Genomic DNA, 144,179 nt, shown 5'->3' with positions numbered 1-144,179 from the left:
AAACCCATGGAGACAAGTCTGCTGGAGGACGATGTATTGAATCAGGACGCAATTTGAGTGATCCATCGTCATTAGGTGGCCCTGAACGTTACAATTCACTATCAGTTTTTCGTCCCATTCGATAATCTAGACTCACAGCAGAACGGCCATAAGATGCCCTAGGCAGCAATAGACCAATGGAGACAAGTCGGCTGGGGACGATGTATTGAATCGGGACGCAATTTGAGTGATCCATCGTCATTAGGTGGCCCTGAACGTTACAATTCACTATCAGTTTTTCGTCCCATTCGATAATCTAGACTCACAGCAGAACGGCCATAAGGTGCCCGAGGCAGCAATAGACCCATGGAGTCAACTCGGCTGGAGGACGATGTATTGAATCGGGACGCAATTTGCGTGGTCCAACGAAATTAGGTGGCCCTGAATGTTACAATTCACTATCAGTTTTACGTCCGATTCGAAAATCTTTGACTCACAGCAGAACGGCCATAAGGTGCCCGAGGCAGCAATAGACGCATGGAGACAAGTCTGCTGGAGGACGATGTATTGAATCGGGACGCAATTTGAGTGTTCCATCGTCATTAGGAGGCCCTGAACGTTACAATTCGCTATCAGTTTTTCGTCCGATTCGAAAATCTTTGAGTCACAGCAGGCCTGCCATAAGGTGACCGAGGCAGCAATAGACCCATGGAGACAAGTCTGCTGGAGGACGATGTATTGAATCGGGACGCAATTTGAGTGATCCATCGTCATTAGGTGGCCCTGAACGTTACAATTCACTATCAGTTTTTCATCCCATTCTATAATCTAGACTCACAGCTGCCCGAGGCAGCAATAGTCCCATGGAGTCAAGTCGGCTAGTGGACGATGTACTGAATCGGGACGCAATTTGTGTGGTCCATCGTCATTAGGTGGCCCTGAATGTTACAAAACACTATCAGTTTTTCGTCCGATACGAAAATCTTTGACTCACAGCAGAACGGCCATTAGGTGCCCGAGGCAGCAATCGACCCATGGAGACAAGTCTGCTGGAGGACGACGTATTGAATCGGGACGGAATTTGAGTGATCCATCGTCATTAGGAGGCCCTGAACGTTACAATTCACTATCAGTTTTTCGTCCCATTCGATAATCTAGAGTCACAGCAGAACGGCCATAAGGTGTCCGAGGCAGCAATAGACCCATGGAGTCAACTCGGCTGGAGGACGATGTATTGAATCGGGACGCAATTTGAGTGATCCATCGTCATTAGGAGGCCCTGAACGTTACAATTCACTATCAGTTTTTCGTCCCATTCGATTATCTAGACTCACAGCAGAACGGCCATAAGGTGCCCGAGGCAGCAATAGACCCATGGAGTCAAGTCGGTTGGAGGACGATGTATTGAATCGGGACGCAATTTGAGTGATCCATCGTCATTAGGTGGCCCTGAACGTTACAATTCACTATCAGTTTTTCGTCCCATTCGATAATCTAGACTCACAGCAGAACGGCCATAAGGTGCCCGAGGCAGCAATAGACCCATGGAGACAAGTCGGCTGGGGACGATGTATTGAATCGGGACGCAATTTGAGTGATCCATCGTCATTAGGTGGCCCTGAACGTTACAATTCACTATCAGTTTTTCGTCCCATTCGATAATCTAGATTCACAGCAGAATGGCCATAAGGTGCCCGAGGCAGCAATAGACCCATGGAGTCAACTCGGCTGGAGGACAATGTATTGAATCGGGACGCAATTTGCGTGGTCCATCGTCATTAGGTGGCCCTGATTGTTACAATTCACTATCAGTTTTTCGTCCGATACGAAAATCTTTGACTCACAGCAGAACGGCCATTAGGTGCCCGAGGCAGCAATCGACCCATGGAGACAAGTCTGCTGGAGGACGACGTATTGAATCGGGACGCAATTTGAGTGATCCATCGTCATTAGGAGGCCCTGAACGTTACAATTCACTATCAGTTTTTCGTCCATTCGATAAACTAGACTCACAGCAGAACGGCCATAAGGTGCCCGAGGCAGCAATAGACCCATGGAGTCAAGTCGGCTGGAGGACGATGTATTGAATCGGGACGCAATTTGAGTGATCCATCGTCATTAGGAGGCCCTGAACGTTACAATTCACTATCAGTTTTTCGTCCCATTCGATAATCTAGACTCACAGCAGAACGGCCATAAGGTGCCCGAGGCAGCAATAGACCCATAGGGTCAAGTCGGCTGGAGGACGATGTATTGAATCGGGACGCAATTTGAGTGATCCATCGTCATTAGGTGGCCCTGAACGTTACAATTCACTATCAGTTTTTCGTCCCATTCGATAATCTAGACTCACAGCAGAACGGCCATAAGGTGCCCGAGGCAGCAATAGACCCATGAAGTCAAGTCTGCTGGAGGACGACGTAATGAATCGGGACGCAATTTGAGTGATCCATCGTCATTAGGAGGCCCTGAACGTTACAATTCACTATCAGTTTTTCGTCCATTCGATAATCTAGACTCACAGCAGAACGGCCATAAGGTGCCCGAGGCAGCAATAGACCCATGGAGTCAAGTCCGCTGGAGGACGATGTATTGAATCGGGACGCAATTTGAGTGATCCATCGTCATTAGGTGGCCCTGAACGTTACAATTCACTATCAGTTTTTCGTCCCATTCGATAATCTAGATTCACAGCAGAATGGCCATAAGGTGCCCGAGGCAGCAATAGACCCATGGAGTCAACTCGGCTGGAGGACAATGTATTGAATCGGGACGCAATTTGCGTGGTCCATCGTCATTAGGTGGCCCTGATTGTTACAATTCACTATCAGTTTTTCGTCCGATACGAAAATCTTTGACTCACAGCAGAACGGCCATTGGGTGCCCGAGGCAGCAATCGACCCATGGAGACAAGTCTGCTGGAGGACGACGTATTGAATCGGGACGCAATTTGAGTGATCCATCGTCATTAGGTGGCCCTGAACGTTACAATTCACTATCAGTTTTTCGTCCCATTCGATAATCTAGACTCACAGCAGAACGGCCATAAGGTGCCCGAGGCAGCAATAGACCCATGGAGACAAGTCGGCTGGGGACGATGTATTGAATCGGGACGCAATTTGAGTGATCCATCGTCATTAGGTGGCCCTGAACGTTACAATTCACTATCAGTTTTTCGTCCCATTCGATAATCTAGATTCACAGCAGAATGGCCATAAGGTGCCCGAGGCAGCAATAGACCCATGGAGTCAACTCGGCTGGAGGACAATGTATTGAATCGGGACGCAATTTGCGTGGTCCATCGTCATTAGGTGGCCCTGATTGTTACAATTCACTATCAGTTTTTCGTCCGATACGAAAATCTTTGACTCACAGCAGAACGGCCATTAGGTGCCCGAGGCAGCAATCGACCCATGGAGACAAGTCTGCTGGAGGACGACGTATTGAATCGGGACGCAATTTGAGTGATCCATCGTCATTAGGAGGCCCTGAACGTTACAATTCACTATCAGTTTTTCGTCCATTCGATAAACTAGACTCACAGCAGAACGGCCATAAGGTGCCCGAGGCAGCAATAGACCCATGGAGTCAAGTCGGCTGGAGGACGATGTATTGAATCGGGACGCAATTTGAGTGATCCATCGTCATTAGGAGGCCCTGAACGTTACAATTCACTATCAGTTTTTCGTCCCATTCGATAATCTAGACTCACAGCAGAACGGCCATAAGGTGCCCGAGGCAGCAATAGACCCATAGGGTCAAGTCGGCTGGAGGACGATGTATTGAATCGGGACGCAATTTGAGTGATCCATCGTCATTAGGTGGCCCTGAACGTTACAATTCACTATCAGTTTTTCGTCCCATTCGATAATCTAGACTCACAGCAGAACGGCCATAAGGTGCCCGAGGCAGCAATAGACCCATGAAGTCAAGTCTGCTGGAGGACGACGTAATGAATCGGGACGCAATTTGAGTGATCCATCGTCATTAGGAGGCCCTGAACGTTACAATTCACTATCAGTTTTTCGTCCATTCGATAATCTAGACTCACAGCAGAACGGCCATAAGGTGCCCGAGGCAGCAATAGACCCATGGAGTCAAGTCCGCTGGAGGACGATGTATTGAATCGGGACGCAATTTGAGTGATCCATCGTCATTAGGTGGCCCTGAACGTTACAATTCACTATCAGTTTTTCGTCCCATTCGATAATCTAGACTCACAGCAGAACGGCCATAAGGTGCCCGAGGCAGCAATAAACCCATGGAGACAAGTCTGCTGGAGGACGATGTATTGAATCAGGACGCAATTTGAGTGATCCATCGTCATTAGGTGGCCCTGAACGTTACAATTCACTATCAGTTTTTCGTCCCATTCGATAATCTAGACTCACAGCAGAACGGCCATAAGATGCCCTAGGCAGCAATAGACCAATGGAGACAAGTCGGCTGGGGACGATGTATTGAATCGGGACGCAATTTGAGTGATCCATCGTCATTAGGTGGCCCTGAACGTTACAATTCACTATCAGTTTTTCGTCCCATTCGATAATCTAGACTCACAGCAGAACGGCCATAAGGTGCCCGAGGCAGCAATAGACCCATGGAGTCAACTCGGCTGGAGGACGATGTATTGAATCGGGACGCAATTTGCGTGGTCCAACGAAATTAGGTGGCCCTGAATGTTACAATTCACTATCAGTTTTACGTCCGATTCGAAAATCTTTGACTCACAGCAGAACGGCCATAAGGTGCCCGAGGCAGCAATAGACGCATGGAGACAAGTCTGCTGGAGGACGATGTATTGAATCGGGACGCAATTTGAGTGTTCCATCGTCATTAGGAGGCCCTGAACGTTACAATTCGCTATCAGTTTTTCGTCCGATTCGAAAATCTTTGAGTCACAGCAGGCCTGCCATAAGGTGACCGAGGCAGCAATAGACCCATGGAGACAAGTCTGCTGGAGGACGATGTATTGAATCGGGACGCAATTTGAGTGATCCATCGTCATTAGGTGGCCCTGAACGTTACAATTCACTATCAGTTTTTCATCCCATTCTATAATCTAGACTCACAGCTGCCCGAGGCAGCAATAGTCCCATGGAGTCAAGTCGGCTAGTGGACGATGTACTGAATCGGGACGCAATTTGTGTGGTCCATCGTCATTAGGTGGCCCTGAATGTTACAAAACACTATCAGTTTTTCGTCCGATACGAAAATCTTTGACTCACAGCAGAACGGCCATTAGGTGCCCGAGGCAGCAATCGACCCATGGAGACAAGTCTGCTGGAGGACGACGTATTGAATCGGGACGGAATTTGAGTGATCCATCGTCATTAGGAGGCCCTGAACGTTACAATTCACTATCAGTTTTTCGTCCCATTCGATAATCTAGAGTCACAGCAGAACGGCCATAAGGTGTCCGAGGCAGCAATAGACCCATGGAGTCAACTCGGCTGGAGGACGATGTATTGAATCGGGACGCAATTTGAGTGATCCATCGTCATTAGGAGGCCCTGAACGTTACAATTCACTATCAGTTTTTCGTCCCATTCGATTATCTAGACTCACAGCAGAACGGCCATAAGGTGCCCGAGGCAGCAATAGACCCATGGAGTCAAGTCGGTTGGAGGACGATGTATTGAATCGGGACGCAATTTGAGTGATCCATCGTCATTAGGTGGCCCTGAACGTTACAATTCACTATCAGTTTTTCGTCCCATTCGATAATCTAGACTCACAGCAGAACGGCCATAAGGTGCCCGAGGCAGCAATAGACCCATGGAGACAAGTCGGCTGGGGACGATGTATTGAATCGGGACGCAATTTGAGTGATCCATCGTCATTAGGTGGCCCTGAACGTTACAATTCACTATCAGTTTTTCGTCCCATTCGATAATCTAGATTCACAGCAGAATGGCCATAAGGTGCCCGAGGCAGCAATAGACCCATGGAGTCAACTCGGCTGGAGGACAATGTATTGAATCGGGACGCAATTTGCGTGGTCCATCGTCATTAGGTGGCCCTGATTGTTACAATTCACTATCAGTTTTTCGTCCGATACGAAAATCTTTGACTCACAGCAGAACGGCCATTAGGTGCCCGAGGCAGCAATCGACCCATGGAGACAAGTCTGCTGGAGGACGACGTATTGAATCGGGACGCAATTTGAGTGATCCATCGTCATTAGGAGGCCCTGAACGTTACAATTCACTATCAGTTTTTCGTCCATTCGATAAACTAGACTCACAGCAGAACGGCCATAAGGTGCCCGAGGCAGCAATAGACCCATGGAGTCAAGTCGGCTGGAGGACGATGTATTGAATCGGGACGCAATTTGAGTGATCCATCGTCATTAGGAGGCCCTGAACGTTACAATTCACTATCAGTTTTTCGTCCCATTCGATAATCTAGACTCACAGCAGAACGGCCATAAGGTGCCCGAGGCAGCAATAGACCCATAGGGTCAAGTCGGCTGGAGGACGATGTATTGAATCGGGACGCAATTTGAGTGATCCATCGTCATTAGGTGGCCCTGAACGTTACAATTCACTATCAGTTTTTCGTCCCATTCGATAATCTAGACTCACAGCAGAACGGCCATAAGGTGCCCGAGGCAGCAATAGACCCATGAAGTCAAGTCTGCTGGAGGACGACGTAATGAATCGGGACGCAATTTGAGTGATCCATCGTCATTAGGAGGCCCTGAACGTTACAATTCACTATCAGTTTTTCGTCCATTCGATAATCTAGACTCACAGCAGAACGGCCATAAGGTGCCCGAGGCAGCAATAGACCCATGGAGTCAAGTCCGCTGGAGGACGATGTATTGAATCGGGACGCAATTTGAGTGATCCATCGTCATTAGGTGGCCCTGAACGTTACAATTCACTATCAGTTTTTCGTCCCATTCGATAATCTAGACTCACAGCAGAACGGCCATAAGGTGCCCGAGGCAGCAATAGACCCATGGAGACAAGTCTGCTGGAGGACGATGTATTGAATCGGGACGCAATTTGAGTGATCCATCGTCATTAGGAGGACCTGAACGTTACAATTCACTATCAGTATTTTGTCCCATTCGATAATCTAGACTCACAGCAGAACGGCCATAAGGTGCCCGAGGCAGCAATAGACCCATGGCGTCAAGTCGGCTGGAGGACGATGTATTGAATCGGGACGCAATTTGAGTGATCCATCGTCATTAGGTGGCCCTGAACGTTAAAATTCACTATCAGATTTTCGTCCGATTCGAAAATCTTTGAGTCACAGCAGGCCTGCCATAAGGTGCCCGAGGCACCAATAGACCCATGGTGAAAAGTCTGCTGGAGGACGATGTATTGAATCGGGACGCAATTTGAGTGATCCATCGTCATTATGTGGCCCTGAACGTTACAATTCACTATCAGTTTTTCGTCCCATTCGATAATCTAGACTCACAGCAGAACGGCCATAAGGTGCCCGAGGCAGCAATCGACCCATGGAGACAAGTCGGCTGGGGACGATGTATTGAATCGGGACGCAATTTGAGTAATCCATCGTCATTAGGTGGCCCTGAACGTTACAATTCACTATCAGTTTTTCGTCCCATTCGATAATCTAGATTCACAGCAGAACGGCCATAAGGTGCCCGAGGCAGCAATAGACCCATGGGGTCAACTCGGCTGGAGGACGATGTATTGAGTCGGGACGCAATTTGCGTGGTGCATCGTCATTAGGTGGCCCTGAATGTTACAATTCACTATCAGTTTTTCGTCCGATTCGAAAATCTTTGACTCACAGCAGAACGGCCATATGGTGCCCGAGGCAGCAATAGACGCATGGAGACAAGTCTGCTGGAGGACGATGTATTGAATCGGGACGCAATTTGAGTGTTCCATCGTCATTAGGAGGCCCTGAACGTTACAATTCACTATCAGTTTTTCGTCCGATTCGAAAATCTTTGAGTCACAGCAGGCCTGCCATAAGGTGCCCGAGGCAGCAATAGACCCATGGAGACAAGTCTGCTGGAGGACGATGTATTGAATCAGGACGCAATTTGAGTGATCCATCGTCATTAGGTGGCCCTGAACGTTACAATTCACTATCAGTTTTTCGTCCCATTCGATAATCTAGACTCACAGCAGAACGGCCATAAGATGCCCTAGGCAGCAATAGACCAATGGAGACAAGTCGGCTGGGGACGATGTATTGAATCGGGACGCAATTTGAGTGATCCATCGTCATTAGGTGGCCCTGAACGTTACAATTCACTATCAGTTTTTCGTCCCATTCGATAATCTAGACTCACAGCAGAACGGCCATAAGGTGCCCGAGGCAGCAATAGACCCATGGAGTCAACTCGGCTGGAGGACGATGTATTGAATCGGGACGCAATTTGCGTGGTCCAACGAAATTAGGTGGCCCTGAATGTTACAATTCACTATCAGTTTTACGTCCGATTCGAAAATCTTTGACTCACAGCAGAACGGCCATAAGGTGCCCGAGGCAGCAATAGACGCATGGAGACAAGTCTGCTGGAGGACGATGTATTGAATCGAAACGCAATTTGAGTGTTCCATCGTCATTAGGAGGCCCTGAACGTTACAATTCACTATCAGTTTTTCGTCCGATTCGAAAATCTTTGAGTCACAGCAGGCCTGCCATAAGGTGACCGAGGCAGCAATAGACCCATGGAGACAAGTCTGCTGGAGGACGATGTATTGAATCGGGACGCAATTTGAGTGATCCATCGTCATTAGGTGGCCCTGAACGTTACAATTCACTATCAGTTTTTCATCCCATTCTATAATCTAGACTCACAGCTGCCCGAGGCAGCAATAGTCCCATGGAGTCAAGTCGGCTAGTGGACGATGTACTGAATCGGGACGCAATTTGTGTGGTCCATCGTCATTAGGTGGCCCTGAATGTTACAAAACACTATCAGTTTTTCGTCCGATACGAAAATCTTTGACTCACAGCAGAACGGCCATTAGGTGCCCGAGGCAGCAATCGACCCATGGAGACAAGTCTGCTGGAGGACGACGTATTGAATCGGGACGGAATTTGAGTGATCCATCGTCATTAGGAGGCCCTGAACGTTACAATTCACTATCAGTTTTTCGTCCCATTCGATAATCTAGAGTCACAGCAGAACGGCCATAAGGTGTCCGAGGCAGCAATAGACCCATGGAGTCAACTCGGCTGGAGGACGATGTATTGAATCGGGACGCAATTTGAGTGATCCATCGTCATTAGGAGGCCCTGAACGTTACAATTCACTATCAGTTTTTCGTCCCATTCGATTATCTAGACTCACAGCAGAACGGCCATAAGGTGCCCGAGGCAGCAATAGACCCATGGAGTCAAGTCGGTTGGAGGACGATGTATTGAATCGGGACGCAATTTGAGTGATCCATCGTCATTAGGTGGCCCTGAACGTTACAATTCACTATCAGTTTTTCGTCCCATTCGATAATCTAGACTCACAGCAGAACGGCCATAAGGTGCCCGAGGCAGCAATAGACCCATGGAGACAAGTCGGCTGGGGACGATGTATTGAATCGGGACGCAATTTGAGTGATCCATCGTCATTAGGTGGCCCTGAACGTTACAATTCACTATCAGTTTTTCGTCCCATTCGATAATCTAGATTCACAGCAGAATGGCCATAAGGTGCCCGAGGCAGCAATAGACCCATGGAGTCAACTCGGCTGGAGGACAATGTATTGAATCGGGACGCAATTTGCGTGGTCCATCGTCATTAGGTGGCCCTGATTGTTACAATTCACTATCAGTTTTTCGTCCGATACGAAAATCTTTGACTCACAGCAGAACGGCCATTAGGTGCCCGAGGCAGCAATCGACCCATGGAGACAAGTCTGCTGGAGGACGACGTATTGAATCGGGACGCAATTTGAGTGATCCATCGTCATTAGGAGGCCCTGAACGTTACAATTCACTATCAGTTTTTCGTCCATTCGATAAACTAGACTCACAGCAGAACGGCCATAAGGTGCCCGAGGCAGCAATAGACCCATGGAGTCAAGTCGGCTGGAGGACGATGTATTGAATCGGGACGCAATTTGAGTGATCCATCGTCATTAGGAGGCCCTGAACGTTACAATTCACTATCAGTTTTTCGTCCCATTCGATAATCTAGACTCACAGCAGAACGGCCATAAGGTGCCCGAGGCAGCAATAGACCCATAGGGTCAAGTCGGCTGGAGGACGATGTATTGAATCGGGACGCAATTTGAGTGATCCATCGTCATTAGGTGGCCCTGAACGTTACAATTCACTATCAGTTTTTCGTCCCATTCGATAATCTAGACTCACAGCAGAACGGCCATAAGGTGCCCGAGGCAGCAATAGACCCATGGAGACAAGTCTGCTGGAGGACGATGTATTGAATCGGGACGCAATTTGAGTGATCCATCGTCATTAGGAGGACCTGAACGTTACAATTCACTATCAGTTTTTTGTCCCATTCGATAATCTAGAGTCACAGCAGAACGGCCATAAGGTGCCCGAGGCAGCAATAGACCCATGGAGACAAGTCGGCTGGAGGACGATGTATTGAATCGGGACGCAATTTGAGTGATCCATCGTCATTAGGTGGCCCTGAACGTTACAATTCACTATCAGTTTTTCATCCCATTCTATAATCTAGACTCACAGCAGAACGGCCATAAGGTGCCCGAGGCAGCAATAGTCCCATGGAGTCAAGTCCGCTAGTGGACGATGTACTGAATCGGGACGCAATTTGTGTGGTCCATCGTCATTAGGTGGCTCTGAATGTTACAAATCACTATCAGTTTTTCGTCCGATTCGAAAATCTTTGACTCACAGCAGAACGGCCATAAGGTGCCCGAGGCAGCAATCGTCCCATGGAGACAAGTCTGCTGGAGGACGATGTATTGAATCGGGACGCAATTTGAGTGATCCATCGTCATTAGGTGGCCCTGAATGTTACAATTCACTATCAGTTTTTCGTCCGATTCGAAAATCTTTGACTCACAGCAGAACGGCCACAAGGTGCCCGAGGCAGCAATAGACCCATGAAGTCAAGTCTGCTGGAGGACGATGTATTGAATCAGGACGCAATTTGAGTGATCCATCGTCATTAGGTGGCCCTGAACGTTACAATTCACTATCAGTTTTTCGTCCCATTCGATAATCTAGACTCACAGCAGAACGGCCATAAGGTGCCCGAGGCAGCAATAGACCCAAGGAGACAAGTCGGCTGGGGACGATGTATTGAATCGGGACGCAATTTGAGTGATCCATCGTCATTAGGTGGCCCTGAACGTTACAATTCACTATTAGTTTTTCGTCCCATTCGATAATCTAGATTCACAGCAGAACGGCCATAAGGTGCCCGAGGCAGCAATAGACCCATGGAGTCAACTCGGCTGGAGGACAATGTATTGAATCGGGACGCAATTTGCGTGGTCCATCGTCATTAGGTGGCCCTGAATGTTACAATTCACTATCAGTTTTTCGTCCGATACGAAAATCTTTGACTCACAGCAGAACGGCCATTAGGTGCCCGAGGCAGCAATCGACCCATGGAGACAAGTCTGCTGGAGGACGACGTATTGAAACGGGACGCAATTTGAGTGATCCATCGTCATTAGGAGGCCCTGCACGTTACAATTCACTATCAGTTTTTCGTCCCATTCGATAATCTAGACTCACAGCAGAACGGCCATAAGGTGCCCGAGGCAGCAATAGACCCATGGAGTCAAGTCGGCTGGAGGACGATGTATTGAATCGGGACGCAATTTGAGTGATCCATCGTCATTAGGAGGCCCTGAACGTTACAATTCACTATCAGTTTTTCGTCCCATTCGATAATCTAGACTCACAATAGAACGGCCATAAGGTGCCCGAGGCAGCAATAGACCCATGGAGTCAAGTCGGCTGGAGGACGATGTATTGAATCGGGACGCAATTTGAGTGATCCATCGTCATTAGGTGGCCCTGAACGTTACAATTCACTATCAGTTTTTCGTCCCATTCGATGATCTAGACTCACAGCAGAACGGCCATAAGGTGCCCGAGGCAGCAATAGACCCATGGAGACAAGTCGGCTGGGGACGATGTATTGAATCGGGACGCAATTTGAGTGATCCATCGTCATTAGGTGGCCCTGAACGTTACAATTCACTATCAGTTTTTCGTCCCATTCGATAATCTAGATTCACAGCAGAACGGCCATAAGGTGCCCGAGGCAGCAATAGACCCATGGAGTCAACTCGGCTGGAGGACGATGTATTGAATCGGGACGCAATTTGCGTGGTCCATCGTCATTAGGTGGCCCTGAATGTTACAATTCACTATCTGTTTTTCGTCCGATTCGAAAATCTTTGACTCACAGCAGAACGGCCATAAGGTGCCCGAGGCAGCAATAGACGCATGGAGACAAGTCTGCTGGAGGACGATGTATTGAATCGGGACGCAATTTGAGTGTTCCATCGTCATTAGGACGCCCTGAACGTTACAATTCACTATCAGTTTTTCGTCCGATTCGAAAATCTTTGAGTCACAGCAGACCTGCCATAAGGTGACCGAGGCAGCAATAGACCCATGGAGACAAGTCTGCTGGAGGACGATGTATTGAATCGGGACGCAATTTGAGTGATCCATCGTCTTTAGGTGGCCCTGAACGTTACAATTCACTATCAGTTTTTCATCCCATTCAATAATCTAGACTCACAGCTGCCCGAGGCAGCAATAGTCCCATGGAGTCAACTCGGCTAGTGGACGATGTACTGAATCGGGACGCAATTTGAGTGATCCATCGTCATTAGGAGGCCCTGAACGTTACAATTCACTATCAGTTTTTCGTCCCATTCGATAATCTAGACTCACAGCAGAACGGCCATAAGGTGCCCGAGGCAGCAATAGACCCATGGAGTCAAGTCGGCTGGAGGACGATGTATTGAATCGGGACGCAATTTGAGTGATCCATCGTCATTAGGAGGCCCTGAACGTTACAATTCACTATCAGTTTTTCGTCCCATTCGATAATCTAGACTCACAGCAGAACGGCCATAAGGTGCCCGAGGCAGCAATAGACCCATGGGGTCAAGTCGGCTGGAGGACGATGTATTGAATCGGGACGCAATTTGAGTGATCCATCGTCATTAGGTGGCCCTGAACGTTACAATTCACTATCAGTTTTTCGTCCCATTCGATAATCTAGACTCACAGCAGAACGGCCATAAGGTGCCCGAGGCAGCAATAGACCCATGGAGACAAGTCTGCTGGAGGACGATGTATTGAATCGGGACGCAATTTGAGTGATCCATCGTCATTAGGAGGACCTGAACGTTACAATTCACTATCAGTTTTTTGTCCCATTCGATAATCTAGACTCACAGCAGAACGGCCATCAGGTGCCCGAGGCAGCAATAGACCCATGGAGTCAAGTCGGCTGGAGGACGATGTATTGAATCGGGACGCAATTTGAGTGATCCATCGTCATTAGGTGGCCCTGAACGTTACAATTCACTATCAGTTTTTCGTCCGATTCGAAAATCTTTCACTCACAGCAGAACGGCCATAAGGTGCCCGAGCCAGCAATAGACGCATGGAGACAAGTCTGCTGGAGGACGATGTATTGAATCGGGACGCAATTTGAGTGTTCCATCGTCATTAGGAGGCCCTGGACGTTACAATTCACTATCAGTTTTTCGTCCGATTCGAAAATCTTTGAGTCACAGCAAGCCTGCCATAAGGTGCCCGAGGCAGCAATAGACCCATGGAGTCAAGTCGGCTGGAGGACGATGTATTGAATCGGGACGCAATTTGAGTGATCCATCGTCATTAGGAGGCCCTGAACGTTACAATTCACTATCAGTTTTTCGTCCCATTCGATAATCTAGACTCACAGCAGAACGGCCATAAGGTGCCCGAGGCAGCAATAGACCCATGGGGTCAAGTCGGCTGGAGGATGATGTATTGAATCGGGACGCAATTTGAGTGATCCATCGTCATTAGGTGGCCCTGAACGTTACAATTCACTATCAGTTTTTCGTCCCATTCGATAATCTAGACTCACAGCAGAACGGCCATAAGGTGCCCGAGGCAGCAATAGACCCATGGAGACAAGTCTGCTGGAGGACGATGTATTGAATCGGGACGCAATTTGAGTGATCCATCGTCATTAGGAGGACCTGAACGTTACAATTCACTATCAGTTTTTTGTCCCATTCGATAATCTAGACTCACAGCAGAACGGCCATAATGTGCCCGAGGCAGGAATAGACCCATGGAGTCAAGTCGGCTGGAGGACGATGTATTGAATCGAGACGCAATTTGAGTGATCCATCGTCATTAGGTGGCCCTGAACGTTACAATTCACTATCAGTTTTTCGTCCGATTCGAAAATCTTTGACTCACAGCAGAACGGCCATAAGGTGCCAGAGGCAGCAATAGACCCATGGAGTCAACTCGGCTGGAGGACAATGTATTGAATCGGGACGCAATTTTCGTGGTCCATCGTCATTAGGTGGCCCTGAATGTTACAATTCACTATCAGTTTTTCGTCCGATACGAAAATCTTTGACTCACAGCAGAACGGCCATTAGGTGCCCGAGGCAGCAATCGACCCATGGAGACAAGTCTGCTGGAGGACGACGTATTGAAACGGGACGCAATTTGAGTGATCCATCGTCATTAGGAGGCCCTGCACGTTACAATTCACTATCAGTTTTTCGTCCCATTCGATAATCTAGACTCACAGCAGAACGGCCATAAGGTGCCCGAGGCAGCAATAGACCCATGGAGTCAAGTCGGCTGGAGGACGATGTATTGAATCGGGACGCAATTTGAGTGATCCATCGTCATTAGGAGGCCCTGAACGTTACAATTCACTATCAGTTTTTCGTCCCATTCGATAATCTAGACTCACAGCAGAACGGCCATTAGGTGCCCGAGGCAGCAATCGACCCATGGAGACAAGTCTGCTGGAGGACGACGTATTGAAACGGGACGCAATTTGAGTGATCCATCGTCATTAGGAGGCCCTGCACGTTACAATTCACTATCAGTTTTTCGTCCCATTCGATAATCTAGACTCACAGCAGAACGGCCATAAGGTGCCCGAGGCAGCAATAGACCCATGGAGTCAAGTCGGCTGGAGGACGATGTATTGAATCGAGACGCAATTTGAGTGATCCATCGTCATTAGGTGGCCCTGAACGTTACAATTCACTATCAGTTTTTCGTCCGATTCGAAAATCTTTGACTCACAGCAGAACGGCCATAAGGTGCCCGAGGCAGCAATAGACGCATGGAGACAAGTCTGCTGGAGGACGATGTATTGAATCGGGACGCAATTTGAGTGTTCCATCGTCATTAGGAGGCCCTGAACGTTACAATTCACTATCAGTTATTCGTCCGATTCGAAAATCTTTGAGTCACAGCAGGCATGCCATAAGGTGCCCGAGGCAGCAATAGACCCATGGAGACAAGTCTGCTGGAGGACGATGTATTGAATCGGGACGCAATTTGAGTGATCCATCGTCATTAGGTGGCCCTGAACGTTACAATTCACTATCAGTTTTTCATCCCATTCTGTAATCTAGACTCACAGCAGAACGGCCATAAGGTGCCCGAGGCAGCAATAGTCCCATGGAGTCAAGTCGGCTAGTGGACGATGTACTGAATCGGGACGCAATTTGTGTGGTCCATCGTCATTAGGTGGCCCTGAATGTTACAAATCACTCTCAGTTTTTCGTCCGATTCGAAAATCTTTGACTCACACCAGAACGGCCATAAGGTGGCCGAGGCAGCAATCGACCCATGGAGACAAGTATGCTGGAGGACGATGTATTGAATCGGGACGCAATTTGCGTGGTCCATCGTCATTAGGTGGCCCTGAATGTTACAATTCACTATCAGTTTTTCGTCCGATACGAAAATCTTTGACTCACAGCAGAACGGCCATTAGGTGCCCGAGGCAGCAATCGACCCATGGTGACAAGTCTGCTGGAGGACGACGTATTGAATCGGGACGCAATTTGAGTGATCCATCGTCATTAGGAGGCCCTGCACGTTACAATTCACTATCAGTTTTTCGTCCCATTCGATAATCTAGACTCACAGCAGAACGGCCATAAGGTGCCCGAGGCAGCAATAGACCCATGGAGTCAAGTCGGCTGGAGGACGATGTATTGAATCGGGACGCAATTTGAGTGATCCATCGTCATTAGGAGGCCCTGAACGTTACAATTCACTATCAGTTTTTCGTCCCATTCGATAATCTAGACTCACAGCAGAACGGCCATAAGGTGCCCGAGGCAGCAATAGACCCATGGAGTCAAGTTGGCTGGAGGACGATGTATTGAATCGGGACGCAATTTGAGTGATCCATCGTCATTAGGTGGCCCTGAACGTTACAATTCACTATCAGTTTTTCGTCCCATTCGATAATCTAGACTCACAGCAGAACGGCCATAAGGTGACCGAGGCAGCAATAGACCCATGGAGACAAGTCTACTGGAGGACGATGTATTGAATCGGGACGCAATTTGAGTGATCCATCGTCATTAGGTGGCCCTGAACGTTACAATTCACTATCAGTTTTTCGTCCCATTCGATAATCTAGACTCACAGCAGAACGGCCATAAGGTGCCCGAGGCAGCAATAGACCCATGGAGACAAGTCGGCTGGGGACGATGTATTGAATCGGGACGCAATTTGAGTGATCCATCGTCATTAGGTGGCCCTGTACGTTACAATTCACTATCAGTTTTTCGTCCCATTCGATAATCTAGATTCACAGCAGAACGGCCATCAGGTGCCTGTGGCAGCAATACACCCATGGAGTCAACTCGGCTGGAGGACAATGTATTGAATCGGGACGCAATTTGCGTGGTCCATCGTCATTAGGTGGCCCTGAATGTTACAATTCACTATCAGTTTTTCGTCCGATACGAAAATCTTTGACTCACAGCAGAACGGCCATTAGGTGCCCGAGGCAGCAATCGACCCATGGAGTCAAGTCTGGTGGAGGACGACGTATTGAATCGGGACGCAATTTGAGTGATCCATCGTCATTAGGAGGCCCTGAACGTTACAATTCACTATCAGTTTTTCGTCCCATTCGATAATCTAGACTCACAGCAGAACGGCCATAAGGTGCCCGAGGCAGCAATAGACCCATGGAGACAAGTCGGCTGGGGACGAAGTATTGAATCGGGACGCAATTTGAGTGATCCATCGTCATTAGGTGGCCCTGAACGTTGCAATTCACTATCAGTTTTTCGTCCTATTCGATAATCTAGATTCACAGCAGAACGGCCATAAGGTGCCCGAGGCAGCAATAGACCCATGGAGTCAACTCGGCTGGAGGACGATGTATTGAATCGGGACGCAATTTGCGTGGTCCATCGTCATTAGGTGGCCCTGAATGTTACAATTCACTATCAGTTTTTCGTCCGATTCGAAAATCTTTGACTCACTGCAGAACGGCCATAAGGTGCCCGAGGCAGCAATAGACGCATGGAGACAAGTCTGCTGGAGTACGATGTATTGAATCGGGACGCAATTTGAGTGTTCCATCGTCATTAGGAGGCCCTGAACGTTACAATTCACTATCAGTTTTTCGTCCGATTCGAAAATCTTTGAGTCACAGCAGACCTGCCATAAGGTGACCGAGGCAGCAATAGACCCATGGAGACAAGTCTGCTGGAGGACGATGTATTGAATCGGGACGCAATTTGAGTGATCCATCGTCATTAGGTGGCCCTGAACGTTACAATTCACTATCAGTTTTTCATCCCATTCAATAATCTAGACTCACAGCTGCCCGAGGCAGCAATAGTCCCATGGAGTCAAGTCGGCTAGTGGACGATGTACTGAATCGGGACGCAATTTGAGTGATCCATCGTCATTAGGAGGCCCTGAACGTTACAATTCACTATCAGTTTTTCGTCCATTCGATAATCTAGACTCACAGCAGAACGGCCATAAGGTGCCCGAGGCAGCAATAGACCCATGGAGTCAAGTCGGCTGGAGGACGATGTATTGAATCGGGACGCAATTTGAGTGATCCATCGTCATTAGGAGGCCCTGAACGTTACAATTCACTATCAGTTTTTCGTCCCATTCGATAATCTAGACTCACAGCAGAACGGCCATAAGGTGCCCGAGGCAGCAATAGACCCATGGGGTCAAGTCGGCTGGAGGACGATGTATTGAATCGGGACGCAATTTGAGTGATCCATCGTCATTATGTGGCCCTGAACGTTACAATTCACTATCAGTTTTTCGTCCCATTCGATAATCTAGACTCACAGCAGAACGGCCATAAGGTGCCCGAGGCAGCAATAGACCCATGGAGACAAGTCTGCTGGAGGACGATGTATTGAATCGGGACGCAATTTGAGTGATCCATCGTCATTAGGAGGACCTGAACGTTACAATTCACTATCAGTTTTTTGTCCCATTCGATAATCTAGACTCACAGCAGAACGGCCATAAGGTGATCGAGGCAGCAATAGACCCATGGAGTCAAGTCGGCTGGAGGACGATGTATTGAATCGGGACGCAATTTGAGTGATCCATCGTCATTAGGTGGCCCTGAACGTTACAATTCACTATCAGTTTTTCATCCCATTCTATAATCTAGACTCACAGCAGAACGGCCATAAGGTGCCCGAGGCAGCAATAGTCTCATGGAGTCAAGTCGGCTAGTGGACGATGTACTGAATCGGGACGCAATTTGTGTGGTCCATCGTCATTAGGTGGCCCTGAAAGTTACAAATCACTATCAGTTTTTCGTCCGATTCGAAAATCTTTGACTCACAGCAGAAAGGCCATAAGGTGCCCGAGGCAGCAATAGACCCATGAAGTCAAGTCTGCTGGAGGACGATGTATAGAATCAGGACGCAATTTGAGTGATCCATCGTCATTAGGTGGCCCTGAACGTTACAATTCACTATCAGTTTTTCGTCCCATTCGATAATCTAGACTCACAGCAGAACCGCCATAAGGTGCCCGAGGCAGCAATAGACCCATGGAGACAAGTCGGCTGGGGACGATGTATTGAATCGGGACGCAATTTGAGTGATCCATCGTGATTAGGTGGCCCTGAACGTTACAATTCACTATCAGTTTTCCGTCCCATTCGATAATCTAGATTCACAGCAGAACGGCCATAAGGTGCCCGAGGCAGCAATAGACCCATGGAGTCAACTCGGCTGGAGGACAATGTATTGAATCGGGACGCAATTTGCGTGGTCCATCGTCATTAGGTGGCCCTGAATGTTACAATTTACTATCAGTTTTTCGTCCGATACGAAAATCTTTGACTCACAGCAGAACGGGCATTAGGTGCCCGAGGCAGCAATCGACCCATGGAGACAAGTCTGGTGGAGGACGACGTATTGAATCGGGACGCAATTTGAGTGATCCATCGTCATTAGGAGGCCCTGAACGTTACAATTCACTATCAGTTTTTCGTCCCATTCGATAATCTAGACTCACAGCAGAACGGCTATAAGGTGCCCGAGGCAGCAATAGACCCATGGAGTCATGTCGGCTGGAGGACGATGTATTGAATCGGGACGCAATTTGAGTGATCCATCGTCATTAGGTGGCCCTGAACGTTACAATTCACTATCAGTTTTTCGTCCCATTCGATAATCTAGACTCACAGCAGAACGGCCATAAGGTGCCCGAGGCAGCAATAGACGCATGGAGACAAGTCTGCTGGAGGACGATGTATTGAATCGGGACGCAATTTGAGTGTTCCATCGTCATTAGTAGGCCCTGAACGTTACAATTCACTATCAGTTTTTCGTCCGATTCGAAAATCTTTGAGTCACAGCAGGTATGCCATAAGGTGCCCGAGGCAGCAATAGACCCATGGAGACAAGTCTGCTGGAGGACGATGTATTGAATCGGGACGCAATTTGAGTGATCCATCGTCATTAGGTGGCCCTGAACGTTACAATTCACTATCAGTTTTTCATCCCATTCTGTAATCTAGACTCACAGCAGAACGGCCATAAGGTGCCCGAGGCAGCAATAGTCCCATGGAGTCAAGTCGGCTAGTGGACGATGTACTGAATCGCGACGCAATTTGTGTGATCCATCGTCATTAGTTGGCCCTGAATGTTACAATTCACTATCAGTTTTTCGTCCGATTCGAAAATCTTTGACTCACAGCAGAACGGCCATAAGGTGCCCGAGGCAGCAATAGACCCATGAAGTCAAGTCTGCTGGAGGACGATGTATTGAATCAGGACGCAATTTGCGTGGTCCATCGTCATTAGGTGGCCCTGAATGTTACAATTCACTGTCAGTTTTTCGTCCGATACGAATATCTTTGACTCACAGCAGAACGGCCATTAGGTGCCCGAGGCAGCAATCGACCCATGGAGACAAGTCTGCTGGAGGACGACGTATTGAATCGGGACGCAATTTGAGTGATCCATCGTCATTAGGAGGCCCTGCACGTTACAATTCACTATCAGTTTTTCGTCCCATTCGATAATCTAGACTCACAGCAGAACGGCCATAAGGTGCCCGAGGCAGCAATAGACCCATGGAGTCAAGTCGGCTGGTGGACGATGTATTGAATCGGGACGCAATTTGAGTGATCCATCGTCATTAGGAGGCCCTGAACGTTACAATTCACTATCAGTTTTTCGTCCCATTCGATAATCTAGACTCACAGCAGAACGGCCATAAGGTGCCCGAGGCAGCAATAGACCCATGGAGTCAAGTTGGCTGGACGACGATGTATTCAATCGGGACGCAATTTGAGTGATCCATCGTCATTAGGTGGCCCTGAACGTTACAATTCACTATCAGTTTTTCGTCCCATTCGATAATCTAGACTCACAGCAGACGGCCATAAGGTGACCGAGGCAGCAATAGACCCATGGAGACAAGTCTGCTGGAGGACGATGTATTGAATCGGGACGCAATTTGAGTGATCCATCGTCATTAGGTGGCCCTGAACGTTACAATTCACTATCAGTTTTTCGTCCCATTCGATAATCTAGACTCACAGCAGAACGGCCATAAGGTGCCCGAGGCAGCAATAGACCCATGGAGACAAGTCGGCTGGGGACGATGTATTGAATCGGGACGCAATTTGAGTGATCCATCGTCATTAGGTGGCCCTGAACGTTACAATTCACTATCAGTTTTTCGTCCCATTCGATAATCTAGATTCACAGCAGAACGGCCATCAGGTGCCTGTGGCAGCAATAGACCAATGGAGTCAACTCGGCTGGAGGAGAATGTATTGAATCGGGACGCAATTTGCGTGGTCCATCGTCATTAGGTGGCCCTGAATGTTACAATTCACTATCAGTTTTTCGTCCGATACGAAAATCTTTGACTCACAGCAGAACGGCCATTAGGTGCCCGAGGCAGCAATCGACCCATGGAGACAAGTCTGGTGGAGGACGACGTATTGAATCGGGACGCAATTTGAGTGATCCATCGTCATTAGGAGGCCCTGAACGTTACAATTAACTATCAGTTTTTCGTCCCATTCGATAATCTAGACTCACAGCAGAACGGCCATAAGGTGCCCGAGGCAGCAATAGACCCATGGAGTCAAGTCGGCTGGAGGACGATGTATTGAATCGGGACGCAATTTGAGTGATCCATCGTCATTAGGAGGCCCTGAACGTTACAATTCACTATCAGTTTTTCGTCCCATTCGATAATCTAGACTCACAGCAGAACGGCCATAAGGTGCCCGAGGCAGCAATAGACCCATGGAGTCAAGTCGATTGGAGGACGATGTATTGAATCGGGACGCAATTTGAGTGATCCATCGTCATTAGGTGGCCCTGAACGTTACAATTCACTATCAGTTTTTCGTCCCATTCGAAAATCTAGACTCACAGCAGAACGGCCATAAGGTGCCCGAGGCAGCAATAGACGCATGGAGACAAGTCTGCTGGAGGACGATGTATTGAATCGGGACGCAATTTGAGTGTTCCATCGTCATTAGGAGGCCCTGAACGTTACAATTCACTATCAGTTTTTCGTTCGATTCGAAAATCTTTGAGTCACAGCAGGCCAGCCATAAGGTGCCCGAGGCAGCAATAGACCCATGGAGACAAGTCTGCTGGAGGACGATGTATTGAATCGGGACGCAATTTGAGTGTTCCATCGTCATTAGGAGGCCCTGAACGTTACAATTCACTATCAGTTTTTCGTCCGATTCGAAAATCTTTGAGTCACAGCAGGCCTGCCATAAGGTGACCGAGGCAGCAATAGACCCATGGAGACAAGTCTGCTGGAGGACGATGTATTGAATCGGGACAAATTTGAGTCATCCATCGTCATTAGGTGGCCCTGAACGTTACAATTCACTATCAGTTTTTCATCCCATTCTATAATCTAGACTCTCAGCTGCCCGAGGCAGCAATAGTCCCATGGAGTCAAGTCGGCTAGTGGACGATGTACGGAATCGGGACGCAATTTGTGAGGTCCATCGTCATTAGGTGGCCCTGAATGTTACAAATCACTATCAGTTTTTCGTCCGATTCGAAAATCTTTGACACAGCAGAACGGCCATAAGGTGCCCGAGGCAGCAATCGACCCATGGAAACAAGTCTGCTGGAGGACGATGTATTGAATCGGGACGCAATTTGAGTGATCCATCGTCATTAGGTGGCCCTGAAAGTTACAATTCACTATCAGTTTTTCGTCCGATTCGAAAATCTTTGACTCACAGCAGAACGGCCATAAGGTGCCCGAGGCAGCAATAGACCCATGAAGTCAAGTCTGCTGGAGGACGATCTATTGAATCAGGACGCAATTTGAGTGATCCATCGTCATTAGGTGGCCCTGAACGTTACAATTCACCATCAGTTTTTCGTCCCATTCGATAATCTAGACTCACAGCAGAACGGCCATAAGGTGCCCGAGGCAGCAATAGACCCTTGGAGACAAATCGGCTGGGGACGATGTATTGAATCGGGACGCAATTTGAGTGATCCATCGTCATTAGGTGGCCCTTAACGATACAATTCACTATCAGTTTTTCGTCCCATTCGATAATCTAGATTCACAGCAGAACGGCCATAAGGTGCCCGAGGCAGCAATAGACCCATGGAGTCAACTTGGCTGGAGGACAATGTATTGAATCGGGACGCAATTTGCGTGGTCCATCGTCATTATGTAGCCCTGAATGTTACAATTCACTATCAGTTTTTCGTCCCATTCGATAATCTAGACTCACAGCAGAACGGCCATAAGGTGCCCGAGGCAGCAATAGACCCATGGTGACAAGTCTGCTGGAGGACGATGTATTGAGTCGGGACGCAATTTGAGTGATCCATCGTCATTAGGAGGACCTGAACGTTACAATTCACTATCAGTTTTCCGTCCGATTCGAAAATCTTTGACTCACAGCAGGCCTGCCATAAGGTGCCCGAGGCACCAATAGACCCATGGAGACAATTCTGCTGGAGGACGATGTATGGAATCAGGACGCAATTTGAGTGATCCATCGTCATTAGGTGGCCCTGAACGTTACAATTCACCATCAGTTTTTCGTCCCATTCGATTATCTAGACTCACAGCAGAACGGCCATAAGGTGCCCGAGGCAGCAATAGACCCATGGAGACAAGTCGGCTGGGGACGATGTATTGAACCGGGACGCAATTTGAGTGATCCATCGTCATTAGGTGGCCCTTAACGTTACAATTCACTATCAGTTTTTCGTCCCATTCGATAATCTAGATTCACAGCAGAACGGCCATAAGGTGCCCGAGGCAGCAATAGACCCATGGAGTCAACTCGGCTGAAAGACAATGTATTGAATCGGGACGCAATTTGCGTGGTCCATCGTCATTAGGTGGCCCTGAATGTTACAATTCACTATCAGTTTCTCGTCCGATACGAAAATCTTTGACTCACAGCAGAACGGCCATTAGGTGCCCGAGGCAGCAATCGACCCATGGAGACAAGTCTGCTGGAGGACGACGTATTGAATCGGGACGCAATTTGAGTGATCCATCGTCATTAGGAGGCCCTGCACGTTACAATTCACTATCAGTTTTTCGTCCCATTCCATAATCTAGACTCACAGCAGAACGGCCATAAGGTGCCCGAGGCAGCAATAGACCCATGGAGTCAAGTCGGCTGGAGGACGATGTATTGAATCGGGACGCAATTTGAGTGTTCCATCGTCATTAGGAGGCCCTGAACGTTACAATTCACTATCAGTTTTTCGTCCCATTCGATAATCTAGACTCACAGCAGAACGGCCATAAGGTGCCCGAGGCAGCAATAGACCCATGGAGTCAAGTCGGCTGGAGGACGATGTATTGAATCGGGACGCAATTTGAGTGATCCATCGTCATTAGGTGGCCCTGAACGTTACAATTCACTATCAGTTTTTCGTCTCATTCGATAATCTAGACTCACACCAGAACGGCCATAAGGTGACCGAATCAGCAATAGACCCATGGAGACAAGTCTGCTGGAGGACGATGTATTGAATCGGGACGCCATTTGAGTGATCCATCGTCATTAGGTGGCCCTGAACGTTACAATTCACTATCAGTTTTTCGTCCCATTCCATAATCTAGACTCACAGCAGAACGGCCATAAGGTGCCCGAGGCAGCAATAGACCCATGGAGACAAGTCGGCTGGGGACGATGTATTGAATCGGGACGCAATTTGAGTGATCCATCGTCATTAGGTGGCCCTGAACGTTACAATTCACTATCAGTTTTTCGTCCCATTCGATAATCTAGACTCACACCAGAACGGCCATAAGGTGCCCGAGGCAGCAATAGACCCATGGAGTCAAGTCGGCTGGAGGACGATGTATTGAATCGGGACGCAATTTGAGTGATCCATCGTCATTAGGAGGCCCTGAACGTTACAAGTCACTATCAGTTTTTCGTGTCATTCGATAATCTAGACTCACAGCAGAACGGCCATAAGGTGCCCGAGGCAGCAATAGACCCATGGAGTCAAGTCGGCTGGAGGACGATGTATTGAGTCGGGACGCAATTTGAGTGATCCATCGTCATTAGGTGGCCCTGAACGTTACAATTCACTATCAGTTTTTCGTCCCATTCGATAATCTAGACACACAGCAGAACGGCAATAAGGTGCCCGAGGCAGCAATAGACCCATGGAGACAAGTCTGTTGGAGGACGATGTATTGAATCGGGACGCAATTTGAGTGATCCATCGTCATTAGGAGGACCTGAACGTTACAATTCACTATCAGTTTTTTGTCCCATTCGATAATCTAGACTCACAGCAGAACGGCCATAAGGTGCCCGAGGCAGCAATAGACGCATGGAGACAAGTCTGCTGGAGAACGATGTATTGAATCGGGACGCAATTTGAGTGTTCCTTCGTCATTAGGAGGCCCTGAACGTTACAATTCACTATCAGTTTTTCGTCCGATTCGAAAATCTTTGAGTCACAGCAGGCCTGCCATAAGGTGCCCGAGGCAGCAATAGACCCATGGAGACAAGTCTGCTGGAGGACGATGTATTGAATCGGGACGCAATTTGAGTGATCCATCGTCATTAGGTGGCCCTGAACGTTACAATTCACTATCAGTTTTTCATCCCATTCTATAATCTAGACTCACAGCAGAACGGCCATAAGGTGCCCGAGGCAGCAATAGTCCCATGGAGTCAAGTCGGCTAGTGGACGATGTACTGAATCGGGACGCAATTTGTGTGTTCCATCGTCATTAGGTGGCCCTGAATGTTACAAATCACTATCAGTTTTTCGTCCGATTCGAAAATCTTTGACTCACAGCAGAACGGCCATAAGGTGCCCGAGGCAGCAATCGAGCCATGGAGACAAGTCTGCTGGAGGACGATGTATTGAATCGAGACGCAATTTGAGTGATCCATCGTCATTAGGTGGCCCTGAAAGTTACAATTCACTATCAGTTTTTCGTCCGATTCGGAAATCTTTGACTCACAGCAGAACGGCCATAAGGCGCCCGAGGCAGCAATAGACCAATGAAGTCAAGTCTGCTGGAGGACGATGTATTGAATCAGGTCGCAATTTGAGTGTTCCATCGTCATTAGGTGGCCCTGAACGTTACAATTCACTATCAGTTTTTCGTCCCATTCGATAATCTAGACTCACAGCAGAACGGCCATAAGGTGCCCGAGGCAGCAATAGACCCATGGAGACAAGTCTGCTGGAGGACGATGTATTGAATCGGGACGCAATTTGAGTGATCCATCGTCATTAGGTGGCCCTGAACGTTACAATTCACTATCAGTTTTTCATCCCATTCTATAATCTAGACTCACAGCTGCCCGAGGCAGCAATAGTCCCATGGAGTCAAGTCGGCTAGTGGACGAAGTACTGAATCGGGACGCCATTTGTGTGGTCCATCGTCATTAGGTGGCCCTGAATGTTACAAATCACTATCAGTTTTTCGTCCGATTCGAAAATCTTTGACACAGCAGAACGGCCATAAGGTGCCCGAGGTAGCAATCGACACATGGAGACAAGTCTGCTGGAGGACGATGTATTGAATCGGGACGCAATTTGAGTGATCCATCGTCATTAGGTGGCCCTGAACGTTACAATTCACTATCAGTTTTTCGTCCCATTCGATAATCTAGACTCACAGCAGAACGGCCATAAGGTGCCCGAGGCAGCAATAGACCCATGGAGACAAGTCGGCTGGGGACGATGTATTGAATCGGGACGCAATTTGAGTGACCCATCGTCATTAGGTGGCCCTTAACGTTGCAATTCACTATCAGTTTTTCGTGCAATTCGATAATCTAGATTCACAGCAGAACGGCCATAAGGTGCCCGAGGCAGCAATAGACCCATGGAGTCAACTCGGCTGGAGGACAATGTATTGAATCGGGACGCAATTTGCGTGGTCCATCGTCATTAGGTGGCCCTGAATGTTACAATTCACTATCAGTTTTTCGTCCGATTCGAAAATCTTTGACTCACAGCAGAACGGCCATTAGGTGCCCGAGGCAGCAATCGGCCCATGGAGACAAGTCTGCTGGAGGACGATGTATTGAATCGGGACGCCATTTGAGTGATCCATCGACATTAGGAGGCCCTGAACGTTACAATTCACTATCAGTTTTTCATCCCATTCTATAATCTAGACTCACAGCTGCCCGAGGCAGCAATAGTCCAATGGACTCAAGTCGGCTAGTGGACGATGTATTGAATCGGGACGCAATTTGAGTGATCCATCGTCATTAGGTGGCCCTGAACGTTACAATTCACTATCAGTTTTTCGTCCGATTCGAAAATCTGAGTCACAGCAGGCCTGCCATAAGGTGACCGAGGCAGCAATAGACCCATGGAGACAAGTCTGCTGGAGGACGATGTATTGAATCGGGACGCAATTTGAGTGATCCATCGTCATTAGGTGGCCCTGAACGTTACAATTCACTATCAGTTTTTCATCCCATTCTATAATCTAGACTCACAGCTGCCCGAGGCAGCAATAGTCCCATGGAGTCAAGTCGGCTAGTGGACGATGTACTGAATCGGGACGCAATTTGTGTGGTCCATCGTCATTAGGTGGCCCTGAATGTTACAATTCACTATCAGTTTTTCGTCCGATTCGAAAATCTTTGACTCACAGCAGAACGGTAATAAGGTGCCCTAGGCAGCAATAGACGCATGGAGACAAGTCTGCTGGAGGACGATGTATTGAATCGGGACGCAATTTGAGTGTTCCATCGTCATTAGGAGGCCCTGAACGTTACAATTCACTATCAGTTTTTCGTCCGATTCGAAAATCTTTGAGTCAAAGCAGGCCTGCCATAAGGTGACCGAGGCAGCAATAGACCCATGGAGACAAGTCTGCTGGAGGACGATGTATTGAATCCGGACGCAATTTGAGTGATCCATCGTCATTAGGTGGCCCTGAAAGTTACAATTCACTATCAGTTTTTCGTCCGATTCGAAAATCTTTGACTCACAGCAGAACGGCCATTAGGTGCCCGAGGCAGCAATCGGCCCATGGAGGACGATGTATTGAATCAGGACGCAATTTGAGTGATCCATCGTCATTAGGTGGCCCTGAACGTTACAATTCACTATCAGTTTTTCGTCCCATTCGATAATCTAGATTCACAGCAGAACGGCCATAAGGTGCCCGAGGCAGCAATAGACCCATGGAGTCAACTCGGCTGGAGGACAATGTATTGAATCGGGACGCAATTTGCGTGGTCCATCGTCATTAGGTGGCCCTGAATGTTACAATTCACTATCAGTTTTTCGTCCGATTCGAAAATCTTTGACTCACAGCAGAACGGCCATTAGGTGCCCGAGGCAGCAATCGGCCCATGGAGACAAGTCTGCTGGAGGACGATGTATTGAATCGGGACGCAATTTGAGTGATCCATCGTCATTATGAGGCCCTGAACGTTACAATTCACTATCAGTTTTTCATCCCATTCTATAATCTAGACTCACAGCTGCCCGAGGCAGCAATAGTCCCATGGACTCAAGTCGGCTAGTGGACGATGTATTGAATCGGGACGCAATTTGAGTGATCCATCGTCATTAGGTGGCCCTGATCGTTACAATTCACTATCAGGTTTTCGTCCGATTCGAAAATCTTTGACTCACAGCAGAACGGCCATAAGGTGCCCGAGGCAGCAATAGACGCATGGAGACAAGTCTGCTGGAGGACGATGTATTGAATCGGGACGCAATTTGAGTGTTCCATCGTCATTAGGAGGCCCTGAACGTTACAATTCACTATCAGTTTTTCGTCCGATTCGAAAATCTTTGAGTCACAGCAGGCCTGCCATAAGGTGCCCGAGGCTGCAATAGACCCATGGAGATAAGTCTGCTGGAGGACGATGTATTGAATCGGGACGCAATTTGAGTGATCCATCGTCATTAGGTGACCCTGAACGTTACAATTCACTATCAGTTTTTCATCCCATTCTATAATCTAGACTCACAGCTGCCCGAGGCAGCAATAGTCCCATGGAGTCAAGTCGGCTAGTGGACGATGTACTGAATCGGGACGCAATTTGTGTGGTCCATCGTCATTAGGTGGCCCTGAATGTTACAAATCACTATCAGTTTTTCGTCCGATTCGTAAATCTTTGACTCACAGCAGAAAGGCCATAAGGTGCCCGAGGCAGCAATCGACCCATGGAGACAAGTCTGCTGGAGGACGATGTATTGAATCGGGACGCAATTTGAGTGATCCATCGTCATTAGGTGGCCCTGAAAGTTACAATTTACTATCAGTTTTTCGTCCGATTCGGAAAACTTTGACTCACAGCAGAACGGCCATAAGGTGCCCGAGGCAGCAATAGACCCATGAAGTCAAGTCTGCTGGAGGACGATGTATTGAATCAGGACGCAATTTGAGTGTTCCATCGTCATTAGGTGGCCCTGAACGTTACAATTCACTATCAGTTTTTCGTCCCATTCGATAATCTAGACTCACAGCAGAACGGCCATAAGGTGCCCGAGGCAGCAATAGACCCATGGAGACAAGTCGGCTGGGGACGATGTATTGAATAGGGACGCAATTTGAGTGATCCATCGTCATTAGGTGGACCTGAACGTTACAATTCACTATCAGTTTTTCGTCCCATTCGATAATCTAGATTCACAGCAGAACGGCCATAAGGTGCCCGAGGCAGCAATAGACCCATGGAGTCAACTCGGCTGGAGGACGATGTCTTGAGTCGGGACGCAATTTGCGTGGTCCATCGTCATTAGGTGGCCCTGAATGTTACAATTCACTATCAGTTTTTCGTCCGGTTCGAAAATCTTTGACTCACAGCAGAACGGCCATAAGGTGCCCGAGGCAGCAATAGACGCATGGAGACAAGTCTGCTGGAGGACGATGTATTGAATCGGGACGCAATTTGAGTGTTCCATCGTCATTAGGAGGCCCTGAACGTTACAATTCACTATCAGTTTTTCGTCCGATTCGAAAATCTTTGAGTCACAGCAGGCCTGCCATAAGGTGACCGAGGCAGCAATAGACCCATGGAGACAAGTCTGCTGGAGGACGATGTATTGAATCGGGACGCAATTTGAGTGATCCATCGTCATTAGGTGGCCCTGAACGTTACAATTCACTATCAGTTTTTCATCCCATTCTATAATCTAGACTCACTGCTGCCCGAGGCAGCAATAGTCCCATGGAGTCAAGTCGGCTAGTGGACGAAGTACTGAATCGGGACGCCATTTGTGTGGTCCATCGTCATTAGGTGGCCCTGAATGTTACAAATCACTATCAGTTTTTCGTCCGATTCGAAAATCTTTGACACAGCAGAACGGCCATAAGGTGCCCGAGGTAGCAATCGACACATGGAGACAAGTCTGCTGGAGGACGATGTATTGAATCGGGACGCAATTTGAGTGATCCATCGTCATTAGGTGGCCCTGAACGTTACAATTCACCATCAGTTTTTCGTCCCATTCGATTATCTAGACTCACAGCAGAACGGCCATAAGGTGCCCGAGGCAGCAATAGACCCATGGAGACAAGTCGGCTGGGGACGATGTATTGAACCGGGACGCAATTTGAGTGATCCATCGTCATTAGGTGGCCCTTAACGTTACAATTCACTATCAGTTTTTCGTCCCATTCGATAATCTAGATTCACAGCAGAACGGCCATAAGGTGCCCGAGGCAGCAATAGACCCATGGAGTCAACTCGGCTGAAAGACAATGTATTGAATCGGGACGCAATTTGCGTGGTCCATCGTCATTAGGTGGCCCTGAATGTTACAATTCACTATCAGTTTCTCGTCCGATACGAAAATCTTTGACTCACAGCAGAACGGCCATTAGGTGCCCGAGGCAGCAATCGACCCATGGAGACAAGTCTGCTGGAGGACGACGTATTGAATCGGGACGCAATTTGAGTGATCCATCGTCATTAGGAGGCCCTGCACGTTACAATTCACTATCAGTTTTTCGTCCCATTCCATAATCTAGACTCACAGCAGAACGGCCATAAGGTGCCCGAGGCAGCAATAGACCCATGGAGTCAAGTCGGCTGGAGGACGATGTATTGAATCGGGACGCAATTTGAGTGTTCCATCGTCATTAGGAGGCCCTGAACGTTACAATTCACTATCAGTTTTTCGTCCCAGTCGATAATCTAGACTCACAGCAGAACGGCCATAAGGTGCCCGAGGCAGCAATAGACCCATGGAGTCAAGTCGGCTGGAGGACGATGTATTGAATCGGGACGCAATTTGAGTGATCCCTCGTCATTAGGTGGCCCTGAACGTTACAATTCACAATCAGTTTTTCGTCTCATTCGATAATCTAGACTCACACCAGAACGGCCATAAGGTGACCGAATCAGCAATAGACCCATGGAGACAAGTCTGCTGGAAGACGATGTATTGAATCGGGACGCCATTTGAGTGATCCATCGTCATTAGGTGGCCCTGAACGTTACAATTCACTATCAGTTTTTCGTCCCATTCCATAATCTAGACTCACAGCAGAACGGCCATAAGGTGCCCGAGGCAGCAATAGACCCATGGAGTCAAGTCGGCTGGAGGACGATGTATTGAGTCGGGACGCAATTTGAGTGATCCATCGTCATTAGGTGGCCCTGAACGTTACAATTCACTATCAGTTTTTCGTCCCATTCGATAATCTAGACACACAGCAGAACGGCAATAAGGTGCCCGAGGCAGCAATAGACCCATGGAGACAAGTCTGTTGGAGGACGATGTATTGAATCGGGACGCAATTTGAGTGATCCATCGTCATTAGGAGGACCTGAACGTTACAATTCACTATCAGTTTTTTGTCCCATTCGATAATCTAGACTCACAGCAGAACGGCCATAAGGTGCCCGAGGCAGCAATAGACGCATGGAGACAAGTCTGCTGGAGAACGATGTATTGAATCGGGACGCAATTTGAGTGTTCCTTCGTCATTAGGAGGCCCTGAACGTTACAATTCACTATCAGTTTTTCGTCCGATTCGAAAATCTTTGAGTCACAGCAGGCCTGCCATAAGGTGCCCGAGGCAGCAATAGACCCATGGAGACAAGTCTGCTGGAGGACGATGTATTGAATCGGGACGCAATTTGAGTGATCCATCGTCATTAGGTGGCCCTGAACGTTACAATTCACTATCAGTTTTTCATCCCATTCTATAATCTAGACTCACAGCAGAATGGCCATAAGGTGCCCGAGGCAGCAATAGTCCCATGGAGTCAAGTCGGCTAGTGGACGATGTACTGAATCGGGACGCAATTTGTGTGTTCCATCGTCATTAGGTGGCCCTGAATGTTACAAATCACTATCAGTTTTTCGTCCGATTCGAAAATCTTTGACTCACAGCAGAACGGCCATAAGGTGCCCGAGGCAGCAATCGAGCCATGGAGACAAGTCTGCTGGAGGACGATGTATTGAATCGAGACGCAATTTGAGTGATCCATCGTCATTAGGTGGCCCTGAAAGTTACAATTCACTATCAGTTTTTCGTCCGATTCGGAAATCTTTGACTCACAGCAGAACGGCCATAAGGCGCCCGAGGCAGCAATAGACCAATGAAGTCAAGTCTGCTGGAGGACGATGTATTGAATCAGGTCGCAATTTGAGTGTTCCATCGTCATTAGGTGGCCCTGAACGTTACAATTCACTATCAGTTTTTCGTCCCATTCGATAATCTAGACTCACAGCAGAACGGCCATAAGGTGCCCGAGGCAGCAATAGACCCATGGAGACAAGTCTGCTGGAGGACGATGTATTGAATCGGGACGCAATTTGAGTGATCCATCGTCATTAGGTGGCCCTGAACGTTACAATTCACTATCAGTTTTTCATCCCATTCTATAATCTAGACTCACAGCTGCCCGAGGCAGCAATAGTCCCATGGAGTCAAGTCGGCTAGTGGACGAAGTACTGAATCGGGACGCCATTTGTGTGGTCCATCGTCATTAGGTGGCCCTGAATGTTACAAATCACTATCAGTTTTTCGTCCGATTCGAAAATCTTTGACACAGCAGAACGGCCATAAGGTGCCCGAGGTAGCAATCGACACATGGAGACAAGTCTGCTGGAGGACGATGTATTGAATCGGGACGCAATTTGAGTGATCCATCGTCATTAGGTGGCCCTGAACGTTACAATTCACTATCAGTTTTTCGTCCCATTCGATAATCTAGACTCACAGCAGAACGGCCATAAGGTGCCCGAGGCAGCAATAGACCCATGGAGACAAGTCGGCTGGGGACGATGTATTGAATCGGGACGCAATTTGAGTGACCCATCGTCATTAGGTGGCCCTTAACGTTGCAATTCACTATCAGTTTTTCGTGCAATTCGATAATCTAGATTCACAGCAGAACGGCCATAAGGTGCCCGAGGCAGCAATAGACCCATGGAGTCAACTCGGCTGGAGGACAATGTATTGAATCGGGACGCAATTTGCGTGGTCCATCGTCATTAGGTGGCCCTGAATGTTACAATTCACTATCAGTTTTTCGTCCGATTCGAAAATCTTTGACTCACAGCAGAACGGCCATTAGGTGCCCGAGGCAGCAATCGGCCCATGGAGACAAGTCTGCTGGAGGACGATGTATTGAATCGGGACGCCATTTGAGTGATCCATCGACATTAGGAGGCCCTGAACGTTACAATTCACTATCAGTTTTTCATCCCATTCTATAATCTAGACTCACAGCTGCCCGAGGCAGCAATAGTCCAATGGACTCAAGTCGGCTAGTGGACGATGTATTGAATCGGGACGCAATTTGAGTGATCCATCGTCATTAGGTGGCCCTGAACGTTACAATTCACTATCAGTTTTTCGTCCGATTCGAAAATCTGAGTCACAGCAGGCCTGCCATAAGGTGACCGAGGCAGCAATAGACCCATGGAGACAAGTCTGCTGGAGGACGATGTATTGAATCGGGACGCAATTTGAGTGATCCATCGTCATTAGGTGGCCCTGAACGTTACAATTCACTATCAGTTTTTCATCCCATTCTATAATCTAGACTCACAGCTGCCCGAGGCAGCAATAGTCCCATGGAGTCAAGTCGGCTAGTGGACGATGTACTGAATCGGGACGCAATTTGTGTGGTCCATCGTCATTAGGTGGCCCTGAATGTTACAATTCACTATCAGTTTTTCGTCCGATTCGAAAATCTTTGACTCACAGCAGAACGGTAATAAGGTGCCCTAGGCAGCAATAGACGCATGGAGACAAGTCTGCTGGAGGACGATGTATTGAATCGGGACGCAATTTGAGTGTTCCATCGTCATTAGGAGGCCCTGAACGTTACAATTCACTATCAGTTTTTCGTCCGATTCGAAAATCTTTGAGTCAAAGCAGGCCTGCCATAAGGTGACCGAGGCAGCAATAGACCCATGGAGACAAGTCTGCTGGAGGACGATGTATTGAATCCGGACGCAATTTGAGTGATCCATCGTCATTAGGTGGCCCTGAAAGTTACAATTCACTATCAGTTTTTCGTCCGATTCGAAAATCTTTGACTCACAGCAGAACGGCCATTAGGTGCCCGAGGCAGCAATCGGCCCATGGAGGACGATGTATTGAATCAGGACGCAATTTGAGTGATCCATCGTCATTAGGTGGCCCTGAACGTTACAATTCACTATCAGTTTTTCGTCCCATTCGATAATCTAGATTCACAGCAGAACGGCCATAAGGTGCCCGAGGCAGCAATAGACCCATGGAGTCAACTCGGCTGGAGGACAATGTATTGAATCGGGACGCAATTTGCGTGGTCCATCGTCATTAGGTGGCCCTGAATGTTACAATTCACTATCAGTTTTTCGTCCGATTCGAAAATCTTTGACTCACAGCAGAACGGCCATTAGGTGCCCGAGGCAGCAATCGGCCCATGGAGACAAGTCTGCTGGAGGACGATGTATTGAATCGGGACGCAATTTGAGTGATCCATCGTCATTATGAGGCCCTGAACGTTACAATTCACTATCAGTTTTTCGTCCGATTCGAAAATCTTTGAGTCACAGCAGGCCTGCCATAAGGTGACCGAGGCAGCAATAGACCCATGGAGACAAGTCTGCTGGAGGACGATGTATTGAATCGGGACAAATTTGAGTCATCCATCGTCATTAGGTGGCCCTGAACGTTACAATTCACTATCAGTTTTTCATCCCATTCTATAATCTAGACTCTCAGCTGCCCGAGGCAGCAATAGTCCCATGGAGTCAAGTCGGCTAGTGGACGATGTACGGAATCGGGACGCAATTTGTGAGGTCCATCGTCATTAGGTGGCCCTGAATGTTACAAATCACTATCAGTTTTTCGTCCGATTCGAAAATCTTTGACACAGCAGAACGGCCATAAGGTGCCCGAGGCAGCAATCGACCCATGGAAACAAGTCTGCTGGAGGACGATGTATTGAATCGGGACGCAATTTGAGTGATCCATCGTCATTAGGTGGCCCTGAAAGTTACAATTCACTATCAGTTTTTCGTCCGATTCGAAAATCTTTGACTCACAGCAGAACGGCCATAAGGTGCCCGAGGCAGCAATAGACCCATGAAGTCAAGTCTGCTGGAGGACGATCTATTGAATCAGGACGCAATTTGAGTGATCCATCGTCATTAGGTGGCCCTGAACGTTACAATTCACCATCAGTTTTTCGTCCCATTCGATAATCTAGACTCACAGCAGAACGGCCATAAGGTGCCCGAGGCAGCAATAGACCCATGGAGACAAGTCGGCTGGGGACGATGTATTGAACCGGGACGCAATTTGAGTGATCCATCGTCATTAGGTGGCCCTTAACGTTACAATTCACTATCAGTTTTTCGTCCCATTCGATAATCTAGATTCACAGCAGAACGGCCATAAGGTGCCCGAGGCAGCAATAGACCCATGGAGTCAACTCCGCTGAAAGACAATGTATTGAATCGGGACGCAATTTGCGTGGTCCATCGTCATTAGGTGGCCCTGAATGTTACAATTCACTATCAGTTTCTCGTCCGATACGAAAATCTTTGACTCACAGCAGAACGGCCATTAGGTGCCCGAGGCAGCAATCGACCCATGGAGACAAGTCTGCTGGAGGACGACGTATTGAATCGGGACGCAATTTGAGTGATCCATCGTCATTAGGAGGCCCTGCACGTTACAATTCACTATCAGTTTTTCGTCCCATTCCATAATCTAGACTCACAGCAGAACGGCCATAAGGTGCCCGAGGCAGCAATAGACCCATGGAGTCAAGTCGGCTGGAGGACGATGTATTGAATCGGGACGCAATTTGAGTGTTCCATCGTCATTAGGAGGCCCTGAACGTTACAATTCACTATCAGTTTTTCGTCCCATTCGATAATCTAGACTCACAGCAGAACGGCCATAAGGTGCCCGAGGCAGCAATAGACCCATGGAGTCAAGTCGGCTGGAGGACGATGTATTGAATCGGGACGCAATTTGAGTGATCCATCGTCATTAGGTGGCCCTGAACGTTACAATTCACTATCAGTTTTTCGTCTCATTCGATAATCTAGACTCACACCAGAACGGCCATAAGGTGACCGAATCAGCAATAGACCCATGGAGACAAGTCTGCTGGAGGACGATGTATTGAATCGGGACGCCATTTGAGTGATCCATCGTCATTAGGTGGCCCTGAACGTTACAATTCACTATCAGTTTTTCGTCCCATTCCATAATCTAGACTCACAGCAGAACGGCCATAAGGTGCCCGAGGCAGCAATAGACCCATGGAGACAAGTCGGCTGGGGACGATGTATTGAATCGGGACGCAATTTGAGTGATCCATCGTCATTAGGTGGCCCTGAACGTTACAATTCACTATCAGTTTTTCGTCCCATTCGATAATCTAGACTCACAGCAGAACGGCCATAAGGTGCCCGAGGCAGCAATAGACCCATGGAGTCAAGTCGGCTGGAGGACGATGTATTGAATCGGGACGCAATTTGAGTGATCCATCGTCATTAGGAGGCCCTGAACGTTACAAGTCACTATCAGTTTTTCGTGTCATTCGATAATCTAGACTCACAGCAGAACGGCCATAAGGTGCCCGAGGCAGCAATAGACGCATGGAGACAAGTCTGCTGGAGAACGATGTATTGAATCGGGACGCAATTTGAGTGTTCCTTCGTCATTAGGAGGCCCTGAACGTTACAATTCACTATCAGTTTTTCGTCCGATTCGAAAATCTTTGAGTCACAGCAGGCCTGCCATAAGGTGCCCGAGGCAGCAATAGACCCATGGAGACAAGTCTGCTGGAGGACGATGTATTGAATCGGGACGCAATTTGAGTGATCCATCGTCATTAGGTGGCCCTGAACGTTACAATTCACTATCAGTTTTTCATCCCATTCTATAATCTAGACTCACAGCAGAACGGCCATAAGGTGCCCGAGGCAGCAATAGTCCCATGGAGTCAAGTCGGCTAGTGGACGATGTACTGAATCGGGACGCAATTTGTGTGTTCCATCGTCATTAGGTGGCCCTGAATGTTACAAATCACTATCAGTTTTTCGTCCGATTCGAAAATCTTTGACTCACAGCAGAACGGCCATAAGGTGCCCGAGGCAGCAATCGAGCCATGGAGACAAGTCTGCTGGAGGACGATGTATTGAATCGAGACGCAATTTGAGTGATCCATCGTCATTAGGTGGCCCTGAAAGTTACAATTCACTATCAGTTTTTCGTCCGATTCGGAAATCTTTGACTCACAGCAGAACGGCCATAAGGCGCCCGAGGCAGCAATAGACCAATGAAGTAAAGTCTGCTGGAGGACGATGTATTGAATCAGGTCGCAATTTGAGTGTTCCATCGTCATTAGGTGGCCCTGAACGTTACAATTCACTATCAGTTTTTCGTCCCATTCGATAATCTAGACTCACAGCAGAACGGCCATAAGGTGCCCGAGGCAGCAATAGACCCATGGAGACAAGTCTGCTGGAGGACGATGTATTGAATCGGGACGCAATTTGAGTGATCCATCGTCATTAGGTGGCCCTGAACGTTACAATTCACTATCAGTTTTTCATCCCATTCTATAATCTAGACTCACAGCTGCCCGAGGCAGCAATAGTCCCATGGAGTCAAGTCGGCTAGTGGACGTAGTACTGAATCGGGACGCCATTTGTGTGGTCCATCGTCATTAGGTGGCCCTGAATGTTACAAATCACTATCAGTTTTTCGTCCGATTCGAAAATCTTTGACACAGCAGAACGGCCATAAGGTGCCCGAGGTAGCAATCGACACATGGAGACAAGTCTGCTGGAGGACGATGTATTGAATCGGGACGCAATTTGAGTGATCCATCGTCATTAGGTGGCCCTGAACGTTACAATTCACTATCAGTTTTTCGTCCCATTCGATAATCTAGACTCACAGCAGAACGGCCATAAGGTGCCCGAGGCAGCAATAGACCCATGGAGACAAGTCGGCTGGGGACGATGTATTGAATCGGGACGCAATTTGAGTGACCCATCGTCATTAGGTGGCCCTTAACGTTGCAATTCACTATCAGTTTTTCGTGCAATTCGATAATCTAGATTCACAGCAGAACGGCCATAAGGTGCCCGAGGCAGCAATAGACCCATGGAGTCAACTCGGCTGGAGGACAATGTATTGAATCGGGACGCAATTTGCGTGGTCCATCGTCATTAGGTGGCCCTGAATGTTACAATTCACTATCAGTTTTTCGTCCGATTCGAAAATCTTTGACTCACAGCAGAACGGCCATTAGGTGCCCGAGGCAGCAATCGGCCCATGGAGACAAGTCTGCTGGAGGACGATGTATTGAATCGGGACGCCATTTGAGTGATCCATCGACATTAGGAGGCCCTGAACGTTACAATTCACTATCAGTTTTTCATCCCATTCTATAATCTAGACTCGCAGCTGCCCGAGGCAGCAATAGTCCAATGGACTCAAGTCGGCTAGTGGACGATGTATTGAATCGGGACGCAATTTGAGTGATCCATCGTCATTAGGTGGCCCTGAACGTTACAATTCACTATCAGTTTTTCGTCCGATTCGAAAATCTGAGTCACAGCAGGCCTGCCATAAGGTGACCGAGGCAGCAATAGACCCATGGAGACAAGTCTGCTGGAGGACGATGTATTGAATCGGGACGCAATTTGAGTGATCCATCGTCATTAGGTGGCCCTGAACGTTACAATTCACTATCAGTTTTTCATCCCATTCTATAATCTAGACTCACAGCTGCCCGAGGCAGCAATAGTCCCATGGAGTCAAGTCGGCTAGTGGACGATGTACTGAATCGGGACGCAATTTGTGTGGTCCATCGTCATTAGGTGGCCCTGAATGTTACAATTCACTATCAGTTTTTCGTCCGATTCGAAAATCTTTGACTCACAGCAGAACGGTAATAAGGTGCCCTAGGCAGCAATAGACGCATGGAGACAAGTCTGCTGGAGGACGATGTATTGAATCGGGACGCAATTTGAGTGTTCCATCGTCATTAGGAGGCCCTGAACGTTACAATTCACTATCAGTTTTTCGTCCGATTCGAAAATCTTTGAGTCAAAGCAGGCCTGCCATAAGGTGACCGAGGCAGCAATAGACCCATGGAGACAAGTCTGCTGGAGGACGATGTATTGAATCCGGACGCAATTTGAGTGATCCATCGTCATTAGGTGGCCCTGAAAGTTACAATTCACTATCAGTTTTTCGTCCGATTCGAAAATCTTTGACTCACAGCAGAACGGCCATTAGGTGCCCGAGGCAGCAATCGGCCCATCGAGGACGATGTATTGAATCAGGACGCAATTTGAGTGATCCATCGTCATTAGGTGGCCCTGAACGTTACAATTCACTATCAGTTTTTCGTCCCATTCGATAATCTAGATTCACAGCAGAACGGCCATAAGGTGCCCGAGGCAGCAATAGACCCATGGAGTCAACTCGGCTGGAGGACAATGTATTGAATCGGGACGCAATTTGCGTGGTCCATCGTCATTAGGTGGCCCTGAATGTTACAATTCACTATCAGTTTTTCGTCCGATTCGAAAATCTTTGACTCACAGCAGAACGGCCATTAGGTGCCCGAGGCAGCAATCGGCCCATGGAGACAAGTCTGCTGGAGGACGATGTATTGAATCGGGACGCAATTTGAGTGATCCATCGTCATTATGAGGCCCTGAACGTTACAATTCACTATCAGTTTTTCATCCCATTCTATAATCTAGACTCACAGCTGCCCGAGGCAGCAATAGTCCCATGGACTCAAGTCGGCTAGTGGACGATGTATTGAATCGGGACGCAATTTGAGTGATCCATCGTCATTAGGTGGCCCTGATCGTTACAATTCACTATCAGGTTTTCGTCCGATTCGAAAATCTTTGACTCACAGCAGAACGGCCATAAGGTGCCCGAGGCAGCAATAGACGCATGGAGACAAGTCTGCTGGAGGACGATGTATTGAATCGGGACGCAATTTGAGTGTTCCATCGTCATTAGGAGGCCCTGAACGTTACAATTCACTATCAGTTTTTCGTCCGATTCGAAAATCTTTGAGTCACAGCAGGCCTGCCATAAGGTGCCCGAGGCTGCAATAGACCCATGGAGATAAGTCTGCTGGAGGACGATGTATTGAATCGGGACGCAATTTGAGTGATCCATCGTCATTAGGTGGCCCTGAACGTTACAATTCACTATCAGTTTTTCATCCCATTCTATAATCTAGACTCACAGCTGCCCGAGGCAGCAATAGTCCCATGGAGTCAAGTCGGCTAGTGGACGATGTACTGAATCGGGACGCAATTTGTGTGGTCCATCGTCATTAGGTGGCCCTGAATGTTACAAATCACTATCAGTTTTTCGTCCGATTCGTAAATCTTTGACTCACAGCAGAAAGGCCATAAGGTGCCCGAGGCAGCAATCGACCCATGGAGACAAGTCTGCTGGAGGACGATGTATTGAATCGGGACGCAATTTGAGTGATCCATCGTCATTAGGTGGCCCTGAAAGTTACAATTTACTATCAGTTTTTCGTCCGATTCGGAAAACTTTGACTCACAGCAGAACGGCCATAAGGTGCCCGAGGCAGCAATAGACCCATGAAGTCAAGTCTGCTGGAGGACGATGTATTGAATCAGGACGCAATTTGAGTGTTCCATCGTCATTAGGTGGCCCTGAACGTTACAATTCACTATCAGTTTTTCGTCCCATTCGATAATCTAGACTCACAGCAGAACGGCCATAAGGTGCCCGAGGCAGCAATAGACCCATGGAGACAAGTCGGCTGGGGACGATGTATTGAATAGGGACGCAATTTGAGTGATCCATCGTCATTAGGTGGACCTGAACGTTACAATTCACTATCAGTTTTTCGTCCCATTCGATAATCTAGATTCACAGCAGAACGGCCATAAGGTGCCCGAGGCAGCAATAGACCCATGGAGTCAACTCGGCTGGAGGACGATGTCTTGAATCGGGACGCAATTTGCGTGGTCCATCGTCATTAGGTGGCCCTGAATGTTACAATTCACTATCAGTTTTTCGTCCGGTTCGAAAATCTTTGACTGACAGCAGAACGGCCATAAGGTGCCCGAGGCAGCAATAGACGCATGGAGACAAGTCTGCTGGAGGACGATGTATTGAATCGGGACGCAATTTGAGTGTTCCATCGTCATTAGGAGGCCCTGAACGTTACAATTCACTATCAGTTTTTCGTCCGATTCGAAAATGTTTGAGTCACAGCAGGCCTGCCATAAGGTGACCGAAGCAGCAATAGACCCATGGAGACAAGTCTGCTGGAGGACGATGTATTGAATCGGGACGCAATTTGAGTGATCCATCGTCATTAGGTGGCCCTGAACGTTACAATTCACTATCAGTTTTTCATCCCATTCTATAATCTAGACTCACAGCTGCCCGAGGCAGCAATAGTCCCATGGAGTCAAGTCGGCTAGTGGACGATGTACTGAATCGGGACGCAATTTTAGTGGTCCATCGTCATTAGGTGGGCCTGAATGTTACAAATCACTATCAGTTTTTCGTCCGATTCGAAAATCTTTGACACAGCAGAACGGCCATAAGGTGCCCGAGGCAGCAATCGACCCATGGAGACAAGTCTGCTGGAGGACGATGTATTGAATCGGGACGCAATTTGAGTGTTCCATCGTCATTAGGAGGCCCTGAACGTTACAATTCACTATCAGTTTTTCGATCGATTCGAAAATCTTTGAGTCACAGCAGGCCTGCCATAAGGTGACCGAGGCAGCAATAGACCCATGGAGACAAGGCTGCTGGAGGACGATGTATTGAATCAGGACGCAATTTGAGTGATCCATCGTCATTAGGTGGCCCTGAACGTTACAATTCACTATCAGTTTTTCGTCCCATTCGATAATCTATACTCACAGCAGAACGGCCATAAGGTGCCCGAGGCAGCAATAGACCCATGGAGACAAGTCGGCTGGGGACGATGTATTGAACCGGGACGCAATTTGAGTGATCCATCGTCATTAGGTGGCCCTGAACGTTACAATTCACTATCAGTTTTTCGTCCCATTCGATAATCTAGACTCACAGCAGAACGGCCATAAGGTGCCCGAGGCAGCAATAGACCCATGGAGACAAGTCGGCTGGGGACGATGTATTGAATCGGGACGCAATTTGAGTGTTCCATCGTCATTAGGAGGCCCTGAACGTTACAATTCACTATCAGTTTTTCGTCCGATTCGAAAATCTTTGAGTCACAGCAGGCCTGCCATAAGGTGACCGAGGCAGCAATAGACCCATGGAGACAAGGCTGCTGGAGGACGATGTATTGAATCAGGACGCAATTTGAGTGATCCATCGTCATTAGGTGGCCCTGAACGTTACAATTCACTATCAGTTTTTCGTCCCATTCGATAATCTATACTCACAGCAGAACGGCCATAAGGTGCCCGAGGCAGCAATAGACCCATGGAGACAAGTCGGCTGGGGACGATGTATTGAACCGGGACGCAATTTGAGTGATCCATCGTCATTAGGTGGCCCTGAACGTTACAATTCACTATCAGTTTTTCATCCCATTCTATAATCTAGACTCACAGCTGCCCGAGGCAGCAATAGTCCCATGGAGTCAAGTCGGCTAGTGGACGATGTACTGAATCGGGACGCAATTTGTGTGGTCCATCGTCATTAGGTGGCCCTGAATGTTACAAATCACTATCAGTTTTTCGTCCGATTCGAAAATCTTTGACACAGCAGAACGGCCATAAGGTGCCCGAGGCAGCAACCGACCCATGGAGACAAGTCTGCTGGAGGACGATGAATTGAATCGGGACGCAATTTGAGTGATCCATCGTCATTAGGTGGCCCTCAACGTTACAATTCACGATCAGTTTTTCGTCCCATTCGATAATCTAGATTCACAGCAGAACGGCCATAAGGTGCCCGAGGCAGCAATAGACCCATGGAGTCAACTCGGCCTGAGGACAATGTATTGTTTCGGGACGCAATTTGCGTGGTCCATCGTCATTAGGAGGCCCTGAACGTTACAATTCACTATCAGTTTTTCGTCCGATTCGAAAATCTTTGAGTCACAGCAGGCCTGCCATATGGTGCCCGAGGCTGCAATAGACCCATGGAGACATGTCTGCTGGAGGACGATGTATTGAATCGGGACGCAATTTGAGTGATCCATCGTCATTAGGTGGCCCTGAACGTTACAATTCACTATCAGTTTTTCATCCCATTCTATAATCTAGACTCACAGCTGCCCGAGGCAGCAATAGTCCCATGGAGTCAAGTCGGCTAGTGGACGATGTACTGAATCGGGACGCAATTTGTGTGGTCCATCGTCATTAGGTGGCCCTGAATGTTACAAATCACTATCAGTTTTTCGTCCGATTCGAAAATCTTTGACACAGCAGAACGGCCATAAGGTGCCCGAGGCAGCAACCGACCCATGGAGACAAGTCTGCTGGAGGACGATGAATTGAATCGGGACGCAATTTGAGTGATCCATCGTCATTAGGTGGCCCTTAACGTTACAATTCACGATCAGTTTTTCGTCCCATTCGATAATCTAGATTCACAGCAGAACGGCCATAAGGTGCCCGAGGCAGCAATAGACCCATGGAGTCAACTCGGCCTGAGGACAATGTATTGTTTCGGGACGCAATTTGCGTGGTCCATCGTCATTAGGAGGCCCTGAACGTTACAATTCACTATCAGTTTTTCGTCCGATTCGAAAATCTTTGAGTCACAGCAGGCCTGCCATAAGGTGCCCGAGGCTGCAATAGACCCATGGAGACATGTCTGCTGGAGGACGATGTATTGAATCGGGACGCAATTTGAGTGATCCATCGTCATTAGGTGGCCCTGAAAGTTACAATTCACTATCAGTTTTTCGTCCGATTCGAAAATCTTTGACTCACAGCAGAACGGCCATAAGGTGCCCGAGGCAGCAATAGACCCATGGAGACAAGTCTGCTGGAGGACGATGTATTGAATCGGGACGCAATTTGAGTAATCTATCGTCATTAGGTGGCCCTGAACGTTACAATTCACTATCAGTTTTTCATCCCATTCTATAATCTAGACTCACAGCTGCCCGAGGCAGCTATAGTCCCATGGAGTCAAGTCGGCTAGTGGACGATGTACTGAATCGGAACGCAATTTGTGTGGTCCATCGTCATTAGGTGGCCCTGAAAGTTACAATTCACTATCAGTTTTTCGTCCGATTCGAAAATCTTTGAGTCACAGCAGGCCTGCCATAAGGTGACCGAGGCAGCAATAGACCCATGGAGACAAGTCTGCTGGAGGACGATGTATTGAATCGGGACGCAATTTGAGTGATCCATCGGCATTAGGTGGCCCTGAAAGTTACAATTCACTATCAGTTTTTCGACCGATTCGAAAATCTTTGACTCACAGCAGAACGGCCATTAGGTGCCCGAGGCAGCAATCGGCCCATGGAGACAAGTCTGCTGGAGGACGATGTATTGAATCAGGACGCAATTTGAGTGATCCATCGTCATTAGGTGGCCCTGAACGTTACAATTCACTATCAGTTTTTCGTCCCATTCGATAATCTAGACTCACAGCAGAACGGCCATAAGGTGCCCGAGGCAGCAATAGACCCATGGAGACAAGTCGGCTGGGGACGATGTATTGAATCGGGACGCAATTTGAGTGTTCCATCGTCATTAGGAGGCCCTGAACGTTACAATTCACTATCAGTTTTTCGTCCGATTCGAAAATCTTTGAGTCACAGCAGGCCTGCCATAAGGTGACCGAGGCAGCAATAGACCCATGGAGACAAGGCTGCTGGAGGACGATGTATTGAATCAGGACGCAATTTGAGTGATCCATCGTCATTAGGTGGCCCTGAACGTTACAATTCACTATCAGTTTTTCGTCCCATTCGATAATCTATACTCACAGCAGAACGGCCATAAGGTGCCCGAGGCAGCAATAGACCCATGGAGACAAGTCGGCTGGGGACGATGTATTGAATCGGGACGCAATTTGAGTGATCCATTGTCATTAGGTGGCCCTGAACGTTACAATTCACTATCAGTTTTTCATCCCATTCTATAATCTAGACTCACAGCTGCCCGAGGCAGCAATAGTCCCATTGAGTCAAGTCGGCTAGTGGACGATGTACTGAATCGGGACGCAATTTGTGTGGACCATCGTCATTAGGTGGCCCTGAATGTTACAAATCACTATCAGTTTTTCGTCCGATTCGAAAATCTTTGACACAGCAGAACGGCGATAAGGTGCCCGAGGCAGCAACCGACCCATGGAGACAAGTCTGCTGGAGGACGATGAATTGAATCGGGACGCAATTTGAGTGATCCATCGTCATTAGGTGGCCCTTAACGTTACAATTCACGATCAGTTTTTCGTCCCATTCGATAATCTAGATTCACAGCAGAACGGCCATAAGGTGCCCAAGGCAGCAATAGACCCATGGAGTCAACTCGGCCTGAGGACAATGTATTGTTTCGGGACGCAATTTGCGTGGTCCATCGTCATTAGGAGGCCCTGAACGTTACAATTCACTATCAGTTTTTCGTCCGATTCGAAAATCTTTGAGTCACAGCAGGCCTGCCATAAGGTGCCCGAGGCTGCAATAGACCCATGGAGACATGTCTGCTGGAGGACGATGTATTGAATCGGGACGCAATTTGAGTGATCCATCGTCATTAGGTGGCCCTGAAAGTTACAATTCACTATCAGTTTTTCGTCCGATTCGAAAATCTTTGACTCACAGCAGAACGGCCATAAGGTGCCCGAGGCAGCAATAGACCCATGGAGACAAGTCTGCTGGAGGACGATGTATTGAATCGGGACGCAATTTGAGTGATCCATCGTCATTAGGTGGCCCTGAACGTTACAATTCACTATCAGTTTTTCATCCCATTCTATAATCTAGACTCACAGCTGCCCGAGGCAGCAATAGTCCCATGGAGTCAAGTCGGCTAGTGGACGATGTACTGAATCGGGACGCAATTTGTGTGGTCCATCGTCATTAGGTGGCCCTGAATGTTACAATTCACTATCAGTTTTTAGTCCGATTCGAAAATCTTTGAGTCACAGCAGGCCTGCCATAAGGTGACCGAGGCAGCAATAGACCCAAGGAGACAAGTCTGCTGGAGGACGATGTATTGAATCGGGACGCAATTTGAGTGATCCATCGTCATTAGGTGGCCCTGAAAGTTACAATTCACTATCAGTTTTTCGACCGATTCGAAAATCTTTGACTCACAGCAGAACGGCCATTAGGTGCCCGAGGCAGCAATCGGCCCATGGAGACAAGTCTGCTGGAGGACGATGTATTGAATCAGGACGCAATTTGAGTGATCCATCGTCATTAGGTGGCCCTGAACGTTACAATTCACTATCAGTTTTTCGTCCCATTCGATAATCTAGACTCACAGCAGAACGGCCATAAGGTGCCCGAGGCAGCAATAGACCCATGGAGACAAGTCGGCTGGGGACGATGTATTGAATCGGGACGCAATTTGAGAGATCCATCGTCATTAGGTGGCCCTTAACGTTACAATTCACTATCAGTTTTTCGTCCCATTCGATAATCTAGATTCACAGCAGAACGGCCATAAGGTGCCCGAGGCAGCAATAGACCCATGGAGTCAACTCGGCTGGAGGACAATGTATTGAATCGGGACGCAATTTGCGTGGTCCATCGTCATTAGGTGGCCCTGAATGTTACAATTCACTATCAGTTTTTCGTCCGACTCGAAAATCTTTGACTCACAGCAGAACGGCCATTAGGTGCCCGAGGCAGCAATCGGCCCATGGAGACAAGTCTGCTGGAGGACGATGTATTGAATCGGGACGCAATTTGAGTGATCCATCGTCATTAGGAGGCCCTGAACGTTACAATTCACTATCAGTTTTTCATCCCATTTTATAATCTAGACTCACAGCTGCCCGAGGCAGCAATAGTCCCATGGACTCAAGTCGGCTAGTGGACGATGTATTGAATCGGGACGCAATTTGAGTGATCCATCGTCATTAGGTGGCCCTGAACGTTACAATTCACTATCAGGTTTTCGTCCGATTCGAAAATCTTTGACTCACAGCAGAACGGCCATAAGGTGCCCGAGGCAGCAATAGACGCATGGAGACAAGTCTGCTGGAGGACGATGTATTGAATCGGGACGCAATTTGAGTGTTCCATCGTCATTAGGAGGCCCTGAACGTTACAATTCACTATCAGTTTTTCGTCCGATTCGAAAATCTTTGAGTCACAGCAGAACGGCCATAAGGTGCCCGAGGCAGCAATAGACCCATGAAGTCAAGTCTGCTGGAGGACGATGTATTGAATCGGGACGCAATTTGAGTGTTCCATCGTCATTAGCTGGCCCTGAACGTTACAATTCACTATCAGTTTTTCGTCCCATTCGATAATCTAGACTCACAGCAGAACGGCCATAAGGTGCCCGAGGCAGCGATAGACCCATGGAGACAAGTCGGCTGGGGACGATGTATTGAATAGGGACGCAATTTGAGTGATTCATCGTCATTAGGTGGACCTGAACGTTACAATTCACTATCAGTTTTTCGTCCCATTCGATAATCTAGATTCACAGCAGAACGGCCATAAGGTGCCCGAGGCAGCAATAGACCCATGGAGTCAACTCGGCTGGAGGACGATGTCTTGAATCGGGACGCAATTTGCGTGGTCCATCGTCATTAGGTGGCCCTGAACGTTACAATTCACTATCAGTTTTTCATCCCATTCTATAATCTAGACTCACAGCTGCCCGAGGCAGCAATAGTCCCATGGAGTCAAGTCGGCTAGTGGACGATGTACTGAATCGGGACGCAATTTTAGTGGTCCATCGTCATTAGGTGGCCCTGAATGTTACAAATCACTATCAGTTTTTCGTCCGATTCGAAAATCTTTGACACAGCAGAACGGCCATAAGGTGTCCGAGGCAGCAATCGACCCATGGAGACAAGTCTGCTGGAGGACGATGTATTGAATCGGGACGCAATTTGAGTGTTCCATCGTCATTAGGAGGCCCTGAACGTTACAATTCACTATCAGTTTTTCGTCCGATTCGAAAATCTTTGAGTCACAGCAGGCCTGCCATAAGGTGACCGAGGCAGCAATAGACCCATGGAGACAAGTCTGCTGGAGGACGATGTATTGAATCAGGACGCAATTTGAGTGATCCATCGTCATTAGGTGGCCCTGAACGTTACAATTCACTATCAGTTTTTCGTCCCATTCGATAATCTATACTCACAGCAGAACGGCCATAAGGTGCCCGAGGCAGCAATAGACCCATGGAGACAAGTCGGCTGGGGACGATGTATAGAATCGGGACGCAATTTGAGTGATCCATCGTCATTAGGTGGCCCTGAACGTTACAATTCACTATCAGTTTTTCATCCCATTCTATAATCTAGACTCACAGCTGCCCGAGGCAGCAATAGTCCCATGGAGTCAAGTCGGCTAGTGGACGATGTACTGAATCGGGACGCAATTTGTGTGGTCCATCGTCAATAGGTGGCCCTGAATGTTACAAATCACTATCAGTTTTTCGTCCGATTCGAAAATCTTTGACACAGCAGAACGGCCATAAGGTGCCCGAGGCAGCAACCGACCCATGGAGACAAGTCTGCTGGAGGACGATGAATTGAATCGGGACGCAATTTGAGTGATCCATCGTCATTAGGTGGCCCTTAACGTTACAATTCACGATCAGTTTTTCGTCCCATTCGATAATCTAGATTCACAGCAGAACGGGCATTAGGTGCCCGAGGCAGCAATAGACCCATGGAGTCAACTCGGCCTGAGGACAATGTATTGTTTCGGGACGCAATTTGCGTGGTCCATCGTCATTAGGAGGCCCTGAACGTTACAATTCACTATCAGTTTTTCGTCCGATTCGAAAATCTTTGAGTCACAGCAGGCCTGCCATAAGGTGCCCGAGGCTGCAATAGACCCATGGAGACATGTCTGCTGGAGGACGATGTATTGAATCGGGACGCAATTTGAGTGATCCATCGTCATTAGGTGGCCCTGAAAGTTACAATTCACTATCAGTTTTTCGTCCGATTCGAAAATCTTTGACTCACAGCAGAACGGCCATAAGGTGCCCGAGGCAGCAATAGACCCATGGAGACAAGTCGGCTGGGGACGATGTATTGAATCGGGACGCAATTTGAGTGATCCATCGTCATTAGGTGGCCCTGAACGTTACAATTCACTATCAGTTTTTCATCCCATTCTATAATCTAGACTCACAGCTGCCCGAGGCAGCAATAGTCCCATGGAGTCAAGTCGGCTAGTGGACGATGTACTGAATCGGGACGCAATTTGTGTGGTCCATCGTCATTAGGTGGCCCTGAATGATACAAATCACTATCAGTTTTTCGTCCGATTCGAAAATCTTTGACACAGCAGAACGGCCATAAGGTGCCCGAGGCAGCAACCGACCCATGGAGACAAATCTGCTGGAGGACGATGAATTGAATCGGGACGCAATTTGAGTGATCCATCGTCATTAGGTGGCCCTTAACGTTACAATTCACGATCAGTTTTTCGTCCCATTCGATAATCTAGATTCACAGCAGAACGGCCATAAGGTGCCCGAGGCAGCAATAGACCCATGGAGTCAACTCGGCCTGAGGACAATGTATTGTTTCGGGACGCAATTTGCGTGGTCCATCGTCATTAGGAGGCCCTGAACGTTACAATTCACTATCAGTTTTTCGTCCGATTCGAAAATCTTTGAGTCACAGCAGGCCTGCCATAAGGTGCCCGAGGCTGCAATAGACCCATGGAGACATGTCTGCTGGAGGACGATGTATTGAATCGGGACGCAATTTGAGTGATCCATCGTCATTAGGTGGCCCTGAAAGTTACAATTCACTATCAGTTTTTCGTCCGATTCGAAAATCTTTGACTCACAGCAGAACGGCCATAAGGTGCCCGAGGCAGCAATAGACCCATGGAGACAAGTCTGCTGGAGGACGATGTATTGAATCGGGACGCAATTTGAGTGATCCATCGTCATTAGGTGGCCCTGAACGTTACAATTCACTATCAGTTTTTCATCCCATTCTATAATCTAGACTCACAGCTGCCCGAGGCAGCAATAGTCCCATGGAGTCAAGTCGGCTAGTGGACGATGTACTGAATCGGGACGCAATTTGTGTGGTCCATCGTCATTAGGTGGCCCTGAACGTTACAATTCACTATCAGTTTTTCGTCCGATTCGAAAATCTTTGAGTCACAGCAGGCCTGCCATAAGGTGACCGAGGCAGCAATAGACGACCCATGGAGACAAGTCTGCTGGAGGACGATGTATTGAATCGGGACGCAATTTGAGTGATCCATCGTCATTAGGTGGCCCTGAAAATTACAATTCACTATCAGTTTTTTGACCGATTCGAAAATCTTTGACTCACAGCAGAACGGCCATTAGGTGCCCGAGGCAGCAATCGGCCCATGGAGACAAGTCTGCTGGAGGACGATGTATTGAATCAGGACGCAATTTGAGTGATCCATCGTCATTAGGTGGCCCTGAACGTTACAATTCACTATCAGTTTTTCGTCCCATTCGATAATCTAGACTCACAGCAGAACGGCCATAAGGTGCCCGAGGCAGCAATAGACCCATGGAGACAAGTCGGCTGGGGACGATGTATTGAATCGGGACGCAATTTGAGTGTTCCATCGTCATTAGGAGGCCCTGAACGTTACAATTCACTATCAGTTTTTCGTCCGATTCGAAAATCTTTGAGTCACAGCAGGCCTGCCATAAGGTGACCGAGGCAGCAATAGACCCATGGAGACAAGTCTGCTGGAGGACGATGTATTGAATCAGGACGCAATTTGAGTGATCCATCGTCATTAGGTGGCCCTGAACGTTACAATTCACTATCAGTTTTTCGTCCCATTCGATAATCTATACTCACAGCAGAACGGCCATAAGGTGCCCGAGGCAGCAATAGACCCATGGAGACAAGTCGGCTGGGGACGATGTATTGAATCGGGACGCAATTTGAGTGATCCATCGTCATTAGGTGGCCCTGAACGTTACAATTCACTATCAGTTTTTCATCCCATTCTATAATCTAGACTCACAGCTGCCCGAGGCAGCAATAGTCCCATGGAGTCAAGTCGGCTAGTGGACGATGTACTGAATCGGGACGCAATTTGTGTGGACCATCGTCATTAGGTGGCCCTGAATGTTACAAATCACTATCAGTTTTTCGTCCGATTCGAAAATCTTTGACACAGCAGAACGGCCATAAGGTGCCCGAGGCAGCAACCGACCCATGGAGACAAGTCTGCTGGAGGACGATGAATTGAATCGGGACGCAATTTGAGTGATCCATCGTCATTAGGTGGCCCTTAACGTTACAATTCACGATCAGTTTTTCGTCCCATTCGATAATCTAGATTCACAGCAGAACGGCCATAAGGTGCCCAAGGCAGCAATAGACCCATGGAGTCAACTCGGCCTGAGGACAATGTATTGTTTCGGGACGCAATTTGCGTGGTCCATCGTCATTAGGAGGCCCTGAACGTTACAATTCACTATCAGTTTTTCGTCCGATTCGAAAATCTTTGAGTCACAGCAGGCCTGCCATAAGGTGCCCGAGGCTGCAATAGACCCATGGAGACATGTCTGCTGGAGGACGATGTATTGAATCGGGACGCAATTTGAGTGATCCATCGTCATTAGGTGGCCCTGAAAGTTTCAATTCACTATCAGTTTTTCGTCCGATTCGAAAATCTTTGACTCACAGCAGAACGGCCATAAGGTGCCCGAGGCAGCAATAGACCCATGGAGACAAGTCTGGTGGAGGACGATGTATTGAATCGGGACGCAATTTGAGTGATCCATCGTCATTAGGTGGCCCTGAACGTTACAATTCACTATCAGTTTTTCATCCCATTCTATAATCTAGACTCACAGCTGCCCGAGGCAGCAATAGTCCCATGGAGTCAAGTCGGCTAGTGGACGATGTACTGAATCGGGACGCAATTTGTGTGGTCCATCGTCATTAGGTGGCCCTGAATGTTACAATTCACTATCAGTTTTTCGTCCGATTCGAACATCTTTGAGTCACAGCAGGCCTGCCATAAGGTGACCGAGGCAGCAATAGACCCATGGAGACAAGTCTGCTGGAGGACGATGTATTGAATCGGGACGCAATTTGAGTGATCCATCGTCATTAGGTGGCCCTGAAAGTTACAATTCACTATCAGTTTTTCGACCGATTCGAAAATCTTTGACTCACAGCAGAACGGCCATTAGGTGCCCGAGGCAGCAATCGGCCCATGGAGACAAGTCTGCTGGAGGACGATGTATTGAATCAGGACGCAATTTGAGTGATCCATCGTCATTAGGTGGCCCTGAACGTTACAATTCACTATCAGTTTTTCGTCCCATTCGATAATCTAGACTCACAGCAGAACGGCCATAAGGTGCCCGAGGCAGCAATAGACCCATGGAGACAAGTCGGCTGGGGACGATGTATTGAATCGGGACGCAATTTGAGTGATCCATCGTCATTAGGTGGCCCTTAACGTTACAATTCACTATCAGTTTTTCGTCCCATTCGATAATCTAGATTCACAGCAGAACGGCCATAAGGTGCCCGAGGCAGCAATAGACCCATGGAGTCAACTCGGCTGGAGGACAATGTATTGAATCGGGACGCAATTTGCGTGGTCCATCGTCATTAGGTGGCCCTGAATGTTACAAATCACTATCAGTTTTTCGTCCGATTCGAAAATCTTTGACTCACAGCAGAACGGCCATTAGGTGCCCGAGGCAGCAATCGGCCCATGGAGATAAGTCTGCTGGAGGACGATGTATTGAATCGGGACGCAATTTGAGTGATCCATCGTCATTAGGAGGCCCTGAACGTTACAATTCACTATCAGTTTTTCATCCCATTTTATAATCTAGACTCACAGCTGCCCGAGGCAGCAATAGTCCCATGGACTCAAGTCGGCTAGTGGACGATGTATTGAATCGGGACGCAATTTGAGTGATCCATCGTCATCAGGTGGCCCTGAACGTTACAATTCACTATCAGGTTTTCGTCCGATTCGAAAATCTTTGACTCACAGCAGAACGGCCATAAGGTGCCCGAGGCAGCAATAGACGCATGGAGACAAGTCTGCTGGAGGACGATGTATTGAATCGGGACGCAATTTGAGTGTTCCATCGTCATTAGGAGGCCCTGAACGTTACAATTCACTATCAGTTTTTCGTCCGATTCGAAAATCTTTGAGTCACAGCAGGCCTGCCATAAGGTGCCCGAGGCTGCAATAGACCCATGGAGATAAGTCTGCTGGAGGACGATGTATTGAATCGGGACGCAATTTGAGTGATCCATCGTCATTAGGTGGCCCTGAACGTTACAATTCACTATCAGTTTTTCATCCCATTCTATAATCTAGACTCACAGCTGCCCGAGGCAGCAATAGTCCCATGGAGTCAAGTCGGCTAGTGGACGATGTACTGAATCGGGACGCAATTTGTGTGGTCCATCGTCATTAGGTGGCCCTGAATGTTACAAATCACTATCAGTTTTTCGTCCGATTCGAAAATCTTTGACTCACAGCAGAACGGCCATAAGGTGCCCGAGGCAGCAATCGACCCATGGAGACAAGTCTGCTGGAGGACGAAGTATTGAATCGGGACGCAATTTGAGTGATCCATCGTCATTAGGTGGCCCTGAAAGTTACAATTCACTATCAGTTTTTCGTCCGATTCGGAAATCTTTGACTCACAGCAGAACGGCCATTAGGTGCCCGAGGCAGCAATAGATCCATGAAGTCAAGTCTGCTGGAGGACGATGTATTGAATCACGACGCAATTTGAGTGTTCCATCGTCATTAGGTGGCCCTGAACGTTACAATTCACTATCAGTTTTTCGTCCCATTCGATAATCTAGACTCACAGCAGAACGGCCATAAGGTGCCCGAGGCAGCGATAGACCCATGGAGACAAGTCGGCTGGGGACGATGTATTGAATAGGGACGCAATTTGAGTGATTCATCGTCATTAGGTGGACCTGAACGTTACAATTCACTATCAGTTTTTCGTCCCATTCGATAATCTAGATTCACAGCAGAACGGCCATAAGGTGCCCGAGGCAGCAATAGACCCATGGAGTCAACTCGGCTGGAGGACGATGTCTTGAATCGGGACGCAATTTGTGTGGTCCATCGTCATTAGGTGGCCCTGAAAGTTACAATTCACTATCAGTTTTTCGTCCGATTCGAACATCTTTGAGTCACAGCAGGCCTGCCATAAGGTGACCGAGGCAGCAATAGACCCATGGAGACAAGTCTGCTGGAGGACGATGTATTGAATCGGGACGCAATTTGAGTGATCCATCGTCATTAGGTGGCCCTGAAAGTTACAATTCACTATCAGTTTTTCGACCGATTCGAAAATCTTTGACTCACAGCAGAACGGCCATTAGGTGCCCGAGGCAGCAATCGGCCCATGGAGACAAGTCTGCTGGAGGACGATGTATTGAATCAGGACGCAATTTGAGTGATCCATCGTCATTAGGTGGCCCTGAACGTTACAATTCACTATCAGTTTTTCGTCCCATTCGATAATCTAGATTCACAGCAGAACGGCCATAAGGTGCCCGAGGCAGCAATAGACCCATGGAGTCAACTCGGCCTGAGGACAATGTATAGTTTCGGGACGCAATTTGCGTGGTCCATCGTCATTAGGAGGCCCTGAAGGTTACAATTCACTATCAGTTTTTCGTCCGATTCGAAAATCTTTGAGTCACAGCAGGCCTGCCATAAGGTGCCCGAGGCTGCAATAGACCCATGGAGACATGTCTGCTGGAGGACGATGTATTGAATCGGGACGCAATTTGAGTGATCCATCGTCATTAGGTGGCCCTGAAAGTTACAATTCACTATCAGTTTTTCATCCCATTCTATAATCTAGACTCACAGCTGCCCGAGGCAGCAATAGTCCCATGGAGTCAAGTCGGCTAGTGGACGATGTACTGAATCGGGACGCAATTTGTGTGGTCCATCGTCATTAGGTGGCCCTGAACGTTACAATTCACTATCAGTTTTTCGTCCGATTCGAAAATCTTTGAGTCACAGCAGGCCTGCCATAAGGTGACCGAGGCAGCAATAGACCCATGGAGACAAGTCTGCTGGAGGACGATGTATTGAATCGGGACGCAATTTGAGTGATCCATCGTCATTAGGTGGCCCTGAAAGTTACAATTCACTATCAGTTTTTCGACCGATTCGAAAATCTTTGACTCACAGCAGAACGGCCATTAGGTGCCCGAGGCAGCAATCGGCCCATGGAGACAAGTCTGCTGGAGGACGATGTATTGAATCAGGACGCAATTTGAGTGATCCATCGTCATTAGGTGGCCCTGAACGTTACAATTCACTATCAGTTTTTCGTCCCATTCGATAATCTAGACTCACAGCAGAACGGCCATAAGGTGCCCGAGGCAGCAATAGACCCATGGAGACAAGTCGGCTGGGGACGATGTATTGAATCGGGACGCAATTTGAGTGTTCCATCGTCATTAGGAGGCCCTGAACGTTACAATTCACTATCAGTTTTTCGTCCGATTCGAAAATCTTTGAGTCACGGCAGGCCTGCCATAAGGTGACCGAGGCAGCAATAGACCCATGGAGACAAGTCTGCTGGAGGACGATGTATTGAATCAGGACGCAATTTGAGTGATCCATCGTCATTAGGTGGCCCTGAACGTTACAATTCACTATCAGTTTTTCGTCCCATTCGATAATCTATACTCACAGCAGAACGGCCATAAGGTGCCCGAGGCAGCAATAGACCCATGGAGACAAGTCGGCTGGGGACGATGTATTGAATCGGGACGCAATTTGAGTGATCCATCGTTATTAGGTGGCCCTGAACGTTACAATTCACTATCAGTTTTTCATCCCATTCTATAATCTAGACTCACAGCTGCCCGAGGCAGCAATAGTCCCATGGAGTCAAGTCGGCTAGTGGACGATGTACTGAATCGGGACGCTATTTGTGTGGACCATCGTCATTAGGTGGCCCTGAATGTTACAAATCACTATCAGTTTTTCGTCCGATTCGAAAATCTTTGAGTCACAGCAGGCCTGCCATAAGGTGCCCGAGGCTGCAATAGACCCATGGAGACATGTCTGCTGGAGGACGATGTATTGAATCGGGACGCAATTTGAGTGATCCATCGTCATTAGGTGGCCCTGAAAGTTACAATTCGCTATCAGTTTTTCGTCCGATTCGAAAATCTTTGACTCACAGCAGAACGGCCATAAGGTGCCCGAGGCAGCAATAGACCCATGAAGTCAAGTCTGCTGGAGTACGATGTATTGAATCAGGACGTAATTTGAGTGATCCATCGTCATTAGGTGGCCCTGAACGTTACAATTCACTATCAGTTTTTCGTCCCATTCGATAATCTAGACTCACAGCAGAACGGCCATAAGGTGCCCGAGGCAGCAATAGACCCATGGAGACAAGTCGGCTGGGGACGATGTATTGAATCGGGACGCAATTTGAGTGATCCATCGTCATTAGGTGGCCCTTAACGTTACAATTCACTATCAGTTTTTCTTCCCATTCGATAATCTAGATTCACAGCAGAACGGCCATAAGGTGCCCGAGGCAGCAATAGACCCATGGAGTCAACTCGGCTGGAGGACAATGTATTGAATCAGGACGCAATTTACGTGGTCCATCGTCATTAGGTGGCCCTGAATGTTACAATTCACTATCAGTTTTTCGTCCGATTCGAAAATCTTTGACTCACAGCTGAACGGCCATAAGGTGCCCGAGGCAGCAATAGACCCATGGAGACAAGTCTGCTGGAGGACGATGTATTGAATCGGGACGCAATTTGAGTGTTCCATCGTCATTAGGAGGCCCTGAACGTTACAATTCACTATCAGTTTTTCGTCCCATTCGATAATCTAGACTCACAGCAGAACGGCCATAAGGTGCCCGAGGCAGCAATAGACCCATGGAGACAAGTCGGCTGGGGACGATGAATCGAATCGGGACGCAATTTGAGTGATCCATCGTCATTAGGTGGCCCTGAACGTTACAATTCACTATCAGTTTTTCATCCCATTCTATAATCTAGACTCACAGCAGAACGGCCATAAGGTGCCCGAGGCAGCAATAGTCCCATGGAGTCAAGTCGGCTAATGGACGATGTACTGAATCGGGACGCAATTTGAGTGATCCATCGTCATTAGGTGGCCCTTAACGTTACAATTCACTATCAGTTTTTCGTCCCATTCGATAATCAAGATTCACAGCAGGCCTGCCATAAGGAGACCGAGGCAGCAATAGACCCATGGAGACAAGTCTGCTGGAGGACGATGTATTGAATCAGGACGCCATTTGAGTGATCCATCGTCATTAGGTGGCCCTGAACGTTACAATTCACTATCAGTTTTTCGTCCCATTCGATAATCTAGACTCACAGCAGAACGGCCATAAGGTGCCCGAGGCAGCAATCGACCCATGGCGACAAGTCTGCTGGAGGACGATGTATTGAATCGGGACGCAATTTGAGTGATCCATCGTCATTAGGTGGCCCTTAACGTTACAATTCACTATCAGTTTTTCGTCCCATTCGATAATCTAGATTCACAGCAGAACGGCCATAAGGTGCCCGAGGCAGCAATAGACCCATGGAGTCAACTCGGCTGGAGGACAATGTATTGAATCGGGACGCAATTTGCGTGGTCCATCGTCATTAGGAGGCCCTGAACGTTACAATTCACTATCAGTTTTTCGTCCGATTCGAAAATCTTTGAGTCACAGCAGGCCTGCCATAAGGTGCCCGAGGCAGCAATAGACCCATGGAGACAAGTCTGCTGGAGGACGATGTATTGAATCGCTACGCAATTTGAGTGATCCATCGTCATTAGGTGGCCCTGAAAGTTACAATTCACTATCAGTTTTTCGTCCGATTCGAAAATCTTTGACTCACAGCAGAACGGCCATAAGGTGCCCGAGGCAGCAATAGACCGATGAAGTCAAGTCTGCTGGAGGACGATGTATTGAATCAGGACGCAATTTGGGTGATCCATCGTCATTAGGTGGCCCTGAACGTTACAATTCACTATCAGTTTTTCGTCCCATTCGATAATCTAGACTCACAGCAGAACGGCCATAAGGTGCCCGAGGCAGCAATAGACCCATGGAGACAAGTCGGCTGGGGACGATGTATTGAATCGGGACGCAATTTGAGTGATCCATCGTCATTAGGTGGCCCTTAACGTTACAATTCACTATCAGTTTTTCGTCCCATTCGATAATCTAGATTCACAGCAGAACGGCCAAAAGGTGCCCGAGGCTGCAATAGACCCATGGAGTCAACTTGGCTGGAGGACAATGTATTGAATCGGGACGCAATTTGCGTTGTCCATCGTCATTAGGTGGCCCTGAATGTTACAATTCACTATCAGTTTTTCGTCCGATTCGAAAATCTTTGACTCACAGCAGAACGGCCATTAGGTGCCCGAGGCAGCAATCGACCCATGGAGACAAGTCTGCTGGAGGACGATGTATTGAATCGGGACGCAATTTGAGTGATCCATCGTCATTAGGAGGCCCTGAACGTTACAATTCACTATCAGTTTTTCATCCCATTCTATAATCTAGACTCACAGCTGCCCGAGGCAGCAATAGTCCCATGGAGTCAAGTCGGTTAGTGGACGATGTATTGAATCGGGACGCAATTTGAGTGATCCATCGTCATTAGGTGGCCCTGAACGTTACAATTCACTATCAGTTTTTCGTCCGATTCGAAAATCTTTGACTCACAGCAGAACGGCCATAAGGTGCCCGAGGCAGCAATAGACGCATGGAGACAAGTCTGCTGGAGGACGATGTATTGAATCGGGACGCAATTTGAGTGTTCCATCGTCATTAGGAGGCCCTGAACGTTACAATTCACTATCAGTTTTTCGTCCGATTCGAAAATATTTGAGTCACAGCAGGCCTGCCATAAGGTGCCCGAGGCAGCAATAGACCCATGGAGACAAGTCTGCTGGAGGACGATGTATTGAATCGCTACGCAATTTGAGTGATCCATCGTCATTAGGTGGCCCTGAAAGTTACAATTCACTATCAGTTTTTCGTCCGATTCGAAAATCTTTGACTCACAGCAGAACGGCCATAAGGTGCCCGAGGCAGCAATAGACCCATGAAGTCAAGTCTGCTGGAGGACGATGTATTGAATCAGGACGCAGTTTGAGTGATCCATCGTCATTAGGTGGCCCTGAACGTTACAATTCACTATCAGTTTTTCGTCCCATTCGATAATCTAGACTCACAGCAGAACGGCCATAAGGTGCCCGAGGCAGCAATAGACCCATGGAGACAAGTCGGCTCGGGACGATGTATTGAATCGGGACGCAATTTGAGTGATCCATCGTCATTAGGTGGCCCTTAACGTTACAATTCACTATCAGTTTTTCGTCCCATTCGATAATCTAGATTCACAGCAGAACGGCCAAAAGGTGCCCGAGGCTGCAATAGACCCATGGAGTCAACTCGGCTGGAGGACAATGTATTGAATCGGGACGCAATTTGCGTTGTCCATCGTCATTAGGTGGCCCTGAATGTTACAATTCACTATCAGTTTTTCGTCCGATTCGAAAATCTTTGACTCACAGCAGAACGGCCATTAGGTGCCCGAGGCAGCAATCGACCCATGGAGACAAGTCTGCTGGAGGACGATGTATTGAATCGGGACGCAATTTGAGTGATCCATCGTCATTAGGAGGCCCTGAACGTTACAATTCACTATCAGTTTTTCATCCCATTCTATAATCTAGACTCACAGCTGCCCGAGGCAGCAATAGTCCCATGGAGTCAAGTCGGCTAGTGGACGATGTATTGAATCGGGACGCAATTTAAGTGATCCATCGTCATTAGGTGGCCCTGAACGTTACAATTCACTATCAGTTTTTCGTCCGATTCGAAAATCTTTGACTCACAGCAGAACGGCCATAAGGTGCCCGAGGCAGCAATAGACGCATGGAGACAAGTCTGCTGGAGGACGATGTATTGAATCGGGACGCAATTTGAGTGTTCCATCGTCATTAGGAGGCCCTGAACGTTACAATTCACTATCAGTTTTTCGTCCGATTAGAAAATATTTGAGTCACAGCAGGCCTGCCATAAGGTGCCCGAGGCAGCAATAGACCCATGGAGACAAGTCTGCTGGAGGACGATGTATTGAATCGGGACGCAATTTGAGTGATCCATCGTCATTAGGTGGCCCTGAACGTTACAATTCACTATCAGTTTTTCATCCCATTCTATAATCTAGACTCACAGCTGCCCGAGGCAGCAATAGTCCCATGGAGTCAAGTCGGCTAGTGGACGATGTACTGAATCGGGACGCAATTTGTGTGGTCCATCGTCATTAGGTGGCCCTGAATGTTACAAATCACTATCAGTTTTTCGTCCGATTTGAAAATCTTTGACACAGCAGAACGGCCATAAGGTGCCCGAGGCAGCAATCGACCCATGGAGACAAGTCTGCTGGAGGACGATGTATTGAATCGGGACGCAATTTGAGTGATCGATCGTCATTAGGTGGCCCTGAACGTTACAATTCACTATCAGTTTTTCATCCCATTCTATAATCTAGACTCACAGCAGAACGGCCATAAGGTGCCCGTGGCAGCAATAGTCCCATGGAGTCAAGTCGGCTAATGGACGATGTACTGAATCGGGACGCAATTTGAGTGATCCATCGTCATTAGGTGGCCCTTAACGTTACAATTCACTATCAGTTTTTCGTCCCATTCGATAATCTAGATTCACAGCAGGCCTGCCATAAGGAGACCGAGGCAGCAATAGACCCATGGAGACAAGTCGGCTGGGGACGATGTATTGAATCGGGACGCAATTTGAGTGATCCATCGTCATTAGGTGGCCCTGAACGTTACAATTCACTATCAGTTTTTCATCCCATTCTATAATCTAGACTCACAGCTGCCCGAGGCAGCAATAGTCCCATGGAGTCAAGTCGGCTAGTGGACGATGTACTGAATCGGGACGCAATTTGTGTGGTCCATCGTCATTAGGTGGCCCTGAATGTTACAAATCACTATCAGTTTTTCGTCCGATTCGAAAATCTTTGACACAGCAGAACGGCCATAAGGTGCCCGAGGCAGCAATCGACCCATGGAGACAAGTCTGCTGGAGGACGATGTATTGAATCGGGACGCAATTTGAGTGATCCATCGTCATTAGGTGGCCCTTAACGTTACAATTCACTATCAGTTTTTCGTCCCATTCGATAATCTAGATTCACAGCAGAACGGCCATAAGGTGCCCGAGGCAGCAATAGACCCATGGAGTCAACTCGGCTGGAGGACAATGTATTGAATCGGGACGCAATTTGCGTGGTCCATCGTCATTAGGAGGCCCTGAACGTTACAATTCACTATCAGTTTTTCGTCCGATTCGAAAATCTTTGAGTCACAGCAGGCCTGCCATAAGGTGCCCGAGGCAGCAATAGACCCATGGAGACAAGTCTGCTGGAGGACGATGTATTGAATCGCTACGCAATTTGAGTGATCCATCGTCATTAGGTGGCCCTGAAAGTTACAATTCACTATCAGTTTTTCGTCCGATTCGAAAATCTTTGACTCACAGCAGAACGGCCATAAGGTGCCCGAGGCAGCAATAGACCGATGAAGTCAAGTCTGCTGGAGGACGATGTATTGAATCAGGACGCAATTTGGGTGATCCATCGTCATTAGGTGGCCCTGAACGTTACAATTCACTATCAGTTTTTCGTCCCATTCGATAATCTAGACTCACAGCAGAACGGCCATAAGGTGCCCGAGGCAGCAATAGACCCATGGAGACAAGTCGGCTGGGGACGATGTATTGAATCGGGACGCAATTTGAGTGATCCATCGTCATTAGGTGGCCCTTAACGTTACAATTCACTATCAGTTTTTCGTCCCATTCGATAATCTAGATTCACAGCAGAACGGCCAAAAGGTGCCCGAGGCTGCAATAGACCCATGGAGTCAACTTGGCTGGAGGACAATGTATTGAATCGGGACGCAATTTGCGTTGTCCATCGTCATTAGGTGGCCCTGAATGTTACAATTCACTATCAGTTTTTCGTCCGATTCGAAAATCTTTGACTCACAGCAGAACGGCCATTAGGTGCCCGAGGCAGCAATCGACCCATGGAGACAAGTCTGCTGGAGGACGATGTATTGAATCGGGACGCAATTTGAGTGATCCATCGTCATTAGGAGGCCCTGAACGTTACAATTCACTATCAGTTTTTCATCCCATTCTATAATCTAGACTCACAGCTGCCCGAGGCAGCAATAGTCCCATGGAGTCAAGTCGGTTAGTGGACGATGTATTGAATCGGGACGCAATTTGAGTGATCCATCGTCATTAGGTGGCCCTGAACGTTACAATTCACTATCAGTTTTTCGTCCGATTCGAAAATCTTTGACTCACAGCAGAACGGCCATAAGGTGCCCGAGGCAGCAATAGACGCATGGAGACAAGTCTGCTGGAGGACGATGTATTGAATCGGACGCAATTTGAGTGTTCCATCGTCATTAGGAGGCCCTGAACGTTACAATTCACTATCAGTTTTTCGTCCGATTCGAAAATATTTGAGTCCACAGCAGGCCTGCCATAAGGTGCCCGAGGCAGCAATAGACCCATGGAGACAAGTCTGCTGGAGGACGATGTATTGAATCGCTACGCAATTTGAGTGATCCATCGTCATTAGGTGGCCCTGAAAGTTACAATTCACTATCAGTTTTTCGTCCGATTCGAAAATCTTTGACTCACAGCAGAACGGCCATAAGGTGCCCGAGGCAGCAATAGACCCATGAAGTCAAGTCTGCTGGAGGACGATGTATTGAATCAGGACGCAGTTTGAGTGATCCATCGTCATTAGGTGGCCCTGAACGTTACAATTCACTATCAGTTTTTCGTCCATTCGATAATCTAGACTCACAGCAGAACGGCCATAAGGTGCCCGAGGCAGCAATAGACCCATGGAGACAAGTCGGCTCGGGACGATGTATTGAATCGGGACGCAATTTGAGTGATCCATCGTCATTAGGTGGCCCTTAACGTTACAATTCACTATCAGTTTTTCGTCCATTCGATAATCTAGATTCACAGCAGAACGGCCAAAAGGTGCCCGAGGCTGCAATAGACCCATGGAGTCAACTCGGCTGGAGGACAATGTATTGAATCGGGACGCAATTTGCGTTGTCCATCGTCATTAGGTGGCCCTGAATGTTACAATTCACTATCAGTTTTTCGTCGATTCGAAAATCTTGACTCACAGCAGAACGGCCATTAGGTGCCCGAGGCAGCAATCGACCCATGGAGACAAGTCTGCTGGAGGACGATGTATGAATCGGGACGCAATTTGAGTGATCCATCGTCATTAGGAGGCCCTGAACGTTACAATTCACTATCAGTTTTCATCCCATTCTATAATCTAGACTCACAGCTGCCCGAGGCAGCAATAGTCCCATGGAGTCAAGTCGGCTAGTGGACGATGTATTGAATCGGGACGCAATTTAAGTGATCCATCGTCATTAGGTGGCCCCTGAACGTTACAATTCACTATCAGTTTTTCGTCCGATTCGAAAATCTTTGACTCACAGCAGAACGGCCATAAGGTGCCCGAGGCAGCAATAGACGCATGGAGACAAGTCTGCTGGAGGACGATGTATTGAATCGGGACGCAATTTGAGTGTTCCATCGTCATTAGGAGGCCCTGAACGTTACAATTCACTATCAGTTTTTCGTCGATTAGAAAATATTTGAGTCACAGCAGGCCTGCCATAAGGTGCCCGAGGCAGCATAGACCCATGGAGACAAGTCTGCTGGAGGGACGATGTATTGAATCGGACGCAATTTGAGTGATCCATCGTCATTAGGTGGCCCTGAACGTTACAATTCACTATCAGTTTTTCATCCCATTCTATAATCTAGACTCACAGCTGCCCGAGGCAGCAATAGTCCCATGGAGTCAAGTCGGCTAGTGGACGATGTACTGAATCGGGACGCAATTTGTGTGGTCCATCGTCATTAGGTGGCCCTGAATGTTACAAATCACTATCAGTTTTTCGTCCGATTTGAAAATCTTTGACACAGCAGAACGGCCATAAGGTGCCCGAGGCAGCAATCGACCCATGGAGACAAGTCTGCTGGAGGACGATGTATTGAATCGGGACGCAATTTGAGTGATCGATCGTCATTAGGTGGCCCTGAACGTTACAATTCACTATCAGTTTTTCATCCCCATTCTATAATCTAGACTCACAGCAGAACGGCCATAAGGTGCCCGTGGCAGCAATAGTCCCATGGAGTCAAGTCGGCTAATGGACGATGTACTGAATCGGGACGCAATTTGAGTGATCCATCGTCATTAGGTGGCCCTTAACGTTACAATTCACTATCAGTTTTCGCGTCCCATTCGATAATCTAGATTCACAGCAGGCCTGCCATAAGGAGACCGAGGCAGCAATAGACCCATGGAGACAAGTCGGCTGGGGACGATGTATTGAATCGGGACGCAATTTGAGTGATCCATCGTCATTAGGTGGCCCTGAACGTTACAATTCACTATCAGTTTTTCATCCCATTCTATAATCTAGACTCACAGCTGCCCGAGGCAGCAATAGTCCCATGGAGTCAAGTCGGCTAGTGGACGATGTACTGAATCGGGACGCAATTTGTGTGGTCCATCGTCATTAGGTGGCCCTGAATGTTACAAATCACTATCAGTTTTTCGTCCGATTCGAAAATCTTTGACACAGCAGAACGGCCATAAGGTGCCCGAGGCAGCAATCGACCCATGGAGACAAGTCTGCTGGAGGACGATGTATTGAATCGGGACGCAATTTGAGTGATCCATCGTCATTAGGTGGCCCTTAACGTTACAATTCACTATCAGTTTTTCGTCCCATTCGATAATCTAGATTCACAGCAGAACGGCCATAAGGTGCCCGAGGCAGCAATAGACCCATGGAGTCAACTCGGCTGGAGGACAATGTATTGAATCGGGACGCAATTTGCGTGGTCCATCGTCATTAGGAGGCCCTGAACGTTACAATTCACTATCAGTTTTTCGTCCGATTCGAAAATCTTTGAGTCACAGCAGGCCTGCCATAAGGTGCCCGAGGCAGCAATAGACCCATGGAGACAAGTCTGCTGGAGGACGATGTATTGAATCGCTACGCAATTTGAGTGATCCATCGTCATTAGGTGGCCCTGAAAGTTACAATTCACTATCAGTTTTTCGTCCGATTCGAAAATCTTTGACTCACAGCAGAACGGCCATAAGGTGCCCGAGGCAGCAATAGACTCATGAAGTCAAGTCTGCTGGAGGACGATGTATTGAATCAGGACGCAATTTGAGTGATCCATCGTCATTAGGTGGCCCTGAACGTTACAATTCACTATCAGTTTTTCGTCCCATTCGATAATCTAGACTCACAGCAGAACGGCCATAAGGTGCCCGAGGCAGCAGTAGACCCATGGAGACAAGTCGGCTGGGGACGATGTATTGAATCGAGACGCAATTTGAGTGATCCATCGTGGCCCTTAACGTTACAATTCACTATCAGTTTTTCGTCCCATTCGATAATCTAGATTCACAGCAGAACGGCCAAAAGGTGCCCGAGGCTGCAATAGACCCATGGAGTCAACTCGGCTGGAGGACAATGTATTGAATCGGGACGCAATTTGCGTTGTCCATCGTCATTAGGTGGCCCTGAATGTTACAATTCACTATCAGTTTTTCGTCCGATTCGAAAATCTTTGACTCACAGTAGAACGGCCATTAGGTGCCCGAGGCAGCAATCGACCCATGGAGACAAGTCTGCTGGAGGACGATGTATTGAATCGGGACGCAATTTGAGTGATCCATCGTCATTAGGAGGCCCTGAACGTTACAATTCACTATCAGTTTTTCATCCCATTCTATAATCTAGACTCACAGCTGCCCGAGGCAGCAATAGTCCCATGGAGTCAAGTCGGCTAGTGGACGATGTATTGAATCGGGACGCAATTTGAATGATCCATCGTCATTAGGTGGCCCTGAACGTTACAATTCACTATCAGTTTTTCGTCCGATTCGAAAATCTTTGACTCACAGCAGAACGGCCATAAGGTGCCCGAGGCAGCAATAGACGCATGGAGACAAGTCTGCTGGAGGACGATGTATTGAATCGGGACGCAATTTGAGTGATCCATCGTCATTAGGTGGCCCTTAACGTTACAATTCACTATCAGTTTTTCGTCCCATTCGATAATCTAGATTCACAGCAGAACGGCCATAAGGTGCCCGAGGCAGCAATAGACCCATGGAGTCAACTCGGCTGGAGGACAATGTATTGAATCGGGACGCAATTTGCGTGGTCCATCGTCATTAGGAGGCCCTGAACGTTACAATTCCCTATCAGTTTTTCGTCCGATTCGAAAATCTTTGAGTCACAGCAGGCCTGCCATAAGGTGACCGAGGCAGCAATGGACCCATGGAGACAAGTCTGCTGGAGGACGATGTATTGAATCGCTACGCAATTTGAGTGATCCATCGTCATTAGGTGGCCCTGAAAGTTACAATTCACTATCAGTTTTTCGTCCGATTCGAAAATCTTTGACTCACAGCAGAACGGCCATAAGGTGCCCGAGGCAGCAATAGACCCATGAAGTCAAGTCTGCTGGAGGACGATGTATTGAATCAGGACGCAATTTGAGTGATCCATCGTCATTAGGTGGCCCTGAACGTTACAATTCACTATCAGTTTTTCGTCCCATTCAATAATCTAGACTCGCAGCAGAACGGCCATAAGGTGCCCGAGGCAGCAATAGACCCATGGAGACAAGTCGGCTGGGGACGATGTATTGAATCGGGACGCAATTTGAGTGATCCATCGTCATTAGGTGGCCCTTAACGTTACAATTCACTATCAGTTTTTCGTCCCATTCGATAATCTAGATTCACAGCAGAACGGCCAAAAGGTGCCCGAGGCTGCAATAGACCCATGGAGTCAACTCGGCTGGAGGACAATGTATTGAATCGGGACGCAATTTGCGTTGTCCATCGTCATTAGGTGGCCCTGAATGTTACAATTCACTATCAGTTTTTCGTCCGATTCGAAAATCTTTGACTCACAGCAGAACGGCCATTAGGTGCCCGAGGCAGCAATCGACCCATGGAGACAAGTCTGCTGGAGGACGATGTATTGAATCGGGACGCAATTTGAGTGATCCATCGTCATTAGGAGGCCCTGAACGTTACAATTCACTATCAGTTTTTCATCCCATTCTATAATCTAGACTCACAGCTGCCCGAGGCAGCAATAGTCCCATGGAGTCAAGTCGGCTAGTGGACGATGTATTGAATCGGGACGCAATTTGAGTGATCCATCGTCATTAGGTGGCCCTGAACGTTACAATTCACTATCAGTTTTTCGTCCGATTCGAAAATCTTTGACTCACAGCAGAACGGCCATAAGGTGCCCGAGGCAGCAATAGACGCATGGAGACAAGTCTGCTGGAGGACGATGTATTGAATCGGGACGCAATTAGAGTGCTCCATCGTCATTAGGAGGCCCTGAACGTTACAATTCACTATCAGTTTTTCGTCCGATTAGAAAATATTTGAGTCACAGCAGGCCTGCCATAAGGTGCCCGAGGCAGCAATAGACCCATGGAGACAAGTCTGCTGGAGGACGATGTATTGAATCGGGACGCAATTTGAGTGATCCATCGTCATTAGGTGGCCCTGAACGTTACAATTCACTATCAGTTTTTCATCCCATTCTATAATCTAGACTCACAGCTGCCCGAGGCAGCAATAGTCCCATGGAGTCAAGTCGGCTAGTGGACGATGTACTGAATCGGGACGCAATTTGTGTGGTCCATCGTCATTAGGTGGCCCTGAATGTTGCAAATCACTATAATTTTTTCGTCCGATTTGAAAATCTTTGACACAGCCGAACGGCCATAAGGTGCCCGAGGCTGCAATCGACCCATGGAGACAAGTCTGCTGGAGGACGATGTATTGAATCGGGACGCAATTTGAGTGATCGGTCGTCATTAGGTGGCCTTTAACGTTCCAATTCACTATCAGTTTTTCGTCCCATTCGATAATCTAGATTCACAGCAGAACGGCCATAAGGTGCCCGACGCAGCAATAGACCCATGGAGTCAACTCGGCTGGAGGACAATGTATTGAATCGGGACGCAATTTGCGTGGTCCATCGTCATTAGGAGGCCCTGAACGTTACAATTCACTATCAGTTTTTCGTCCGATTCGAAAATTTTTGAGTCACAGCAGGCCTGCCATAAGGTGCCCGAGGCAGCAATAGACCCATGGAGACAAGTCTGCTGGAGGACGATGTATTGAATCGGGACGCAATTTGAGAGATCCATCGTCATTAGGTGGCCCTGAAAGTTACAATTCACTATCAGTTTTTCGTCCGATTCGAAAATCTTTGACTCACAGCAGAACGGCCATAAGGTGCCCGAGGCAGCAATAGACCCATGGAGACAAGTCGGCTGGGGACGATGTATTGAATCGGGACGCAATTTGAGTGTTCCATCGTCATTAGGAGGCCCTGAACGTTACAATTCACTATCAGTTTTTCATCCCATTCTATAATCTAGACTCACAGCAGCCCGAGGCAGCAATAGTCCCATGGAGTCAAGTCGGCTAGTGGACGATGTACTGAATCGGGACGCAATTTGTGTGGTCCATCGTCATTAGGTGGCCCTGAATGTTACAAATCACTATCAGTTTTTCGTCCGATTCGAAAATCTTTGACACAGCAGAACGGCCATAAGGTGCCCGAGGCAGCAATCGACCCATGGAGACAAGTCTGCTGGAGGACGATGTATTGAATCCGGACGCAATTTGAGTGATCCATCGTCATTAGGTGGCCCTGAAAGTTACAATTCACTATCAGTTTTTCATCCCATTCTATAATCTAGACTCACAGCTGCCCGAGGCAGCAATAGTCCCATGGACTCAAGTCGGCTAGTGGACGATGTATTGAATCGGGACGCAATTTGAGTGATCCATCGTCATTAGGTGGCCCTGAACGTTATAATTCACTATCAGTTTTTCGTCCGATTCGAAAATCTTTGACTCACAGCAGAACGGCCATAAGGTGCCCGAGGCAGCAATAGACGCATGGAGACAAGTCTGCTGGAGGACGATGTATTGAATCGGGACGCAATTTGAGTGTTCCATCGTCATTAGGAGGCCCTGAACGTTACAATTCACTATCAGTTTTTCGTCCGATTCGAAAATCTTTGAGTCACAGCAGGCCTGCCAAAGGGTGCCCGAGGCAGCAATAGACCCATGGAGACAAGTCTGCTGGAGGACGATGTATTGAATAGGGACGCAATTTGAGTGATCCATCGTCATTAGGTGGCCCTGAACGTTACAATTCACTATCAGTTTTTCATCCCATTCTATAATCTAGACTCACAGCAGAACGGCCTTAAGGTGCCCGAGGCAGCAATAGTCCCATGGAGTCAAGTCGGCTAGTGGACGATGTACTGAATCGGGACGCAATTTGTGTGGTCCATCGTCATTAGGTGGCCCTGAATGTTACAAATCACTATCAGTTTTTCGTCCGATTCGCAAATCTTTGACTCACAGCAGAACGGCAGTAAGGTGCCCGAGGCAGCAATAGACGCATGGAGACAAGTCTGCTGGAGGACGATGTATTGAATCGGGACGCAATTAGAGTGATCCATCGTCATTAGGTGGCCCTGAAAGTTACAATCACTATCAGTTTTTCGACCGATTCGAAAATCTTTGACTCACAGCAGAACGGCCATTAGGTGCCCGAGGCAGCAATCGGCCCATGGAGACAAGTCTGCTGGAGGACGATGTATTGAATCAGGACGCAATTTGAGTGATCCATCGTCATTAGGTGGCCCTGAACGTTACAATTCACTATCAGTTTTTCGTCCCATTCGATAATCTAGACTCACAGCAGAACGGCCATAAGGTGCCCGAGGCAGCAATAGACCCATGGAGACAAGTCGGCTGGGGACGATGTATTGAATCGGGACGCAATTTGAGTGATCCATCGTCATAAGGTGGCCCTTAACGTTACAATTCACTATCAGTTTTTCGTCCCATTCGATAAACTAGATTCACAGCAGAACGGCCATAAGGTGCCCGAGGCAGCAATAGACCCATGGAGTCAACTCGGCTGGAGGACAATGTATTGAATCGGGACGCAATTTGCGTGGTCCATCGTCATTAGGTGGCCCTGAATGTTACAATTCACTATCAGTTTTTCGTCCGATTCGAAAATCTTTGACTCACAGCAGAACGGCCAATTGGTGCCCGAGGCAGCAATCGGCCCATGGAGACAAGTCTGCTGGAGGACGATGTATTGAATCGGGACGCAATTTGAGTGATCCATCGTCATTAGGAGGCCCTGAACGTTACAATTCACTATCAGTTTTTCATCCCATTTTATAATCTAGACTCACAGCTGCCCGAGGCAGCAATAGTCCCATGGACTCAAGTCGGCTAGTGGACGATGTATTGAATCGGGACGCAATTTGAGTGATCCATCGTCATTAGGTGGCCCTGAACGTTACAATTCACTATCAGGTTTTCGTCCGATTCGAAAATCTTTGACTCACAGCAGAACGGCCATAAGGTGCCCGAGGCAGCAATAGACCCATGGAGACAAGTCGGCTGGGGACGATGTATTGAATCGGGACGCAATTTGAGTGATATATCGTCATTAGGAGGCCCTGAACGTTACAATTCACTATCAGTTTTTCATCCCATTCTATAATCTAGACTCACAGCAGCCCGAGGCAGCAATAGTCCCATGGAGTCAAGTCGGCTAGTGGACGATGTACTGAATCGGGACGCAATTTGTGTGGTCCATCGTCATTAGGTGGCCCTGAATGTTACAAATCACTATCAGTTTTTCGTCCGATTCGAAAATCTTTGACACAGCAGAACGGCCATAAGGTGCCCGAGGCAGCAATCGACCCATGGAGACAAGTCTGCTGGAGGACGATGTATTGAATCCGGACGCAATTTGAGTGATCCATCGTCATTAGGTGGCCCTGAAAGTTACAATTCACTATCAGTTTTTCATCCCATTCTATAATCTAGACTCACAGCTGCCCGAGGCAGCAATAGTCCCATGGACTCAAGTCGGCTAGTGGCCGATGTATTGAATCGGGACGCAATTTGAGTGATCCATCGTCATTAGGTGGCCCTGAACGTTATAATTCACTATCAGTTTTTCGTCCGATTCGAAAATCTTTGACTCACAGCAGAACGGCCATAAGGTGCCCGAGGCAGCAATAGACGCATGGAGACAAGTCTGCTGGAGGACGATGTATTGAATCGGGACGCAATTTGAGTGTTCCATCGTCATTAGGAGGCCCTGAACGTTACAATTCACTATCAGTTTTTCGTCCGATTCGAAAATCTTTGAGTCACAGCAGGCCTGCCAAAGGGTGCCCGAGGCAGCAATAGACCCATGGAGACAAGTCTGCTGGAGGACGATGTATTGAATAGGGACGCAATTTGAGTGATCCATCGTCATTAGGTGGCCCTGAACGTTACAATTCACTATCAGTTTTTCATCCCATTCTATAATCTAGACTCACAGCAGAACGGCCTTAAGGTGCCCGAGGCAGCAATAGTCCCATGGAGTCAAGTCGGCTAGTGGACGATGTACTGAATCGGGACGCAATTTGTGTGGTCCATCGTCATTAGGTGGCCCTGAATGTTACAAATCACTATCAGTTTTTCGTCCGATTCGCAAATCTTTGACTCACAGCAGAACGGCAATAAGGTGCCCGAGGCAGCAATCGACCCATGGAGACAAGTCTGCTGGAGGACGATGTATTGAATCGGGACGCAATTAGAGTGATCCATCGTCATTAGGTGGCCCTGAAAGTTACAATCACTATCAATTTTTCGACCGATTCGAAAATCTTTGACTCACAGCAGAACGGCCATTAGGTGCCCGAGGCAGCAATCGGCCCATGGAGACAAGTCTGCTGGAGGACGATGTATTGAATCAGGACGCAATTTGAGTGATCCATCGTCATTAGGTGGCCCTGAACGTTACAATTCACTATCAGTTTTTCGTCCCATTCGATAATCTAGACTCACAGCAGAACGGCCATAAGGTGCCCGAGGCAGCAATAGACCCATGGAGACAAGTCGGCTGGGGACGATGTATTGAATCGGGACGCAATTTGAGTGATCCATCGTCATAAGGTGGCCCTTAACGTTACAATTCACTATCAGTTTTTCGTCCCATTCGATAAACTAGATTCACAGCAGAACGGCCATAAGGTGCCCGAGGCAGCAATAGACGCATGGAGTCAACTCGGCTGGAGGACAATGTATTGAATCGGGACGCAATTTGCGTGGTCCATCGTCATTAGGTGGCCCTGAATGTTACAATTCACTATCAGTTTTTCGTCCGATTCGAAAATCTTTGACTCACAGCAGAACGGCCATTTGGTGCCCGAGGCAGCAATCGGCCCATGGAGACAAGTCTGCTGGAGGACGATGTATTGAATCGGGACGCAATTTGAGTGATCCATCGTCATTAGGAGGCCCTGAACGTTACAATTCACTATCAGTTTTTCATCCCATTTTATAATCTAGACTCACAGCTGCCCGAGGCAGCAATAGTCCCATGGACTCAAGTCGGCTAGTGGACGATGTATTGAATCGGGACGCAATTTGAGTGATCCATCGTCATTAGGTGGCCCTGAACGTTACAATTCACTATCAGGTTTTCGTCCGATTCGAAAATCTTTGACTCACAGCAGAACGGCCATAAGGTGCCCGAGGCAGCAATAGACGCATGGAGACAAGTCTGCTGGAGGACGATGTTTTGAATCGGGACGTAATTTGAGTGTTCCATCGTCATTAGGAGGCCCTGAACGTTACAATTCACTATCAGTTTTTCGTCCGATTCGAAAATCTTTGAGTCACAGCAGGCCTGTCATAAGGTGCCCGAGGCTGCAATAGACCCATGGAGATAAGTCTGCTGGAGGACGATGTATTGAATCGGGACGCAATCTGAGTGATCCATCGTCATTAGGTGGCCCTGAACGTTACAATTCACTATCAGTTTTTCATCCCATTCTATAATCTAGACTCACAGCTGCCCGAGGCAGCAATAGTCCCATGGAGTCAGGTCGGCTAGTGGACGATGTACTGAATCGGGACGCAATTTGTGTGGTCCATCGTCATTAGGTGGCCCTGAATGTTACAAATCACTATCAGTTTTTCGTCCGATTCGAAAATCTTTGACTCACAGTAGAACGGCCATTAGGTGCCCGAGGCAGCAATCGACCCATGGAGACAAGTCTGCTGGAGGACGATGTATTGAATCGGGACGCAATTTGAGTGATCCATCGTCATTAGGAGGCCCTGAACGTTACAATTCACTATCAGTTTTTCATCCCATTCTATAATCTAGACTCACAGCTGCCCGAGGCAGCAATAGTCCCATGGAGTCAAGTCGGCTAGTGGACGATGTATTGAATCGGGACGCAATTTGAATGATCCATCGTCATTAGGTGGCCCTGAACGTTACAATTCACTATCAGTTTTTCGTCCGATTCGAAAATCTTTGACTCACAGCAGAACGGCCATAAGGTGCCCGAGGCAGCAATAGACGCATGGAGACAAGTCTGCTGGAGGACGATGTATTGAATCGGGACGCAATTTGAGTGTTCCATCGTCATTAGGAGGCCCTGAACGTTACAATTCACTATCAGTTTTTCGTCCGATTAGAAAATATTTGAGTCACAGCAGGCCTGCCATAAGGTGCCCGAGGCAGCAATAGACCCATGGAGACAAGTCTGCTGGAGGACGATGTATTGAATCGGGACGCAATTTGAGTGATCCATCGTCATTAGGTGGCCCTTAACGTTACAATTCACTATCAGTTTTTCGTCCCATTCGATAATCTAGATTCACAGCAGAACGGCCATAAGGTGCCCGAGGCAGCAATAGACCCATGGAGTCAACTCGGCTGGAGGACAATGTATTGAATCGGGACGCAATTTGCGTGGTCCATCGTCATTAGGAGGCCCTGAACGTTACAATTCCCTATCAGTTTTTCGTCCGATTCGAAAATCTTTGAGTCACAGCAGGCCTGCCATAAGGTGACCGAGGCAGCAATAGACCCATGGAGACAAGTCTGCTGGAGGACGATGTATTGAATCGCTACGCAATTTGAGTGATCCATCGTCATTAGGTGGCCCTGAAAGTTACAATTCTCTATCAGTTTTTCGTCCGATTCGAAAATCTGTGACTCACAGCAGAACGGCCATAAGGTGCCCGAGGCAGCAATAGACCCATGAAGTCAAGTCTGCTGGAGGACGATGTATTGAATCAGGACGCAATTTGAGTGATCCATCGTCATTAGGTGGCCCTGAACGTTACAATTCACTATCAGTTTTTCGTCCCATTCAATAATCTAGACTCACAGCAGAACGGCCATAAGGTGCCCGAGGCAGCAATAGACCCATGGAGACAAGTCGGCTGGGGACGATGTATTGAATCGGGACGCAATTTGAGTGATCCATCGTCATTAGGTGGCCCTTAACGTTACAATTCACTATCAGTTTTTCGTCCCATTCGATAATCTAGATTCACAGCAGAACGGCCAAAAGGTGCCCGAGGCTGCAATAGACCCATGGAGTCAACTCGGCTGGAGGACAATGTATTGAATCGGGACGCAATTTGCGTTGTCCATCGTCATTAGGTGGCCCTGAATGTTACAATTCACTATCAGTTTTTCGTCCGATTCGAAAATCTTTGACTCACAGCAGAACGGCCATTAGGTGCCCGAGGCAGCAATAGACCCATGAAGTCAAGTCTGCTGGAGGACGATGTATTGAATCAGGACGCAATTTGAGTGATCCATCGTCATTAGGTGGCCCTGAACGTTACAATTCACTATCAGTTTTTCGTCCCATTCAATAATCTAGACTCACAGCAGGACGGCCATAAGGTGCCCGATGCAGCAATAGACCCATGGAGACAAGTCGGCTGGGGACGATGTATTGAATCGGGACGCAATTTGAGTGATCCATCGTCATTAGGTGGCCCTTAACGTTACAATTCACTATCAGTTTTTCGTCCCATTCGATAATCTAGATTCACAGCAGAACGGCCAAAAGGTGCCCGAGGCTGCAATAGACCCATGGAGTCAACTCGGCTGGAGGACAATGTATTGAATCGGGACGCAATTTGCGTTGTCCATCGTCATTAGGTGGCCCTGAATGTTACAATTCACTATCAGTTTTTCGTCCGATTCGAAAATCTTTGACTCACAGCAGAACGGCCATTAGGTGCCCGAGGCAGCAATCGACCCATGGAGACAAGTCTGCTGGAGGACGATGTATTGAATCGGGACGCAATTTGAGTGATCCATCGTCATTAGGAGGCCCTGAACGTTACAATTCACTATCAGTTTTTCATCCCATTTTATAATCTAGACTCACAGCTGCCCGAGGCAGCAATAGTCCCATGGACTCAAGTCGGCTAGTGGACGATGTATTGAATCGGGACGCAATTTGAGTGATCCATCGTCATTAGGTGGCCCTGAACGTTACAATTCACTATCAGGTTTTCGTCCGATTCGAAAATCTTTGACTCACAGCAGAACGGCCATAAGGTGCCCGAGGCAGCAATAGACGCATGGAGACAAGTCTGCTGGAGGACGATGTTTTGAATCGGGACGCAATTTGAGTGTTCCATCGTCATTAGGAGGCCCTGAACGTTACAATTCACTATCAGTTTTTCGTCCGATTCGAAAATCTTTGAGTCACAGCAGGCCTGCCATAAGGTGCCCGAGGCTGCAATAGACCCATGGAGATAAGTCTGCTGGGGGACGATGTATTGAATCGGGACGCAATCTGAGTGATCCATCGTCATTAGGTGGCCCTGAACGTTACAATTCACTATCAGTTTTTCATCCCATTCTATAATCTAGACTCACAGCTGCCCGAGGCAGCAATAGTCCCATGGAGTCAGGTCGGCTAGTGGACGATGTACTGAATCGGGACGCAATTTGTGTGGTCCATCGTCATTAGGTGGCCCTGAAAGTTACAATTCACTATCAGTTTTTCGTCCGATTCGAAAATCTTTGAGTCACAGCAGGCCTGCCAAAGGGTGCCCGAGGCAGCAATAGACCCATGGAGACAAGTCTGCTGGAGGACGATGTATTGAATAGGGACGCAATTTGAGTGATCCATCGTCATTAGGTGGCCCTGAACGTTACAATTCACTATCAGTTTTTCATCCCATTCTATAATCTAGACTCACAGCAGAACGGCCTTAAGGTGCCCGAGGCAGCAATAGTCCCATGGAGTCAAGTCGGCTAGTGGACGATGTACTGAATCGGGACGCAATTTGTGTGGTCCATCGTCATTAGGTGGCCCTGAATGTTACAAATCACTATCAGTTTTTCGTCCGATTCGCAAATCTTTGACTCACAGCAGAACGGCAATAAGGTGCCCGAGGCAGCAATCGACCCATGGAGACAAGTCTGCTGGAGGACGATGTATTGAATCGGGACGCAATTAGAGTGATCCATCGTCATTAGGTGGCCCTGAAAGTTACAATCACTATCAATTTTTCGACCGATTCGAAAATCTTTGACTCACAGCAGAACGGCCATTAGGTGCCCGAGGCAGCAATCGGCCCATGGAGACAAGTCTGCTGGAGGACGATGTATTGAATCAGGACGCAATTTGAGTGATCCATCGTCATTAGGTGGCCCTGAACGTTACAATTCACTATCAGTTTTTCGTCCCATTCGATAATCTAGACTCACAGCAGAACGGCCATAAGGTGCCCGAGGCAGCAATAGACCCATGGAGACAAGTCGGCTGGGGACGATGTATTGAATCGGGACGCAATTTGAGTGATCCATCGTCATAAGGTGGCCCTTAACGTTACAATTCACTATCAGTTTTTCGTCCCATTCGATAAACTAGATTCACAGCAGAACGGCCATAAGGTGCCCGAGGCAGCAATAGACGCATGGAGTCAACTCGGCTGGAGGACAATGTATTGAATCGGGACGCAATTTGCGTGGTCCATCGTCATTAGGTGGCCCTGAATGTTACAATTCACTATCAGTTTTTCGTCCGATTCGAAAATCTTTGACTCACAGCAGAACGGCCATTTGGTGCCCGAGGCAGCAATCGGCCCATGGAGACAAGTCTGCTGGAGGACGATGTATTGAATCGGGACGCAATTTGAGTGATCCATCGTCATTAGGAGGCCCTGAACGTTACAATTCACTATCAGTTTTTCATCCCATTTTATAATCTAGACTCACAGCTGCCCGAGGCAGCAATAGTCCCATGGACTCAAGTCGGCTAGTGGACGATGTATTGAATCGGGACGCAATTTGAGTGATCCATCGTCATTAGGTGGCCCTGAACGTTACAATTCACTATCAGGTTTTCGTCCGATTCGAAAATCTTTGACTCACAGCAGAACGGCCATAAGGTGCCCGAGGCAGCAATAGACGCATGGAGACAAGTCTGCTGGAGGACGATGTTTTGAATCGGGACGTAATTTGAGTGTTCCATCGTCATTAGGAGGCCCTGAACGTTACAATTCACTATCAGTTTTTCGTCCGATTCGAAAATCTTTGAGTCACAGCAGGCCTGTCATAAGGTGCCCGAGGCTGCAATAGACCCATGGAGATAAGTCTGCTGGAGGACGATGTATTGAATCGGGACGCAATCTGAGTGATCCATCGTCATTAGGTGGCCCTGAACGTTACAATTCACTATCAGTTTTTCATCCCATTCTATAATCTAGACTCACAGCTGCCCGAGGCAGCAATAGTCCCATGGAGTCAGGTCGGCTAGTGGACGATGTACTGAATCGGGACGCAATTTGTGTGGTCCATCGTCATTAGGTGGCCCTGAATGTTACAAATCACTATCAGTTTTTCGTCCGATTCGAAAATCTTTGACTCACAGTAGAACGGCCATTAGGTGCCCGAGGCAGCAATCGACCCATGGAGACAAGTCTGCTGGAGGACGATGTATTGAATCGGGACGCAATTTGAGTGATCCATCGTCATTAGGAGGCCCTGAACGTTACAATTCACTATCAGTTTTTCATCCCATTCTATAAACTAGACTCACAGCTGCCCGAGGCAGCAATAGTCCCATGGAGTCAAGTCGGCTAGTGGACGATGTATTGAATCGGGACGCAATTTGAATGATCCATCGTCATTAGGTGGCCCTGAACGTTACAATTCACTATCAGTTTTTCGTCCGATTCGAAAATCTTTGACTCACAGCAGAACGGCCATAAGGTGCCCGAGGCAGCAATAGACGCATGGAGACAAGTCTGCTGGAGGACGATGTATTGAATCGGGACGCAATTTGAGTGTTCCATCGTCATTAGGAGGCCCTGAACGTTACAATTCACTATCAGTTTTTCGTCCGATTAGAAAATATTTGAGTCACAGCAGGCCTGCCATAAGGTGCCCGAGGCAGCAATAGACCCATGGAGACAAGTCTGCTGGAGGACGATGTATTGAATCGGGACGCAATTTGAGTGATCCATCGTCATTAGGTGGCCCTTAACGTTACAATTCACTATCAGTTTTTCGTCCCATTCGATAATCTAGATTCACAGCAGAACGGCCATAAGGTGCCCGAGGCAGCAATAGACCCATGGAGTCAACTCGGCTGGAGGACAATGTATTGAATCGGGACGCAATTTGCGTGGTCCATCGTCATTAGGAGGCCCTGAACGTTACAATTCCCTATCAGTTTTTCGTCCGATTCGAAAATCTTTGAGTCACAGCAGGCCTGCCATAAGGTGACCGAGGCAGCAATAGACCCATGGAGACAAGTCTGCTGGAGGACGATGTATTGAATCGCTACGCAATTTGAGTGATCCATCGTCATTAGGTGGCCCTGAAAGTTACAATTCTCTATCAGTTTTTCGTCCGATTCGAAAATCTGTGACTCACAGCAGAACGGCCATAAGGTGCCCGAGGCAGCAATAGACCCATGAAGTCAAGTCTGCTGGAGGACGATGTATTGAATCAGGACGCAATTTGAGTGATCCATCGTCATTAGGTGGCCCTGAACGTTACAATTCACTATCAGTTTTTCGTCCCATTCAATAATCTAGACTCACAGCAGAACGGCCATAAGGTGCCCGAGGCAGCAATAGACCCATGGAGACAAGTCGGCTGGGGACGATGTATTGAATCGGGACGCAATTTGAGTGATCCATCGTCATTAGGTGGCCCTTAACGTTACAATTCACTATCAGTTTTTCGTCCCATTCGATAATCTAGATTCACAGCAGAACGGCCAAAAGGTGCCCGAGGCTGCAATAGACCCATGGAGTCAACTCGGCTGGAGGACAATGTATTGAATCGGGACGCAATTTGCGTTGTCCATCGTCATTAGGTGGCCCTGAATGTTACAATTCACTATCAGTTTTTCGTCCGATTCGAAAATCTTTGACTCACAGCAGAACGGCCATTAGGTGCCCGAGGCAGCAATAGACCCATGAAGTCAAGTCTGCTGGAGGACGATGTATTGAATCAGGACGCAATTTGAGTGATCCATCGTCATTAGGTGGCCCTGAACGTTACAATTCACTATCAGTTTTTCGTCCCATTCAATAATCTAGACTCACAGCAGGACGGCCATAAGGTGCCCGAGGCAGCAATAGACCCATGGAGACAAGTCGGCTGGGGACGATGTATTGAATCGGGACGCAATTTGAGTGATCCATCGTCATTAGGTGGCCCTTAACGTTACAATTCACTATCAGTTTTTCGTCCCATTCGATAATCTAGATTCACAGCAGAACGGCCAAAAGGTGCCCGAGGCTGCAATAGACCCATGGAGTCAACTCGGCTGGAGGACAATGTATTGAATCGGGACGCAATTTGCGTTGTCCATCGTCATTAGGTGGCCCTGAATGTTACAATTCACTATCAGTTTTTCGTCCGATTCGAAAATCTTTGACTCACAGCAGAACGGCCATTAGGTGCCCGAGGCAGCAATCGACCCATGGAGACAAGTCTGCTGGAGGACGATGTATTGAATCGGGACGCAATTTGAGTGATCCATCGTCATTAGGAGGCCCTGAACGTTACAATTCACTATCAGTTTTTCATCCCATTTTATAATCTAGACTCACAGCTGCCCGAGGCAGCAATAGTCCCATGGACTCAAGTCGGCTAGTGGACGATGTATTGAATCGGGACGCAATTTGAGTGATCCATCGTCATTAGGTGGCCCTGAACGTTACAATTCACTATCAGGTTTTCGTCCGATTCGAAAATCTTTGACTCACAGCAGAACGGCCATAAGGTGCCCGAGGCAGCAATAGACGCATGGAGACAAGTCTGCTGGAGGACGATGTTTTGAATCGGGACGCAATTTGAGTGTTCCATCGTCATTAGGAGGCCCTGAACGTTACAATTCACTATCAGTTTTTCGTCCGATTCGAAAATCTTTGAGTCACAGCAGGCCTGCCATAAGGTGCCCGAGGCTGCAATAGACCCATGGAGATAAGTCTGCTGGGGGACGATGTATTGAATCGGGACGCAATCTGAGTGATCCATCGTCATTAGGTGGCCCTGAACGTTACAATTCACTATCAGTTTTTCATCCCATTCTATAATCTAGACTCACAGCTGCCCGAGGCAGCAATAGTCCCATGGAGTCAGGTCGGCTAGTGGACGATGTACTGAATCGGGACGCAATTTGTGTGGTCCATCGTCATTAGGTGGCCCTGAATGTTACAAATCACTATCAGTTTTTCGTCCGATTCGAAAATCTTTGACTCACAGTAGAACGGCCATTAGGTGCCCGAGGCAGCAATCGACCCATGGAGACAAGTCTGCTGGAGGACGATGTATTGAATCGGGACGCAATTTGAGTGATCCATCGTCATTAGGAGGCCCTGAACGTTACAATTCACTATCAGTTTTTCATCCCATTCTATAATCTAGACTCACAGCTGCCCGAGGCAGCAATAGTCCCATGGAGTCAAGTCGGCTAGTGGACGATGTATTGAATCGGGACGCAATTTGAATGATCCATCGTCATTAGGTGGCCCTGAACGTTACAATTCACTATCAGTTTTTCGTCCGATTCGAAAATCTTTGACTCACAGCAGAACGGCCATAAGGTGCCCGAGGCAGCAATAGACGCATGGAGACAAGTCTGCTGGAGGACGATGTATTGAATCGGGACGCAATTTGAGTGTTCCATCGTCATTAGGAGGCCCTGAACGTTACAATTCACTATCAGTTTTTCGTCCGATTAGAAAATATTTGAGTCACAGCAGGCCTGCCATAAGGTGCCCGAGGCAGCAATAGACCCATGGAGACAAGTCTGCTGGAGGACGATGTATTGAATCGGGACGCAATTTGAGTGTTCCATCGTCATTAGGTGGCCCTTAACGTTACAATTCACTATCAGTTTTTCGTCCCATTCGATAATCTAGATTCACAGCAGAACGGCCATAAGGTGCCCGAGGCAGCAATAGACCCATGGAGTCAACTCGGCTGGAGGACAATGTATTGAATCGGGACGCAATTTGCGTGGTCCATCGTCATTAGGAGGCCCTGAACGTTACAATTCCCTATCAGTTTTTCGTCCGATTCGAAAATCTTTGAGTCACAGCAGGCCTGCCATAAGGTGACCGAGGCAGCAATAGACCCATGGAGACAAGTCTGCTGGAGGACGATGTATTGAATCGCTACGCAATTTGAGTGATCCATCGTCATTAGGTGGCCCTGAAAGTTACAATTCTCTATCAGTTTTTCGTCCGATTCGAAAATCTTTGACTCACAGCAGAACGGCCATAAGGTGCCCGAGGCAGCAATAGACCCATGAAGTCAAGTCTGCTGGAGGACGATGTATTGAATCAGGACGCAATTTGAGTGATCCATCGTAATTAGGTGGCCCTGAACGTTACAATTCACTATCAGTTTTTCGTCCCATTCGATAATCTAGATTCACAGCAGAACGGCCAAAAGGTGCCCGAGGCTGCAATAGACCCATGGAGTCAACTCGGCTGGAGGACAATGTATTGAATCGGGACGCAATTTGAGTGATCCATCGTCATTAGGTGGCCCTTAACGTTACAATTCACTATCAGTTTTTCGTCCCATTCGATAATCTAGATTCACAGCAGAACGGCCAAAAGGTGCCCGAGGCTGCAATAGACCCATGGAGTCAACTCGGCTGGAGGACAATGTATTGAATCGGGACGCAATTTGCGTTGTCCATCGTCATTAGGTGGCCCTGAATGTTACAATTCACTATCAGTTTTTCGTCCGATTCGAAAATCTTTGACTCACAGCAGAACGGCCATTAGGTGCCCGAGGCAGCAATAGACCCATGAAGTCAAGTCTGCTGGAGGACGATGTATTGAATCAGGACGCAATTTGAGTGATCCATCGTCATTAGGTGGCCCTGAACGTTACAATTCACTATCAGTTTTTCGTCCCATTCAATAATCTAGACTCACAGCAGGACGGCCATAAGGTGCCCGAGGCAGCAATAGACCCATGGAGACAAGTCGGCTGGGGACGATGTATTGAATCGGGACGCAATTTGAGTGATCCATCGTCATTAGGTGGCCTTTAACGTTACAATTCACTATCAGTTTTTCGTCCCATTCGATAATCTAGATTCACGGCAGAACGGCCAAAAGGTGCCCGAGGCTGCAATAGACCCATGGAGTCAACTCGGCTGGAGGACAATGTATTGAATCGGGACGCAATTTGCGTTGTCCATCGTCATTAGGTGGCCCTGAATGTTACAATTCACTATCAGTTTTTCGTCCGATTCGAAAATCTTTGACTCACAGCAGAACGGCCATTAGGTGCCCGAGGCAGCAATCGACCCATGGAGACAAGTCTGCTGGAGGACGATGTATTGAATCGGGACGCAATTTGAGTGATCCATCGTCATTAGGAGGCCCTGAACGTTACAATTCACTATCAGTTTTTCATCCCATTCTATAATCTAGACTCACAGCTGCCCGAGGCAGCAATAGTCCCATGGAGTCAAGTCGGCTAGTGGACGATGTATTGAATCGGGACGCAATTTGAGTGATCCATCGTCATTAGGTGGCCCTGAACGTTACAATTCACTATCAGTTTTTCGTCCGATTCGAAAATCTTTGACTCACAGCAGAACGGCCATAAGGTGCCCGAGGCAGCAATAGACGCATGGAGACAAGTCTGCTGGAGGACGATGTATTGAATCGGTACGCAATTTGAGTGTTCCATCGTCATTAGGAGGCCCTGAACGTTACAATTCACTATCAGTTTTTCGTCCGATTAGAAAATATTTGAGTCACAGCAGGCCTGCCATAAGGTGCCCGAGGCAGCAATAGACCCATGGAGACAAGTCTGCTGGAGGACGATGTATTGAATCGGGACGCAATTTGAGTGATCCATCGTCATTAGGTGGCCCTGAACGTTACAATTCACTATCAGTTTTTCATCCCATTCTATAATCTAGACTCACAGCTGCCCGAGGCAGCAATAGTCCCATGGAGTCAAGTCGGCTAGTGGACGATGTACTGAATCGGGACGCAATTTGTGTGGTCCATCGTCATTAGGTGGCCCTGAATGTTACAAATCACTATCAGTTTTTCGTCCGATTTGAAAATCTTTGACACAGCAGAACGGCCATAAGGTGCCCGAGGCTGCAAGCGACCCATGGAGACAAGTCTGCTGGAGGACGATGTATTGAATCGGGACGCAATTTGAGTGATCGATCGTCATTAGGTGGCCTTTAACGTTACAATTCACTATCAGTTTTTCGTCCCATTCGATAATCTAGATTCACAGCAGAACGGCCATAAGGTGCCCGACGCAGCAATAGACCCATGGAGTCAACTCGGCTGGAGGACAATGTATTGAATCGGGACGCAATTTGCGTGGTCCATCGTCATTAGGAGGCCCTGAACGTTACAATTCACTATCAGTTTTTCGTCCGATTCGAAAATCTTTGAGTCACAGCAGGCCTGCCATAAGGTGCCCGAGGCAGCAATAGACCCATGGAGACAAGTCTGCTGGAGGACGATGTATTGAATCGGGACGCAATTTGAGAGATCCATCGTCATTAGGTGGCCCTGAAAGTTACAATTCACTATCAGTTTTTCGTCCGATTCGAAAATCTTTGACTCACAGCAGAACGGCCATAAGGTGCCCGAGGCAGCAATAGACCCATGGAGACAAGTCGGCTGGGGACGATGTATTGAATCGGGACGCAATTTGAGTGATATATCGTCATTAGGAGGCCCTGAACGTTACAATTCACTATCAGTTTTTCATCCCATTCTATAATCTAGACTCACAGCAGCCCGAGGCAGCAATAGTCCCATGGAGTCAAGTCGGCTAGTGGACGATGTACTGAATCGGGACGCAATTTGTGTGGTCCATCGTCATTAGGTGGCCCTGAATGTTACAAATCACTATCAGTTTTTCGTCCGATTTGAAAATCTTTGACACAGCAGAACGGCCATAAGGTGCCCGAGGCTGCAATCGACCCATGGAGACAAGTCTGCTGGAGGACGATGTATTGAATCGGGACGCAATTTGAGTGATCGATCGTCATTAGGTGGCCTTTAACGTTACAATTCACTATCAGTTTTTCGTCCCATTCGATAATCTAGATTCACAGCAGAACGGCCATAAGGTGCCCGACGCAGCAATAGACCCATGGAGTCAACTCGGCTGGAGGACAATGTATTGAATCGGGACGCAATTTGCGTGGTCCATCGTCATTAGGAGGCCCTGAACGTTACAATTCACTATCAGTTTTTCGTCCGATTCGAAAATCTTTGAGTCACAGCAGGCCTGCCATAAGGTGCCCGAGGCAGCAATAGACCCATGGAGACAAGTCTGCTGGAGGACGATGTATTGAATCGGGACGCAATTTGAGAGATCCATCGTCATTAGGTGGCCCTGAAAGTTACAATTCACTATCAGTTTTTCGTCCGATTCGAAAATCTTTGACTCACAGAAGAACGGCCATAAGGTGCCCGAGGCAGCAATAGACCCATGGAGACAAGTCGGCTGGGGACGATGTATTGAATCGGGACGCAATTTGAGTGATATATCGTCATTAGGAGGCCCTGAACGTTACAATTCACTATCAGTTTTTCATCCCATTCTATAATCTAGACTCACAGCAGCCCGAGGCAGCAATAGTCCCATGGAGTCAAGTCGGCTAGTGGACGATGTACTGAATCGGGACGCAATTTGTGTGGTCCATCGTCATTAGGTGGCCCTGAATGTTACAAATCACTATCAGTTTTTCGTCCGATTCGAAAATCTTTGACACAGCAGAACGGCCATAAGGTGCCCGAGGCAGCAATCGACCCATGGAGACAAGTCTGCTGGAGGACGATGTATTGAATCCGGACGCAATTTGAGTGATCCATCGTCATTAGGTGGCCCTGAAAGTTACAATTCACTATCAGTTTTTCATCCCATTCTATAATCTAGACTCACAGCTGCCCGAGGCAGCAATAGTCCCATGGACTCAAGTCGGCTGGTGGACGATGTATTGAATCGGGACGCAATTTGAGTGATCCATCGTCATTAGGTGGCCCTGAACGTTATAATTCACTATCAGTTTTTCGTCCGATTCGAAAATCTTTGACTCACAGCAGAACGGCCATAAGGTGCCCGAGGCAGCAATAGACGCATGGAGACAAGTCTGCTGGAGGACGATGTATTGAATCGGGACGCAATTTGAGTGTTCCATCGTCATTAGGAGGCCCTGAACGTTACAATTCACTATCAGTTTTTCGTCCGATTCGAAAATCTTTGAGTCACAGCAGGCCTGCCAAAGGGTGCCCGAGGCAGCAATAGACCCATGGAGACAAGTCTGCTGGAGGACGATGTATTGAATCGGGACGCAATTTGAGTGATCCATCGTCATTAGGTGGCCCTGAACGTTACAATTCACTATCAGTTTTTCATCCCATTCTATAATCTAGACTCACAGCAGAACGGCCATAAGGTGCCCGAGGCAGCAATAGTCCCATGGAGTCAAGTCGGCTAGTGGACGATGTACTGAATCGGGACGCAATTTGTGTGGTCCATCGTCATTAGGTGGCCCTGAATGTTACAAATCACTATCAGTTTTTCGTCCGATTCGCAAATCTTTGACTCACAGCAGAACGGCAATAAGGTGCCCGAGGCAGCAATCGACCCATGGAGACAAGTCTGCTGGAGGACGATGTATTGAATCGGGACGCAATTAGAGTGATCCATCGTCATTAGGTGGCCCTGAAAGTTACAATTCACTATCAGTTTTTCGACCGATTCGAAAATCTTTGACTCACAGCAGAACGGCCATTAGGTGCCCGAGGCAGCAATCGGCCCATGGAGACAAGTCTGCTGGAGGACGATGTATTGAATCAGGACGCAATTTGAGTGATCCATCGTCATTAGGTGGCCCTGAACGTTACAATTCACTATCAGTTTTTCGTCCCATTCGATAATCTAGACTCACAGCAGAACGGCCATAAGGTGCCCGAGGCAGCAATAGACCCATGGAGACAAGTCGGCTGGGGACGATGTATTGAATCGGGACGCAATTTGAGTGATCCATCGTCATTAGGTGGCCCTTAACGTTACAATTCACTATCAGTTTTTCGTCCCATTCGATAATCTAGATTCACAGCAGAACGGCCATAAGGTGCCCGAGGCAGCAATAGACCCATGGAGTCAACTCGGCTGGAGGACAATGTATTGAATCGGGACGCAATTTGCGTGGTCCATCGTCATTAGGTGGCCCTGAATGTTACAATTCACTATCAGTTTTTCGTCCGATTCGAAAATCTTTGACTCACAGCAGAACGGCCATTAGGTGCCCGAGGCAGCAATCGGCCCATGGAGACAAGTCTGCTGGAGGACGATGTATTGAATCGGGACGCAATTTGAGTGATCCATCGTCATTAGGAGGCCCTGAACGTTACAATTCACTATCAGTTTTTCATCCCATTTTATAATCTAGACTCACAGCTGCCCGAGGCAGCAATAGTCCCATGGACTCAAGTCGGCTAGTGGACGATGTATTGAATCGGGACGCAATTTGAGTGATCCATCGTCATTAGGTGGCCCTGAACGTTACAATTCACTTTCAGGTTTTCGTCCGATTCGAAAATCTTTGACTCACAGCAGAACGGCCATAAGGTGCCCGAGGCAGCAATAGACGCATGGAGACAAGTCTGCTGGAGGACGATGTATTGAATCGGGACGCAATTTGAGTGTTCCATCGTCATTAGGAGGCCCTGAACGTTACAATTCACTATCAGTTTTTCGTCCGATTCGAAAATCTTTGAGTCACAGCAGGCCTGCCATAAGGTGCCCGAGGCTGCAATAGACCCATGGAGATAAGTCTGCTGGAGGACGATGTATTGAATCGGGACGCAATTTGAGTGATCCATCGTCATTAGGTGGCCCTGAACGTTACAATTCACTATCAGTTTTTCATCCCATTCTATAATCTAGACTCACAGCTGCCCGAGGCAGCAATAGTCCCATGGAGTCAAGTCGGCTAGTGGACGATGTACTGAATCGGGACGCAATTTGTGTGGTCCATCGTCATTAGGTGGCCCTGAATGTTACAAATCACTATCAGTTTTTCGTCCGATTCGAAAATCTTTGAGTCACAGCAGGCCTGCCATAAGGTGACCGAGGCAGCAATAGACCCATGGAGACAAGTCTGCTGGAGGACGATGTATTGAATCGCTACGCAATTTGAGTGATCCATCGTCATTAGGTGGCCCTGAAAGTTACAATTCACTATCAGTTTTTCGTCCGATTCGAAAATCTTTGACTCACAGCAGAACGGCCATAAGGTGCCCGAGGCAGCAATAGACCCATGAAGTCAAGTCTGCTGGAGGACGATGTATTGAATCAGGACGCAATTTGAGTGATCCATCGTCATTAGGTGGCCCTGAACGTTACAATTCACTATCAGTTTTTCGTCCCATTCAATAATCTAGACTCACAGCAGAACGGCCATAAGGTGCCCGAGGCAGCAATAGACCCATGGAGACAAGTCGGCTGGGGACGATGTATTGAATCGGGACGCAATTTGAGTGATCCATCGTCATTAGGTGGCCCTTAACGTTACAATTCACTATCAGTTTTTCGTCCCATTCGATAATCTAGATTCACAGCAGAACGGCCAAAAGGTGCCCGAGGCTGCAATAGACCCATGGAGTCAACTCGGCTGGAGGACAATGTATTGAATCGGGACGCAATTTGCGTTGTCCATCGTCATTAGGTGGCCCTGAATGTTACAATTCACTATCAGTTTTTCGTCCGATTCGAAAATCTTTGACTCACAGCAGAACGGCCATAAGGTGCCCGAGTCAGCAATAGACGCATGGAGACAAGTCTGCTGGAGGACGATGTATTGAATCGGGACGCAATTTGAGTGTTCCATCGTCATTAGGAGGCCCTGAACGTTACAATTCACTATCAGTTTTTCGTCCGATTAGAAAATATTTGAGTCACAGCAGGCCTGCCATAAGGTACCCGAGGCAGCAATAGACCCATGGAGACAAGTCTGCTGGAGGACGATGTATTGAATCGGGACGCAATTTGAGTGATCCATCGTCATTAGGTGGCCCTGAACGTTACAATTCACTATCAGTTTTTCATCCCATTCTATAATCTAGACTCACAGCTGCCCGAGGCAGCAATAGTCCCATGGAGTCAAGTCGGCTAGTGGACGATGTACTGAATCGAGACGCAATTTGTGTGGTCCATCGTCATTAGGTGGCCCTGAATGTTACAAATCACTATCAGTTTTTCGTCCGATTTGAAAATCTTTGACACAGCAGAACGGCCATAAGGTGCCCGAGGCTGCAATCGACCCATGGAGACAAGTCTGCTGGAGGACGATGTATTGAATCGGGACGCAATTTGAGTGATCGATCGTCATTAGGTGGCCTTTAACGTTACAATTCACTATCAGTTTTTCGTCCCATTCGATAATCTAGATTCACAGCAGAACGGCCATAAGGTGCCCGACGCAGCAATAGACCCATGGAGTCAACTCGGCTGGAGGACAATGTATTGAATCGGGACGCAATTTGCGTGGTCCATCGTCATTAGGAGGCCCTGAACGTTACAATTCACTATCAGTTTTTCGTCCGATTCGAAAATCTTTGAGTCACAGCAGGCCTGCCATAAGGTGCCCGAGGCAGCAATAGACCCATGGAGACAAGTCTGCTGGAGGACGATGTATTGAATCGGGACGCAATTTGAGAGATCCATCGTCATTAGGTGGCCCTGAAAGTTACAATTCACTATCAGTTTTTCGTCCGATTCGAAAATCTTTGACTCACAGCAGAACGGCCATAAGGTGCCCGAGGCAGCAATAGACCCATGGAGACAAGTCGGCTGGGGACGATGTATTGAATAGGGACGCAATTTGAGTGATATATCGTCATTAGGAGGCCCTGAACGTTACAATTCACTATCAGTTTTTCGTCCCATTCGATAATCTAGATTCACAGCAGAACGGCCATAAGGTGCCCGAGGCAGCAATAGACCCATGGAGTCAACTCGGCCTGAGGACAATGTATAGTTTCGGGACGCAATTTGCGTGGTCCATCGTCATTAGGAGGCCCTGAAGGTTACAATTCACTATCAGTTTTTCGTCCGATTCGAAAATCTTTGAGTCACAGCAGGCCTGCCATAAGGTGCCCGAGGCTGCAATAGACCCATGGAGACATGTCTGCTGGAGGACGATGTATTGAATCGGGACGCAATTTGAGTGATCCATCGTCATTAGGTGGCCCTGAAAGTTACAATTCACTATCAGTTTTTCATCCCATTCTATAATCTAGACTCACAGCTGCCCGAGGCAGCAATAGTCCCATGGAGTCAAGTCGGCTAGTGGACGATGTACTGAATCGGGACGCAATTTGTGTGGTCCATCGTCATTAGGTGGCCCTGAACGTTACAATTCACTATCAGTTTTTCGTCCGATTCGAAAATCTTTGAGTCACAGCAGGCCTGCCATAAGGTGACCGAGGCAGCAATAGACCCATGGAGACAAGTCTGCTGGAGGACGATGTATTGAATCGGGACGCAATTTGAGTGATCCATCGTCATTAGGTGGCCCTGAAAGTTACAATTCACTATCAGTTTTTCGACCGATTCGAAAATCTTTGACTCACAGCAGAACGGCCATTAGGTGCCCGAGGCAGCAATCGGCCCATGGAGACAAGTCTGCTGGAGGACGATGTATTGAATCAGGACGCAATTTGAGTGATCCATCGTCATTAGGTGGCCCTGAACGTTACAATTCACTATCAGTTTTTCGTCCCATTCGATAATCTAGACTCACAGCAGAACGGCCATAAGGTGCCCGAGGCAGCAATAGACCCATGGAGACAAGTCGGCTGGGGACGATGTATTGAATCGGGACGCAATTTGAGTGTTCCATCGTCATTAGGAGGCCCTGAACGTTACAATTCACTATCAGTTTTTCGTCCGATTCGAAAATCTTTGAGTCACGGCAGGCCTGCCATAAGGTGACCGAGGCAGCAATAGACCCATGGAGACAAGTCTGCTGGAGGACGATGTATTGAATCAGGACGCAATTTGAGTGATCCATCGTCATTAGGTGGCCCTGAACGTTACAATTCACTATCAGTTTTTCGTCCCATTCGATAATCTATACTCACAGCAGAACGGCCATAAGGTGCCCGAGGCAGCAATAGACCCATGGAGACAAGTCGGCTGGGGACGATGTATTGAATCGGGACGCAATTTGAGTGATCCATCGTCATTAGGTGGCCCTGAACGTTACAATTCACTATCAGTTTTTCATCCCATTCTATAATCTAGACTCACAGCTGCCCGAGGCAGCAATAGTCCCATGGAGTCAAGTCGGCTAGTGGACGATGTACTGATTCGGGACGCTATTTGTGTGGACCATCGTCATTAGGTGGCCCTGAATGTTACAAATCACTATCAGTTTTTCGTCCGATTCGAAAATCTTTGAGTCACAGCAGGCCTGCCATAAGGTGCCCGAGGCTGCAATAGACCCATGGAGACATGTCTGCTGGAGGACGATGTATTGAATCGGGACGCAATTTGAGTGATCCATCGTCATTAGGTGGCCCTGAAAGTTACAATTCGCTATCAGTTTTTCGTCCGATTCGAAAATCTTTGACTCACAGCAGAACGGCCATAAGGTGCCCGAGGCAGCAATAGACCCATGAAGTCAAGTCTGCTGGAGTACGATGTATTGAATCAGGACGTAATTTGAGTGATCCATCGTCATTAGGTGGCCCTGAACGTTACAATTCACTATCAGTTTTTCGTCCCATTCGATAATCTAGACTCACAGCAGAACGGCCATAAGGTGCCCGAGGCAGCAATAGACCCATGGAGACAAGTCGGCTGGGGACGATGTATTGAATCGGGACGCAATTTGAGTGATCCATCGTCATTAGGTGGCCCTTAACGTTACAATTCACTATCAGTTTTTCTTCCCATTCGATAATCTAGATTCACAGCAGAACGGCCATAAGGTGCCCGAGGCAGCAATAGACCCATGGAGTCAACTCGGCTGGAGGACAATGTATTGAATCAGGACGCAATTTACGTGGTCCATCGTCATTAGGTGGCCCTGAATGTTACAATTCACTATCAGTTTTTCGTCCGATTCGAAAATCTTTGACTCACAGCAGAACGGCCATTAGGTGCCCGAGGCAGCAATCGACCCATGGAGACAAGTCTGCTGGAGGACGATGTATTGAATCGGGATGCAATTTGAGTGATCCATCGTCATTAGGAGGCCCTGAACGTTACAATTCACTATCAGTTTTTCATCCCATTCTATAATCTAGACTCACAGCAGAACGGCCATAAGGTGCCCGAGGCAGCAATAGTCCCATGGAGTCAAGTCGGCTAGTGGACGATGTACTGAATCGGGACGCAATTTGTGTGGTCCATCGTCATTAGGTGGCCCTGAATGTTACAAATCACTATCAGTTTTTCGTCCGATTCGAAAATCTTTGACTCACAGCAGATCGGCCATAAGGTGCACGAGGCAGCAATAGACGCATGGAGACAAGTCTGCTGGAGGACGATGTATTGAATCGGGACGCAATTTGAGTGTTCCATCGTCATTAGGAGGCCCTGAACGTTACAATTCACTATCAGTTTTTCGTCCCATTCGATAATCTAGACTCACAGCAGAACGGCCATAAGGTGCCCGAGGCAGCAATAGACCCATGGAGACAAGTCGGCTGGGGACGATGAATCGAATCGGGACGCAATTTGAGTGATCCATCGTCATTAGGTGGCCCTGAACGTTACAATTCACTATCAGTTTTTCATCCCATTCTATAATCTAGACTCACAGCAGAACGGCCATAAGGTGCCCGAGGCAGCAATAGTCCCATGGAGTCAAGTCGGCTAATGGACGATGTACTGAATCGGGACGCAATTTGAGTGATCCATCGTCATTAGGTGGCCCTTAACGTTACAATTCACTATCAGTTTTTCGTCCCATTCGATAATCAAGATTCACAGCAGGCCTGCCATAAGGAGACCGAGGCAGCAATAGACCCATGGAGACAAGTCTGCTGGAGGACGATGTATTGAATCAGGACGCCATTTGAGTGATCCATCGTCATTAGGTGGCCCTGAACGTTACAATTCACTATCAGTTTTTCGTCCCATTCGATAATCTAGACTCACAGCAGAACGGCCATAAGGTGCCCGAGGCAGCAATCGACCCATGGCGACAAGTCTGCTGGAGGACGATGTATTGAATCGGGACGCAATTTGAGTGATCCATCGTCATTAGGTGGCCCTTAACGTTACAATTCACTATCAGTTTTTCGTCCCATTCGATAATCTAGATTCACAGCAGAACGGCCATAAGGTGCCCGAGGCAGCAATAGACCCATGGAGTCAACTCGGCTGGAGGACAATGTATTGAATCGGGACGCAATTTGCGTGGTCCATCGTCATTAGGAGGCCCTGAACGTTACAATTCACTATCAGTTTTTCGTCCGATTCGAAAATCTTTGAGTCACAGCAGGACTGCCATAAGGTGCCCGAGGCAGCAATAGACCCATGGAGACAAGTCTGCTGGAGGACGATGTATTGAATCGCTACGCAATTTGAGTGATCCATCGTCATTAGGTGGCCCTGAAAGTTACAATTCACTATCAGTTTTTCGTCCGATTCGAAAATCTTTGACTCACAGCAGAACGGCCATAAGGTGCCCGAGGCAGCAATAGACCGATGAAGTCAAGTCTGCTGGAGGACGATGTATTGAATCAGGACGCAATTTGGGTGATCCATCGTCATTAGGTGGCCCTGAACGTTACAATTCACTATCAGTTTTTCGTCCCATTCGATAATCTAGACTCACAGCAGAACGGCCATAAGGTGCCCGAGGCAGCAATAGACCCATGGAGACAAGTCGGCTGGGGACGATGTATTGAATCGGGACGCAATTTGAGTGATCCATCGTCATTAGGTGGCCCTTAACGTTACAATTCACTATCAGTTTTTCGTCCCATTCGATAATCTAGATTCACAGCAGAACGGCCAAAAGGTGCCCGAGGCTGCAATAGACCCATGGAGTCAACTTGGCTGGAGGACAATGTATTGAATCGGGACGCAATTTGCGTTGTCCATCGTCATTAGGTGGCCCTGAATGTTACAATTCACTATCAGTTTTTCGTCCGATTCGAAAATCTTTGACTCACAGCAGAACGGCCATTAGGTGCCCGAGGCAGCAATCGACCCATGGAGACAAGTCTGCTGGAGGACGATGTATTGAATCGGGACGCAATTTGAGTGATCCATCGTCATTAGGAGGCCCTGAACGTTACAATTCACTATCAGTTTTTCATCCCATTCTATAATCTAGACTCACAGCTGCCCGAGGCAGCAATAGTCCCATGGAGTCAAGTCGGTTAGTGGACGATGTATTGAATCGGGACGCAATTTGAGTGATCCATCGTCATTAGGTGGCCCTGAACGTTACAATTCACTATCAGTTTTTCGTCCGATTCGAAAATCTTTGACTCACAGCAGAACGGCCATAAGGTGCCCGAGGCAGCAATAGACGCATGGAGACAAGTCTGCTGGAGGACGATGTATTGAATCGGGACGCAATTTGAGTGTTCCATCGTCATTAGGAGGCCCTGAACGTTACAATTCACTATCAGTTTTTCGTCCGATTCGAAAATATTTGAGTCACAGCAGGCCTGCCATAAGGTGCCCGAGGCAGCAATAGACCCATGGAGACAAGTCTGCTGGAGGACGATGTATTGAATCGCTACGCAATTTGAGTGATCCATCGTCATTAGGTGGCCCTGAAAGTTACAATTCACTATCAGTTTTTCGTCCGATTCGAAAATCTTTGACTCACAGCAGAACGGCCATAAGGTGCCCGAGGCAGCAATAGACCCATGAAGTCAAGTCTGCTGGAGGACGATGTATTGAATCAGGACGCAATTTGAGTGATCCATCGTCATTAGGTGGCCCTGAACGTTACAATTCACTATCAGTTTTTCGTCCCATTCGATAATCTAGACTCACAGCAGAACGGCCATAAGGTGCCCGAGGCAGCAATAGACCCATGGAGACAAGTCGGCTCGGGACGATGTATTGAATCGGGACGCAATTTGAGTGATCCATCGTCATTAGGTGGCCCTTAACGTTACAATTCACTATCAGTTTTTCGTCCCATTCGATAATCTAGATTCACAGCAGAACGGCCAAAAGGTGCCCGAGGCTGCAATAGACCCATGGAGTCAACTCGGCTGGAGGACAATGTATTGAATCGGGACGCAATTTGCGTTGTCCATCGTCATTAGGTGGCCCTGAATGTTACAATTCACTATCAGTTTTTCGTCCGATTCGAAAATCTTTGACTCACAGCAGAACGGCCATTAGGTGCCCGAGGCAGCAATCGACCCATGGAGACAAGTCTGCTGGAGGACGATGTATTGAATCGGGACGCAATTTGAGTGATCCATCGTCATTAGGAGGCCCTGAACGTTACAATTCACTATCAGTTTTTCATCCCATTCTATAATCTAGACTCACAGCTGCCCGAGGCAGCAATAGTCCCATGGAGTCAAGTCGGCTAGTGGACGATGTATTGAATCGGGACGCAATTTAAGTGATCCATCGTCATTAGGTGGCCCTGAACGTTACAATTCACTATCAGTTTTTCGTCCGATTCGAAAATCTTTGACTCACAGCAGAACGGCCATAAGGTGCCCGAGGCAGCAATAGACGCATGGAGACAAGTCTGCTGGAGGACGATGTATTGAATCGGGACGCAATTTGAGTGTTCCATCGTCATTAGGAGGCCCTGAACGTTACAATTCACTATCAGTTTTTCGTCCGATTAGAAAATATTTGAGTCACAGCAGGCCTGCCATAAGGTGCCCGAGGCAGCAATAGACGCATGGAGACAAGTCTGCTGGAGGACGATGTATTGAATCGGGACGCAATTTGAGTGTTCCATCGTCATTAGGAGGCCCTGAACGTTACAATTCACTATCAGTTTTTCGTCCGATTCGAAAATATTTGAGTCACAGCAGGCCTGCCATAAGGTGCCCGAGGCAGCAATAGACCCATGGAGACAAGTCTGCTGGAGGACGATGTATTGAATCGCTACGCAATTTGAGTGATCCATCGTCATTAGGTGGCCCTGAAAGTTACAATTCACTATCAGTTTTTCGTCCGATTCGAAAATCTTTGACTCACAGCAGAACGGCCATAAGGTGCCCGAGGCAGCAATCGACCCATGGCGACAAGTCTGCTGGAGGACGATGTATTGAATCGGGACGCAATTTGAGTGATCCATCGTCATTAGGTGGCCCTTAACGTTACAATTCACTATCAGTTTTTCGTCCCATTCGATAATCTAGACTCACAGCAGAACGGCCATAAGGTGCCCGAGGCAGCAATCGACCCATGGCGACAAGTCTGCTGGAGGACGATGTATTGAATCGGGACGCAATTTGAGTGATCCATCGTCATTAGGTGGCCCTTAACGTTACAATTCACTATCAGTTTTTCGTCCCATTCGATAATCTAGATTCACAGCAGAACGGCCATAAGGTGCCCGAGGCAGCAATAGACCCATGGAGTCAACTCGGCTGGAGGACAATGTATTGAATCGGGACGCAATTTGCGTGGTCCATCGTCATTAGGAGGCCCTGAACGTTACAATTCACTATCAGTTTTTCGTCCGATTCGAAAATCTTTGAGTCACAGCAGGCCTGCCATAAGGTGCCCGAGGCAGCAATAGACCCATGGAGACAAGTCTGCTGGAGGACGATGTATTGAATCGCTACGCAATTTGAGTGATCCATCGTCATTAGGTGGCCCTGAAAGTTACAATTCACTATCAGTTTTTCGTCCGATTCGAAAATCTTTGACTCACAGCAGAACGGCCATAAGGTGCCCGAGGCAGCAATAGACCGATGAAGTCAAGTCTGCTGGAGGACGATGTATTGAATCAGGACGCAATTTGGGTGATCCATCGTCATTAGGTGGCCCTGAACGTTACAATTCACTATCAGTTTTTCGTCCCATTCGATAATCTAGACTCACAGCAGAACGGCCATAAGGTGCCCGAGGCAGCAATAGACCCATGGAGACAAGTCGGCTGGGGACGATGTATTGAATCGGGACGCAATTTGAGTGATCCATCGTCATTAGGTGGCCCTTAACGTTACAATTCACTATCAGTTTTTCGTCCCATTCGATAATCTAGATTCACAGCAGAACGGCCAAAAGGTGCCCGAGGCTGCAATAGACCCATGGAGTCAACTTGGCTGGAGGACAATGTATTGAATCGGGACGCAATTTGCGTTGTCCATCGTCATTAGGTGGCCCTGAATGTTACAATTCACTATCAGTTTTTCGTCCGATTCGAAAATCTTTGACTCACAGCAGAACGGCCATTAGGTGCCCGAGGCAGCAATCGACCCATGGAGACAAGTCTGCTGGAGGACGATGTATTGAATCGGGACGCAATTTGAGTGATCCATCGTCATTAGGAGGCCCTGAACGTTACAATTCACTATCAGTTTTTCATCCCATTCTATAATCTAGACTCACAGCTGCCCGAGGCAGCAATAGTCCCATGGAGTCAAGTCGGTTAGTGGACGATGTATTGAATCGGGACGCAATTTGAGTGATCCATCGTCATTAGGTGGCCCTGAACGTTACAATTCACTATCAGTTTTTCGTCCGATTCGAAAATCTTTGACTCACAGCAGAACGGCCATAAGGTGCCCGAGGCAGCAATAGACGCATGGAGACAAGTCTGCTGGAGGACGATGTATTGAATCGGGACGCAATTTGAGTGTTCCATCGTCATTAGGAGGCCCTGAACGTTACAATTCACTATCAGTTTTTCGTCCGATTCGAAAATATTTGAGTCACAGCAGGCCTGCCATAAGGTGCCCGAGGCAGCAATAGACCCATGGAGACAAGTCTGCTGGAGGACGATGTATTGAATCGCTACGCAATTTGAGTGATCCATCGTCATTAGGTGGCCCTGAAAGTTACAATTCACTATCAGTTTTTCGTCCGATTCGAAAATCTTTGACTCACAGCAGAACGGCCATAAGGTGCCCGAGGCAGCAATAGACCCATGAAGTCAAGTCTGCTGGAGGACGATGTATTGAATCAGGACGCAATTTGAGTGATCCATCGTCATTAGGTGGCCCTGAACGTTACAATTCACTATCAGTTTTTCGTCCCATTCGATAATCTAGACTCACAGCAGAACGGCCATAAGGTGCCCGAGGCAGCAATAGACCCATGGAGACAAGTCGGCTCGGGACGATGTATTGAATCGGGACGCAATTTGAGTGATCCATCGTCATTAGGTGGCCCTTAACGTTACAATTCACTATCAGTTTTTCGTCCCATTCGATAATCTAGATTCACAGCAGAACGGCCAAAAGGTGCCCGAGGCTGCAATAGACCCATGGAGTCAACTCGGCTGGAGGACAATGTATTGAATCGGGACGCAATTTGCGTTGTCCATCGTCATTAGGTGGCCCTGAATGTTACAATTCACTATCAGTTTTTCGTCCGATTCGAAAATCTTTGACTCACAGCAGAACGGCCATTAGGTGCCCGAGGCAGCAATCGACCCATGGAGACAAGTCTGCTGGAGGACGATGTATTGAATCGGGACGCAATTTGAGTGATCCATCGTCATTAGGAGGCCCTGAACGTTACAATTCACTATCAGTTTTTCATCCCATTCTATAATCTAGACTCACAGCTGCCCGAGGCAGCAATAGTCCCATGGAGTCAAGTCGGCTAGTGGACGATGTATTGAATCGGGACGCAATTTAAGTGATCCATCGTCATTAGGTGGCCCTGAACGTTACAATTCACTATCAGTTTTTCGTCCGATTCGAAAATCTTTGACTCACAGCAGAACGGCCATAAGGTGCCCGAGGCAGCAATAGACGCATGGAGACAAGTCTGCTGGAGGACGATGTATTGAATCGGGACGCAATTTGAGTGTTCCATCGTCATTAGGAGGCCCTGAACGTTACAATTCACTATCAGTTTTTCGTCCGATTAGAAAATATTTGAGTCACAGCAGGCCTGCCATAAGGTGCCCGAGGCAGCAATAGACGCATGGAGACAAGTCTGCTGGAGGACGATGTATTGAATCGGGACGCAATTTGAGTGTTCCATCGTCATTAGGAGGCCCTGAACGTTACAATTCACTATCAGTTTTTCGTCCGATTCGAAAATATTTGAGTCACAGCAGGCCTGCCATAAGGTGCCCGAGGCAGCAATAGACCCATGGAGACAAGTCTGCTGGAGGACGATGTATTGAATCGCTACGCAATTTGAGTGATCCATCGTCATTAGGTGGCCCTGAAAGTTACAATTCACTATCAGTTTTTCGTCCGATTCGAAAATCTTTGACTCACAGCAGAACGGCCATAAGGTGCCCGAGGCAGCAATAGACCCATGAAGTCAAGTCTGCTGGAGGACGATGTATTGAATCAGGACGCAATTTGAGTGATCCATCGTCATTAGGTGGCCCTGAACGTTACAATTCACTATCAGTTTTTCGTCCCATTCGATAATCTAGACTCACAGCAGAACGGCCATAAGGTGCCCGAGGCAGCAATAGACCCATGGAGACAAGTCGGCTCGGGACGATGTATTGAATCGGGACGCAATTTGAGTGATCCATCGTCATTAGGTGGCCCTTAACGTTACAATTCACTATCAGTTTTTCGTCCCATTCGATAATCTAGATTCACAGCAGAACGGCCAAAAGGTGCCCGAGGCTGCAATAGACCCATGGAGTCAACTCGGCTGGAGGACAATGTATTGAATCGGGACGCAATTTGCGTTGTCCATCGTCATTAGGTGGCCCTGAATGTTACAATTCACTATCAGTTTTTCGTCCGATTCGAAAATCTTTGACTCACAGCAGAACGGCCATTAGGTGCCCGAGGCAGCAATCGACCCATGGAGACAAGTCTGCTGGAGGACGATGTATTGAATCGGGACGCAATTTGAGTGATCCATCGTCATTAGGAGGCCCTGAACGTTACAATTCACTATCAGTTTTTCATCCCATTCTATAATCTAGACTCACAGCTGCCCGAGGCAGCAATAGTCCCATGGAGTCAAGTCGGCTAGTGGACGATGTATTGAATCGGGACGCAATTTGAGTGATCCATCGTCATTAGGTGGCCCTGAACGTTACAATTCACTATCAGTTTTTCGTCCGATTCGAAAATCTTTGACTCACAGCAGAACGGCCATAAGGTGCCCGAGGCAGCAATAGACGCATGGAGACAAGTCTGCTGGAGGACGATGTATTGAATCGGGACGCAATTAGAGTGCTCCATCGTCATTAGGAGGCCCTGAACGTTACAATTCACTATCAGTTTTTCGTCCGATTAGAAAATATTTGAGTCACAGCAGGCCTGCCATAAGGTGCCCGAGGCAGCAATAGACGCATGGAGACAAGTCTGCTGGAGGACGATGTATTGAATCGGGACGCAATTTGAGTGTTCCATCGTCATTAGGAGGCCCTGAACGTTACAATTCACTATCAGTTTTTCGTCCGATTCGAAAATATTTGAGTCACAGCAGGCCTGCCATAAGGTGCCCGAGGCAGCAATAGACCCATGGAGACAAGTCTGCTGGAGGACGATGTATTGAATCGCTACGCAATTTGAGTGATCCATCGTCATTAGGTGGCCCTGAAAGTTACAATTCACTATCAGTTTTTCGTCCGATTCGAAAATCTTTGACTCACAGCAGAACGGCCATAAGGTGCCCGAGGCAGCAATAGACCCATGAAGTCAAGTCTGCTGGAGGACGATGTATTGAATCAGGACGCAATTTGAGTGATCCATCGTCATTAGGTGGCCCTGAACGTTACAATTCACTATCAGTTTTTCGTCCCATTCGATAATCTAGACTCACAGCAGAACGGCCATAAGGTGCCCGAGGCAGCAATAGACCCATGGAGACAAGTCGGCTCGGGACGATGTATTGAATCGGGACGCAATTTGAGTGATCCATCGTCATTAGGTGGCCCTTAACGTTACAATTCACTATCAGTTTTTCGTCCCATTCGATAATCTAGATTCACAGCAGAACGGCCAAAAGGTGCCCGAGGCTGCAATAGACCCATGGAGTCAACTCGGCTGGAGGACAATGTATTGAATCGGGACGCAATTTGCGTTGTCCATCGTCATTAGGTGGCCCTGAATGTTACAATTCACTATCAGTTTTTCGTCCGATTCGAAAATCTTTGACTCACAGCAGAACGGCCATTAGGTGCCCGAGGCAGCAATCGACCCATGGAGACAAGTCTGCTGGAGGACGATGTATTGAATCGGGACGCAATTTGAGTGATCCATCGTCATTAGGAGGCCCTGAACGTTACAATTCACTATCAGTTTTTCATCCCATTCTATAATCTAGACTCACAGCTGCCCGAGGCAGCAATAGTCCCATGGAGTCAAGTCGGCTAGTGGACGATGTATTGAATCGGGACGCAATTTGAGTGATCCATCGTCATTAGGTGGCCCTGAACGTTACAATTCACTATCAGTTTTTCGTCCGATTCGAAAATCTTTGACTCACAGCAGAACGGCCATAAGGTGCCCGAGGCAGCAATAGACGCATGGAGACAAGTCTGCTGGAGGACGATGTATTGAATCGGGACGCAATTAGAGTGCTCCATCGTCATTAGGAGGCCCTGAACGTTACAATTCACTATCAGTTTTTCGTCCGATTAGAAAATATTTGAGTCACAGCAGGCCTGCCATAAGGTGCCCGAGGCAGCAATAGACCCATGGAGACAAGTCTGCTGGAGGACGATGTATTGAATCGGGACGCAATTTGAGTGATCCATCGTCATTAGGTGGCCCTGAACGTTACAATTCACTATCAGTTTTTCATCCCATTCTATAATCTAGACTCACAGCTGCCCGAGGCAGCAATAGTCCCATGGAGTCAAGTCGGCTAGTGGACGATGTACTGAATCGGGACGCAATTTGTGTGGTCCATCGTCATTAGGTGGCCCTGAATGTTGCAAATCACTATAATTTTTTCGTCCGATTTGAAAATCTTTGACACAGCCGAACGGCCATAAGGTGCCCGAGGCTGCAATCGACCCATGGAGACAAGTCTGCTGGAGGACGATGTATTGAATCGGGACGCAATTTGAGTGATCGATCGTCATTAGGTGGCCTTTAACGTTCCAATTCACTATCAGTTTTTCGTCCCATTCGATAATCTAGATTCACAGCAGAACGGCCATAAGGTGCCCGACGCAGCAATAGACCCATGGAGTCAACTCGGCTGGAGGACAATGTATTGAATCGGGACGCAATTTGCGTGGTCCATCGTCATTAGGAGGCCCTGAACGTTACAATTCACTATCAGTTTTTCGTCCGATTCGAAAATCTTTGACTCACAGCAGAACGGCCATTAGGTGCCCGAGGCAGCAATCGACCCATGGAGACAAGTCTGCTGGAGGACGATGTATTGAATCGGGACGCAATTTGAGTGATCCATCGTCATTAGGAGGCCCTGAACGTTACAATTCACTATCAGTTTTTCATCCCATTCTATAATCTAGACTCACAGCTGCCCGAGGCAGCAATAGTCCCATGGAGTCAAGTCGGCTAGTGGACGATGTATTGAATCGGGACGCAATTTAAGTGATCCATCGTCATTAGGTGGCCCTGAACGTTACAATTCACTATCAGTTTTTCGTCCGATTCGAAAATCTTTGACTCACAGCAGAACGGCCATAAGGTGCCCGAGGCAGCAATAGACGCATGGAGACAAGTCTGCTGGAGGACGATGTATTGAATCGGGACGCAATTTGAGTGTTCCATCGTCATTAGGAGGCCCTGAACGTTACAATTCACTATCAGTTTTTCGTCCGATTAGAAAATATTTGAGTCACAGCAGGCCTGCCATAAGGTGCCCGAGGCAGCAATAGACGCATGGAGACAAGTCTGCTGGAGGACGATGTATTGAATCGGGACGCAATTTGAGTGTTCCATCGTCATTAGGAGGCCCTGAACGTTACAATTCACTATCAGTTTTTCGTCCGATTCGAAAATATTTGAGTCACAGCAGGCCTGCCATAAGGTGCCCGAGGCAGCAATAGACCCATGGAGACAAGTCTGCTGGAGGACGATGTATTGAATCGCTACGCAATTTGAGTGATCCATCGTCATTAGGTGGCCCTGAAAGTTACAATTCACTATCAGTTTTTCGTCCGATTCGAAAATCTTTGACTCACAGCAGAACGGCCATAAGGTGCCCGAGGCAGCAATAGACCCATGAAGTCAAGTCTGCTGGAGGACGATGTATTGAATCAGGACGCAATTTGAGTGATCCATCGTCATTAGGTGGCCCTGAACGTTACAATTCACTATCAGTTTTTCGTCCCATTCGATAATCTAGACTCACAGCAGAACGGCCATAAGGTGCCCGAGGCAGCAATAGACCCATGGAGACAAGTCGGCTCGGGACGATGTATTGAATCGGGACGCAATTTGAGTGATCCATCGTCATTAGGTGGCCCTTAACGTTACAATTCACTATCAGTTTTTCGTCCCATTCGATAATCTAGATTCACAGCAGAACGGCCAAAAGGTGCCCGAGGCTGCAATAGACCCATGGAGTCAACTCGGCTGGAGGACAATGTATTGAATCGGGACGCAATTTGCGTTGTCCATCGTCATTAGGTGGCCCTGAATGTTACAATTCACTATCAGTTTTTCGTCCGATTCGAAAATCTTTGACTCACAGCAGAACGGCCATTAGGTGCCCGAGGCAGCAATCGACCCATGGAGACAAGTCTGCTGGAGGACGATGTATTGAATCGGGACGCAATTTGAGTGATCCATCGTCATTAGGAGGCCCTGAACGTTACAATTCACTATCAGTTTTTCATCCCATTCTATAATCTAGACTCACAGCTGCCCGAGGCAGCAATAGTCCCATGGAGTCAAGTCGGCTAGTGGACGATGTATTGAATCGGGACGCAATTTAAGTGATCCATCGTCATTAGGTGGCCCTGAACGTTACAATTCACTATCAGTTTTTCGTCCGATTCGAAAATCTTTGACTCACAGCAGAACGGCCATAAGGTGCCCGAGGCAGCAATAGACGCATGGAGACAAGTCTGCTGGAGGACGATGTATTGAATCGGGACGCAATTTGAGTGTTCCATCGTCATTAGGAGGCCCTGAACGTTACAATTCACTATCAGTTTTTCGTCCGATTAGAAAATATTTGAGTCACAGCAGGCCTGCCATAAGGTGCCCGAGGCAGCAATAGACCCATGGAGACAAGTCTGCTGGAGGACGATGTATTGAATCGGGACGCAATTTGAGTGATCCATCGTCATTAGGTGGCCCTGAACGTTACAATTCACTATCAGTTTTTCATCCCATTCTATAATCTAGACTCACAGCTGCCCGAGGCAGCAATAGTCCCATGGAGTCAAGTCGGCTAGTGGACGATGTACTGAATCGGGACGCAATTTGTGTGGTCCATCGTCATTAGGTGGCCCTGAATGTTACAAATCACTATCAGTTTTTCGTCCGATTTGAAAATCTTTGACACAGCAGAACGGCCATAAGGTGCCCGAGGCAGCAATCGACCCATGGAGACAAGTCTGCTGAAGGACGATGTATTGAATCGGGACGCAATTTGAGTGATCGATCGTCATTAGGTGGCCCTGAACGTTACAATTCACTATCAGTTTTTCATCCCATTCTATAATCTAGACTCACAGCAGAACGGCCATAAGGTGCCCGTGGCAGCAATAGTCCCATGGAGTCAAGTCGGCTAATGGACGATGTACTGAATCGGGACGCAATTTGAGTGATCCATCGTCATTAGGTGGCCCTTAACGTTACAATTCACTATCAGTTTTTCGTCCCATTCGATAATCTAGATTCACAGCAGGCCTGCCATAAGGAGACCGAGGCAGCAATAGACCCATGGAGACAAGTCGGCTGGGGACGATGTATTGAATCGGGACGCAATTTGAGTGATCCATCGTCATTAGGTGGCCCTGAACGTTACAATTCACTATCAGTTTTTCATCCCATTCTATAATCTAGACTCACAGCTGCCCGAGGCAGCAATAGTCCCATGGAGTCAAGTCGGCTAGTGGACGATGTACTGAATCGGGACGCAATTTGTGTGGTCCATCGTCATTAGGTGGCCCTGAATGTTACAAATCACTATCAGTTTTTCGTCCGATTCGAAAATCTTTGACACAGCAGAACGGCCATAAGGTGCCCGAGGCAGCAATCGACCCATGGAGACAAGTCTGCTGGAGGACGATGTATTGAATCGGGACGCAATTTGAGTGATCCATCGTCATTAGGTGGCCCTTAACGTTACAATTCACTATCAGTTTTTCGTCCCATTCGATAATCTAGATTCACAGCAGAACGGCCATAAGGTGCCCGAGGCAGCAATAGACCCATGGAGTCAACTCGGCTGGAGGACAATGTATTGAATCGGGACGCAATTTGCGTGGTCCATCGTCATTAGGAGGCCCTGAACGTTACAATTCACTATCAGTTTTTCGTCCGATTCGAAAATCTTTGAGTCACAGCAGGCCTGCCATAAGGTGCCCGAGGCAGCAATAGACCCATGGAGACAAGTCTGCTGGAGGACGATGTATTGAATCGCTACGCAATTTGAGTGATCCATCGTCATTAGGTGGCCCTGAAAGTTACAATTCACTATCAGTTTTTCGTCCGATTCGAAAATCTTTGACTCACAGCAGAACGGCCATAAGGTGCCCGAGGCAGCAATAGACCCATGAAGTCAAGTCTGCTGGAGGACGATGTATTGAATCAGGACGCAATTTGAGTGATCCATCGTCATTAGGTGGCCCTGAACGTTACAATTCACTATCAGTTTTTCGTCCCATTCGATAATCTAGACTCACAGCAGAACGGCCATAAGGTGCCCGAGGCAGCAATAGACCCATGGAGACAAGTCGGCTGGGGACGATGTATTGAATCGAGACGCAATTTGAGTGATCCATCGTGGCCCTTAACGTTACAATTCACTATCAGTTTTTCGTCCCATTCGATAATCTAGATTCACAGCAGAACGGCCAAAAGGTGCCCGAGGCTGCAATAGACCCATGGAGTCAACTCGGCTGGAGGACAATGTATTGAATCGGGACGCAATTTGCGTTGTCCATCGTCATTAGGTGGCCCTGAATGTTACAATTCACTATCAGTTTTTCGTCCGATTCGAAAATCTTTGACTCACAGTAGAACGGCCATTAGGTGCCCGAGGCAGCAATAGACCCATGAAGTCAAGTCTGCTGGAGGACGATGTATTGAATCAGGACGCAATTTGAGTGATCCATCGTCATTAGGTGGCCCTGAACGTTACAATTCACTATCAGTTTTTCGTCCCATTCAATAATCTAGACTCACAGCAGAACGGCCATAAGGTGCCCGAGGCAGCAATAGACCCATGGAGACAAGTCGGCTGGGGACGATGTATTGAATCGGGACGCAATTTGAGTGATCCATCGTCATTAGGTGGCCCTTAACGTTACAATTCACTATCAGTTTTTCGTCCCATTCGATAATCTAGATTCACAGCAGAACGGCCAAAAGGTGCCCGAGGCTGCAATAGACCCATGGAGTCAACTCGGCTGGAGGACAATGTATTGAATCGGGACGCAATTTGCGTTGTCCATCGTCATTAGGTGGCCCTGAATGTTACAATTCACTATCAGTTTTTCGTCCGATTCGAAAATCTTTGACTCACAGCAGAACGGCCATTAGGTGCCCGAGGCAGCAATCGACCCATGGAGACAAGTCTGCTGGAGGACGATGTATTGAATCGGGACGCAATTTGAGTGATCCATCGTCATTAGGAGGCCCTGAACGTTACAATTCACTATCAGTTTTTCATCCCATTCTATAATCTAGACTCACAGCTGCCCGAGGCAGCAATAGTCCCATGGAGTCAAGTCGGCTAGTGGACGATGTATTGAATCGGGACGCAATTTGAGTGATCCATCGTCATTAGGTGGCCCTGAACGTTACAATTCACTATCAGTTTTTCGTCCGATTCGAAAATCTTTGACTCACAGCAGAACGGCCATAAGGTGCCCGAGGCAGCAATAGACGCATGGAGACAAGTCTGCTGGAGGACGATGTATTGAATCGGGACGCAATTAGAGTGCTCCATCGTCATTAGGAGGCCCTGAACGTTACAATTCACTATCAGTTTTTCGTCCGATTAGAAAATATTTGAGTCACAGCAGGCCTGCCATAAGGTGCCCGAGGCAGCAATAGACCCATGGAGACAAGTCTGCTGGAGGACGATGTATTGAATCGGGACGCAATTTGAGTGATCCATCGTCATTAGGTGGCCCTGAACGTTACAATTCACTATCAGTTTTTCATCCCATTCTATAATCTAGACTCACAGCTGCCCGAGGCAGCAATAGTCCCATGGAGTCAAGTCGGCTAGTGGACGATGTACTGAATCGGGACGCAATTTGTGTGGTCCATCGTCATTAGGTGGCCCTGAATGATGCAAATCACTATAATTTTTTCGTCCGATTTGAAAATCTTTGACACAGCCGAACGGCCATAAGGTGCCCGAGGCTGCAATCGACCCATGGAGACAAGTCTGCTGGAGGACGATGTATTGAATCGGGACGCAATTTGAGTGATCGATCGTCATTAGGTGGCCTTTAACGTTCCAATTCACTATCAGTTTTTCGTCCCATTCGATAATCTAGATTCACAGCAGAACGGCCATAAGGTGCCCGACGCAGCAATAGACCCATGGAGTCAACTCGGCTGGAGGACAATGTATTGAATCGGGACGCAATTTGCGTGGTCCATCGTCATTAGGAGGCCCTGAACGTTACAATTCACTATCAGTTTTTCGTCCGATTCGAAAATTTTTGAGTCACAGCAGGCCTGCCATAAGGTGCCCGAGGCAGCAATAGACCCATGGAGACAAGTCTGCTGGAGGACGATGTATTGAATCGGGACGCAATTTGAGAGATCCATCGTCATTAGGTGGCCCTGAAAGTTACAATTCACTATCAGTTTTTCGTCCGATTCGAAAATCTTTGACTCACAGCAGAACGGCCATAAGGTGCCCGAGGCAGCAATAGACCCATGGAGACAAGTCGGCTGGGGACGATGTATTGAATCGGGACGCAATTTGAGTGATATATCGTCATTAGGAGGCCCTGAACGTTACAATTCACTATCAGTTTTTCATCCCATTCTATAATCTAGACTCACAGCAGCCCGAGGCAGCAATAGTCCCATGGAGTCAAGTCGGCTAGTGGACGATGTACTGAATCGGGACGCAATTTGTGTGGTCCATCGTCATTAGGTGGCCCTGAATGTTACAAATCACTATCAGTTTTTCGTCCGATTCGAAAATCTTTGACACAGCAGAACGGCCATAAGGTGCCCGAGGCAGCAATCGACCCATGGAGACAAGTCTGCTGGAGGACGATGTATTGAATCCGGACGCAATTTGAGTGATCCATCGTCATTAGGTGGCCCTGAAAGTTACAATTCACTATCAGTTTTTCATCCCATTCTATAATCTAGACTCACAGCTGCCCGAGGCAGCAATAGTCCCATGGACTCAAGTCGGCTAGTGGACGATGTATTGAATCGGGACGCAATTTGAGTGATCCATCGTCATTAGGTGGCCCTGAACGTTATAATTCACTATCAGTTTTTCGTCCGATTCGAAAATCTTTGACTCACAGCAGAACGGCCATAAGGTGCCCGAGGCAGCAATAGACGCATGGAGACAAGTCTGCTGGAGGACGATGTATTGAATCGGGACGCAATTTGAGTGTTCCATCGTCATTAGGAGGCCCTGAACGTTACAATTCACTATCAGTTTTTCGTCCGATTCGAAAATCTTTGAGTCACAGCAGGACTGCCAAAGGGTGCCCGAGGCAGCAATAGACCCATGGAGACAAGTCTGCTGGAGGACGATGTATTGAATAGGGACGCAATTTGAGTGATCCATCGTCATTAGGTGGCCCTGAACGTTACAATTCACTATCAGTTTTTCATCCCATTCTATAATCTAGACTCACAGCAGAACGGCCTTAAGGTGCCCGAGGCAGCAATAGTCCCATGGAGTCAAGTCGGCTAGTGGACGATGTACTGAATCGGGACGCAATTTGTGTGGTCCATCGTCATTAGGTGGCCCTGAATGTTACAAATCACTATCAGTTTTTCGTCCGATTCGCAAATCTTTGACTCACAGCAGAACGGCAGTAAGGTGCCCGAGGCAGCAATCGACCCATGGAGACAAGTCTGCTGGAGGACGATGTATTGAATCGGGACGCAATTAGAGTGATCCATCGTCATTAGGTGGCCCTGAAAGTTACAATCACTATCAGTTTTTCGACCGATTCGAAAATCTTTGACTCACAGCAGAACGGCCATTAGGTGCCCGAGGCAGCAATCGGCCCATGGAGACAAGTCTGCTGGAGGACGATGTATTGAATCAGGACGCAATTTGAGTGATCCATCGTCATTAGGTGGCCCTGAACGTTACAATTCACTATCAGTTTTTCGTCCCATTCGATAATCTAGACTCACAGCAGAACGGCCATAAGGTGCCCGAGGCAGCAATAGACCCATGGAGACAAGTCGGCTGGGGACGATGTATTGAATCGGGACGCAATTTGAGTGATCCATCGTCATAAGGTGGCCCTTAACGTTACAATTCACTATCAGTTTTTCGTCCCATTCGATAAACTAGATTCACAGCAGAACGGCCATAAGGTGCCCGAGGCAGCAATAGACCCATGGAGTCAACTCGGCTGGAGGACAATGTATTGAATCGGGACGCAATTTGCGTGGTCCATCGTCATTAGGTGGCCCTGAATGTTACAATTCACTATCAGTTTTTCGTCCGATTCGAAAATCTTTGACTCACAGCAGAACGGCCAATTGGTGCCCGAGGCAGCAATCGGCCCATGGAGACAAGTCTGCTGGAGGACGATGTATTGAATCGGGACGCAATTTGAGTGATCCATCGTCATTAGGAGGCCCTGAACGTTACAATTCACTATCAGTTTTTCATCCCATTTTATAATCTAGACTCACAGCTGCCCGAGGCAGCAATAGTCCCATGGACTCAAGTCGGCTAGTGGACGATGTATTGAATCGGGACGCAATTTGAGTGATCCATCGTCATTAGGTGGCCCTGAACGTTACAATTCACTATCAGGTTTTCGTCCGATTCGAAAATCTTTGACTCACAGCAGAACGGCCATAAGGTGCCCGAGGCAGCAATAGACCCATGGAGACAAGTCGGCTGGGGACGATGTATTGAATCGGGACGCAATTTGAGTGATATATCGTCATTAGGAGGCCCTGAACGTTACAATTCACTATCAGTTTTTCATCCCATTCTATAATCTAGACTCACAGCAGCCCGAGGCAGCAATAGTCCCATGGAGTCAAGTCGGCTAGTGGACGATGTACTGAATCGGGACGCAATTTGTGTGGTCCATCGTCATTAGGTGGCCCTGAATGTTACAAATCACTATCAGTTTTTCGTCCGATTCGAAAATCTTTGACACAGCAGAACGGCCATAAGGTGCCCGAGGCAGCAATCGACCCATGGAGACAAGTCTGCTGGAGGACGATGTATTGAATCCGGACGCAATTTGAGTGATCCATCGTCATTAGGTGGCCCTGAAAGTTACAATTCACTATCAGTTTTTCATCCCATTCTATAATCTAGACTCACAGCTGCCCGAGGCAGCAATAGTCCCATGGACTCAAGTCGGCTAGTGGCCGATGTATTGAATCGGGACGCAATTTGAGTGATCCATCGTCATTAGGTGGCCCTGAACGTTATAATTCACTATCAGTTTTTCGTCCGATTCGAAAATCTTTGACTCACAGCAGAACGGCCATAAGGTGCCCGAGGCAGCAATAGACGCATGGAGACAAGTCTGCTGGAGGACGATGTATTGAATCGGGACGCAATTTGAGTGTTCCATCGTCATTAGGAGGCCCTGAACGTTACAATTCACTATCAGTTTTTCGTCCGATTCGAAAATCTTTGAGTCACAGCAGGCCTGCCAAAGGGTGCCCGAGGCAGCAATAGACCCATGGAGACAAGTCTGCTGGAGGACGATGTATTGAATAGGGACGCAATTTGAGTGATCCATCGTCATTAGGTGGCCCTGAACGTTACAATTCACTATCAGTTTTTCATCCCATTCTATAATCTAGACTCACAGCAGAACGGCCTTAAGGTGCCCGAGGCAGCAATAGTCCCATGGAGTCAAGTCGGCTAGTGGACGATGTACTGAATCGGGACGCAATTTGTGTGGTCCATCGTCATTAGGTGGCCCTGAATGTTACAAATCACTATCAGTTTTTCGTCCGATTCGCAAATCTTTGACTCACAGCAGAACGGCAATAAGGTGCCCGAGGCAGCAATCGACCCATGGAGACAAGTCTGCTGGAGGACGATGTATTGAATCGGGACGCAATTAGAGTGATCCATCGTCATTAGGTGGCCCTGAAAGTTACAATCACTATCAATTTTTCGACCGATTCGAAAATCTTTGACTCACAGCAGAACGGCCATTAGGTGCCCGAGGCAGCAATCGGCCCATGGAGACAAGTCTGCTGGAGGACGATGTATTGAATCAGGACGCAATTTGAGTGATCCATCGTCATTAGGTGGCCCTGAACGTTACAATTCACTATCAGTTTTTCGTCCCATTCGATAATCTAGACTCACAGCAGAACGGCCATAAGGTGCCCGAGGCAGCAATAGACCCATGGAGACAAGTCGGCTGGGGACGATGTATTGAATCGGGACGCAACTTGAGTGATCCATCGTCATAAGGTGGCCCTTAACGTTACAATTCACTATCAGTTTTTCGTCCCATTCGATAAACTAGATTCACAGCAGAACGGCCATAAGGTGCCCGAGGCAGCAATAGACGCATGGAGTCAACTCGGCTGGAGGACAATGTATTGAATCGGGACGCAATTTGCGTGGTCCATCGTCATTAGGTGGCCCTGAATGTTACAATTCACTATCAGTTTTTCGTCCGATTCGAAAATCTTTGACTCACAGCAGAACGGCCATTTGGTGCCCGAGGCAGCAATCGGCCCATGGAGACAAGTCTGCTGGAGGACGATGTATTGAATCGGGACGCAATTTGAGTGATCCATCGTCATTAGGAGGCCCTGAACGTTACAATTCACTATCAGTTTTTCATCCCATTTTATAATCTAGACTCACAGCTGCCCGAGGCAGCAATAGTCCCATGGACTCAAGTCGGCTAGTGGACGATGTATTGAATCGGGACGCAATTTGAGTGATCCATCGTCATTAGGTGGCCCTGAACGTTACAATTCACTATCAGGTTTTCGTCCGATTCGAAAATCTTTGACTCACAGCAGAACGGCCATAAGGTGCCCGAGGCAGCAATAGACGCATGGAGACAAGTCTGCTGGAGGACGATGTTTTGAATCGGGACGTAATTTGAGTGTTCCATCGTCATTAGGAGGCCCTGAACGTTACAATTCACTATCAGTTTTTCGTCCGATTCGAAAATCTTTGAGTCACAGCAGGCCTGTCATAAGGTGCCCGAGGCTGCAATAGACCCATGGAGATAAGTCTGCTGGAGGACGATGTATTGAATCGGGACGCAATCTGAGTGATCCATCGTCATTAGGTGGCCCTGAACGTTACAATTCACTATCAGTTTTTCATCCCATTCTATAATCTAGACTCACAGCTGCCCGAGGCAGCAATAGTCCCATGGAGTCAGGTCGGCTAGTGGACGATGTACTGAATCGGGACGCAATTTGTGTGGTCCATCGTCATTAGGTGGCCCTGAATGTTACAAATCACTATCAGTTTTTCGTCCGATTCGAAAATCTTTGACTCACAGTAGAACGGCCATTAGGTGCCCGAGGCAGCAATCGACCCATGGAGACAAGTCTGCTGGAGGACGATGTATTGAATCGGGACGCAATTTGAGTGATCCATCGTCATTAGGAGGCCCTGAACGTTACAATTCACTATCAGTTTTTCATCCCATTCTATAATCTAGACTCACAGCTGCCCGAGGCAGCAATAGTCCCATGGAGTCAAGTCGGCTAGTGGACGATGTATTGAATCGGGACGCAATTTGAATGATCCATCGTCATTAGGTGGCCCTGAACGTTACAATTCACTATCAGTTTTTCGTCCGATTCGAAAATCTTTGACTCACAGCAGAACGGCCATAAGGTGCCCGAGGCAGCAATAGACGCATGGAGACAAGTCTGCTGGAGGACGATGTATTGAATCGGGACGCAATTTGAGTGTTCCATCGTCATTAGGAGGCCCTGAACGTTACAATTCACTATCAGTTTTTCGTCCGATTAGAAAATATTTGAGTCACAGCAGGCCTGCCATAAGGTGCCCGAGGCAGCAATAGACCCATGGAGACAAGTCTGCTGGAGGACGATGTATTGAATCGGGACGCAATTTGAGTGATCCATCGTCATTAGGTGGCCCTTAACGTTACAATTCACTATCAGTTTTTCGTCCCATTCGATAATCTAGATTCACAGCAGAACGGCCATAAGGTGCCCGAGGCAGCAATAGACCCATGGAGTCAACTCGGCTGGAGGACAATGTATTGAATCGGGACGCAATTTGCGTGGTCCATCGTCATTAGGAGGCCCTGAACGTTACAATTCCCTATCAGTTTTTCGTCCGATTCGAAAATCTTTGAGTCACAGCAGGCCTGCCATAAGGTGACCGAGGCAGCAATAGACCCATGGAGACAAGTCTGCTGGAGGACGATGTATTGAATCGCTACGCAATTTGAGTGATCCATCGTCATTAGGTGGCCCTGAAAGTTACAATTCTCTATCAGTTTTTCGTCCGATTCGAAAATCTGTGACTCACAGCAGAACGGCCATAAGGTGCCCGAGGCAGCAATAGACCCATGAAGTCAAGTCTGCTGGAGGACGATGTATTGAATCAGGACGCAATTTGAGTGATCCATCGTCATTAGGTGGCCCTGAACGTTACAATTCACTATCAGTTTTTCGTCCCATTCAATAATCTAGACTCACAGCAGAACGGCCATAAGGTGCCCGAGGCAGCAATAGACCCATGGAGACAAGTCGGCTGGGGACGATGTATTGAATCGGGACGCAATTTGAGTGATCCATCGTCATTAGGTGGCCCTTAACGTTACAATTCACTATCAGTTTTTCGTCCCATTCGATAATCTAGATTCACAGCAGAACGGCCAAAAGGTGCCCGAGGCTGCAATAGACCCATGGAGTCAACTCGGCTGGAGGACAATGTATTGAATCGGGACGCAATTTGCGTTGTCCATCGTCATTAGGTGGCCCTGAATGTTACAATTCACTATCAGTTTTTCGTCCGATTCGAAAATCTTTGACTCACAGCAGAACGGCCATTAGGTGCCCGAGGCAGCAATAGACCCATGAAGTCAAGTCTGCTGGAGGACGATGTATTGAATCAGGACGCAATTTGAGTGATCCATCGTCATTAGGTGGCCCTGAACGTTACAATTCACTATCAGTTTTTCGTCCCATTCAATAATCTAGACACACAGCAGGACGTCATAAGGTGCCCGAGGCAGCAATAGACCCATGGAGACAAGTCGGCTGGGGACGATGTATTGAATCGGGACGCAATTTGAGTGATCCATCGTCATTAGGTGGCCCTTAACGTTACAATTCACTATCAGTTTTTCGTCCCATTCGATAATCTAGATTCACAGCAGAACGGCCAAAAGGTGCCCGAGGCTGCAATAGACCCATGGAGTCAACTCGGCTGGAGGACAATGTATTGAATCGGGACGCAATTTGCGTTGTCCATCGTCATTAGGTGGCCCTGAATGTTACAATTCACTATCAGTTTTTCGTCCGATTCGAAAATCTTTGACTCACAGCAGAACGGCCATTAGGTGCCCGAGGCAGCAATCGACCCATGGAGACAAGTCTGCTGGAGGACGATGTATTGAATCGGGACGCAATTTGAGTGATCCATCGTCATTAGGAGGCCCTGAACGTTACAATTCACTATCAGTTTTTCATCCCATTTTATAATCTAGACTCACAGCTGCCCGAGGCAGCAATAGTCCCATGGACTCAAGTCGGCTAGTGGACGATGTATTGAATCGGGACGCAATTTGAGTGATCCATCGTCATTAGGTGGCCCTGAACGTTACAATTCACTATCAGGTTTTCGTCCGATTCGAAAATCTTTGACTCACAGCTGAACGGCCATAAGGTGCCCGAGGCAGCAATAGACGCATGGAGACAAGTCTGCTGGAGGACGATGTTTTGAATCGGGACGCAATTTGAGTGTTCCATCGTCATTAGGAGGCCCTGAACGTTACAATTCACTATCAGTTTTTCGTCCGATTCGAAAATCTTTGAGTCACAGCAGGCCTGCCATAAGGTGCCCGAGGCTGCAATAGACCCATGGAGATAAGTCTGCTGGGGGACGATGTATTGAATCGGGACGCAATCTGAGTGATCCATCGTCATTAGGTGGCCCTGAACGTTACAATTCACTATCAGTTTTTCATCCCATTCTATAATCTAGACTCACAGCTGCCCGAGGCAGCAATAGTCCCATGGAGTCAGGTCGGCTAGTGGACGATGTACTGAATCGGGACGCAATTTGTGTGGTCCATCGTCATTAGGTGGCCCTGAATGTTACAAATCACTATCAGTTTTTCGTCCGATTCGAAAATCTTTGACTCACAGTAGAACGGCCATTAGGTGCCCGAGGCAGCAATCGACCCATGGAGACAAGTCTGCTGGAGGACGATGTATTGAATCGGGACGCAATTTGAGTGATCCATCGTCATTAGGAGGCCCTGAACGTTACAATTCACTATCAGTTTTTCATCCCATTCTATAATCTAGACTCACAGCTGCCCGAGGCAGCAATAGTCCCATGGAGTCAAGTCGGCTAGTGGACGATGTATTGAATCGGGACGCAATTTGAATGATCCATCGTCATTAGGTGGCCCTGAACGTTACAATTCACTATCAGTTTTTCGTCCGATTCGAAAATCTTTGACTCACAGCAGAACGGCCATAAGGTGCCCGAGGCAGCAATAGACGCATGGAGACAAGTCTGCTGGAGGACGATGTATTGAATCGGGACGCAATTTGAGTGTTCCATCGTCATTAGGAGGCCCTGAACGTTACAATTCACTATCAGTTTTTCGTCCGATTAGAAAATATTTGAGTCACAGCAGGCCTGCCATAAGGTGCCCGAGGCAGCAATAGACCCATGGAGACAAGTCTGCTGGAGGACGATGTATTGAATCGGGACGCAATTTGAGTGATCCATCGTCATTAGGTGGCCCTTAACGTTACAATTCACTATCAGTTTTTCGTCCCATTCGATAATCTAGATTCACAGCAGAACGGCCATAAGGTGCCCGAGGCAGCAATAGACCCATGGAGTCAACTCGGCTGGAGGACAATGTATTGAATCGGGACGCAATTTGCGTGGTCCATCGTCATTAGGAGGCCCTGAACGTTACAATTCCCTATCAGTTTTTCGTCCGATTCGAAAATCTTTGAGTCACAGCAGGCCTGCCATAAGGTGACCGAGGCAGCAATAGACCCATGGAGACAAGTCTGCTGGAGGACGATGTATTGAATCGCTACGCAATTTGAGTGATCCATCGTCATTAGGTGGCCCTGAAAGTTACAATTCTCTATCAGTTTTTCGTCCGATTCGAAAATCTTTGACTCACAGCAGAACGGCCATAAGGTGCCCGAGGCAGCAATAGACCCATGAAGTCAAGTCTGCTGGAGGACGATGTATTGAATCAGGACGCAATTTGAGTGATCCATCGTAATTAGGTGGCCCTGAACGTTACAATTCACTATCAGTTTTTCGTCCCATTCGATAATCTAGATTCACAGCAGAACGGCCAAAAGGTGCCCGAGGCTGCAATAGACCCATGGAGTCAACTCGGCTGGAGGACAATGTATTGAATCGGGACGCAATTTGAGTGATCCATCGTCATTAGGTGGCCCTTAACGTTACAATTCACTATCAGTTTTTCGTCCCATTCGATAATCTAGATTCACAGCAGAACGGCCAAAAGGTGCCCGAGGCTGCAATAGACCCATGGAGTCAACTCGGCTGGAGGACAATGTATTGAATCGGGACGCAATTTGCGTTGTCCATCGTCATTAGGTGGCCCTGAATGTTACAATTCACTATCAGTTTTTCGTCCGATTCGAAAATCTTTGACTCACAGCAGAACGGCCATTAGGTGCCCGAGGCAGCAATAGACCCATGAAGTCAAGTCTGCTGGAGGACGATGTATTGAATCAGGACGCAATTTGAGTGATCCATCGTCATTAGGTGGCCCTGAACGTTACAATTCACTATCAGTTTTTCGTCCCATTCAATAATCTAGACTCACAGCAGGACGGCCATAAGGTGCCCGAGGCAGCAATAGACCCATGGAGACAAGTCGGCTGGGGACGATGTATTGAATCGGGACGCAATTTGAGTGATCCATCGTCATTAGGTGGCCTTTAACGTTACAATTCACTATCAGTTTTTCGTCCCATTCGATAATCTAGATTCACAGCAGAACGGCCAAAAGGTGCCCGAGGCTGCAATAGACCCATGGAGTCAACTCGGCTGGAGGACAATGTATTGAATCGGGACGCAATTTGCGTTGTCCATCGTCATTAGGTGGCCCTGAATGTTACAATTCACTATCAGTTTTTCGTCCGATTCGAAAATCTTTGACTCACAGCAGAACGGCCATTAGGTGCCCGAGGCAGCAATCGACCCATGGAGACAAGTCTGCTGGAGGACGATGTATTGAATCGGGACGCAATTTGAGTGATCCATCGTCATTAGGAGGCCCTGAACGTTACAATTCACTATCAGTTTTTCATCCCATTCTATAATCTAGACTCACAGCTGCCCGAGGCAGCAATAGTCCCATGGAGTCAAGTCGGCTAGTGGACGATGTATTGAATCGGGACGCAATTTGAGTGATCCATCGTCATTAGGTGGCCCTGAACGTTACAATTCACTATCAGTTTTTCGTCCGATTCGAAAATCTTTGACTCACAGCAGAACGGCCATAAGGTGCCCGAGGCAGCAATAGACGCATGGAGACAAGTCTGCTGGAGGACGATGTATTGAATCGGTACGCAATTTGAGTGTTCCATCGTCATTAGGAGGCCCTGAACGTTACAATTCACTATCAGTTTTTCGTCCGATTAGAAAATATTTGAGTCACAGCAGGCCTGCCATAAGGTGCCCGAGGCAGCAATAGACCCATGGAGACAAGTCTGCTGGAGGACGATGTATTGAATCGGGACGCAATTTGAGTGATCCATCGTCATTAGGTGGCCCTGAACGTTACAATTCACTATCAGTTTTTCATCCCATTCTATAATCTAGACTCACAGCTGCCCGAGGCAGCAATAGTCCCATGGAGTCAAGTCGGCTAGTGGACGATGTACTGAATCGGGACGCAATTTGTGTGGTCCATCGTCATTAGGTGGCCCTGAATGTTACAAATCACTATCAGTTTTTCGTCCGATTTGAAAATCTTTGACACAGCAGAACGGCCATAAGGTGCCCGAGGCTGCAAGCGACCCATGGAGACAAGTCTGCTGGAGGACGATGTATTGAATCGGGACGCAATTTGAGTGATCGATCGTCATTAGGTGGCCTTTAACGTTACAATTCACTATCAGTTTTTCGTCCCATTCGATAATCTAGATTCACAGCAGAACGGCCATAAGGTGCCCGACGCAGCAATAGACCCATGGAGTCAACTCGGCTGGAGGACAATGTATTGAATCGGGACGCAATTTGCGTGGTCCATCGTCATTAGGAGGCCCTGAACGTTACAATTCACTATCAGTTTTTCGTCCGATTCGAAAATCTTTGAGTCACAGCAGGCCTGCCATAAGGTGCCCGAGGCAGCAATAGACCCATGGAGACAAGTCTGCTGGAGGACGATGTATTGAATCGGGACGCAATTTGAGAGATCCATCGTCATTAGGTGGCCCTGAAAGTTACAATTCACTATCAGTTTTTCGTCCGATTCGAAAATCTTTGACTCACAGCAGAACGGCCATAAGGTGCCCGAGGCAGCAATAGACCCATGGAGACAAGTCGGCTGGGGACGATGTATTGAATCGGGACGCAATTTGAGTGATATATCGTCATTAGGAGGCCCTGAACGTTACAATTCACTATCAGTTTTTCATCCCATTCTATAATCTAGACTCACAGCAGCCCGAGGCAGCAATAGTCCCATGGAGTCAAGTCGGCTAGTGGACGATGTACTGAATCGGGACGCAATTTGTGTGGTCCATCGTCATTAGGTGGCCCTGAATGTTACAAATCACTATCAGTTTTTCGTCCGATTTGAAAATCTTTGACACAGCAGAACGGCCATAAGGTGCCCGAGGCTGCAATCGACCCATGGAGACAAGTCTGCTGGAGGACGATGTATTGAATCGGGACGCAATTTGAGTGATCGATCGTCATTAGGTGGCCTTTAACGTTACAATTCACTATCAGTTTTTCGTCCCATTCGATAATCTAGATTCACAGCAGAACGGCCATAAGGTGCCCGACGCAGCAATAGACCCATGGAGTCAACTCGGCTGGAGGACAATGTATTGAATCGGGACGCAATTTGCGTGGTCCATCGTCATTAGGAGGCCCTGAACGTTACAATTCACTATCAGTTTTTCGTCCGATTCGAAAATCTTTGAGTCACTGCAGGCCTGCCATAAGGTGCCCGAGGCAGCAATAGACCCATGGAGACAAGTCTGCTGGAGGACGATGTATTGAATCGGGACGCAATTTGAGAGATCCATCGTCATTAGGTGGCCCTGAAAGTTACAATTCACTATCAGTTTTTCGTCCGATTCGAAAATCTTTGACTCACAGAAGAACGGCCATAAGGTGCCCGAGGCAGCAATAGACCCATGGAGACAAGTCGGCTGGGGACGATGTATTGAATCGGGACGCAATTTGAGTGATATATCGTCATTAGGAGGCCCTGAACGTTACAATTCACTATCAGTTTTTCATCCCATTCTATAATCTAGACTCACAGCAGCCCGAGGCAGCAATAGTCCCATGGAGTCAAGTCGGCTAGTGGACGATGTACTGAATCGGGACGCAATTTGTGTGGTCCATCGTCATTAGGTGGCCCTGAATGTTACAAATCACTATCAGTTTTTCGTCCGATTCGAAAATCTTTGACACAGCAGAACGGCCATAAGGTGCCCGAGGCAGCAATCGACCCATGGAGACAAGTCTGCTGGAGGACGATGTATTGAATCCGGACGCAATTTGAGTGATCCATCGTCATTAGGTGGCCCTGAAAGTTACAATTCACTATCAGTTTTTCATCCCATTCTATAATCTAGACTCACAGCTGCCCGAGGCAGCAATAGTCCCATGGACTCAAGTCGGCTGGTGGACGATGTATTGAATCGGGACGCAATTTGAGTGATCCATCGTCATTAGGTGGCCCTGAACGTTATAATTCACTATCAGTTTTTCGTCCGATTCGAAAATCTTTGACTCACAGCAGAACGGCCATAAGGTGCCCGAGGCAGCAATAGACGCATGGAGACAAGTCTGCTGGAGGACGATGTATTGAATCGGGACGCAATTTGAGTGTTCCATCGTCATTAGGAGGCCCTGAACGTTACAATTCACTATCAGTTTTTCGTCCGATTCGAAAATCTTTGAGTCACAGCAGGCCTGCCAAAGGGTGCCCGAGGCAGCAATAGACCCATGGAGACAAGTCTGCTGGAGGACGATGTATTGAATCGGGACGCAATTTGAGTGATCCATCGTCATTAGGTGGCCCTGAACGTTACAATTCACTATCAGTTTTTCATCCCATTCTATAATCTAGACTCACAGCAGAACGGCCATAAGGTGCCCGAGGCAGCAATAGTCCCATGGAGTCAAGTCGGCTAGTGGACGATGTACTGAATCGGGACGCAATTTGTGTGGTCCATCGTCATTAGGTGGCCCTGAATGTTACAAATCACTATCAGTTTTTCGTCCGATTCGCAAATCTTTGACTCACAGCAGAACGGCAATAAGGTGCCCGAGGCAGCAATCGACCCATGGAGACAAGTCTGCTGGAGGACGATGTATTGAATCGGGACGCAATTAGAGTGATCCATCGTCATTAGGTGGCCCTGAAAGTTACAATTCACTATCAGTTTTTCGACCGATTCGAAAATCTTTGACTCACAGCAGAACGGCCATTAGGTGCCCGAGGCAGCAATCGGCCCATGGAGACAAGTCTGCTGGAGGACGATGTATTGAATCAGGACGCAATTTGAGTGATCCATCGTCATTAGGTGGCCCTGAACGTTACAATTCACTATCAGTTTTTCGTCCCATTCGATAATCTAGACTCACAGCAGAACGGCCATAAGGTGCCCGAGGCAGCAATAGACCCATGGAGACAAGTCGGCTGGGGACGATGTATTGAATCGGGACGCAATTTGAGTGATCCATCGTCATTAGGTGGCCCTTAACGTTACAATTCACTATCAGTTTTTCGTCCCATTCGATAATCTAGATTCACAGCAGAACGGCCATAAGGTGCCCGAGGCAGCAATAGACCCATGGAGTCAACTCGGCTGGAGGACAATGTATTGAATCGGGACGCAATTTGCGTGGTCCATCGTCATTAGGTGGCCCTGAATGTTACAATTCACTATCAGTTTTTCGTCCGATTCGAAAATCTTTGACTCACAGCAGAACGGCCATTAGGTGCCCGAGGCAGCAATCGGCCCATGGAGACAAGTCTGCTGGAGGACGATGTATTGAATCGGGACGCAATTTGAGTGATCCATCGTCATTAGGAGGCCCTGAACGTTACAATTCACTATCAGTTTTTCATCCCATTTTATAATCTAGACTCACAGCTGCCCGAGGCAGCAATAGTCCCATGGACTCAAGTCGGCTAGTGGACGATGTATTGAATCGGGACGCAATTTGAGTGATCCATCGTCATTAGGTGGCCCTGAACGTTACAATTCACTTTCAGGTTTTCGTCCGATTCGAAAATCTTTGACTCACAGCAGAACGGCCATAAGGTGCCCGAGGCAGCAATAGACGCATGGAGACAAGTCTGCTGGAGGACGATGTATTGAATCGGGACGCAATTTGAGTGTTCCATCGTCATTAGGAGGCCCTGAACGTTACAATTCACTATCAGTTTTTCGTCCGATTCGAAAATCTTTGAGTCACAGCAGGCCTGCCATAAGGTGCCCGAGGCTGCAATAGACCCATGGAGATAAGTCTGCTGGAGGACGATGTATTGAATCGGGACGCAATTTGAGTGATCCATCGTCATTAGGTGGCCCTGAACGTTACAATTCACTATCAGTTTTTCATCCCATTCTATAATCTAGACTCACAGCTGCCCGAGGCAGCAATAGTCCCATGGAGTCAAGTCGGCTAGTGGACGATGTACTGAATCGGGACGCAATTTGTGTGGTCCATCGTCATTAGGTGGCCCTGAATGTTACAAATCACTATCAGTTTTTCGTCCGATTCGAAAATCTTTGAGTCACAGCAGGCCTGCCATAAGGTGACCGAGGCAGCAATAGACCCATGGAGACAAGTCTGCTGGAGGACGATGTATTGAATCGCTACGCAATTTGAGTGATCCATCGTCATTAGGTGGCCCTGAAAGTTACAATTCACTATCAGTTTTTCGTCCGATTCGAAAATCTTTGACTCACAGCAGAACGGCCATAAGGTGCCCGAGGCAGCAATAGACCCATGAAGTCAAGTCTGCTGGAGGACGATGTATTGAATCAGGACGCAATTTGAGTGATCCATCGTCATTAGGTGGCCCTGAACGTTACAATTCACTATCAGTTTTTCGTCCCATTCAATAATCTAGACTCACAGCAGAACGGCCATAAGGTGCCCGAGGCAGCAATAGACCCATGGAGACAAGTCGGCTGGGGACGATGTATTGAATCGGGACGCAATTTGAGTGATCCATCGTCATTAGGTGGCCCTTAACGTTACAATTCACTATCAGTTTTTCGTCCCATTCGATAATCTAGATTCACAGCAGAACGGCCAAAAGGTGCCCGAGGCTGCAATAGACCCATGGAGTCAACTCGGCTGGAGGACAATGTATTGAATCGGGACGCAATTTGCGTTGTCCATCGTCATTAGGTGGCCCTGAATGTTACAATTCACTATCAGTTTTTCGTCCGATTCGAAAATCTTTGACTCACAGCAGAACGGCCATAAGGTGCCCGAGTCAGCAATAGACGCATGGAGACAAGTCTGCTGGAGGACGATGTATTGAATCGGGACGCAATTTGAGTGTTCCATCGTCATTAGGAGGCCCTGAACGTTACAATTCACTATCAGTTTTTCGTCCGATTAGAAAATATTTGAGTCACAGCAGGCCTGCCATAAGGTACCCGAGGCAGCAATAGACCCATGGAGACAAGTCTGCTGGAGGACGATGTATTGAATCGGGACGCAATTTGAGTGATCCATCGTCATTAGGTGGCCCTGAACGTTACAATTCACTATCAGTTTTTCATCCCATTCTATAATCTAGACTCACAGCTGCCCGAGGCAGCAATAGTCCCATGGAGTCAAGTCGGCTAGTGGACGATGTACTGAATCGAGACGCAATTTGTGTGGTCCATCGTCATTAGGTGGCCCTGAATGTTACAAATCACTATCAGTTTTTCGTCCGATTTGAAAATCTTTGACACAGCAGAACGGCCATAAGGTGCCCGAGGCTGCAATCGACCCATGGAGACAAGTCTGCTGGAGGACGATGTATTGAATCGGGACGCAATTTGAGTGATCGATCGTCATTAGGTGGCCTTTAACGTTACAATTCACTATCAGTTTTTCGTCCCATTCGATAATCTAGATTCACAGCAGAACGGCCATAAGGTGCCCGACGCAGCAATAGACCCATGGAGTCAACTCGGCTGGAGGACAATGTATTGAATCGGGACGCAATTTGCGTGGTCCATCGTCATTAGGAGGCCCTGAACGTTACAATTCACTATCAGTTTTTCGTCCGATTCGAAAATCTTTGAGTCACAGCAGGCCTGCCATAAGGTGCCCGAGGCAGCAATAGACCCATGGAGACAAGTCTGCTGGAGGACGATGTATTGAATCGGGACGCAATTTGAGAGATCCATCGTCATTAGGTGGCCCTGAAAGTTACAATTCACTATCAGTTTTTCGTCCGATTCGAAAATCTTTGACTCACAGCAGAACGGCCATAAGGTGCCCGAGGCAGCAATAGACCCATGGAGACAAGTCGGCTGGGGACGATGTATTGAATCGGGACGCAATTTGAGTGATATATCGTCATTAGGAGGCCCTGAACGTTACAATTCACTATCAGTTTTTCATCCCATTCTATAATCTAGACTCACAGCAGCCCGAGGCAGCAATAGTCCCATGGAGTCAAGTCGGCTAGTGGACGATGTACTGAATCGGGACGCAATTTGTGTGGTCCATCGTCATTAGGTGGCCCTGAATGTTACAAATCACTATCAGTTTTTCGTCCGATTCGAAAATCTTTGACACAGCAGAACGGCCATAAGGTGCCCGAGGCAGCAATCGACCCATGGAGACAAGTCTGCTGGAGGACGATGTATTGAATCCGGACGCAATTTGAGTGATCCATCGTCATTAGGTGGCCCTGAAAGTTACAATTCACTATCAGTTTTTCATCCCATTCTATAATCTAGACTCACAGCTGCCCGAGGCAGCAATAGTCCCATGGACTCAAGTCGGCTAGTGGACGATGTATTGAATCGGGACGCAATTTGAGTGATCCATCGTCATTAGGTGGCCCTGAACGTTATAATTCACTATCAGTTTTTCGTCCGATTCGAAAATCTTTGACTCACAGCAGAACGGCCATAAGGTGCCCGAGGCAGCAATAGACGCATGGAGACAAGTCTGCTGGAGGACGATGTATTGAATCGGGACGCAATTTGAGTGTTCCATCGTCATTAGGAGGCCCTGAACGTTACAATTCACTATCAGTTTTTCGTCCGATTCGAAAATCTTTGAGTCACAGCAGGCCTGCCAAAGGGTGCCCGAGGCAGCAATAGACCCATGGAGACAAGTCTGCTGGAGGACGATGTATTGAATCGGGACGCAATTTGAGTGATCCATCGTCATTAGGTGGCCCTGAACGTTACAATTCACTATCAGTTTTTCATCCCATTCTATAATCTAGACTCACAGCAGAACGGCCATAAGGTGCCCGAGGCAGCAATAGTCCCATGGAGTCAAGTCGGCTAGTGGACGATGTACTGAATCGGGACGCAATTTGTGTGGTCCATCGTCATTAGGTGGCCCTGAATGTTACAAATCACTATCAGTTTTTCGTCCGATTCGCAAATCTTTGACTCACAGCAGAACGGCAATAAGGTGCCCGAGGCAGCAATCGACCCATGGAGACAAGTCTGCTGGAGGACGATGTATTGAATCGGGACGCAATTAGAGTGATCCATCGTCATTAGGTGGCCCTGAAAGTTACAATTCACTATCAGTTTTTCGACCGATTCGAAAATCTTTGACTCACAGCAGAACGGCCATTAGGTGCCCGAGGCAGCAATCGGCCCATGGAGACAAGTCTGCTGGAGGACGATGTATTGAATCAGGACGCAATTTGAGTGATCCATCGTCATTAGGTGGCCCTGAACGTTACAATTCACTATCAGTTTTTCGTCCCATTCGATAATCTAGACTCACAGCAGAACGGCCATAAGGTGCCCGAGGCAGCAATAGACCCATGGAGACAAGTCGGCTGGGGACGATGTATTGAATCGGGACGCAATTTGAGTGATCCATCGTCATTAGGTGGCCCTTAACGTTACAATTCACTATCAGTTTTTCGTCCCATTCGATAATCTAGATTCACAGCAGAACGGCCATAAGGTGCCCGAGGCAGCAATAGACCCATGGAGTCAACTCGGCTGGAGGACAATGTATTGAATCGGGACGCAATTTGCGTGGTCCATCGTCATTAGGTGGCCCTGAATGTTACAATTCACTATCAGTTTTTCGTCCGATTCGAAAATCTTTGACTCACAGCAGAACGGCCATTAGGTGCCCGAGGCAGCAATCGGCCCATGGAGACAAGTCTGCTGGAGGACGATGTATTGAATCGGGACGCAATTTGAGTGATCCATCGTCATTAGGAGGCCCTGAACGTTACAATTCACTATCAGTTTTTCATCCCATTTTATAATCTAGACTCACAGCTGCCCGAGGCAGCAATAGTCCCATGGACTCAAGTCGGCTAGTGGACGATGTATTGAATCGGGACGCAATTTGAGTGATCCATCGTCATTAGGTGGCCCTCAACGTTTCAATTCACTATCAGGTTTTCGTCCGATTCGAAAATCTTTGACTCACAGCAGAACGGCCATAAGGTGCCCGAGGCAGCAATAGACGCATGGAGACAAGTCTGCTGGAGGACGATGTATTGAATCGGGACGCAATTTGAGTGTTCCATCGTCATTAGGAGGCCCTGAACGTTACAATTCACTATCAGTTTTTCGTCCGATTCGAAAATCTTTGAGTCACAGCAGGCCTGCCATAAGGTGCCCGAGGCTGCAATAGACCCATGGAGATAAGTCTGCTGGAGGACGATGTATTGAATCGGGACGCAATTTGAGTGATCCATCGTCATTAGGTGGCCCTGAACGTTACAATTCACTATCAGTTTTTCATCCCATTCTATAATCTAGACTCACAGCTGCCCGAGGCAGCAATAGTCCCATGGAGTCAAGTCGGCTAGTGGACGATGTACTGAATCGGGACGCAATTTGTGTGGTCCATCGTCATTAGGTGGCCCTGAATGTTACAAATCACTATCAGTTTTTCGTCCGATTCGAAAATCTTTGAGTCACAGCAGGCCTGCCATAAGGTGACCGAGGCAGCAATAGACCCATGGAGACAAGTCTGCTGGAGGACGATGTATTGAATCGCTACGCAATTTGAGTGATCCATCGTCATTAGGTGGCCCTGAAAGTTACAATTCACTATCAGTTTTTCGTCCGATTCGAAAATCTTTGACTCACAGCAGAACGGCCATAAGGTGCCCGAGGCAGCAATAGACCCATGAAGTCAAGTCTGCTGGAGGACGATGTATTGAATCAGGACGCAATTTGAGTGATCCATCGTCATTAGGTGGCCCTGAACGTTACAATTCACTATCAGTTTTTCGTCCCATTCAATAATCTAGACTCACAGCAGAACGGCCATAAGGTGCCCGAGGCAGCAATAGACCCATGGAGACAAGTCGGCTGGGGACGATGTATTGAATCGGGACGCAATTTGAGTGATCCATCGTCATTAGGTGGCCCTTAACGTTACAATTCACTATCAGTTTTTCGTCCCATTCGATAATCTAGATTCACAGCAGAACGGCCAAAAGGTGCCCGAGGCTGCAATAGACCCATGGAGTCAACTCGGCTGGAGGACAATGTATTGAATCGGGACGCAATTTGCGTTGTCCATCGTCATTAGGTGGCCCTGAATGTTACAATTCACTATCAGATTTTCGTCCGATTCGAAAATCTTTGACTCACAGCAGAACGGCCATTAGGTGCCCGAGGCAGCAATCGACCCATGGAGACAAGTCTGCTGGAGGACGATGTATTGAATCGGGACGCAATTTGAGTGATCCATCGTCATTAGGAGGCCCTGAACGTTACAATTCACTATCAGTTTTTCATCCCATTCTATAATCTAGACTCACAGCTGCCCGAGGCAGCAATAGTCCCATGGAGTCAAGTCGGCTAGTGGACGATGTATTGAATCGGGACGCAATTTGAGTGATCCATCGTCATTAGGTGGCCCTGAACGTTACAATTCACTATCAGTTTTTCATCCCATTCTATAATCTAGACTCACAGCTGCCCGAGGCAGCAATAGTCCCATGGAGTCAAGTCGGCTAGTGGACGATGTACTGAATCGGGACGCAATTTGTGTGGTCCATCGTCATTAGGTGGCCCTGAATGTTACAAATCACTATCAGTTTTTCGTCCGATTTGAAAATCTTTGACACAGCAGAACGGCCATAAGGTGCCCGAGGCTGCAATCGACCCATGGAGACAAGTCTGCTGGAGGACGATGTATTGAATCGGGACGCAATTTGAGTGATCGATCGTCATTAGGTGGCCTTTAACGTTACAATTCACTATCAGTTTTTCGTCCCATTCGATAATCTAGATTCACAGCAGAACGGCCATAAGGTGCCCGACGCAGCAATAGACCCATGGAGTCAACTCGGCTGGAGGACAATGTATTGAATCGGGACGCAATTTGCGTGGTCCATCGTCATTAGGAGGCCCTGAACGTTACAACTCACTATCAGTTTTTCGTCCGATTCGAAAATCTTTGAGTCACAGCAGGCCTGCCATAAGGTGCCCGAGGCAGCAATAGACCCATGGAGACAAGTCTGCTGGAGGACGATGTATTGAATCGGGACGCAATTTGAGAGATCCATCGTCATTAGGTGGCCCTGAAAGTTACAATTCACTATCAGTTTTTCGTCCGATTCGAAAATCTTTGACTCACAGCAGAACGGCCATAAGGTGCCCGAGGCAGCAATAGACCCATGGAGACAAGTCGGCTGGGGACGATGTATTGAATCGGGACGCAATTTGAGTGATATATCGTCATTAGGAGGCCCTGAACGTTACAATTCACTATCAGTTTTTCATCCCATTCTATAATCTAGACTCACAGCAGCCCGAGGCAGCAATAGTCCCATGGAGTCAAGTCGGCTAGTGGACGATGTACTGAATCGGGACGCAATTTGTGTGGTCCATCGTCATTAGGTGGCCCTGAATGTTACAAATCACTATCAGTTTTTCGTCCGATTCGAAAATCTTTGACACAGCAGAACGGCCATAAGGTGCCCGAGGCAGCAATCGACCCATGGAGACAAGTCTGCTGGAGGACGATGTATTGAATCGGGACGCAATTTGAGTGTTCCATCGTCATTAGGAGGCCCTGAACGTTACAATTCACTATCAGTTTTTCGTCCGATTCGAAAATCTTTGAGTCACAGCAGGCCTGCCAAAGGGTGCCCGAGGCAGCAATAGACCCATGGAGACAAGTCTGCTGGAGGACGATGTATTGAATCGGGACGCAATTTGAGTGATCCATCGTCATTAGGTGGCCCTGAACGTTACAATTCACTATCAGTTTTTCATCCCATTCTATAATCTAGACTCACAGCAGAACGGCCATAAGGTGCCCGAGGCAGCAATAGTCCCATGGAGTCAAGTCGGCTAGTGGACGATGTACTGAATCGGGACGCAATTTGTGTGGTCCATCGTCATTAGGTGGCCCTGAATGTTACAAATCACTATCAGTTTTTCGTCCGATTCGCAAATCTTTGACTCACAGCAGAACGGCAATAAGGTGCCCGAGGCAGCAATCGACCCATGGAGACAAGTCTGCTGGAGGACGATGTATTGAATCGGGACGCAATTAGAGTGATCCATCGTCATTAGGTGGCCCTGAAAGTTACAATTCACTATCAGTTTTTCGACCGATTCGAAAATCTTTGACTCACAGCAGAACGGCCATTAGGTGCCCGAGGCAGCAATCGGCCCATGGAGACAAGTCTGCTGGAGGACGATGTATTGAATCAGGACGCAATTTGAGTGATCCATCGTCATTAGGTGGCCCTGAACGTTACAATTCACTATCAGTTTTTCGTCCCATTCGATAATCTAGACTCACAGCAGAACGGCCATAAGGTGCCCGAGGCAGCAATAGACCCATGGAGACAAGTCGGCTGGGGACGATGTATTGAATCGGGACGCAATTTGAGTGATCCATCGTCATTAGGTGGCCCTTAACGTTACAATTCACTATCAGTTTTTCGTCCCATTCGATAATCTAGATTCACAGCAGAACGGCCATAAGGTGCACGAGGCAGCAATAGACCCATGGAGTCAACTCGGCTGGAGGACAATGTATTGAATCGGGACGCAATTTGCGTGGTCCATCGTCATTAGGTGGCCCTGAATGTTACAATTCACTATCAGTTTTTCGTCCGATTCGAAAATCTTTGACTCACAGCAGAACGGCCATTAGGTGCCCGAGGCAGCAATCGGCCCTTGGGGACAAGTCTGCTGGAGGACGATGTATTGAATCGGGACGCAATTTGAGTGATCCATCGTCATTAGGAGGCCCTGAACGTTACAATTCACTATCAGTTTTTCATCCCATTTTATAATCTAGACTCACAGCTGCCCGAGGCAGCAATAGTCCCATGGACTCAAGTCGGCTAGTGGACGATGTATTGAATCGGGACGCAATTTGAGTGATCCATCGTCATTAGGTGGCCCTGAACGTTACAATTCACTATCAGGTTTTCGTCCGATACGAAAATCTTTGACTCACAGCAGAACGGCCATAAGGTGCCCGAGGCAGCAATAGACGCATGGAGACAAGTCTGCTGGAGGACGATGTATTGAATCGGGACGCAATTTGAGTGTTCCATCGTCATTAGGAGGCCCTGAACGTTACAATTCACTATCAGTTTTTCGTCCGATTCGAAAATCTTTGAGTCACAGCAGGCCTGCCATAAGGTGCCCGAGGCTGCAATAGACCCATGGAGATAAGTCTGCTGGAGGACGATGTATTGAATCGGGACGCAATTTGAGTGATCCATCGTAATTAGGTGGCCCTGAACGTTACAATTCACTATCAGTTTTTCATCCCATTCTATAATCTAGACTCACAGCTGCCCGAGGCAGCAATAGTCCCATGGAGTCAAGTCGGCTAGTGGACGATGTACTGAATCGGGACGCAATTTGTGTGGTCCATCGTCATTAGGTGGCCCTGAATGTTACAAATCACTATCAGTTTTTCGTCCGATTCGAAAATCTTTGACTCACAGCAGAACGGCCATAAGGTGCCCGAGGCAGCATTCGACCCATGGAGACAAGTCTGCTGGAGGACGATGTATTCAATCGGGACGCAATTTGAGTGATCCATCGTCATTAGGTGGCCCTGAAAGTTACAATTCACTATCAGTTTTTCGTCCGATTCGGAAATCTTTGACTCACAGCAGAACGGCCATAAGGTGCCCGAGGCAGCAATAGCCCCATGAAGTCAAGTCTGCTGGAGGACGATGTATTGAATCACGACGCAATTTGAGTGTTCCATCGTCATTAGGTGGCCCTGAACGTTACAATTCACTATCAGTTTTTCGTCCCATTCGATAATCTAGACTCACAGCAGAACGGCCATAAGGTGCCCGAGGCAGCGATAGACCCATGGAGACAAGTCGGCTGGGGACGATGTATTGAATAGGGACGCAATTTGAGTGATTCATCGTCATTAGGTGGACCTGAACGTTACAATTCACTATCAGTTTTTCGTCCCATTCGATAATCTAGATTCACAGCAGAACGGCCATAAGGTGCCCGAGGCAGCAATAGACCCATGGAGTCAACTCGGCTGGAGGACGATGTCTTGAATAGGGACGCAATTTGCGTGGTCCATCGTCATTAGGCGGCCCTGAATGTTACAATTCACTATCAGTTTTTCGTCCGATTCGAAAATCTTTGACTCACAGCAGAACGGCCATAAGGTGCCCGAGGCAGCAATAGACGCATGGAGACAAGTCTGCTGGTGGACGATGTATTGAATCGGGACGCAATTTGAGTGTTCCATCGTCATTAGGAGGCCCTGAACGTTACAATTCACTATCAGTTTTTCGTCCGATTCGAAAATCTTTGAGTCACAGCAGGCCTGCCATAAGGTGACCGAGGCAGCAATAGACCCATGGAGACAAGTCTGCTGGAGGACGATGTATTGAATCGGGACGCAATTTGAGTGATCCATCGTCATTAGGTGGCCCTGAACGTTACAATTCACTATCAGTTTTTCATCCCATTCTATAATCTAGACTCACAGCTGCCCGAGGCAGCAATAGTCCCATGGAGTCAAGTCGGCTAGTGGACGATGTACTGAATCGGGACGCAATTTTAGTGGTCCATCGTCATTAGGTGGCCCTGAATGTTACAAATCACTATCAGTTTTTCGTCCGATTCGAAAATCTTTGACACAGCAGAACGGCCATAAGGTGCCCGAGGCAGCAATCGACCCATGGAGACAAGTCTGCTGGAGGACGATGTATTGAATCGGGACGCAATTTGAGTGTTCCATCGTCATTAGGAGGCCCTGAACGTTACAATTCACTATCAGTTTTTCGTCCGATTCGAAAATCTTTGAGTCACAGCAGGCCTGCCATAAGGTGACCGAGGCAGCAATAGACCCATGGAGACAAGTCTGCTGGAGGACGATGTATTGAATCAGGACGCAATTTGAGTGATCCATCGTCATTAGGTGGCCCTGAACGTTACAATTCACTATCAGTTTTTCGTCCCATTCGATAAACTATACTCACAGCAGTACGGCCATAAGGTGCCCGAGGCAGCAATAGACCCATGGAGACAAGTCGGCTGGGGACGATGTATTGAATCGGGACGCAATTTGAGTGATCCATCGTCATTAGGTGGCCCTGAACGTTACAATTCACTATCAGTTTTTCATCCCATTCTATAATCTAGACTCACAGCTGCCCGAGGCAGCAATAGTCCCATGGAGTCAAGTCGGCTAGTGGACGATGTACTGAATCGGGACGCAATTTGTGTGTTCCATCGTCATTAGGTGGCCCTGAATGTTACAAATCACTATCAGTTTTTCGTCCGATTCGAAAATCTTTGACACAGCAGAACGGCCATAAGGTGCCCGAGGCAGCAATCGACCCATGGAGACAAGTCTGCTGGAGGACGATGTATTGAATCGGGACGCAATTTGAGTGATCCATCGTCATTAGGTGGCCCTTAACGTTACAATTCACTATCAGTTTTTCGTCCCATTCTATAATCTAGATTCACAGCAGAAAGGCCATAAGGTGCCCGAGGCAGCAATAGACCCATGAAGTCAAGTCTGCTGGAGTACGATGTATTGAATCAGGACGCAATTTGAGTGATCCATCGTCATTAGGTGGCCCTGAACGTTACAATTCACTATCAGTTTTTCGTCCCATTCGATAATCTAGACTCACAGCAGAACGGCCATAAGGTGCCCGAGGCAGCAATAGACCCATGGAGACAAGTCGGCTGGGGACGATGTATTGAATCGGGACGCAATTAGAGTGATCCATCGTCATTAGGTGGCCCTTAACGTTACAATTCACTATCAGTTTTTCTTCCCATTCGATAATCTAGATTAACAGCAGAACGGCCATAAGGTGCCCGAGGCAGCAATAGACCCATGGAGTCAACTCGGCTGGAGGACAATGTATTGAATCGGGACGCAATTTACGTGGTCCATCGTCATTAGGTGGCCCTGAATGTTACAATTCACTATCAGTTTTTCGTCCGATTCGAAAATCTTTGACTCACAGCAGAACGGCCATTAGGTGCCCGAGGCAGCAATCGACCCATGGAGACAAGTCTGCTGGAGGACGATGTATTGAATCGGGATGCAATTTGAGTGATCCATCGTCATTAGGAGGCCCTGAACGTTACAATTCACTATCAGTTTTTCATCCCATTCTATAATCTAGACTCACAGCAGAACGGCCATAAGGTGCCCGAGGCAGCAATAGTCCCATGGAGTCAAGTCGGCTAGTGGACGATGTACTGAATCGGGACGCAATTTGTGTGGTCCATCGTCATTAGGTGGCCCTGAATGTTACAAATCACTATCAGTTTTTCGTCCGATTCGAAAATCTTTGACTCACAGCAGATCGGCCATAAGGTGCACGAGGCAGCAATAGACGCATGGAGACAAGTCTGCTGGAGGACGATGTATTGAATCGGGACGCAATTTGAGTGTTCCATCGTCATTAGGAGGCCCTGAACGTTACAATTCACTATCAGTTTTTCGTCCCATTCGATAATCTAGACTCACAGCAGAACGGCCATAAGGTGCCCGAGGCAGCAATAGACCCATGGAGACAAGTCGGCTGGGGACGATGAATTGAATCGGGACGCAATTTGAGTGATCCATCGTCATTAGGTGGCCCTGAACGTTACAATTCACTATCAGTTTTTCATCCCATTCTATAATCTAGACTCACAGCTGCCCGTGGCAGCAATAGTCCCATGGAGTCAAGTCGGCTAGTGGACGATGTACTGAATCGGGACGCAATTTGTGTGGTCCATCGTCATTAGGTGGCCCTGAATGTTACAAATCACTATCAGTTTTTCGTCCGATTCGAAAATCTTTGACACAGCAGAACGGCCATAAGGTGCCCGAGGCAGCAATCGACCCATGGAGACAAGTCTGCTGGAGGACGATGTATTGAATCGGGACGCAATTTGAGTGATCCATCGTCATTAGGTGGCCCTGAACGTTACAATTCACTATCAGTTTTTCGTCCGATTCGAAAATCTTTGACTCACCGCAGAACGGCCATAAGGTGCCCGAGGCAGCAATAGACGCATGGAGACAAGTCTGCTGGAGGACGATGTATTGAATCGTGACGCAATTTGAGTGTTCCATCGTCATTAGGAGGCCCTGAACGTTACAATTCACTATCAGTTTTTCGTCCGATTCGAAAATCTTTGACTCACAGCAGAACGGCCATAAGGTGCCCGAGGCAGCAATAAACGCATGGAGACAAGTCTGCTGGAGGACGATGTATTGAATCGGGACGCAATATGAGTGATCCATCGTCATTAGGTGGCCCTGAACGTTACAATTCACTATCAGTTTTTCATCCCATTCTATAATCTAGACTCACAGCAGAACGGCCATAAGGTGCCCGAAGCAGCAATAGTCCCATGGAGTCAAGTCGGCTAATGGACGATGTACTGAATCGGGACGCAATTTGAGTGATCCATCGTCATTAGGTGGCCCTTAACGTTACAATTCACTATCAGTTTTTCGTCCCATTCGATAATCTAGATTCACAGCAGGCCTGCCATAAGGAGACCGAGGCAGCAATAGACCCATGGAGACAAGTCTGCTGGAGGACGATGTATTGAATCAGGACGCCATTTGAGTGATCCATCGTCATTAGGTGGCCCTGAACGTTACAATTCACTATCAGTTTTTCGTCCCATTCGATAATCTAGACTCACAGCAGAACGGCCATAAGGTGCCTGAGGCAGCAATAGACCCATGGAGACAAGTCGGCTGGGGACGATGTATTGAATCGGGACGCAATTTGAGTGATCCATCGTCATTAGGTGGCCCTGAACGTTACAATTCACTATCAGTTTTTCATCCCATTCTATAATCTAGACTCACAGCTGCCCGAGGCAGCAATAGTCCCATGGAGTCAAGTCGGCTAGTGGACGATGTACTGAATCGGGACGCAATTTGTGTGGTCCATCGTCATTAGGAGGCCCTGAACGTTACAATTCACTATCAGTTTTTCGTCCGATTCGAAAATCTTTGAGTCACAGCAGGCCTGCCATAAGGTGCCCGAGGCAGCAATCGACCCATGGAGACAAGTCTGCTGGAGGACGATGTATTGAATCGGGACGCAATTTGAGTGATCCATCGTCATTAGGTGGCCCTTAACGTTACAATTCACTATCAGTTTTTCGTCCCATTCGATAATCTAGATTCACAGCAGAACGGCCATAAGGTGCCCGATGCAGCAATAGACCCATGGAGTCAACTCGGCTGGAGGACAATGTATTGAATCGGGACGCAATTTGCGTGGTCCATCGTCATTAGGAGGCCCTGAACGTTACAATTCACTATCAGTTTTTCGTCCGATTCGAAAATCTTTGAGTCACAGCAGGCCTGCCATAAGGTGCCCGAGGCAGCAATAGACCCATGGAGACAAGTCTGCTGGAGGACGATGTATTGAATCGCTACGCAATTTGAGTGATCCATCGTCATTAGGTGGCCCTGAAAGTTACAATTCACTATCAGTTTTTCGTCCGATTCGAAAATCTTTGACTCACAGCAGAACGGCCATAAGGTGCCCGAGGCAGCAATAGACCCATGAAGTCAAGTCTGCTGGAGGACGATGTATTGAATCAGGACGCAATTTGAGTGATCCATCGTCATTAGGTGGCCCTGAACGTTACAATTCACTATCAGTTTCTCGTCCCATTCGATAATCTAGACTCACAGCAGAACGGCCATAAGGTGCCCGAGGCAGCAATAGACCCATGGAGACAAGTCGGCTGGGGACGATGTATTGAATCGGGACGCAATTTGAGTGATCCATCGTCATTAGGTGGCCCTTAACGTTACAATTCACTATCAGTTTTTCGTCCCATTCGATAATCTAGATTCACAGCAGAACGGCCAAAAGGTGCCCGAGGCTGCAATAGACCCATGGAGTCAACTCGGCTGGAGGACAATGTATTGAATCGGGACGCAATTTGCGTTGTCCATCGTCATTAGGTGGCCCTGAATGTTCCAATTCACTATCAGTTTTTCGTCCGATTCGAAAATCTTTGACACAGCAGAACGGCCATAAGGTGCCCGAGGCAGCAATCGACCCATGGAGACAAGTCTGCTGGAGGACGATGTATTGAATCGGGACGCAATTTGAGTGATCCATCGTCATTAGGTGGCCCTGAACGTTACAATTCACTATCAGTTTTTCATCCCATTCTATAATCTAGACTCACAGCTGCCCGTGGCAGCAATAGTCCCATGGAGTCAAGTCGGCTAGTGGACGATGTACTGAATCGGGACGCAATTTGTGTGGTCCATCGTCATTAGGTGGCCCTGAATGTTACAAATCACTATCAGTTTTTCGTCCGATTCGAAAATCTTTGACACAGCAGAACGGCCATAAGGTGCCCGAGGCAGCAATCGACCCATGGAGACAAGTCTGCTGGAGGACGATGTATTGAATCGGGACGCAATTTGAGTGATCCATCGTCATTAGGTGGCCCTGAACGTTACAATTCACTATCAGTTTTTCGTCCGATTCGAAAATCTTTGACTCACAGCAGAACGGCCATAAGGTGCCCGAGGCAGCAATAGACGCATGGAGACAAGTCTGCTGGAGGACGATGTATTGAATCGTGACGCAATTTGAGTGTTCCATCGTCATTAGGAGGCCCTGAACGTTACAATTCACTATCAGTTTTTCGTCCGATTCGAAAATCTTTGACTCACAGCAGAACGGCCATAAGGTGCCCGAGGCAGCAATAGACGCATGGAGACAAGTCTGCTGGAGGACGATGTATTGAATCGGGACGCAATATGAGTGATCCATCGTCATTAGGTGGCCCTGAACGTTACAATTCACTATCAGTTTTTCATCCCATTCTATAATCTAGACACACAGCAGAACGGCCATAAGGTGCCCGAAGCAGCAATAGTCCCATGGAGTCAAGTCGGCTAATGGACGATGTACTGAATCGGGACGCAATTTGCGTGGTCCATCGTCATTAGGAGGCCCTGAACGTTACAATTCACTATCAGTTTTTCGTCCGATTCGAAAATCTTTGAGTCACAGCAGGCCTGCCATAAGGTGCCCGAGGCAGCAATAGACCCATGGAGACAAGTCTGCTGGAGGACGATGTATTGAATCGCTACGCAATTTGAGTGATCCATCGTCATTAGGTGGCCCTGAAAGTTACAATTCACTATCAGTTTTTCGTCCGATTCGAAAATCTTTGACTCACAGCAGAACGGCCATAAGGTGCCCGAGGCAGCAATAGACCCATGAAGTCAAGTCTGCTGGAGGACGATGTATTGAATCAGGACGCAATTTGAGTGATCCATCGTCATTAGGTGGCCCTGAACGTTACAATTCACTATCAGTTTCTCGTCCCATTCGATAATCTAGACTCACAGCAGAACGGCCATAAGGTGCCCGAGGCAGCAATAGACCCATGGAGACAAGTCGGCTGGGGACGATGTATTGAATCGGGACGCAATTTGAGTGATCCATCGTCATTAGGTGGCCCTTAACGTTACAATTCACTATCAGTTTTTCGTCCCATTCGATAATCTAGATTCACAGCAGAACGGCCAAAAGGTGCCCGAGGCTGCAATAGACCCATGGAGTCAACTCGGCTGGAGGACAATGTATTGAATCGGGACGCAATTTGCGTTGTCCATCGTCATTAGGTGGCCCTGAATGTTACAATTCACTATCAGTTTTTCGTCCGATTCGAAAATCTTTGACACAGCAGAACGGCCATAAGGTGCCCGAGGCAGCAATCGACCCATGGAGACAAGTCTGCTGGAGGACGATGTATTGAATCGGGACGCAATTTGAGTGATCCATCGTCATTAGGTGGCCCTGAACGTTACAATTCACTATCAGTTTTTCATCCCATTCTATAATCTAGACTCACAGCTGCCCATGGCAGCAATAGTCCCATGGAGTCAAGTCGGCTAGTGGACGATGTACTGAATCGGGACGCAATTTGTGTGGTCCATCGTCATTAGGTGGCCCTGAATGTTACAAATCACTATCAGTTTTTCGTCCGATTCGAAAATCTTTGACACAGCAGAACGGCCATAAGGTGCCCGAGGCAGCAATCGACCCATGGAGACAAGTCTGCTGGAGGACGATGTATTGAATCGGGACGCAATTTGAGTGATCCATCGTCATTAGGTGGCCCTGAACGTTACAATTCACTATCAGTTTTTCGTCCGATTCGAAAATCTTTGACTCACAGCAGAACGGCCATAAGGTGCCCGAGGCAGCAATAGACGCATGGAGACAAGTCTGCTGGAGGACGATGTATTGAATCGTGACGCAATTTGAGTGTTCCATCGTCATTAGGAGGCCCTGAACGTTACAATTCACTATCAGTTTTTCGTCCGATTCGAAAATCTTTGACTCACAGCAGAACGGCCATAAGGTGCCCGAGGCAGCAATAGACGCATGGAGACAAGTCTGCTGGAGGACGATGTATTGAATCGGGACGCAATATGAGTGATCCATCGTCATTAGGTGGCCCTGAACGTTACAATTCACTATCAGTTTTTCATCCCATTCTATAATCTAGACTCACAGCAGAACGGCCATAAGGTGCCCGAAGCAGCAATAGTCCCATGGAGTCAAGTCGGCTAATGGACGATGTACTGAATCGGGACGCAATTTGAGTGATCCATCGTCATTAGGTGGCCCTTAACGTTACAATTCACTATCAGTTTTTCGTCTCATTCGATAATCTAGATTCACAGCAGGCCTGCCATAAGGAGACCGAGGCAGCAATAGACCCATGGAGACAAGTCTGCTGGAGGACGATGTATTGAATCAGGACGCCATTTGAGTGATCCATCGTCATTATGTGGCCCTGAACGTTACAATTCACTATCAGTTTTTCGTCCCATTCGATAATCTAGACTCACAGCAGAACGGCCATAAGGTGCCTGAGGCAGCAATAGACCCATGGAGACAAGTCGGCTGGGGACGATGTATTGAATCGGGACGCAATTTGAGTGATCCATCGTCATTAGGTGGCCCTGAACGTTACAATTCACTATCAGTTTTTCATCCCATTCTATAATCTAGACTCACAGCTGCCCGAGGCAGCAATAGTCCCATGGAGTCAAGTCGGCTAGTGGACGATGTACTGAATCGGGACGCAATTTGTGTGGTCCATCGTCATTAGGAGGCCCTGAACGTTACAATTCACTATCAGTTTTTCGTCCGATTCGAAAATCTTTGAGTCACAGCAGGCCTGCCATAAGGTGCCCGAGGCAGCAATCGACCCATGGAGACAAGTCTGCTGGAGGACGATGTATTGAATCGGGACGCAATTTGAGTGATCCATCGTCATTAGGTGGCCCTTAACGTTACAATTCACTATCAGTTTTTCGTCCCATTCGATAATCTAGATTCACAGCAGAACGGCCATAAGGTGCCCGATGCAGCAATAGACCCATGGAGTCAACTCGGCTGGAGGACAATGTATTGAATCGGGACGCAATTTGCGTTGTCCATCGTCATTAGGTGGCCCTGAATGTTACAATTCACTATCAGTTTTTCGTCCGATTCGAAAATCTTTGACTCACAGCAGAACGGCCATTAGGTGCCCGAGGCAGCAATCGACCCATGGAGACAAGTCTGCTGGAGGACGATGTATTGAATCGGGACGCAATTTGAGTGATCCATCGTCATTAGGAGGCCCTGAACGTTACAATTCACTATCAGTTTTTCATCCCATTCTATAATCTAGACTCACAGCTGCCCGAGGCAGCAATAGTCCCATGGAGTCAAGTCGGCTAGTGGACGATGTATTGAATCGGGACGCAATTTGAGTGATCCATCGTCATTAGGTGGCCCTGAACGTTACAATTCACTATCAGTTTTTCGTCCGATTCGAAAATCTTTGACTCACAGCAGAACGGCCATAAGGTGCCCGAGGCAGCAATAGACGCATGGAGACAAGTCTGCTGGAGGACGATGTATTGAATCGGGACGCAATTTGAGTGTTCCATCGTCATTAGGAGGCCCTGAACGTTACAATTCACTATCAGTTTTTCGTCCGATTAGAAAATATTTGAGTCACAGCAGGCCTGCCATAAGGTGCCCGAGGCAGCAATAGACCCATGGAGACAAGTCTGCTGGAGGACGATGTATTGAATCGGGACGCAATTTGAGTGATCCATCGTCATTAGGTGGCCCTGACCGTTACAATTCACTATCAGTTTTTCATCCCATTCTATAATCTAGACTCACAGCTGCCCGAGGCAGCAATAGTCCCATGGAGTCAAGTCGGCTAGTGGACGATGTACTGAATCGGGACGCAATTTGTGTGGTCCATCGTCATTAGGTGGCCCTGAATGTTACAAATCACTATCAGTTTTTCGTCCGATTTGAAAATCTTTGACACAGCAGAACGGCCATAAGGTGCCTGAGGCAGCAATCGACCCATGGAGACAAGTCTGCTGGAGGACGATGTATTGAATCGGGACGCAATTTGAGTGATCGATCGTCATTAGGTGGCCTTTAACGTTACAATTCACTATCAGTTTTTCGTCCCATTCAATAATCTAGATTCACAGCAGAACGGCCATAAGGTGCCCGACGCAGCAATAGACCCATGGAGTCAACTCGGCTGGAGGACAATGTATTGAATCGGGACGCAATTTGCGTGGTCCATCGTCATTAGGAGGCCCTGAACGTTACAATTCACTATCAGTTTTTCGTCCGATTCGAAAATCTTTGAGTCACAGCAGGCCTGCCATAAGGTGCCCGAGGCAGCAATAGACCCATGGAGACAAGTCTGCTGGAGGACGATGTATTGAATCGGGACGCAATTTGAGAGATCCATCGTCATTAGGTGGCCCTGAAAGTTACAATTCACTATCAGTTTTTCGTCCGATTCGAAAATCTTTGACTCACAGCAGAACGGCCATAAGGTGCCCGAGGCAGCAATAGACCCATGGAGACAAGTCGGCTGGGGACGATGTATTGAATCGGGACGCAATTTGAGTGATATATCGTCATTAGGAGGCCCTGAACGTTACAATTCACTATCAGTTTTTCATCCCATTCTATAATCTAGACTCACAGCTGCCCGAGGCAGCAATAGTCCCATGGAGTCAAGTCGGCTAGTGGACGATGTACTGAATCGGGACGCAATTTGTGTGGTCCATCGTCATTAGGTGGCCCTGAATGTTACAAATCACTATCAGTTTTTCGTCCGATTCAAAAATCTTTGACACAGCAGAACGGCCATAAGGTGCCCGAGGCAGCAATCGACCCATGGAGACAAGTCTGCTGGAGGACGATGTATTGAATCCGGACGCAATTTGAGTGATCCATCGTCATTAGGTGGCCCTGAAAGTTACAATTCACTATCAGTTTTTCATCCCATTCTATAATCTAGACTCACAGCTGCCCGAGGCAGCAATAGTCCCATGGACTCAAGTCGGCTAGTGGACGATGTATTGAATCGGGACGCAATTTGAGTGATCCATCGTCATTAGGTGGCCCTTAACGTTACAATTCACTATCAGTTTTTCGTCCCATTCGATAATCTAGATTCACAGCAGGCCTGCCATAAGGAGACCGAGGCAGCAATAGACCCATGGAGACAAGTCTGCTGGAGGACGATGTATTGAATCAGGACGCCATTTGAGTGATCCATCGTCATTAGGTGGCCCTGAACGTTACAATTCACTATCAGTTTTTCGTCCCATTCGATAATCTAGACTCACAGCAGAACGGCCATAAGGTGCCTGAGGCAGCAATAGACCCATGGAGACAAGTCGGCTGGGGACGATGTATTGAATCGGGACGCAATTTGAGTGATCCATCGTCATTAGGTGGCCCTGAACGTTACAATTCACTATCAGTTTTTCATCCCATTCTATAATCTAGACTCACAGCTGCCCGAGGCAGCAATAGTCCCATGGAGTCAAGTCGGCTAGTGGACGATGTACTGAATCGGGACGCAATTTGTGTGGTCCATCGTCATTAGGAGGCCCTGAACGTTACAATTCACTATCAGTTTTTCGTCCGATTCGAAAATCTTTGAGTCACAGCAGGCCTGCCATAAGGTGCCCGAGGCAGCAATCGACCCATGGAGACAAGTCTGCTGGAGGACGATGTATTGAATCGGGACGCAATTTGAGTGATCCATCGTCATTAGGTGGCCCTTAACGTTACAATTCACTATCAGTTTTTCGTCCCATTCGATAATCTAGATTCACAGCAGAACGGCCATAAGGTGCCCGATGCAGCAATAGACCCATGGAGTCAACTCGGCTGGAGGACAATGTATTGAATCGGGACGCAATTTGCGTGGTCCATCGTCATTAGGAGGCCCTGAACGTTACAATTCACTATCAGTTTTTCGTCCGATTCGAAAATCTTTGAGTCACAGCAGGCCTGCCATAAGGTGCCCGAGGCAGCAATAGACCCATGGAGACAAGTCTGCTGGAGGACGATGTATTGAATCGCTACGCAATTTGAGTGATCCATCGTCATTAGGTGGCCCTGAAAGTTACAATTCACTATCAGTTTTTCGTCCGATTCGAAAATCTTTGACTCACAGCAGAACGGCCATAAGGTGCCCGAGGCAGCAATAGACCCATGAAGTCAAGTCTGCTGGAGGACGATGTATTGAATCAGGACGCAATTTGAGTGATCCATCGTCATTAGGTGGCCCTGAACGTTACAATTCACTATCAGTTTCTCGTCCCATTCGATAATCTAGACTCACAGCAGAACGGCCATAAGGTGCCCGAGGCAGCAATAGACCCATGGAGACAAGTCGGCTGGGGACGATGTATTGAATCGGGACGCAATTTGAGTGATCCATCGTCATTAGGTGGCCCTTAACGTTACAATTCACTATCAGTTTTTCGTCCCATTCGATAATCTAGATTCACAGCAGAACGGCCAAAAGGTGCCCGAGGCTGCAATAGACCCATGGAGTCAACTCGGCTGGAGGACAATGTATTGAATCGGGACGCAATTTGCGTTGTCCATCGTCATTAGGTGGCCCTGAATGTTACAATTCACTATCAGTTTTTCGTCCGATTCGAAAATCTTTGACTCACAGCAGAACGGCCATTAGGTGCCCGAGGCAGCAATCGACCCATGGAGACAAGTCTGCTGGAGGACGATGTATTGAATCGGGACGCAATTTGAGTGATCCATCGTCATTAGGAGGCCCTGAACGTTACAATTCACTATCAGTTTTTCATCCCATTCTATAATCTAGACTCACAGCTGCCCGAGGCAGCAATAGTCCCATGGAGTCAAGTCGGCTAGTGGACGATGTATTGAATCGGGACGCAATTTGAGTGATCCATCGTCATTAGGTGGCCCTGAACGTTACAATTCACTATCAGTTTTTCGTCCGATTCGAAAATCTTTGACTCACAGCAGAACGGCCATAAGGTGCCCGAGGCAGCAATAGACGCATGGAGACAAGTCTGCTGGAGGACGATGTATTGAATCGGGACGCAATTTGAGTGTTCCATCGTCATTAGGAGGCCCTGAACGTTACAATTCACTATCAGTTTTTCGTCCGATTAGAAA

Source organism: Schistocerca cancellata, unplaced genomic scaffold (genome assembly GCF_023864275.1).
Source record: "Schistocerca cancellata isolate TAMUIC-IGC-003103 unplaced genomic scaffold, iqSchCanc2.1 HiC_scaffold_1093, whole genome shotgun sequence".
In the NCBI taxonomy this organism is placed as follows: domain Eukaryota; kingdom Metazoa; phylum Arthropoda; class Insecta; order Orthoptera; family Acrididae; genus Schistocerca; species Schistocerca cancellata.
This window is presented reverse-complemented; position numbering follows the sequence as displayed.